Genomic DNA, 121,896 nt, shown 5'->3' with positions numbered 1-121,896 from the left:
ACAGACACGCATACTGCTCTGCTGCATACATACATGCATACATACAGACACGCATACTGCTCTGCTGCATACATACATGCATACATACAGACACGCATACTGCTCTGCTGCATATATACATGCATACATACAGACACGCATACTGCTCTGCTGCATATATACATACATACATACAGACACGCATACTGCTCTGCTGCATATATACATACATACAGACACATATACTGCTCTGCTGCATACATACATGCATACATACAGACACGCATACTGCTCTGCTGCATATATACATGCATACAGACATGCATACTGCTCTGCTGCATATATACATGCATACAGACATGCATACTGCTCTGCTGCATATATACATACATACATACAGACACATATACTGCTCTGCTGCATACATACATGCATACATACAGACACGCATACTGCTCTGCTGCATATATACATACATACAGACATGCATACTGCTCTGCTGCATATATACATACATACATACAGACACATATACTGCTCTGCTGCATACATACATGCATACATACAGACACGCATACTGCTCTGCTGCATATATACATGCATACATACAGACATGCATACTGCTCTGCTGCATACATACATGCATACATACAGACAGACACGCATACTGCTCTGCTGCATACAAACATGCATACATACAGACATGCATACTGCTCTGCTGCATACATACATGCATACATTCAGACACGCATACTGCTCTGCTGCATACATACATGCATACATACAGACACGCATACTGCTCTGCTGCATACATACATGCATACATACAGACACGCATACTGCTCTGCTGCATATATACATGCATACATACAGACACGCATACTGCTCTGCTGCATATATACATACATACATACAGACACGCATACTGCTATGCTGCATATCTACATACATACATACAGACACATATACTGCTCTGCTGCATACATACATGCATACATACAGACACGCATACTGCTCTGCTGCATATATACATGCATACAGACATGCATACTGCTCTGCTGCATATATACATGCATACAGACATGCATACTGCTCTGCTGCATATATACATGCATACAGACATGCATACTGCTCTGCTGCATATATACATACATACATACAGACACATATACTGCTCTGCTGCATACATACATGCATACATACAGACACGCATACTGCTCTGCTGCATATATACATACATACAGACATGCATACTGCTCTGCTGCATATATACATACATACATACAGACACATATACTGCTCTGCTGCATACATACATGCATACATACAGACACGCATACTGCTCTGCTGCATATATACATGCATACATACAGACACGCATACTGCTCTGCTGCATACATACATTCATACATACAGACAGACACGCATATTGCTCTGCTGCATACATACATACATACATACAGACACGCACACTGCTCTGCTGCATATATACATACATACACGCATACTGCTCTGCTGCATATATACATACATACATACAGACACGCATACTGCTCTGCTGCATATATACATACATACAGACACGCATACTGCTCTGCTGCATATATACATACATACATACAGACACGTATACTGCTCTGCTGCATACATACATGCATACATACAGACAGACACGCATATTGCTCTGCTGCATATATATATACAGACAGACACGCATACTACTCTGCTACATATATACATACATACAGACACGTATACTGCTCTGCTGCATACATACATGCATACATACATACAGACACGCATATTGCTCTGCTGTATATATATATACATACATACAGACACGCATACTGCTCTGCTGCATACATACATGCATACATACAGACATGCATACTACTTTGCTACATATATACATACATACATAGACACGCATACTGCTCTGCTGCATATATACATACATACAGACACGCATACTGCTCTGCTGCATATATACATACATACAGACACGCATACTGCTCTGCTGCATATATACATACATACAGACACGCATACTACTCTGCTGCATATATACATACATACAGACACGCATACTGCTCTGCTGCATATATACATACATACAGACACGCATACTGCTCTGCTGCATATATACATACATACAGACACGCATACTGCTCTGCTGCATATATACATACATACATACAGACACGCATACTGCTCTGCTGCATACATACATACATATAGACACGCATACTGCTCTGCTGCATATATACATACATACATACAGACACGCATACTGCTCTGCTGCATATATACATACATACATACAGACACGCATACTGCTCTGCTGCATATATACATACATACATATAGACACGCATACTGCTCTGCTGCATACATACATACATACAGACACGCATACTGCTCTGCTGCATACATACATACATATAGACACGCATACTGCTCTGCTGCATGCATTCATACAAACACACACCTTGCTCTGCGGGGCCCACACACGCGGCTCCGGGGGTCACACACACGGCTCTGCGGGGCCCACACACGCACGGGGGGACAGGGAGGGGCGGGGAGGGAGTGATGTCCCACATACTGATCAGGTCACGGTGCAGATGGGGCCCACACAGCGCCGGAAGGAAGCGATTTGCTGGGGGTCGCTGGCTGGCACTGTGACTCCTTCATCTGTGCGACCGAGCAGGACGCCGGGCGGTAGCTCCGCCCACAGATGATGCTCAATGCAGGAGAACACAGTGGCCTTAAAGGGCCGGCAGCCTCAGTTTCCAGTGCCAAGGACTGCTGCCCCCGGGCCGACCGCAGGTAAGCCGAGCGGGACCGTCTGTGTGTGTGTGTGTGTGTGTGTGTGTGTGTGTGTGTGTGTGTATGTATGTATGTGTACATGCCGCGGGCAGGAGGGGGCGGAGCGAGCTGAGCGGGAAAGTGTGGGCTTCCTGCACGTAACTAAGATAAACATCGGGTTACTAACCAAAGCGTTTTGCTTGGATACCCGATGTTTATCTTGGTTACCAGCTTCTGGCAGGCTGCCAGCGATGGCTCCTGCACACTCTAGCTGTAAAAAGCCCTGCTTTTTGCTGCTAGAACCGTTCTCGAACGTATCTAGAACTATCGAGCTTTTGCTCGAGTTCTAGTTCGATCTCGAACAGCCCCCAAAATCACTCGAGCCCCGAACTGGAGAACCACGAACCACGAACCGCGCTCAACTCTACTCATCACGTGACAAGTTAGAGTGGTTGGTGGCAACATATTGCTCATAATTAGAGATGAGCGAACCGGTCGCGGTTCGGCTCGAGGTCGGCTCGCCGAACGGGGGTCCCGTTCGAGTTCGGTTCGTCGAACGTTCGACGAACCGAACTCGAGCCAATAGGCTATAATGGGAGGCAATCACAAACACATAAAAATGCATGATAAATGTACACAAACAGTTAATAAACATTGCCATAACACTTACCGGTCCTCGCGATCCCTTCTGCACTCTGTCTCCTGCCGCTATTCCATCCGATGATCGCTGAATCCTCCTGTGACCGGCACTGCCAGCAGAGATGCAGGACCTGTCGTGACGTCAGAATAGCCATGTGACCAGTCATGTGGCTATTATCTCATTGGCTACAGACTGGTCACATGACTATGACGCGTCATGTAGGACCTGCGGGTGCATCTCTCCGGTACACGGTGCACACGGTCGACTCCCCGTTCCGTTAGGGACCGGCTGACACAGCCGGTCATTAACGGAGATCACCGTTGCCATAGCAACGCAGTTAGCGGTGACGTCACCGCTAACCGCAGCTCCGAGAGCACCGTTGCTATGGTAACGCGTCTGTCAGCGTTACCGCTGTTACCGCTGACAGCCAGCACTGCTGCACGCTGCTTCCCGATTGTAGTGAGGATTGTACTGAGGATGAGGTTCCCCAGCCCCAAGTGATGGGCTGGTGAACCTCATCCTCACTACTACTACACTAGAAAGAAAGAAGACAGAAGAGCAGGATCGTGGAGGGCTGACAGGGGGTAATAAAGATGGAGTCTCTAATGTGTCTGTGTATTTATTTCTATTAAAGTATTTTTTCTCTGTGTGGTGTCTTTTTTTTAACCCTTTATTGGAGATTCTTAATGGCCGGGTCAAACGTGCCTGACATTAAGAATCTCTGGCTTAATACTGGTTAGTAAAACAAAGCCAGTATTAACTCATGATTACCCAACAAGCCACCCGGCTCCAGGGCTGTTGGAAGAGTTGGATACAGCGCCAGATGATGGCGCTTCTATGAGAGCGCCATTTTCTGGGACGGCTGCGGACTGAAATCCGCAGCAGAGGCGCCCAGAAACCTCGGGCTAACCTGTGCTGCGGATTCCAATCCCCAGCTGCCTAGTTGTACCCGGCTGGACACAAAAATGGGGCGAAGCCCACGTCATTTGTTTTTTAATTATTTCATGAAATAAGTGAAATAATTAAAAAAAATGGGCTTCCCTATATTTTTGGTTCCCAGCCGGGTACAAATAGGCAACTGGGGGTTGGAGGCAGCCTGTGGCTGCCTGCTGTACCTGGCTAGCATACAAAAATATGGCGAAGCCCACGTCATTTTTTTGGTGGGCAAAAAACTTCTGCATACAGTCCTGGATGGAGTATGCTGAGCCTTGTAGTTCTGCAGCTGCTGTCTGCTCTTCTCCATACAGACAGACAGCAGCTGCAGAACTACAAGGCTCAGCATACTCCATCCAGGACTGTATGCAGAAGTTTTTTGCCCCCTGAAAAAATTAAGTGGGCTTCGCCATATTTTTGTATGCTAGCCAGGTACAGCAGGCAGGTACGGCTGCCCCCAACCCCCAGTTGCCTATTTGTACCCGGCTGGGAACCAAAAATAAAGGGAAGCCCTTTTGTTTATTATTTCATGAATTTCATGAAATAATTAGAAAACAAATGACGTAGGCTTCGCCCCATTTTTGTGTCCAGCCAGGTACAACTAGGCAGCTGGGGATTGGAATCCGCAGCACAGGTTGGCCTGAGCTTTCTGGGCCCCACTGCTGCGAATTGCAGTCTGCAGCCGCCTCAGAAAATGGCACTTTCATAGAAGCGCCATCTTCTGGCGCTGTATCCAACTCTTCCAGCACCTGACTGCTGTACCTGGCTAGCATACAAAAATATGGCAAAGCTCACGTCCTTTTTTTGTAGTTTTTTGGCAAAAAAAAATAAAAAATGCTTCCCTGGATTTTCCATTGCCAGTGAAGGTAACACCAAGCAGTGGGGGTTAGCAGCCAGTAGCTGCTTGGATTACCCTTAGCTAGCAATACAAAAAATGCAGCGGGAGCCCATATATATTTTTTTTAATTATTTATTTAAATAACTAAAAATAAAATGGGCTTCCCTGTATTTTGATTGCTGGACATCACAGTGCTGTAAAAATAAATCTTTAAAAAAATGACGAAGCGCTCCGCGGTATTTTTGATTCTCAGCAGATAAAGCAGACAGCTATGGGTTGCCACCCCCATCTGCCTGCCGTTACCTTGGTTGGCAATCAAAATACAGGGAAGCCCATTAATTTTTTCTATTTAAAAAATAGTTAAAAAAAAATGACGTTGGGTCCCCCCATTTTTGATAGCCAGCTAGGGTAAAGCAGACGGCTGTAGCCTGAAAACCACAGCTGGCAGCTTTACCTTGGTTGGGGATCCAATGTGGAGGTCCCCTCAGGCTCTTTTTTATAATTATTTTATAAATATTAATAATTACACAATAAAAGTAGGGTCCCCCCCAAATTGGATCACCAGCCAAGGTAAAGCGGACAGCTGTGGTCTGGTATTCTCAGGGTGGGAAGGTCCATAGTTATTGGGCCTTCCCAGCCTAAAAATAGCAGGCCGCAGGCACCCCAGACGTGGCGCATCCACTAGATGCGCCAATCCTGGCGCTTCACCCCAGCTCATCCCGTGCCCTGGTGCAGTGGCAAACGGGGTAATAAATCGGGTTGATAGTAGCTGTAAAGTCACCTGAGATCAAGCCCAGCAGTTTGTGATGTCATGGCGTCTATTAGATACCCAACATCATAAACTGTCAGTACTAACAAAAAAAAAAAATCGACAAAAGAAATTTATTTGAAAAAACAGTCCCCAAAACATTTCCTCTTTCACCAATTTATTGTAAGAAAAAAAATAAAGGGGTCCCACGACGACTCTGGACCGTCTAGAATATCAAGGGGAGACACTCAGGGAACGTATCCCCCATTTTCTAGGAGTGCGGACCCTTCATGTGAGGAGTGTGGGTGCAATGAATCTGCACTCACTCTCCCCGGGTCCACAGCAGCAGAGTCCATGTCGTAATGGTTGCTACCAAAGCTGCAATGCCCTGCTCATGAGGTAAGGGCATGCCTAATCAGGAGAACTACTGTAGAGGAAGCTCTGCTCACTGGTATATAGGTGCTCAGAGGTAATAATAGATAAAATTAGTGAGCAACCTCGGCACTCTAAATCTCCCAGACTAAGTCAGTAAGTCACAACGGATAGTAATGCAAAATCACTCTTTATTGGTCCGTATTAAGAAAAAAAAATTTTCATAACCATATATGTTTTTGTCCAAAACAAGTTACAAATGACGTTTCGGCCTGAACCTTCGTCAGATTGGACTTATCTGCTTGTAATCATGAAAAATGACAATAATCAGTATCACATAAGAGTGAGAGAACAATAACATAAACTCGAACAATGTAGAGGTACAATTGGGATGCAGCAAAAAAATTGCAACACAGCAAGAAATGAAACACATGATACAAATGTCATAATACAGTACAAGGACAATATAGTAATGACAAATATGGGGTCAGAGTAGGCTTAGACAGCTCTGGTACGAAAGAGATGTCAATCATAAAGTAACATGTGCAGTAGGTGTAGAGCTACAGTATGCATGGCAGAACTAATGGGTAGACTGACCATAGAAAAAGAACGGAGAAAAAGTGGATAAAAAGTGGAGAAAAAAAATGGAGAAAAAGTGGAGAAAAAGTGGAGAAAATGTGGAGAAAAAAGTGGAGAATAAAGAGGAGAAAAAAGTGGAGAAAAAGTGGAGAAAAAGTGGAGAAAAAGTGGAGAAAAAAATGTAGAAAAAGTGGATAAAAAGTGGAGAAAAAAATGGAGAAAAAGTGGAGAAAATGTGGAGAAAAAGTGGAGAAAAAAATGGAGAAAAAGTGGAGAAAAAGTGGAGAAAAAAATGTAGAAAAAGTGGAGAAAAAAATGTAGAAAAAGTGGAGAAAAAGTGGAGAAAAAAATGGAGAAAAAGTGGAGAAAAAGTGGAGAAAAAGTGGAGAAAAAATGGAGAAAAAGTGGAGAAAAAGTAGAGAAAAAATAGAGAAATAGTGGAGAAAAAGTGGAGAAAAAGTGGAGAAAAAAATGGATAAAAAGTGGAGAAAAAGTGGAGAAAAAGTGGAGTAAAAATGGAGGAAAAGTGGAGAAAAAAATGGAGAAAAAGTGGAGAAAAAGTGGATAAAAAGTGGAGAAAAAAATGGAGAAAAAAATGAAGAAAAAGTGGAGAAAAAATGGAGAAAAAAATGTAGAAAAAGTGGAGAAAAAGTGGAGAAAAAGTGGAGAAAAAAATGTAGAAAAAGTGGAGAAAAAGTGGAGGAAAAGTGGAGAAAAAGTGGAGAAAAAAATGTAGAAAAAGTGGAGAAAAAGTGGAGAAAAAAATGTAGAAAAAGTGGAGAAAAAAATGGAAAAAAAGTGGAGAAAAAGTGGAGTAAAAATGGAGAAAAAGTGGACAAAAAATGGAGAAAAAAAATGTAGAAAAAGTGGAGAAAAAGTGGAGAAAAAGTGGAGAAAAAAATGGAGAAAAAGTGGAGAAAAAGTGGAGAAAAAGTGGAGAAATAATGGAGAAAAAGTGGAGAAAAAGTGGAGAAAAAGTGGAGAAAAAGTAGAGAAAAAGTAGAGAAAAAGTGGAGAAAAAGTAGAGAAAAAAATGGAGAAAAAGTGGAGAAAAAGTGGAGAAAAAGTGGAGAAAAAGTGGAGAAAAAATGGATAAAAAGTGGAGAAAAAGTGAAGAAAAAGTGGAGAAAAAATGGAGAAAAAGTGGATAAAAGTGGAGAAAAAGTGGATAAAAAGTGGAGAAAAAGTGGAGAAAAAATGGAGAAAAAGTGGAGAAAAAGTGGAGAAAAATATGGAGAAAAAGTGGAGAAAAAGTGTAGTAAAAATGGAGAAAAAGTGGAGAAAAAATGGAGAAAAAAATGGAGAAAAAGTGGATAAAAAGTGGAGAAAAAAATGGAGAAAAAGTGGAGAAAAAGTGGAGAAAAAATGGAGAAAAAGTGGAGAAAAAGTGGAGAAAAAGTGGAGAAAAAGTGGAGAAAAAGTGGAGGAAAAGTGGAGAAAAAGTGAAGAAAAAGTGGAGAAAAAGTGGAGAAAAAGTGGAGAAAAAGTGGAGAAAAAATGTAGAAAAAGTGGATAAAAAGTGGAGAAAAAAATGTAGAAAAAGTGGAGAAAAAAATGGAAAAAAAGTGGAGAAAAAGTGGAGTAAAAATGGAGAAAAAGTGGACAAAAAATGGAGAAAAAAAATGTAGAAAAAGTGGAGAAAAAGTGGAGAAAAAGTGGAGAAAAAAATGGAGAAAAAGTGGAGAAAAAGTGGAGAAAAAGTGGAGAAAAAATGGAGAAAAAGTGGAGAAAAAGTGGAGAAAAAGTGGAGAAAAAGTAGAGAAAAAGTAGAGAAAAAGTGGAGAAAAAGTAGAGAAAAAAATGGAGAAAAAGTGGAGAAAAAGTGGAGAAAAAGTGGAGAAAAAATGGATAAAAAGTGGAGAAAAAGTGAAGAAAAAGTGGAGAAAAAGTGGATAAAAAGTGGAGAAAAAGTGGATAAAAAGTGGAGAAAAAGTGGAGAAAAAATGGAGAAAAAGTGGAGAAAAAGTGGAGAAAAATATGGAGAAAAAGTGGAGAAAAAGTGTAGTAAAAATGGAGAAAAAGTGGAGAAAAAATGGAGAAAAAAATGGAGAAAAAGTGGATAAAAAGTGGAGAAAAAAATGGAGAAAAAGTGGAGAAAAAGTGGAGAAAAAATGGAGAAAAAGTGGAGAAAAAGTGGAGAAAAAGTGGAGAAAAAGTGGAGAAAAAGTGGAGCACCCTTTCGTGCCTTTCATGTGGCACTAAGGGGTGCTTAGCTTTGTATTTAGCCAAAAAAATGAAAAAAAAAATGACGTAGGGTTCCCCCTAGTTTTGTAGCCACCTAGGGTAAAGCAGACGGCTGCAGCCTGCAGACCACAGCTGGCAACCTCACCTTGGCTGGTAATCCAAAACTGAGGGCACCCCACACTTATTTTAAATTAAATAAATAATTTAAAAAAAAAAACACGTAGGGGCCCCCAAAATTGGATCACCAGCCAAGGTAAAGCAGACAGCTGGGGCCTGATATTCTCAGACTAGGGAGGTCCATGGTTATTGGACTCTCCCCAGCCTAAAAATAGTGTTCCGCAGCCGCCCCAGAAGTGGCGCATCCATTAGATGCGCCAATCCTGGTGCTTCGCCCCAGCTCATCCCGCGCCCTGGTGCGGTGGCAAACGGGGTAATATATGGGGTTAATACCAGATGTGTAATGTCACCTGGCATCAAGCCCTGGGGTTGGTGAGGTCAGGCGTCTATCAGATACCCGACATCACCAACCCAGTCAGTAATAAAAAAAATAGACGACAAACACATTTTTATTTGAAAAAACACTCCCCAAAACATTCCCTCTTTAACCAATTTATTAGAATGAAAAACAAATCCAGGTCTGGTGTAATCCAAGGGGTTGCCATGACGATCCACACTGTCCCAGTCAATAAAGAGCAGGATGTTCCCCATTGGCTGGGAGAGCAGTGCAGTGACCTGAGCTAACATCAATAGGTCAGCCCAGGTCACTGCAGGGCATGACAAGTGCTGCTGTCAGCGAGGTACATTACCTGCGCTGATCTCCAGCACACTGACAGCCCCTGTCACTGAGTTCAATGACCGGCGTCTTCACACCAAGTATCGTGAGAGGCACGTGACGTCACCGCTAGTCAGTCTCGGGTCGGAAGCGAGAGAAGATGATGTGACAAGCGCCGGCTATGGAGGACAGTGACAGCGCTGAGGTCGGGATGGCGGGACTTCATAACCGCAGGTAAGCCGAGCGGGACCGTGTGTGTGTGTGTATGTGTGTATGTGTACATGCTGCGGGCAGGAGGGGGTGGAGCGAGCTGAGCGGGGAAGTGTCTGTTCCTGCACGTAACTAGGATAAACATCGGGTTACTAATCAAAGCGCTTTGCTTGGATACCCGATGTTTATCTTGGTTACCAGCTTCTGGCAGGCTGCCAGCAATGGCTCCTGCACACTGTAGCTGTAAAAAGCCCTGCTTTTTGCTGCTAGAACCGTTCTCGAACGTATCTAGAACTATCGAGCTTTTGCAAAAAAGCTCGAGTTCTAGTTCGATCTAGAACAGCCCCAAAATCACTCGAGCCTAGAACTGGAGAACCACGAACCGCAAACCGCGCTCAACTCTACTCATAATATAAAAAAAGCTTGTCAATTCTCATATAAGATTGGTTCCTATGCTTTTGATGGGCTCTCTAAGAATTAGTCAACTTTCAACGTATTTTACCTTTCACTGTGGACAGATCAAGCTTTGAGAGGTCAGTAGCTGGCTCAAAATTAGAGCAAGTTCATTAAAAGAGAGTAGATATGGGGCAAAAGTGGCCGGTTAGCTCAATCGGTTAGAGCGTGGTGCTAATAACGCCAAGGTTGCGGGTTCGACCCCCGTGCTGGCCATTCCTTTGGCTTTCTGTTCACATCCAGTGACTTTTGGAAAAAGATCCGTAGGTTTTAGCCATCCAATGTGTAAAATTAATTTACAAACTTGAAATAACTTGGTTAGAGTAAGAGAGTGGCCATGTTACATCGTCGTTAACCTTAAAGTATGATAGAGTAACGAATTGAAGCAAAATAGAAATATAATTTATTGTATGGCCAGAGATATAACTGTAAATATTGACAGCTTAGTCTATCACTAATTGTAATGCAGGCAAAAACTAATCCAAGCAATGGCGTAATTTACTGGCTCCTCACGTGACAAGTTAGAGTGGTTGGTGGCAACATATTGCTCATAATATAAAAAAAGCATGTCAATTCTCATTTAAGATTGGTTCCTATGATTTTAATGGGCTCTCTAAGAATTAGTCAACTTTCAACGTATTTTACCTTTCACTATGGACAGATCAAGCTTTGAGAGGTCAGTAGCTGGCTCAAAATTAGAGCAAGTTCATTAAAAGAGAGTAGATATGGGGCGAAAGTGGCCAGTTAGCTCAATCGGTTAGAGCATGGTGCTAATAACGCCAAGGTTGTGGCTTCGACCCCCGTGCTGGCCATTCCTTTGGCTTTCTGTTCACATCCAGTGACTTTTGGAAAAAGATCCGTAGGTTTTATCCATCCAATGTGTAAAATTAATTTACAAACTTGAAATAACTTGGTTAGAGTAATAGAGTGGCCATGTTACATCGTCGTTAACCTTAAAGTATGACAGAGTAACGAATTGAAGCAAAATAGAAATATAATCTATTGTATGGCCAGAGATTTCAGTTTCTAAGCGTTTTTTAAGAAGTTTTGGGCAACTGGAATTCGATATAACTGTAAATATTTACAGCTAAGTCTGTCACTAATTGTAATGCAGGCAAAACTAATCCAAGCAACTTGAAGCAAAATAGAAATATAATATATTGTATGGCCAGAGATTTCAGTTTCTAATCGTTTTTTAAGAAGTTTTGGGCAACTGGAATTCGATATAACTGTAAATATTGACAGCTAGGTCTATCACTTATTGTATTGCAGGCAAAAACTAATCCAAGCAATGGCGTAATTTACTGGCTCATCACGTGACAAGTTAGAGTGGTTGGTGGCAACATATTGCTCATAATATAAAAAAAGCTTGTCAATTCTCATTTAAGATTGGTTCCTATGCTTTTGATGGGCTCTCTAAGAATTAGTCAACTTTCAACGTATTTTACCTTTCACTGTGGACAGATCAAGCTTTGAGAGGTCAGTAGCTGGCTCAAAATTAGAGCAAGTTCATTAAAAGAGAGTAGATATGGGGCAAAAGTGGCCGGTTAGCTCAATCGGTTAGAGCGTGGTGCTAATAACGCCAAGGTTGCGGGTTCGACCCCCGTGCTGGCCAGTCCTTTGGCTTTCTGTTCACATCCAGTGACTTTTGGAAAAAGATCCGAAGGTTTTATCCATCCAATGTGTAAAATTAATTTACAAACTTGAAATAACTTGGTTAGAGTAAGAGAGTGGCCATGTTACATCGTCGTTAACCTTAAAGTATGACAGAGTAACGAATTGAAGCAAAATAGAAATATAATCTATTGTATGGCCAGAGATTTCAGTTTCTAAGCGTTTTTTAAGACGTTTTGGGCAACTGGAATTCGATATAACTGTAAATATTGACAGTTAAGTTTATCACTAATTGTAATGCAGTCAAAAACTAATCCAAGCAATGGCGTAATTTACTGGCTCATCACGTGACAAATTAGAGTGGTTGGTGGCAACATATTGCTCATAATATAAAAATAGCTTGTCAATTCTCATTTAAGATTGGTTCCTATGCTTTTGATGGGCTCTCTAAGAATTAGTCAACTTTCAACGTATTTTACCTTTCACTGTGGACAGATCAAGCTTTGAGAGGTCAGTAGCTGGCTCAAAATTAGAGCAAGTTCATTAAAAGAGAGTAGATATGGGGCAAAAGTGGCCGGTTAGCTCAATCGGTTAGAGAGTGGTGCTAATAACGCCAAGGTTGCGGGTTCAACCCCCGTGCTGGCCATTTCTTTGGCTTTCTTTTCACATCCAGTGACTTTTGGAAAAAGATCCGTAGGTTTTATCCATTCAATGTGTAAAATTAATTTACAAACTTGAAATAACTTGGTTAGAGTAAGAGAGTGGCCATGTTACATCGTTGTTAACCTTAAAGTATGACAGAGTAACGAATTGAAGCAAAATAGAAATATAATCTATTGTATGGCCAGAGATTTCAGTTTCTAAGCATTTTTTAAGAAGTTTTGGGCAACTGGAATTCGATATAACTGTAAATATTGACAGCTAAGTCTGTCACTAATTGTAATGCAGGCAAAACTAATCCAAGCAACTTGAAGCAAAATAGAAATATAATATATTGTATGGCCAGAGATTTCAGTTTCTAATCGTTTTTTAAGAAGTTTTGGGCAACTGGAATTCGATATAACTGTAAATATTGACAGCTAGGTCTATCACTTATTGTATTGCAGGCAAAAACTAATCCAAGCAATGGCGTAATTTACTGGCTCATCACGTGACAAGTTAGAGTGGTTGGTGGCAACATATTGCTCATAATATAAAAAAAGCTTGTCAATTCTCATTTAAGATTGGTTCCTATGCTTTTGATGGGCTCTCTAAGAATTAGTCAACTTTCAACGTATTTTACCTTTCACTGTGGACAGATCAAGCTTTGAGAGGTCAGTAGCTGGCTCAAAATTAGAGCAAGTTCATTAAAAGAGAGTAGATATGGGGCAAAAGTGGCCGGTTAGCTCAATCGGTTAGAGCGTGGTGCTAATAACGCCAAGGTTGCGGGTTCGACCCCCGTGCTGGCCAGTCCTTTGGCTTTCTGTTCACATCCAGTGACTTTTGGAAAAAGATCCGAAGGTTTTATCCATCCAATGTGTAAAATTAATTTACAAACTTGAAATAACTTGGTTAGAGTAAGAGAGTGGCCATGTTACATCGTCGTTAACCTTAAAGTATGACAGAGTAACGAATTGAAGCAAAATAGAAATATAATCTATTGTATGGCCAGAGATTTCAGTTTCTAAGCGTTTTTTAAGACGTTTTGGGCAACTGGAATTCGATATAACTGTAAATATTGACAGTTAAGTTTATCACTAATTGTAATGCAGTCAAAAACTAATCCAAGCAATGGCGTAATTTACTGGCTCATCACGTGACAAATTAGAGTGGTTGGTGGCAACATATTGCTCATAATATAAAAAAAGCTTGTCAATTCTCATTTAAGATTGGTTCCTATGCTTTTGATGGGCTCTCTAAGAATTAGTCAACTTTCAACGTATTTTACCTTTAACTGTGGACAGATCAAGCTTTGAGAGGTCAGTAGCTGGCTCAAAAGTAGAGCAAGTTCATTAAAAGAGAGTAGATATGGGGCAAAAGTGGCCGGTTAGCTCAATCGGTTAGAACGTGGTGTTAATAACGCCAAGGTTGCGGGTTCGACCCCCATGCTGGCCATTCCTTTGGCTTTCTGTTCACATCCAGTGACTTTTGGAGAAAGATCCGTAGGTTTTATCCATCCAATGTGTAAAATTAATTTACAAACTTGAAATAACTTGGTTAGAGTAATAGAGTGGCCATGTTACATCGTCGTTAACCTTAAAGTATGACAGAGTAACGAATTGAAGCAAAATAGAAATATAATCTATTGTATGGCCAGAGATTTCAGTTTCTTAGCGTTTTTTAAGAAGTTTTGGGCCACTGGAATTCGATATAACTGTAAGTATTTATAGCTAAGTCTATCACTAATTGTAATGCAGGCAAAACTAATCCAAGCAACTTGAAGCAAAATAGAAATATAATATATTGTATGGCCAGAGAATTCCGTTTCTAAGCATTTTTTAAGAAGTTTTGGGCAACTGGAATTCGATATAACTGTAAATATTGACAGCTAAGTCTATGACTAATTGTAATGCAGGCAAAAACTAATCCAAGCAATGGCGTAATTTACTGCCTCATCACGTGACAAGTTAGAGTGGTTGGTGGCAACATATTGCTCATAATATAAAAAAAGCTTGTCAATTCTCATTTAAGATTGGTTCCTATGCTTTTGATTGGCTCTCTAAGAATTAGTCAACTTTCAACGTATTTTACCTTTCACTGTGGACAGATCAAGCTTTGAGAGGTCAGTAGCTGGCTCAAAATTAGAGCAAGTTCATTAAAAGAGAGTAAATATGGGGCAAAAGTGGCCGGTTAGCTCAATCGGTTAGAGCGTGGTGCTAATAACGCCAAGGTTGCAGGTTCGATCCCCATGCTGGCCATTCTTTTGGCTTTCTGTTCACATCCAGTGACTTTTGGAAAAAGATCCGAAGGTTTTATCCATCCAATGTGTAAAATTAATTTACAAACTTGAAATAACTTGGTTAGAGTAAGAGTGTGGCCATGTTACATCGTCGTTAACCTTAAAGTATGACAGAGTAACGAATTGAAGCAAAATAGAAATATAATCTATTGTATGGCCAGAGATTTCAGTTTCTAAGCGTTTTTTAAGAAGTTTTGGGCAACTGGAATTCGATATAACTGTAAATATTGACAGCTAAGTCTATCACTAATTGTAATGCAGGCAAAAACTAATCCAAGCAATGGCGTAATTTACTGGCTCATCACGTGACAAGTTAGAGTGGTTGGTGGCAACATATTGCTCATAATATAAAAAAAGCTTGTCAATTCTCATTTAAGATTGGTTCCTATGCTTTTGATGGGCTCTCTAAGAATTAGTCAACTTTCAACATCTTTTACCTTTCACTGTGGACAAATCAAGCTTTGAGAGGTCAGTAGCTGGCTCAAAATTAGAGCAAGTTCATTAAAAGAGAGTAGATATGGGGCAAAAGTGGCCGGTTAGCTCAATCGGTTAGAGCGTGGTGCTAATAACGCCAAGGTTGTGGGTTCGACCCCCGTGCTGGCCATTCCTTTGGCTTTCTGTTCACATCCAGTGACTTTTGGAAAAAGATCCGAAGGTTTTATCCATCCAATGTGTAAGATTAATTTACAAACTTGAAATAACTTGGTTAGAGTAAGAGAGTGGCCATGTTACATCGTCGTTAACCTTAAAGTATGACAGAGTAACGAATTGAAGGAAAATAGAAATATAATCTATTGTATGGCCAGAGATTTCAGTTTCTAAGCGTTTTTTAAGAAGTTTTGGGCAACTGGAATTCGATATAACTGTAAATATTGACAGCTATGTCTATCACTAATTGTAAAGCAGGCAAAAACTAATCCAAGCAATGGCGTAATTTACTGGCTCATCACGTGACAAGTTAGAGTGGTTGGTGGCAACATATTGCTCATATTATAAAAAAAAGCTTGTCAATTCTCATTTAAGATTGGTTCCTATGCTTTTGATGGGCTCTCTAAGACTTAGTCAACTTTCAACGTATTTTACCTTTCACTGTGGACAGATCAAGCTTTGAGAGGTCAGTAACTGGCTCAAAAGTAGAGCAAGTTCATTAAAAGAGAGTAGGTATGGGGCAAAAGTGGCCGGTTAGCTCAATCGGTTAGAGCGTGGTGCTAATAACGCCAAGGTTGCGCGTTCAACCCCCGTGCTGGCCATTTCTTTGGCTTTCTTTTCACATCCAGTGACTTTTGGAAAAAGATCCGAAGGTTTTATCCATCCAATGTGTAAAATTAATTTACAAACTTGAAATAACTTGGTTAGAGTAAGAGAGTGGCCATGTTACATCGTCGTTAACCTTAAAGTATGACAGAGTAACGAATTGAAGCAAAATAGAAATATAATCTATTGTATGGCCAGAGATTTCAGTTTCTAAGCGTTTTTTAAGAAGTTTTGGGCAACTGGAATTCGATATCACTGTAAATATTGACAGCTAAGTCTATCACTAATTGTAATGCAGGCAAAAACTAATCCAAGCAATGGCGTAATTTACTGGCTCATCACGTGTCAAGTTAGAGTGGTTGGTGGCAACATATTGCTCATAAGATAAAAAAAAGCTTGTCAATTCTCATTTAAGATTGGTTCCTATGCTTTTGATGGGCTCTCTAAGAATTAGTCAACTTTCAACGTATTTTACCTTTCACTGTGGACAGATCAAGCTTTGAGAGGTCAGTAGCTGGCTCAAAATTAGAGCAAGTTCATTAAAAGAGAGTAGATATGGGGCAAAAGTGGCCGGTTAGCTCAATCGGTTAGAGCGTGGTGCTAATAACGCCAAGGTTGCGGGTTCAACCCCCGTGCTGGCCATTTCTTTGGCTTTCTTTTCACATCCAGTGACTTTTGGAAAAAGATCCGTAGGTTTTATCCATTCAATGTGTAAAATTAATTTACAAACTTGAAATAACTTGGTTAGAGTAAGAGAGTGGCCATGTTACATCGTTGTTAACCTTAAAGTATGACAGAGTAACGAATTGAAGCAAAATAGAAATATAATCTATTGTATGGCCAGAGATTTCAGTTTCTAAGCATTTTTTAAGAAGTTTTGGGCAACTGGAATTCGATATAACTGTAAATATTGACAGCTAAGTCTATCACTAATTGTAATGCAGGCAAAAACTAATCCAAGCAATGGCGTAATTTACTGCCTCATCACGTGACAAGTTAGAGTGGTTGGTGGCAACATATTGCTCATAATATAAAAAAAGCTTGTCAATTCTCATTTAAGATTGGTTCCTATGCTTTTGATTGGCTCTCTAAGAATTAGTCAACTTTCAACGTATTTTACCTTTCACTGTGGACAGATCAAGCTTTGAGAGGTCAGTAGCTGGCTCAAAATTAGAGCAAGTTCATTAAAAGAGAGTAGACAATGGGGCAAAAGTGGCCGGTTAGCTCAATCGGTTAGAGCGTGGTGCTAATAACGCCAAGGTTGCGGGTTCGACCCCCGTGCTGGCCATTCCTTTGGCTTTCTGTTCACATCCAGTGACTTTTAGAAAAAGATCCGAAGGTTTTATCCATCCAATGTGTAAAATTAATTTACAAACTTGAAATAACTTGGTTAGAGTAAGAGAGTGGCCATGTTACATCGTCGTTAACCTTAAAGTATGACAGAGTAACGAATTGAAGCAAAATAGAAATATAATCTATTGTATGGCCAGAGATTTCAGTTTCTAAGCGTTTTTTAAGAAGTTTTGGGCAACTGGAATTCGATATAACTGTAAATATTGACAGCTAAGTCTATCACTAATTGTAATGCAGGCAAAAACTAATCCAAGCAATGGCGTAATTTACTGGCTCATCACGTGACAAGTTAGAGTGGTTGGTGGCAACATATTGCTCATAATATAAAAAAAGCTTGTCAATTCTCATTTAAGATTGGTTCCTATGCTTTTGATGGGCTCTCTAAGAATTAGTCAACTTTCAACGTATTTTACCTTTCACTGTGGACAGATCAAGCTTTGAGAGGTCAGTAGCTGGCTCAAAATTAGAGCAAGTTCATTAAAAGAGAGTAGATATGGGGCAAAAGTGGCCGGTTAACTCAATCGGTTAGAGCGTGGTGCTAATAACGCCAAGGTTGCGGGTTCGACCCCCGTGCTGGCCATTCCTTTGGCTTTCTGTTCACATCCAGTGACTTTTGGAAAAAGATCCGAAGGTTTTATCCATCCAATGTGTAAAATTAATTTACAAACTTGAAATAACTTGGTTAGAGTAAGAGAGTGGCCATGTTACATCGTCGTTAACCTTAAAGTATGACAGAGTAACGAATTGAAGCAAAATAGAAATATAATCTATTGTATGGCCAGAGATTTCAGTTTCTAAGCGTTTTTTAAGAAGTTTTGGGCAACTGGAATTCGATATAACTGTAAATATTGACAGCTAAGTCTATCAGTAATTGTAATGCAGGCAAAAACTAATCCAAGCAATGGCGTAATTTACTGACTCATCACGTGACAAGTTAGAGTGGTTGGTGGCAACATATTGCTCATAATATAAAAAAAGCTTTTCAATTCTCATTTAAGATTGGTTCCTATGCTTTTGATGGGCTCTCTAAGAATTAGTCAACTTTCAACGTATTTTACCTTTCACTGTGGACAGATCAAGCTTTGAGAGGTCAGTAGCTGGCTCAAAATTAGAGCAAGTTCATTAAAAGAGAGTAGATATGGGGCAAAAGTGGCCGGTTAGCTCAATCGGTTAGAGCGTGGTGCTAATAACGCCAAGGTTGCGGGTTCGACCCCCGTGCTGGCCATTCCTTTGGCTTTCTGTTCACATCCAGTGACTTTTGGAAAAAGATCCGAAGGTTTTATCCATCCAATGTGTAAAATTAATTTACAAACTTGAAATAACTTGGTTAGAGTAAGAGAGTGGCCATGTTACATCGTCGTTAACCTTAAAGTATGACAGAGTAACGAACTGAAGCAAAATAGAAATATAATCTATTGTATGGCCAGAGATTTCAGTTTCTAAGCGTTTTTTAAGAAGTTTTGGGCAACTGAAATTCGATATAACTGTAAATATTGACAGCTAAGTCTATCACTAATTGTAATGCAGGCAAAAACTAATCCAAGCAATGGTGTAATTTACTGGCTCATCACGTGACAAGTTAGAGTGGTTGGTGGCAACATATTGCTCATAATATAAAAAAAGCTTGAAAATTCTCATTTAAGATTGGTTCCTATGCTTTTGATGGGCTCTCTAAGACTTAGTCAACTTTCAACGTATTTTACCTTTCACTGTGGACAGATCAAGCTTTGAGAGGTCAGTAACTGGCTCAAAAGTAGAGCAAGTTCATTAAAAGAGAGTAGATATGGGGCAAAAGTGGCCGGTTAGCTCAATCGGTTAGAGCGTGGTGCTAATAACGCCAAGGTTGCGGATTCGACCCCCGTGCTGGCCATTCCTTTGCTTTCTGTTTACATCCAGTGACTTTTGGAAAAAGATCCGTAGGTTTTATCCCTCCAATGTGTAAAATTAATTTACAAACTTGAAATAACTTGGTTAGAGTAAGAGAGTGGCAATGTTACATCGTCGTTAACCTTAAAGTATGACAGAGTAACGAATTGAAGCAAAATAGAAATATAATCTATTGTATGGCCAGAGATTTCAGTTTCTAAGTGTTTTTTAAGAAGTTTTGGGCAACTGGAATTCGATATAACTGTAAATATTGACAGCTAAGTCTATCACTAATTGTAATGCAGGCAAAACTAATCCAAGCAACTTGAAGCAAAATAGAAATATAATCTATTGTATGGCCAGAGATTTCAGTTTCTAAGCGTTTTTTAAGAAGTTTTGGGCAACTGGAATTCGATATAACTGTAAATATTGACAGCTAAGTCTATCACTAATTGTAATGCAGGCAAAAACTAATCCAAGCAATGGAGTAATTTACTGGCTCATCACGTGTCAAGTTAGAGTGGTTGGTGGCAACATATTGCTCATAAGATAACAAAAGCTTGTCAATTCTCATTTAAGATTGGTTCCTATGCTTTTGATGGGCTCTCTAAGAATTAGTCAACTTTCAACGTATTTTACCTTTCACTGTGGACAGGTCAAGCTTTGAGAGGTCAGTAGCTGGCTCAAAATTAGAGCAAGTTCATTAAAAGAGAGAAGACATGGGGCAAAAGTGGCCGTTTAGCTTAATCGGTTAGAGCGTGGTGCTAATAACGCCAAGGTTGCGGGTTCGACCCCCGTGCTGGCCATTCCTTTGGCTTTCTGTTCACATCCAGTGACTTTTGGAAAAAGATCCGTAGGTTTTATCCATCCAATGTGTAAAATTAATTTACAAACTTGAAATAACTTGGTTAGAGTAAGAGAGTGGCCATGTTACATCGTTGTTAACCTTAAAGTATGACAGAGTAACGAATTGAAGCAAAATAGAAATATAATCTATTGTATGGCCAGAGATTTCAGTTTCTAAGCATTTTTTAAGAAGTTTTGGGCAACTGGAATTCGATATAACTGTAAATATTGACAGCTAAGTCTATCACTATTTGTAATGCAGGCAAAAACTAATCCAAGCAATGGCGTAATTTACTGCCTCATCACGTGACAAGTTAGAGTGGTTGGTGGCAACATATTGCTCATAATATAAAAAAAGCTTGTCAATTCTCATTTAAGATTGGTTCCTATGCTTTTGATTGGCTCTCTAAGAATTAGTCAACTTTCAACGTATTTTACCTTTCACTGTGGACAGATCAAGCTTTGAGAGGTCAGTAGCTGGCTCAAAATTAGAGCAAGTTCATTAAAAGAGAGTAGACAATGGGGCAAAAGTGGCCGGTTAGCTCAATCGGTTAGAGCGTGGTGCTAATAACGCCAAGGTTGCGGGTTCGACCCCCGTGCTGGCCATTCCTTTGGCTTTCTGTTCACATCCAGTGACTTTTGGAAAAAGATCCGAAGGTTTTATCCATCCAATGTGTAAAATTAATTTACAAACTTGAAATAACTTGGTTAGAGTAAGAGAGTGGCCATGTTACATCGTCGTTAACCTTAAAGTATGACAGAGTAATGAATTGAAGCAAAATAGAAATATAATCTATTGTATGGCCAGAGATTTCAGTTTCTAAGCGTTTTTTAAGAAGTTTTGGGCAACTGGAATTCGATATAACTGTAAATATTGACAGCTAAGTCTATCACTAATTGTAATGCAGGCAAAAACTAATCCAAGCAATGGCGTAATTTACTGGCTCATCACGTGACAAGTTAGAGTGGTTGGTGGCAACATATTGCTCATAAGATAAAAAAAGCTTGTCAATTCTCATTTAAGATTGGTTCCTATGCTTTTGATGGGCTCTCTAAGAATTAGTCAACTTTCAACGTATTTTACCTTTCACTGTGGACAGATCAAGCTTTGAGAGGTCAGTAGCTGGCTCAAAATTAGAGCAAGTTCATTAAAAGAGAGTAGACAATGGGGCAAAAGTGGCCGGTTAGCTCAATCGGTTAGAGCGTGGTGCTAATAACGCCAAGGTTGCGGGCTCGACCCCCGTGCTGGCCATTCCTTTGGCTTTCTGTTCACATCCAGTGACTTTTGGAAAAAAATCCGAAGGTTTTATCCATCCAATGTGTATAATTAATTTACAAACTTGAAATAACTTGGTTAGAGTAAGAGAGTGGCCATGTTACATCGTCGTTAACCTTAAAGTATGACAGAGTAACGAATTGAAGCAAAATAGAAATATAATCTATTGTATGGCCAGAGATTTCAGTTTCTAAGCGTTTTTTAAGAAGTTTTGGGCAACTGGAATTTGATATAACTGTAAATATTGACAGCTAAGTCTATCACTAATTGTAATGCAGGCAAAAACTAATCCAAGCAATGGCGTAATTTACTGACTCATCACGTGACAAGTTAGAGTGGTTGGTGGCAACATATTGCTCATAATATAAAAAAAGCTTGTCAATTCTCATTTAAGATTGGTTCCTATGCTTTTGATGGGCTCTCTAAGAATTAGTCAACTTTCAACATATTTTACCTTTCACTGTGGACATATCAAGCTTTGAGAGGTCAGTAGCTGGCTCAAAATTAGAGCAAGTTCATTAAAAGAGAGTAGATATGGGGCAAAAGTGGTCGGTTAGCTCAATCGGTTAGAGCATGGTGCTAATAACGCCAAGGTTGCGGGTTTGACCCCCGTGCTGGCCATTCCTTTGGCTTTCTGTTCACATCCAGTGACTTTTGGAAAAAGATCCGAAGGTTTTATCCATCCAATGTGTAAAATTAATTTACAAACTTGAAATAACTTGGTTAGAGTAAGAGAGTGGCCATGTTACATCGTCGTTAACCTTAAAGTATGACAGAGTAACGAATTGAAGCAAAATAGAAATATAATCTATTGTATGGCCAGAGATTTCAGTTTCTAAGCGTTTTTTAAGAAGTTTTGGGCAACTGGAATTCGATATCACTGTAAATATTGACAGCTAAGTCTATCACTAATTGTAATGCAGGCAAAAACTAATCCAAGCAATGGCGTAATTTACTGGCTCATCACGTGTCAAGTTAGAGTGGTTGGTGGCAACATATTGCTCATAAGATAAAAAAAAGCTTGTCAATTCTCATTTAAGATTGGTTCCTATGCTTTTGATGGGCTCTCTAAGAATTAGTCAACTTTCAACGTATTTTACCTTTCACTGTGGACAGATCAAGCTTTGAGAGGTCAGTAGCTGGCTCAAAATTAGAGCAAGTTCATTAAAAGAGAGTAGATATGGGGCAAAAGTGGCCGGTTAGCTCAATCGGTTAGAGCGTGGTGCTAATAACGCCAAGGTTGCGGGTTCAACCCCCGTGCTGGCCATTTCTTTGGCTTTCTTTTCACATCCAGTGACTTTTGGAAAAAGATCCGTAGGTTTTATCCATTCAATGTGTAAAATTAATTTACAAACTTGAAATAACTTGGTTAGAGTAAGAGAGTGGCCATGTTACATCGTTGTTAACCTTAAAGTATGACAGAGTAACGAATTGAAGCAAAATAGAAATATAATCTATTGTATGGCCAGAGATTTCAGTTTCTAAGCATTTTTTAAGAAGTTTTGGGCAACTGGAATTCGATATAACTGTAAATATTGACAGCTAAGTCTATCACTAATTGTAATGCAGGCAAAAACTAATCCAAGCAATGGCGTAATTTACTGCCTCATCACGTGACAAGTTAGAGTGGTTGGTGGCAACATATTGCTCATAATATAAAAAAAGCTTGTCAATTCTCATTTAAGATTGGTTCCTATGCTTTTGATTGGCTCTCTAAGAATTAGTCAACTTTCAACGTATTTTACCTTTCACTGTGGACAGATCAAGCTTTGAGAGGTCAGTAGCTGGCTCAAAATTAGAGCAAGTTCATTAAAAGAGAGTAGACAATGGGGCAAAAGTGGCCGGTTAGCTCAATCGGTTAGAGCGTGGTGCTAATAACGCCAAGGTTGCGGGTTCGACCCCCGTGCTGGCCATTCCTTTGGCTTTCTGTTCACATCCAGTGACTTTTAGAAAAAGATCCGAAGGTTTTATCCATCCAATGTGTAAAATTAATTTACAAACTTGAAATAACTTGGTTAGAGTAAGAGAGTGGCCATGTTACATCGTCGTTAACCTTAAAGTATGACAGAGTAACGAATTGAAGCAAAATAGAAATATAATCTATTGTATGGCCAGAGATTTCAGTTTCTAAGCGTTTTTTAAGAAGTTTTGGGCAACTGGAATTCGATATAACTGTAAATATTGACAGCTAAGTCTATCACTAATTGTAATGCAGGCAAAAACTAATCCAAGCAATGGCGTAATTTACTGGCTCATCACGTGACAAGTTAGAGTGGTTGGTGGCAACATATTGCTCATAATATAAAAAAAGCTTGTCAATTCTCATTTAAGATTGGTTCCTATGCTTTTGATGGGCTCTCTAAGAATTAGTCAACTTTCAACGTATTTTACCTTTCACTGTGGACAGATCAAGCTTTGAGAGGTCAGTAGCTGGCTCAAAATTAGAGCAAGTTCATTAAAAGAGAGTAGATATGGGGCAAAAGTGGCCGGTTAACTCAATCGGTTAGAGCGTGGTGCTAATAACGCCAAGGTTGCGGGTTCGACCCCCGTGCTGGCCATTCCTTTGGCTTTCTGTTCACATCCAGTGACTTTTGGAAAAAGATCCGAAGGTTTTATCCATCCAATGTGTAAAATTAATTTACAAACTTGAAATAACTTGGTTAGAGTAAGAGAGTGGCCATGTTACATCGTCGTTAACCTTAAAGTATGACAGAGTAACGAATTGAAGCAAAATAGAAATATAATCTATTGTATGGCCAGAGATTTCAGTTTCTAAGCGTTTTTTAAGAAGTTTTGGGCAACTGGAATTCGATATAACTGTAAATATTGACAGCTAAGTCTATCAGTAATTGAAATGCAGGCAAAAACTAATCCAAGCAATGGCGTAATTTACTGACTCATCACGTGACAAGTTAGAGTGGTTGGTGGCAACATATTGCTCATAATATAAAAAAAGCTTTTCAATTCTCATTTAAGATTGGTTCCTATGCTTTTGATGGGCTCTCTAAGAATTAGTCAACTTTCAACGTATTTTACCTTTCACTGTGGACAGATCAAGCTTTGAGAGGTCAGTAGCTGGCTCAAAATTAGAGCAAGTTCATTAAAAGAGAGTAGATATGGGGCAAAAGTGGCCGGTTAGCTCAATCGGTTAGAGCGTGGTGCTAATAACGCCAAGGTTGCGGGTTCGACCCCCGTGCTGGCCATTCCTTTGGCTTTCTGTTCACATCCAGTGACTTTTGGAAAAAGATCCGAAGGTTTTATCCATCCAATGTGTAAAATTAATTTACAAACTTGAAATAACTTGGTTAGAGTAAGAGAGTGGCCATGTTACATCGTCGTTAACCTTAAAGTATGACAGAGTAACGAACTGAAGCAAAATAGAAATATAATCTATTGTATGGCCAGAGATTTCAGTTTCTAAGCGTTTTTTAAGAAGTTTTGGGCAACTGAAATTCGATATAACTGTAAATATTGACAGCTAAGTCTATCACTAATTGTAATGCAGGCAAAAACTAATCCAAGCAATGGTGTAATTTACTGGCTCATCACGTGACAAGTTAGAGTGGTTGGTGGCAACATATTGCTCATAATATAAAAAAAGCTTGAAAATTCTCATTTAAGATTGGTTCCTATGCTTTTGATGGGCTCTCTAAGACTTAGTCAACTTTCAACGTATTTTACCTTTCACTGTGGACAGATCAAGCTTTGAGAGGTCAGTAACTGGCTCAAAAGTAGAGCAAGTTCATTAAAAGAGAGTAGATATGGGGCAAAAGTGGCCGGTTAGCTCAATCGGTTAGAGCGTGGTGCTAATAACGCCAAGGTTGCGGATTCGACCCCCGTGCTGGCCATTCCTTTGCTTTCTGTTTACATCCAGTGACTTTTGGAAAAAGATCCGTAGGTTTTATCCCTCCAATGTGTAAAATTAATTTACAAACTTGAAATAACTTGGTTAGAGTAAGAGAGTGGCAATGTTACATCGTCGTTAACCTTAAAGTATGACAGAGTAACGAATTGAAGCAAAATAGAAATATAATCTATTGTATGGCCAGAGATTTCAGTTTCTAAGTGTTTTTTAAGAAGTTTTGGGCAACTGGAATTCGATATAACTGTAAATATTGACAGCTAAGTCTATCACTAATTGTAATGCAGGCAAAACTAATCCAAGCAACTTGCAGCAAAATAGAAATATAATCTATTGTATGCCAGAGATTTCAGTTTCTAAGCGTTTTTTAAGAAGTTTTGGGCAACTGGAATTCGATATAACTGTAAATATTGACAGCTAAGTCTATCACTAATTGTAATGCAGGCAAAAACTAATCCAAGCAATGGAGTAATTTACTGGCTCATCACGTGTCAAGTTAGAGTGGTTGGTGGCAACATATTGCTCATAAGATAACAAAAGCTTGTCAATTCTCATTTAAGATTGGTTCCTATGCTTTTGATGGGCTCTCTAAGAATTAGTCAACTTTCAACGTATTTTACCTTTCACTGTGGACAGGTCAAGCTTTGAGAGGTCAGTAGCTGGCTCAAAATTAGAGCAAGTTCATTAAAAGAGAGTAGACATGGGGCAAAAGTGGCCGTTTAGCTTAATCGGTTAGAGCGTGGTGCTAATAACGCCAAGGTTGCTGGTTCGACCCCCGTGCTGGCCATTCCTTTGGCTTTCTGTTCACATCCAGTGACTTTTGGAAAAAGATCCGTAGGTTTTATCCATCCAATGTGTAAAATTAATTTACAAACTTGAAATAACTTGGTTAGAGTAAGAGAGTGGCCATGTTACATCGTCGTTAACCTTAAAGTATGACAGAGTAAAAAATTGAAGCAAAATAGAAATATAATCTATTGTATGGCCAGAGATTTCAGTTTCTAAGCGTTTTTTAAGAAGTTTTGGGCAACTGGAATTCGATATAACTGTAAATATTGACAGCTAAGTCTATCACTAATTGTAATGCAGGCAAAAACTAATCCAAGCAATGGCGTAATTTACTGGCTCATCACGTGACAAGTTAGAGTGGTTGGTGGCAACTAGAGATGAGCGAACCGGTCCCGGTTCGGCTCGAGGTCGGTTCGCCGAACGGACCTCCCGTTCGAGTTCGACGAACCGAACTCGAGCCAATAGGAAACAATGGCAGGCAATCACAAACACAGTAAAACACCTAGAAAACACCCTCAAAGGTGTCCAAAAGGTGACAAACAACTCAAACACATTGGAAAGTGACAAGGACATATACTCATGCGAAAACAAAACAGCTGGACAAGGAAAAAGAGGATGACACACAGATATAGGCATGGCACGCCATTCTAAAATCATGTAAAACACCGCAAGGTGACTCCAAGAATAGTCTCCCTTTTTTTCCAAAAATTGGGCCCCACACCCACCCACCCATTCAGTGGCAGCAGTTGGGCCCCAGTTGTACAATTCACAGCTAGATTTGCAGCAAGCACATTCAAAAATACGCCATTCTTATCCGTCCCCAGGATGACACCGGGGTAGGTAGCAAAGTCTTTCCTGATCCCAGCTCTGTTCATCTTGGCTTCTTTTAAAAACACAGCAAGCAAGGGTTACTCCAAGCGGAGTCTCCCTTTTTTTCCAAAAATTGGGCCCCACACACACCCACCCATTCAGTGGCAGCACTTGTGCCCTAGTTGTACACTTCACAGCTAGATTTGCATCAAGCACATTCAAAAATACGCCATAATTAACCGTCCCCAGCATGACACCGGGGTAGGTAGCAAAGTCTTTCCTGATCCCAGCTCTGTTCATCTTGGCTTCTTTTAAAAACACAGCAAGCAAGGGTTACTCCAAGCGGAGTCTCCCTTTTTTTCCAAAAATTGGGCCCCACACACACCCACCCATTCAGTGGCAGCACTTGTGCCCTAGTTGTACACTTCACAGCTACATTTGCATCAAGCACATTCAAAATACGCCATTCTTATCCGTCCCCAGGATGACACCGGGGTAGGTAGCAAAGTCTTTCCTGATCCCAGCTCTGTTCATCTTGGCTTCTTTTAAAAACACAGCAAGCAAGGGTTACTCCAAGCGGAGTCTCCCTTTTTTTCCAAAAATTGGGCCCCACACACACCCACCCATTCAGTGGCAGCACTTGTGCCCTAGTTGTACACTTCACAGCTACATTTGCATCAAGCACATTCCAAAATATGCCATTCTTATCCGTCCCCAGGATGACACCGGGGTAGGTAGCAAAGTCTTTCCTGATCCCAGCTCTGTTCATCTTGGCTTCTTTTAAAAACACAGCAAGCAAGGGTTACTCCAAGCGGAGTCTCCCTTTTTTTCCAAAAATTGGGCCCCACACACCCACCCCATCAGTGGCAGCACTTGGGCCCTAGTTGCAAACAGGATGTTTTGATTTGCATCAAGCACATTCAAAAATACGCCATTCTTATCCGTCCCCAGGATGACACCGGGGTAGGTAGCAAAGTCTTTCCTGATCCCAGCTCTGTTCATCTTGGCTTCTTTTAAAAACACAGCAAGCAAGGGTTACTCCAAGCGGAGTCTCCCTTTTTTTCCAAAAATTGTGTCCCACACACACCCACCCATTCAATGGCAGCACTTGTGCCCTAGTTGTACACTTCACAGCTAGATTTGCATCAAGCACATTCCAAAATACGCCATTCTTATCCGTCCCCAGGATGACACCGGGGTAGGTAGATAAAGTCTTTGCTGACCCATGACTTGTTCATCTTGGCTTCTTTTAAAAACAATGTAAGCAAGGGTTACTCCAAGCGGAGTCTCCCTTTTTTTCCAAAAATTGGGCCCCACACACGCACCCCATCAGTGGCAGCACTTGGGCCCTAGTTGCAAACAGGATGTTTTGATTTGCATTAAGCACATTCAAAAATACGCCATTCTTATCCGTCCCCAGGATGACACCGGGGTAGGTAGCAAAGTCTTTCCTGATCCCAGCTCTGTTCATCTTGGCTTCTTTTAAAAACACAGCAAGCAAGGGTTACTCCAAGCGGAGTCTCCCTTTTTTTCCAAAAATTGTGCCCCACACACACCCACCCATTCAGTGGCAGCACTTGTGCCCTAGTTGTACACTTCACAGCTACATTTGCATCAAGCACATTCCAAAATACGCCATTCTTATCCGTCCCCAGGATGACACCGGGGTAGGTAGCAAAGTCTTTCCTGATCCCAGCTCTGTTCATCTTGGCTTCTTTTAAAAACACAGCAAGCAAGGGTTACTCCAAGCGGAGTCTCCCTTTTTTTCCAAAAATTGGGCCCCACACACCCACCCCATCAGCGGCAGCACTTGGGCCCTAGTTGCAAACAGGATGTTTTGATTTGCATCAAGCACATTCCAAAATACGCCATTCTTATCCGTCCCCAGGATGACACCGGGGTAGGTAGCAAAGTCTTTCCTGATCCCAGCTCTGTTCATCTTGGCTTCTTTTAAAAACACAGCAAGCAAGGGTTACTCCAAGCGGAGTCTCCCTTTTTTTCCAAAAATTGGGCCTCACACACCCACCCCATTAGTGGCAGCACTTGGGCCCTAGATGCAAACAGGATGTTTTGATTTGCATCAAGCACATTCAAAAATACGCCATTCTTATCCGTCCCCAGGATGACACCGGGGTAGGTAGCAAAGTCTTTCCTGATCCCAGCTCTGTTCATCTTGGCTTCTTTTAAAAACACAGCAAGCAAGGGTTACTCAAAGCGGAGTCTCCCTTTTTTTCCAAAAATTGGGCCCCACACACCCACCCATTCAGTGGCAGCACTTGTGCCCTAGTTGTACACTTCACAGCTACATTTGCATCAAGCACATTCCAAAATACGCCATTCTTATCCGTCCCCAGGATGACACCGGTGTAGGTAGATAAAGTCTTTGCTGACCCATGACTTGTTCATCTTGGCTTCTTTTAAAAACAATGTAAGCAAGGGTTACTCCAAGCGGAGTCTCCCTTTTTTTCCAAAAATTGGGCCCCACACACCCACCCCATCAGTGGCAGCACTTGGGTCCTAGTTGCAAACAGGATGTTTTGATTTGCATCAAGCACATTCAAAAATACGCCATTCTTATCCGTCCCCAGGATGACACCGGGGTAGGTAGCAAAGTCTTTCCTGATCCCAGCTCTGTTCATCTTGGCTTCTTTTAAAAACACAGCAAGCAAGGGTTACTCCAAGCGGAGTCTCCCTTTTTTTCCAAAAATTGGGCCCCACACACCCACCCATTCAGTGGCAGCACTTGTGCCCTAGTTGTACACTTCACAGCTAGATTTGCATCAAGCACATTCCAAAATACGCCATTCTTATCCGTCCCCAGGATGACACCGGGGTAGGTAGATAAAGTCTTTGCTGACCCATGACTTGTTCATCTTGGCTTCTTTTAAAAACAAGCGGAGTCTCCCTTTTTTTCCAAAAATTGTGCCCCACACACACCCACCCATTCAGTGGCAGCACTTGTGCCCTAGTTGTACACTTCACAGCTAGATTTGCATCAAGCACATTCCAAAATACGCCATTCTTATCCGTCCCCAGGATGACACCGGGGTAGGTAGCAAAGTCTTTCCTGATCTCAGCTCTGTTCATCTTGGCTTCTTTTAAAAACACAGCAAGCAAGGGTTACTCCAAGCGGAGTCTCCCTTTTTTTCCAAAAATTGGGCCCCACACACCCACCCATTCAGTGGCAGCACTTGTGCCCTAGTTGTACACTTCACAGCTAGATTTGCATCAAGCACATTCCAAAATACGCCATTCTTATCCGTCCCCAGGATGACACCGGGGTAGGTAGATAAAGTCTTTGCTGACCCATGACTTGTTCATCTTGGCTTCTTTTAAAAACAAGCGGAGTCTCCCTTTTTTTCCAAAAATTGTGCCCCACACACACCCACCCATTCAGTGGCAGCACTTGTGCCCTAGTTGTACACTTCACAGCTAGATTTGCATCAAGCACATTCCAAAATACGCCATTCTTATCCGTCCCCAGGATGACACCGGGGTAGGTAGATAAAGTCTTTGCTGACCCATGACTTGTTCATCTTGGCTTCTTTTAAAAACAATGTAAGCAAGGGTTACTCCAAGCGGAGTCTCCCTTTTTTTCCAAAAATTGGGCCCCACACACCCACCCCATCAGTGGCAGCACTTGGGCCCTAGTTGCAAACAGGATGTTTTGATTTGCATCAAGCACATTCAAAAATACGCCATTCTTATCCGTCCCCAGGATGACACCGGGGTAGGTAGCAAAGTCTTTCCTGATCCCAGCTCTGTTCATCTTGGCTTCTTTTAAAAACACAGCAAGCAAGGGTTACTCCAAGCGGAGTCTCCCTTTTTTTCCAAAAATTGTGCCCCACACACACCCACCCATTCAGTGGCAGCACTTGTGCCCTAGTTGTACACTTCACAGCTACATTTGCATCAAGCACATTCCAAAATACGCCTTTCTTATCCATCCCCAGGATGACACCGGGGTAGGTAGATAAAGTCTTTGCTGACCCATGACTTGTTCATCTTGGCTTCTTTTAAAAACAATGTAAGCAAGGGTTACTCCAGGCCGAGTCTCCCTTTTTTTCCAAAAATTGGGCCCCACACACCCACCCCATCAGTGGCAGCACTTGGGCCCTAGTTGCAAACAGGATGTTTTGATTTGCATCAAGCACATTCAAAAATACGCCATTCTTATCCGTCCCCAGGATGACACCGGGGTAGGTAGCAAAGTCTTTCCTGATCCCAGCTCTGTTCATCTTGGCTTCTTTTAAAAACACAGCAAGCAAGGGTTACTCCAAGCGGAGTCTCCCTTTTTTTCCAAAAATTGTGCCCCACACACACCCACCCATTCAGTGGCAGCACTTGTGCCCTAGTTGTACACTTCACAGCTACATTTGCATCAAGCACATTCCAAAATACGCCATTCTTATCCGTCCCCAGGATGACACCGGGGTAGGTAGCAAAGTCTTTCCTGATCCCAGCTCTGTTCATCTTGGCTTCTTTTAAAAACACAGCAAGCAAGGGTTACTCCAAGCGGAGTCTCCCTTTTTTTCCAAAAATTGGGCCCCACACACCCACCCCATCAGTGGCAGCACTTGGGCCCTAGTTGCAAACAGGATGTTTTGATTTGCATCAAGCACATTCCAAAATACGCCATTCTTATCCGTCCCCAGGATGACACCGGGGTAGGTAGCAAAGTCTTTCCTGATCCCAGCTCTGTTCATCTTGGCTTCTTTTAAAAACACAGCAAGCAAGGGTTACTCCAAGCGGAGTCTCCCTTTTTTTCCAAAAATTGGGCCCCACACACCCACCCCATCAGTGGCAGCACTTGGGCCCTAGTTGCAAACAGGATGTTTTGATTTGCATCAAGCACATTCCAAAATACGCCATTCTTATCCGTCCCCAGGATGACACCGGGGTAGGTAGCAAAGTCTTTCCTGATCCCAGCTCTGTTCATCTTGGCTTCTTTTAAAAACACAGCAAGCAAGGGTTACTCCAAGCGGAGTCTCCCTTTTTTTCCAAAAATTGGGCCCCACACACCCACCCATTCAGTGGCAGCACTTGTGCCCTAGTTGTACACTTCACAGCTAGATTTGCATCAAGCACATTCCAAAATACGCCATTCTTATCCGTCCCCAGGATGACACCGGGGTAGGTAGATAAAGTCTTTGCTGACCCATGACTTGTTCATCTTGGCTTCTTTTAAAAACAATGTAAGCAAGGGTTACTCCAAGCGGAGTCTCCCTTTTTTTCCAAAAATTGGGCCCCACACACCCACCCCATCAGTGGCAGCACTTGTGCCCTAGTTGCAAACAGGATGTGTTGATTTGCATCAAGCACATTCCAAATCAACAAGCATTTACTCTCCCCAGGATGACACAGGGGTAGTAAATTCCTTCTGGATCCATGACTTGTTCATTTTGATGAACGTCAGTCTGTCCACATTGTCACTGGACAGACGCGTGCGCTTATCTGTCAGCACACACCCAGCAGCACTGAATACACGTTCAGAGACAACGCTGGCAGCTGGACACGACAAAATCTCCAAGGCGTAAGTTGCGAGCTCTGGCCATTTTTCTAGGTTTGAAGCCCAAAAGGAGCAAGGCTCCAGTTGCACAGTCATGGCATCGATGTTCATTTGGAGATACTCCTGTATCATCCTCTCCAGCCGTTGACTATGTGTCAGACTTGTTGTCTCTTGTGGCCTTGCAAAAGAGGGTCTAAAAAAATTATGAAAAGATTCCATAAAAGTGCTGTTACCGGCACCAGATACGGTCCTACTGGTACGGGTAGACTGTTGAAGATGACGAGACCGTCCCATGTTTGTCAAGTTACAACTGGGAGATTCCCTCCCTGCACCTGCACGGTTGTTTGGTGGAAAAGCCGAGCTAAGATCGAGTAACAGCTTCTGCTGATACTCCTGCATACGTGCGTCCCTTTCTATGGCTGGAATTATGTCACAAAATTTGGACTTGTACCGGGGATCTAATAGTGTGGCAATCCAGTAGTCATCATCACTTCTAATTTTGACAATACGACTGTCATGTTGGAGGTAGTGCAACAAAAAGGCACTCATGTGTCTTGCGCAGCCATGCGGACCAAGTCCACGCTGTGTTTGTGGCATAGAGGTGCTACCCGTTCTTTCTTCCTCTGACATCTCCCCCAACCTCTTTCAACTGAAATTTGACCAAGGTCTCCCTCATCCGCTGAGTCTTCCATGTCCATGGACAGTTGGTCCTCCATTTCTTTCCTGCACCTTGCTCAACATTTCGCCTGCTACTATGCGCCCTTGTCGATCCCTGTCCCCCATGGTCCCATGCCTGCTGCGTTGGTGATGATGAACGTCTGGACCTTGGTGATGTTGTTGTCCCTTGCGCATATGAATCCTCCTGTAGTTCCTCCCCTTCATGTTGTCCCACCCCCTGACTCCGAATAGTGTTTAGCGTGTGCTCCAGCATGTAAATGACTGGAATCGTCATGCTGATAATGGCATTGTCAGAGCTAAACATATTCGTCGCCATGTCGAAACTGTGCAGAAGGGTGCATAGGTCCTTGATCTGAGACCACTCCATCAGGGTGATCTGCCCCACCTCTGCATCTCGTTGGCCCAGGCTATACGTCATGACGTATTGCACCAGGGCTCTGCGGTGCTGCCACAGTCGCTGTAACATGTGGAGAGTTGAATTCCAGCGTGTCGCCACATCGCATTTCAGGCAAAGAACCGGCAGGCCGAAAGACTTCTGGAGCGATGCAAGTCGCTCTGCTGCGGCGCTTGAACGGCGGAAGTGAGCTGACAGTTTTCGTGCCCTGTTCAGAAGGCCATCTAGGCCGGGATAGTGTGTTAAAAATTGCTGGACGACAAGGTTCAACACGTGAGCCATACAAGGTACGTGAGTCACCTTGCCCTGGCGAAGTGCCGCACCCAGGTTTGCAGCATTGTCGCACACGGCCTTACCAGGCTGCAGTTTGAGTGGAGACAACCATTTATTAAACTCGGACCGCAGAGCTGACCACAACTCCTCAGCTGTGTGACTCTTATTCCCAAGACATGTCAAGCTAAAGACCGCCTGATGCCGTTGCGCTCTGCTGCCAGCATAGTAATGAGGGCTGCGTGATTCCTTCTGCGCAGTGAGAACGCTGGTGGCCTGACCAGGCAGGCTTGGGGCGGAGGTGGAGGACCCAGATGAGGTGGAGGATGCAGAAGCTGTGGCGGAACTTGGACAGACAGAGGATTGACACACAAGTCGTGGGGACGGCAAGACTTGTGCAGCAGACCCTTCACCATCTATCACCATAGTTACCCAGTGCCCAGTCAGCGACATGTAACGTCCCTGTCCATGCTTACTGGTCCAAGTATCGGTGGTGAAATGCACCCGTTCACACACAGAGTTTCTCAAGGAAGCGGTGATGTTGTGTGCGACATGCTGGTGTAGCGCGGGCACACCTTTCTTAGAGAAGTAGTGGCGACTAGGCATCTGGTACTGGGGCACAGCGACAGACATAAGGTCTCTAAAATCCTGTGTCCACTAGGCGGAAAGGCAGCATTTCGGTAGCCAACAGCTTACAGAGGGATAGAGTCAACCTCTTAGCTTTGTCATGGGTCGGAGGAAGTGGCCTTTTATTTGACCACATCTGAGGGACAGAGATCTGGCTGCTGTGTGTAGACGGTGTTGAGTAGGGTGTCCCTGGAAAAATGCAGGTTTGTGAGGAAAGTGCAGGCGGAGACATGATGTTGCCTTGATCTATTGTTGGTGCTATCGATGTCTGAGAGAGCTGTACACACTCACTTGTTTCCCCTTCCAAACCAACTGACGACCTACCAAGCAAACTGCCTGTTGCGGTTACAGTGGTGGAAGTTTTGCGTGGAAAAACAGGTGTGACAGCTGTCCCCACAGTCCTAGAAGATGAAGAGCGCGCGGATGCACTGGAAGGGGCGGGCGGTGGATGGTTCGCTCCGCTAGGCCGTATTGCAGCACGGTGAGCTTCCCACCGGGACTTATGATATTTATTCATGTGACGATTCATGGAAGAAGTTGTCAAACTGCTGAGGTTTTGACCTCTACTAAGAGAATCATGACAAATGTTACATATCACATGAGTTGGGCGATCTTTTTCGATGTCAAAAAAGGACCAGGCTAGGCAAGGCTTAGAGGCCATGCGACCTGTTGATCCACCCCGAATAATGCTCATAGGCAGAGTGGTGGCTGAGGATGCAGTTGTAGACGTGCTACCAGTGCTCCGACTCTGTCCAGGAAGGCGCAAGGTAACTTCGTCGTCGGTTGCATCCTCCTCCACCGCCTCTGTTGACCTCCTCGAGTGCCTGACTGGGGGTTGACAGTAGGTGGGATCTAGAACGTCATCATCAATTGTTGTGTTTGCACTCCTCTCCCCCTCAGACCGAGCCTCTTCTTGCCCTGACCGAATATTTAAGTTGTCATCCCAATCGGGTATCTGCGTCTCATCTTCATCAGTATGTTCCTCATTGTCTATAACCACAGGTGTTACAGTTTGTGACAAAGGGTCAACATTATGCTCAGAAACTTGGTCCTCACGGCCTGAATCAGAGTCACAAAGGTTCTGGGCATCACTGCAGACCATTTCCTGTTCTGTACTCACTGTAGCTTGGGAGCAGACCTCTGATTCCCAGGCTATAGTGTGACTGAACAGCTCTGCAGACTCAGCCATCTCAGTTCCACCATACTGTGCAGGGCTGATGGAGACTTCAGAGCTGGGAGAAATCAAGTGTGATTGGGATGACAACTCAGAGGACTGGTGTTTTTTGGATGCGGTACTTGAAGTGGCTGAGAGGGCACTTGTTGGACCACTTGAGATCCATTCAAGCATTTTCCTTTTTTGCCCATCATCTACCTTTCTTCCTGTTGTTCGTGTCCGTAAAAAAGGGAGCACATCGGATTGTCCACGGTAAGTAGTAGACATCTTACTTTTGCTGGTAGATGGTCTATCTTCAGCAGATGATAATGGAGCTTTGCCACCTTCCCCACGGACAAAACCTTTTTTGCCTTTTCCACCACGCCTCTTCCCCTTTCCACCAGCATCTGTCATTTTGCCACTCATGTTGATTGCGACAAGATTGTGGACTGAAAATGTGGTAGTAAAAATTGAGAGGTGGTGAAGATTGCAGTGGTGGTCTAGCTTTATTAACAGCAGAATAATAAAGAATAAATATCCCTGACAATGCAACTTAGTTATAATTAGTTGGAGTGTGCAACGCAGGCAGACGTGCTGCAAATGTCTTGGCACTAGTGGGACTATAGCAAAGTCCAATAGCCACGTATAGGATGCCACTAGGTACACTGAGTGTTTGCTAGTATAATGGCTTAGTTATAATTAGTTGGAGTGTGCAACGCAGGCAGACGTGCTGCAAATGTCTTGGCACTAGTGGGACTATAGCAAAGTCCAATAGCCACGTATAGGATGCCACTAGGTACACTGAGTGTTTGCTAGTATAATGGCTTAGTTATAATTAGTTGGAGTGTGCAACGCAGGCAGATGCGCTCTGCAAATGTCTTGGCACTAGTGGGACTAAAGCAAAGTCCAATAGCCACAGATAGGATGCCACTAGGTACACTGAGTGTTTGCTAGTATAATGGCTTAGTTATAATTAGTTGGAGTGTGCAACGCAGGCAGACGTGCTGCAAATGTCTTGGCACTAGTGGGACTATAGCAAAGTCCAATAGCCACGTATAGGATGCCACTAGGTACACTGAGTGTTTGCTAGTATAATGGCTTAGTTATAATTAGTTGGAGTGTGCAACGCAGGCAGACGTGCTGCAAATGTCTTGGCACTAGTGGGACTATAGCAAAGTCCAATAGCCACGTATAGGATGCCACTAGGTACACTGAGTGTTTGCTAGTATAATGGCTTAGTTATAATTAGTTGGAGTGTGCAACGCAGGCAGACGTGCTGCAAATGTCTTGGCACTAGTGGGACTATAGCAAAGTCCAATAGCCACGTATAGGATGCCACTAGGTACACTGAGTGTTTGCTAGTATAATGGCTTAGTTATAATTAGTTGGAGTGTGCAACGCAGGCAGATGCGCTCTGCAAATGTCTTGGCACTAGTGGGACTAAAGCAAAGTCCAATAGCCACAGATGGGATGCCACTAGGTACACTGAGTGTTTGCTAGTATAATGGCTTAGTTATAATTAGTTGGAGTGTGCAACGCAGGCAGATGCGCGCTGCAAATGTCTTGGCACTAGTGGGACTATAGCAAAGTACAATAGCCACGTATAGGATGCCACTAGGTACACTGAGTGTTTGCTAGTATAATGGCTTAGTTATAATTAGTTGGAGTGTGCAACGCAGGCAGACGTGCTGCAAATGTCTTGGCACTAGTGGGACTATAGCAAAGTCCAATAGCCACGTATAGGATGCCACTAGGTACACTGAGTGTTTGCTAGTATAATGGCTTAGTTATAATTAGTTGGAGTGTGCAACGCAGGCAGACGTGCTGCAAATGTCTTGGCACTAGTGGGACTATAGCAAAGTCCAATAGCCACAGATAGGATGCCACTAGGTACACTGAGTGTTTGCTAGTATAATGGCTTAGTTATAATTAGTTGGAGTGTGCAACGCAGGCAGACGTGCTGCAAATGTCTTGGCACTAGTGGGACTATAGCAAAGTCCAATAGCCACGTATAGGATGCCACTAGGTACACTGAGTGTTTGCTAGTATAATGGCTTAGTTATAATTAGTTGGAGTGTGCAACGCAGGCAGACGTGCTGCAAATGTCTTGGCACTAGTGGGACTATAGCAAAGTCCAATAGCCACGTATAGGATGCCACTAGGTACACTGAGTGTTTGCTAGTATAATGGCTTAGTTATAATTAGTTGGAGTGTGCAACGCAGGCAGATGCGTGCTGCAAATGTCTTGGCACTAGTGGGACTATAGCAAAGTACAATAGCCACGTATAGGATGCCACTAGGTACACTGAGTGTTTGCTAGTATAATGGCTTAGTTATAATTAGTTGGAGTGTGCAACGCAGGCAGACGTGCTGCAAATGTCTTGGCACTAGTGGGACTATAGCAAAGTCCAATAGCCACGTATAGGATGCCACTAGGTACACTGAGTGTTTGCTAGTATAATGGCTTAGTTATAATTAGTTGGAGTGTGCAACGCAGGCAGACGTGCTGCAAATGTCTTGGCACTAGTGGGACTATAGCAAAGTCCAATAGCCACGTATAGGATGCCACTAGGTACACTGAGTGTTTGCTAGTATAATGGCTTAGTTATAATTAGTTGGAGTGTGCAACGCAGGCAGACGTGCTGCAAATGTCTTGGCACTAGTGGGACTATAGCAAAGTCCAATAGCCACGTATAGGATGCCACTAGGTACACTGAGTGCTAGTATAATGGCTTAGTTATAATTAGTTGGAGTGTGCAACGCAGGGAGATGCGCGCTGCAAATGTCTTGGCACTAGTGGGACTATAGCAAAGTCCAATAGCCACGTATAGGATGCCACTAGGTACACTGAGTGTTTGCTAGTATAATGGCTTAGTTATAATTAGTTGGAGTGTGCAACGCAGGGAGATGCGCGCTGCAAATGTGTTGGCACTAGTGGGACTATAGCAAAGTCCAATAGCCACGTATAGGATGCCACTAGGTACACTGAGTGTTTGCTAGTATAATGGCTTAGTTATAATTAGTTGGAGTGTGCAACGCAGGCAGACGTGCTGCAAATGTCTTGGCACTAGTGGGACTATAGCAAAGTCCAATAGCCACGTATAGGATGCCACTAGGTACACTGAGTGTTTGCTAGTATAATGGCTTAGTTATAATTAGTTGGAGTGTGCAACGCAGGCAGACGTGCTGCAAATGTCTTGGCACTAGTGGGACTATAGCAAAGTCCAATAGCCACGTATAGGATGCCACTAGGTACACTGAGTGTTTGCTAGTATAATGGCTTAGTTATAATTAGTTGGAGTGTGCAACGCAGGCAGATGCGCTCTGCAAATGTCTTGGCACTAGTGGGACTAAAGCAAAGTCCAATAGCCACAGATGGGATGCCACTAGGTACACTGAGTGTTTGCTAGTATAATGGCTTAGTTATAATTAGTTGGAGTGTGCAACGCAGGCAGATGCGCGCTGCAAATGTCTTGGCACTAGTGGGACTATAGCAAAGTACAATAGCCACGTATAGGATGCCACTAGGTACACTGAGTGTTTGCTAGTATAATGGCTTAGTTATAATTAGTTGGAGTGTGCAACACAGGCAGACGTGCTGCAAATGTCTTGGCACTAGTGGGACTATAGCAAAGTCCAATAGCCACGTATAGGATGCCACTAGGTACACTGAGTGTTTGCTAGTATAATGGCTTAGTTATAATTAGTTGGAGTGTGCAACGCAGGCAGACGTGCTGCAAATGTCTTGGCACTAGTGGGACTATAGCAAAGTCCAATAGCCACGTATAGGATGCCACTAGGTACACTGAGTGTTTGCTAGTATAATGGCTTAGTTATAATTAGTTGGAGTGTGCAACGCAGGCAGACGTGCTGCAAATGTCTTGGCACTAGTGGGACTATAGCAAAGTCCAATAGCCACGTATAGGATGCCACTAGGTACACTGAGTGTTTGCTAGTATAATGGCTTAGTTATAATTAGTTGGAGTGTGCAACGCAGGCAGACGTGCTGCAAATGTCTTGGCACTAGTGGGACTATAGCAAAGTCCAATAGCCACGTATAGGATGCCACTAGGTACACTGAGTGTTTGCTAGTATAATGGCTTAGTTATAATTAGTTGGAGTGTGCAACGCAGGCAGATGCGCGCTGCAAATGTCTTGGCACTAGTGGGACTATAGCAAAGTACAATAGCCACGTATAGGATGCCACTAGGTACACTGAGTGTTTGCTAGTATAATGGCTTAGTTATAATTAGTTGGAGTGTGCAACGCAGGCAGACGTGCTGCAAATGTCTTGGCACTAGTGGGACTATAGCAAAGTCCAATAGCCACGTATAGGATGCCACTAGGTACACTGAGTGTTTGCTAGTATAATGGCTTAGTTATAATTAGTTGGAGTGTGCAACGCAGGCAGACGTGCTGCAAATGTCTTGGCACTAGTGGGACTATAGCAAAGTCCAATAGCCACGTATAGGATGCCACTAGGTACACTGAGTGTTTGCTAGTATAATGGCTTAGTTATAATTAGTTGGAGTGTGCAACGCAGGCAGATGCGCGCTGCAAATGTCTTGGCACTAGTGGGACTATAGCAAAGTCCAATAGCCACGTATAGGATGCCACTAGGTACACTGAGTGCTAGTATAATGGCTTAGTTATAATTAGTTGGAGTGTGCAACGCAGGGAGATGCGCGCTGCAAATGTCTTGGCACTAGTGGGACTATAGCAAAGTCCAATAGCCACGTATAGGATGCCACTAGGTACACTGAGTGTTTGCTAGTATAATGGCTTAGTTATAATTAGTTGGAGTGTGCAACGCAGGGAGATGCGCGCTGCAAATGTCTTGGCACTAGTGGGACTATAGCAAAGTCCAATAGCCACGTATAGGATGCCACTAGGTACACTGAGTGTTTGCTAGTATAATGGCTTAGTTATAATTAGTTGGAGTGTGCAACGCAGGCAGACGTGCTGCAAATGTCTTGGCACTAGTGGGACTATAGCAAAGTCCAATAGCCACGTATAGGATGCCACTAGGTACACTGAGTGTTTGCTAGTATAATGGCTTAGTTATAATTAGTTGGAGTGTGCAACGCAGGGAGATGCGCGCTGCAAATGTCTTGGCACTAGTGGGACTAAAGCAAAGTCCAATAGCCACGTATAGGATGCCACTAGGTACACTGAGTGTTTGCTAGTATAATGGCTTAGTTATAATTAGTTGGAGTGTGCAACGCAGGCAGATGCGCTCTGCAAATGTCTTGGCACTAGTGGGACTAAAGCAAAGTCCAATAGCCACAGATAGGATGCCACTAGGTACACTGAGTGTTTGCTAGTATAATGGCTTAGTTATAATTAGTTGGAGTGTGCAACGCAGGCAGATGCGCGCTGCAAATGTCTTGGCACTAGTGGGACTATAGCAAAGTACAATAGCCACGTATAGGATGCCACTAGGTACACTGAGTGTTTGCTAGTATAATGGCTTAGTTATAATTAGTTGGAGTGTGCAACGCAGGCAGACGTGCTGCAAATGTCTTGGCACTAGTGGGACTATAGCAAAGTCCAATAGTCACGTATAGGATGCCACTAGGTACACTGAGTGTTTGCTAGTATAATGGCTTAGTTATAATTAGTTGGAGTGTGCAACGCAGGCAGACGTGCTGCAAATGTCTTGGCACTAGTGGGACTATAGCAAAGTCCAATAGCCACGTATAGGATGCCACTAGGTACACTGAGTGTTTGCTAGTATAATGGCTTAGTTATAATTAGTTGGAGTGTGCAACGCAGGCAGATGCGCTCTGCAAATGTCTTGGCACTAGTGGGACTAAAGCAAAGTCCAATAGCCACAGATGGGATGCCACTAGGTACACTGAGTGTTTGCTAGTATAATGGCTTAGTTATAATTAGTTGGAGTGTGCAACGCAGGCAGATGCGCGCTGCAAATGTCTTGGCACTAGTGGGACTATAGCAAAGTACAATAGCCACGTATAGGATGCCACTAGGTACACTGAGTGTTTGCTAGTATAATGGCTTAGTTATAATTAGTTGGAGTGTGCAACACAGGCAGACGTGCTGCAAATGTCTTGGCACTAGTGGGACTATAGCAAAGTCCAATAGCCACGTATAGGATGCCACTAGGTACACTGAGTGTTTGCTAGTATAATGGCTTAGTTATAATTAGTTGGAGTGTGCAACGCAGGCAGACGTGCTGCAAATGTCTTGGCACTAGTGGGACTATAGCAAAGTCCAATAGCCACGTATAGGATGCCACTAGGTACACTGAGTGTTTGCTAGTATAATGGCTTAGTTATAATTAGTTGGAGTGTGCAACGCAGGCAGACGTGCTGCAAATGTCTTGGCACTAGTGGGACTATAGCAAAGTCCAATAGCCACGTATAGGATGCCACTAGGTACACTGAGTGTTTGCTAGTATAATGGCTTAGTTATAATTAGTTGGAGTGTGCAACGCAGGCAGACGTGCTGCAAATGTCTTGGCACTAGTGGGACTATAGCAAAGTCCAATAGCCACGTATAGGATGCCACTAGGTACACTGAGTGTTTGCTAGTATAATGGCTTAGTTATAATTAGTTGGAGTGTGCAACGCAGGCAGATGCGCGCTGCAAATGTCTTGGCACTAGTGGGACTATAGCAAAGTACAATAGCCACGTATAGGATGCCACTAGGTACACTGAGTGTTTGCTAGTATAATGGCTTAGTTATAATTAGTTGGAGTGTGCAACGCAGGCAGACGTGCTGCAAATGTCTTGGCACTAGTGGGACTATAGCAAAGTCCAATAGCCACGTATAGGATGCCACTAGGTACACTGAGTGTTTGCTAGTATAATGGCTTAGTTATAATTAGTTGGAGTGTGCAACGCAGGCAGACGTGCTGCAAATGTCTTGGCACTAGTGGGACTATAGCAAAGTCCAATAGCCACGTATAGGATGCCACTAGGTACACTGAGTGTTTGCTAGTATAATGGCTTAGTTATAATTAGTTGGAGTGTGCAACGCAGGCAGATGCGCGCTGCAAATGTCTTGGCACTAGTGGGACTATAGCAAAGTCCAATAGCCACGTATAGGATGCCACTAGGTACACTGAGTGCTAGTATAATGGCTTAGTTATAATTAGTTGGAGTGTGCAACGCAGGGAGATGCGCGCTGCAAATGTCTTGGCACTAGTGGGACTATAGCAAAGTCCAATAGCCACGTATAGGATGCCACTAGGTACACTGAGTGTTTGCTAGTATAATGGCTTAGTTATAATTAGTTGGAGTGTGCAACGCAGGGAGATGCGCGCTGCAAATGTCTTGGCACTAGTGGGACTATAGCAAAGTCCAATAGCCACGTATAGGATGCCACTAGGTACACTGAGTGTTTGCTAGTATAATGGCTTAGTTATAATTAGTTGGAGTGTGCAACGCAGGCAGACGTGCTGCAAATGTCTTGGCACTAGTGGGACTATAGCAAAGTCCAATAGCCACGTATAGGATGCCACTAGGTACACTGAGTGTTTGCTAGTATAATGGCTTAGTTATAATTAGTTGGAGTGTGCAACGCAGGGAGATGCGCGCTGCAAATGTCTTGGCACTAGTGGGACTAAAGCAAAGTCCAATAGCCACGTATAGGATGCCACTAGGTACACTGAGTGTTTGCTAGTATAATGGCTTAGTTATAATTAGTTGGAGTGTGCAACGCAGGCAGATGCGCTCTGCAAATGTCTTGGCACTAGTGGGACTAAAGCAAAGTCCAATAGCCACAGATAGGATGCCACTAGGTACACTGAGTGTTTGCTAGTATAATGGCTTAGTTATAATTAGTTGGAGTGTGCAACGCAGGCAGATGCGCGCTGCAAATGTCTTGGCACTAGTGGGACTATAGCAAAGTACAATAGCCACGTATAGGATGCCACTAGGTACACTGAGTGTTTGCTAGTATAATGGCTTAGTTATAATTAGTTGGAGTGTGCAACGCAGGCAGACGTGCTGCAAATGTCTTGGCACTAGTGGGACTATAGCAAAGTCCAATAGTCACGTATAGGATGCCACTAGGTACACTGAGTGTTTGCTAGTATAATGGCTTAGTTATAATTAGTTGGAGTGTGCAACGCAGGCAGACGTGCTGCAAATGTCTTGGCACTAGTGGGACTATAGCAAAGTCCAATAGCCACGTATAGGATGCCACTAGGTACACTGAGTGTTTGCTAGTATAATGGCTTAGTTATAATTAGTTGGAGTGTGCAACGCAGGCAGACGTGCTGCAAATGTCTTGGCACTAGTGGGACTATAGCAAAGTCCAATAGCCACGTATAGGATGCCACTAGGTACACTGAGTGTTTGCTAGTATAATGGCTTAGTTATAATTAGTTGGAGTGTGCAACGCAGGCAGACGTGCTGCAAATGTCTTGGCACTAGTGGGACTATAGCAAAGTCCAATAGCCACGAATAGGATGCCACTAGGTACACTGAGTGTTTGCTAGTATAATGGCTTGGTTATAATTAGTTGGAGTGTGCAACGCAGGCAGACGTGCTGCAAATGTCTTGGCACTAGTGGGACTATAGCAAAGTCCAATAGCCATGTATAGGATGCCACTAGGTACACTGAGTGCTAGTATAATGGCTTAGTTATAATTAGTTGGAGTGTGCAACGCAGGGAGATGCGCGCTGCAAATGTCTTTGCACTAGTGGGACTATAGCAAAGTCCAATAGCCACGTATAGGATGCCACTAGGTACACTGAGTGTTTGCTAGTATAATGGCTTAGTTATAATTAGTTGGAGTGTGCAACGCAGGGAGATGCGCGCTGCAAATGTCTTGGCACTAGTGGGACTATAGCAAAGTCCAATAGCCACGTATAGGATGCCACTAGGTACACTGAGTGTTTGCTAGTATAATGGCTTAGTTATAATTAGTTGGAGTGTGCAACGCAGGCAGACGTGCTGCAAATGTCTTGGCACTAGTGGGACTATAGCAAAGTCCAATAGCCACGTATAGGATGCCACTAGGTACACTGAGTGTTTGCTAGTATAATGGCTTAGTTATAATTAGTTGGAGTGTGCAGCGCAGGCAGACGTGCTGCAAATGTCTTGGCACTAGTGGGACTATAGCAAAGTCCAATAGCCACGTATAGGATGCCACTAGGTACACTGAGTGCTAGTATAATGGCTTAGTTATAATTAGTTGGAGTGTGCAACGCAGGGAGATGCGCGCTGCAAATGTCTTGGCACTAGTGGGACTATAGCAAAGTCCAATAGCCACGTATAGGATGCCACTAGGTACACTGAGTGTTTGCTAGTATAATGGCTTAGTTATAATTAGTTGGAGTGTGCAACGCAGGGAGATGCGCGCTGCAAATGTCTTGGCACTAGTGGGACTATAGCAAAGTCCAATAGCCACGTATAGGATGCCACTAGGTACACTGAGTGTTTGCTAGTATAATGGCTTAGTTATAATTAGTTGGAGTGTGCAACGCAGGCAGACGTGCTGCAAATGTCTTGGCACTAGTGGGACTATAGCAAAGTCCAATAGCCACGTATAGGATGCCACTAGGTACACTGAGTGTTTGCTAGTATAATGGCTTAGTTATAATTAGTTGGAGTGTGCAACGCAGGCAGATGCGCTCTGCAAATGTCTTGGCACTAGTGGGACTAAAGCAAAGTCCAATAGCCACAGATAGGATGCCACTAGGTACACTGAGTGTTTGCTAGTATAATGGCTTAGTTATCAGTTGGAGTGTGCAGAGGACAAGAGGGTACAGTGGCAGGATTGTGGTGCTCTGGGTAGAGGAATGGAAGCCTGCCTTTCTATTCCCTCCTAATGGTGAAATGCAGGGAGGAAATCTCTGACCTTGGCTGCACAAACGCTGACGCTGTTTTCAGGACCTGTCACCTTAACTCTGACCCTGCCGGTTTGAGCCCTTAAAAGGACTGCTATAAAGTGCTCTCCCTATGCTGTCCAACGCTGTGTATGCAGCGCATACAGCTGTATCGGCTATAGGACTCATTATAGAAACAGCAGTGATCTGAAGGCGCTGTTCACGCACACTATACACTGAAATGTGATAATAGTTTGATTCACAGAGTGACTTACACTATTACAGCAGAAACCAAGCTATGATTTAGCTGTTTTTTGGCTGCTAGAACCGTTCTCGAACGTTTCTAGAACTATCGAGCTTTTGCAAAAAGCTCGAGTTCTAGTTCGATCTAGAACATGCCCCAAAATCACTCGAGCCTAGAACTGGAGAACCACGAACCACGAACCGCGCTCAACTCTAGTGGCAACATATTGCTTATAATATAAAAAAAGCTTGTCAATTCTCATTTAAGAGATGAAAATTAAATTAAAAAATTAATTTACAAACTTGAAATAACTTGGTTAGAGTAAGAGAGTGGCCATGTTACATCGTCGTTAACCTTAAAGTATGACAGAGTAACGAATTGAAGCAAAATTGAAATATAATCTATTGTATGGCCAGAGATTTCAGTTTCTAAGCATTTTTTAAGAAGTTTTGGGCAACTGGAATTCGATATAACTGTAAATATTGACAGCTAAGTCTATCACTAATTGTAATGCAGGCAAAACTAATCCAAGCAACTTGAAGCAAAATAGAAATATAATCTATTGTATGGCCAGAGATTTCAGTTTCTAAGCGTTTTTTAAGAAGTTTTGGGCAACTGGAATTCGATATAACTGTAAATATTGACAGCTAAGTCTATCACTAATTGTAATGCAGGCAAAAACTAATCCAAGCAATGGCATAATTTACTGGCTCATCACGTGACAAGTTAGAGTGGTTGGTGGCAACATATTGCTCATAATATAAAAAAAGCTTGTCAATTCTCATTTAAGATTGGTTCCTATGCTTTTGATGGGCTCTCTAAGAATTAGTCAACTTTCAACGTATTTTACCTTTCACTGTGGACAGATCAAGCTTTGAGAGGTCAGAAGCTGGCTCAAAATTAAAGCAAGATCATTAAAAGAGAGTAGATATGGGGCAAAAGTGGCCAGTTAGCTCTATCGGTTAGAGCGTGGTGCTAATAACGCCAAGGTTGCGGGTTCGACCCCCGTGCTGGCTATTCCTTTGGCTTTCTGTTCACATCCAGTGACTTTTGGAAAAAGATCCGTAGGTTTTATCCATCCAATGTGTAAAATTAATTTACAAACTTGAAATAACTTGGTTTGAGTAAGACAGTGGCCATGTTACATCGTCGTTAACCTTAAAGTATGACAGAGTAACGAATTGAAGCAAAATAGAAATATATTCTATTGTATGGCTTGAGATTTCAGTTTCTAAGCGTTTTTTAAGAAGTTTTGGGCAACTGGAATTCGATATAACTGTAAATATTGACAGCTAAGTCTATCACTAATTGTAATGCAGGCAAAACTAATCCAAGTGACTTGAAGCAAAATAGAAATATAATCTATTTTATGGCCTGAGATTTCAGTTTCTAAGCGTTTTTTAAGAAGTTTTGGGCAACTGGAATTCGATATAACTGTAAATATTGACAGCTAAGTCTATCACTATTTGTAATTCAGGCAAAACTAATCCAAGCAACTTGAAGCAAAATAGAAATATAATCTATTGTATGGCCAGAGATTTCAGTTTCTAAGCGTTTTTTAAGAAGTTTTGGGCAACTGGAATTCAATATAACTGTAAATATTGACAGCTAAGTCTATCACTAATTGTAATGCAGGCAAAAACTAATCCAAGCAATGGCGTCATTTACTGGCTCATCACGTGACAAGTCAGAGTGGTTGGTGGCAACATATTGCTCATAATATAAAAAAAGCTTGTCAATTCTCATTTAAGATTGGTTCCTATGCTTTTGATGGGCTCTCTAAGAATTAGTCAACTTTCAACGTATTTTACCTTTCACTGTGGACAGATCAAGCTTTGAAAGGTCAGTAGCTGGCTCAAAATTAGACCAAGTTCATTAAAAGAGAGTAAATATGGAGCAAAAGTGGCTGGTTAGCTCAATTGGTTAGAGCGTGGTGCTAATAATGCCAAGGTTGCGGGTTTGACCCCCGTGCTGGCCATTCCTTTTGCTTTCTGTTCACATCCAGTGACTTTTGGAAAAAGATCAATAGGTTTTATCCATCCAATGTGTAAAATTAATTTGCAAACTTGAAATAACTTGGTTAGAGTAAGAGAGTGGCCATGTTACATCGTCGTTAACCTTAAAGTATGACAGAGTAACGAATTGAAGCAAAATAGAAATATAATCTATTGTATGGCCAGAGATTTCAGTTTCTGAGCATTTTTTAAGAACTTTTGGGCAACTGGAATTCGATATAACTGTAAATATTGACAGCTAAGTCTATCACTAATTGTAATGCAGGCAAAAACTAATCCAAGCAATGGCGTAATTTACTGGCTCATCACGTGACAAGTTAGAGTGGTTGGTGGCAACATATTGCTCATAATATAAAAAAAGCTTGTCAATTCTCATTTAAGATTGGTTCCTATGCTTTTGATGGGCTCTCTAAGAATTAGTCAACTTTCAACGTATTTTACCTTTCACGGTGGACAGATCAAGCTTTGAGAGGTCAGTAGCTGGCTCAAAATTAGAGCAAGTTCATTAAAAGAGAGTAGATATGGGGCAAAAGTGGCCGGTTAGCTCAATCGGTTAGAGCGTGGTGCTAATAACGCCAAGTTTGCGGGTTCGACCCCTGTGCTGGCCATTCCTTTGGCTTTCTGTTCACGTCCAGTGACTTTTGGAAAAAGATCCGTAGGTTTTATGCATCCAATGTGTAAAATTATATTACAAACTTGAAATAACTTGGTTAGAGTAAGAGAGTGGCTATGTTACATCGTCGTTAACCTTAAAGTATGACAGAGTAACGAATTGAAGCAAAATAGAAATATAATCTAATGTATGGCCAGAGCATTCAGTTTCTAAGCGTTTTTTAAGAAGTTTTGGGCAACTGGAATTCGATATAACTGTAAGTATTGACAGTTAAGTCTATCACTAATTGTAATGCAGTCAAAAACTAAGCCAAGCAATGGCGTAATTTACTGGCTCATCACGTGACAAGTTAGAGTGGTTGGTGGCAACATATTGCTCATAATATAAAAAAAGCTTGTCAATTCTCATTTAAGATTGGTTCCTATGCTTTTGATGGGCTCTCTAAGAATTAGTCAACTTTCAACGTATTTTACCTTTCACTGTGGACAGATCAAGCTTTGAGAGGTCAGTAGCTGGCTCAAAATTAGAGCAAGTTCATTAAAAGAGAGTAGATATGGGGTAAAAGTGGCCGGTTAGCTCAATCAGTTAGAGCGTGGTGCTAATAACGCCAAGGTTGCGGGTTCGACCCCCATGCTGGCCATTCCTTTGGCTTTCTGTTCACATCCAGTGACTTTTGGAAAAAGATCCGTAGGTTTTATCTATCCAATGTGTAAAATTAATTTACAAACCTGAAATAACTTGGTTAGAGTAAGAGAGTGGCCATGTTACATCGTCGTTAACCTTAAAGTATGACAGAGTAACGAATTGAAGCAAAATTGAAATATAATCTATTGTATGGCCAGAGATTTCAGTTTCTAAGTGTTTTTTAAGAAGTTTTGGGCAACTGGAATTCGATATAACTGTAAATATTGACAGCTAAGTCTATCACTAATTGTAATGCAGGCAAAACTAATCCAAGCAACTTGAAGCAAAATAGAAATATAATCTATTGTATGGCCAGAGATTTCAGTTTCTAAGCGTTTTTTAAGAAGTTTTGGGCAACTGGAATTCGATATAACTGTAAATATTGACAGCTAAGTCTATCACTAATTGTAATGCAGGCAAAAACTAATCCAAGCAATGGCGTAATTTACTGGCTCATCACGTGTCAAGTTAGAGTGGTTGGTGGCAACATATTGCTCATAATATAAAAAAAGCTTGTCTATTCTCATTTAAGATTGGTTCCTATGCTTTTGATGGGCTCTCTAAGAATTAGTCAACTTTCAACGTATTTTACCTTTCACTGTGGACAGGTCAAGCTTTGAGAGGTCAGTAGCTGGCTCAAAATTAGAGCAAGTTCATTAAAAGAGAGTAGATATGGAGCAAAAGTGGCCGGTTAGCTTAATCGGTTAAAGCGTGGTGCAAATAACGCCAAGGTTGCGGGTTCGACCCCCGTGCTGGCCATTCCTTTGGCTTTCTGTTCACATCCAGTGACTTTTGGAAAGAGATCCGTAGGTTTTATCCATCCAATGTGTAAAATTAATTTACAAACTTGAAATAACTTGGTTAGAGTAAGAGAGTGGCCATGTTACATCGTCGTTAACCTTAAAGTATGACAGAGTAACGAATTGAAGCAAAATAGAAATATAATCTATTGTATGGCCAGAGATTTCAGTTTCTAAGTGTTTTTTAAGAAGTTTTGGGCAACTGGAATTCGATATAACTGTAAATATTGACAGCTAAGTCTATCACTAATTGTAATGCAGGCAAAACTAATCCAAGCAACTTGAAGCAAAATAGAAATATAACCTATTGTATGGCCAGAGATTTCAGTTTCTAAGCGTTTTTTAAGAAGTTTTGGGCAACTGGAATTCGATATAACTGTAAATATTGACAGCTAAGTCTATCACTAATTGTAATGCAGGCAAAAACTAATCCAAGCAATGGCGTAATTTACTGGCTCAGCACGTGACAAGTTAGTGTGGTTGGTGGCAACATATTGCTCATAATATAAAAAAAGCTTGTCAATTCTCATTTAAGATTGGTTCCTATGCTTTTGATGGGCTCTCTAAGAATTAGTCAACTTTCAACGTATTTTACCTTTCACTGTGGACAGATCAAGCTTTGAGAGGTCAGTAGCTGGCTCAAAATTAGAGCAAGTTCATTAAAAGAGAGTAGATATGGGGCAAAAGTGGCCGGTTAGCTCAATCGGTTAGAGCGTGGTGCTAATAACGCCAAGGTTTCGGGTTCGACCCCCGTGCTGGCCATTCCTTTGGCTTTCTGTTCACATCCAGTGACTTTTGGAAAAAGATCCGTAGGTTTTATCCATCCAATGTGTAAAATTAATTTACAAACTTGAAATAACTTGGTTAGAGTAAGAGAGTGGCCATGTTACATCGTCGTTAACCTTAAAGTATGACAGAGTAACGAATTGAAGCAAAATTAAAATATAATCTATTGTATGGCCAGAGATTTCAGTTCCTAAGCGTTTTTTAAGAAGTTTTGGGCAACTGGAATTCGATATAACTGTAAATATTGACAGCTAAGTCTATCACTAATTGTAATGCAGGCAAAAACTAATCCAAGCAATGGCGTCATTTACTGGCTCATCACGTGACAAGTTAGAGTGGTTGGTGGCAACATATTGCTTATAATATAAAAAAAGCTTGTCAATTCTCATTTAAGATTGGTTCCTATGCTTTTGATGGGCTCTCTAAGAATTAGTCAACTTTCAACGTATTTTACCTTTCACTGTGGACAGATCAAGCTTTGAGAGGTCAGTAGCTGGCTCAAAATTAGAGCAAGATCATTAAAAGAGAGTAGATATGGGGCAAAAATGGCCGGTTAGCTCAATCGGTTAGAGCGTGGTGCTAATAAAGCCAAGGTTGCGGGTTCGACCCCTGTGCTGGCCATTCCTTTGCTTTCTGTTCACATCCAGTGACTTTTGGAAAAAGATCCGTAGGTTTTATCCATCCAATGTGTAAAATTAATTTACAAACTTGAAATAACTTGGTTAGAGTAAGAGAGTGGCCATGTTACATCGTCGTTAACCTTAAAGTATGACAGAGTAACGAATTGAAGCAAAATAGAAATATAATCTATTGTATGGCCAGAGATTTCAGTTTCTAAGTGTTTTTTAAGAAGTTTTGGGCAACTGGAATTCGATATAACTGTAAATATTGACAGCTAAGTCTATCACTAATTGTAATGCAGGCAAAACTAATCCAAGCGACTTGAAGCAAAATAGAAATATAATCTATTTTATGGCCAGAGATTTCAGTTTCTAAGCGTTTTTTAAGAAGTTTTGGGCAACTGGAATTCGATATAACTGTAAATATTGACAGCTAAGTCTATCACTAATTGTAATGCAGGCAAAACTAATCCAAGCAACTTGAAGCAAAATAGAAATATAATCTATTGTATGGCCAGAGATTTCAGTTTCTAAGCAATTTTTAAGAAGTTTTGGGCAACTGGAATTCGATATAACTGTAAATATTGACAGCTAAGTCTATCACTAATTGTAATGCAGGCAAAACTAATCCAAGCAACTTGAAGCAAAATAGAAATATAATCTATTGTATGGCCAGAGATTTCAGTTTCTAAGCGTTTTTTAAGAAGTTTTGGGCAACTGGAATTCGATATAACTGTAAATATTGACAGCTAAGTCTATCACTAATTGTAATGCAGGCAAAAACTAATCCAAGCAATGGCATAATTTACTGGCTCATCACGTGACAAGTTAGAGTGGTTGGTGGCAACATATTGCTCATAATATAAAAAAAGCTTGTCAATTCTCATTTAAGATTGGTTCCTATGCTTTTGATGGGCTCTCTAAGAATTAGTCAACTTTCAACGTATTTTACCTTTCACTGTGGACAGATCAAGCTTTGAGAGGTCAGAAGCTGGCTCAAAATTAAAGCAAGATCATTAAAAGAGAGTAGATATGGGGCAAAAGTGGCCAGTTAGCTCTATCGGTTAGAGCGTGGTGCTAATAACGCCAAGGTTGCGGGTTCGACCCCCGTGCTGGCTATTCCTTTGGCTTTCTGTTCACATCCAGTGACTTTTGGAAAAAGATCCGTAGGTTTTATCCATCCAATGTGTAAAATTAATTTACAAACTTGAAATAACTTGGTTTGAGTAAGACAGTGGCCATGTTACATCGTCGTTAACCTTAAAGTATGACAGAGTAACGAATTGAAGCAAAATAGAAATATATTCTATTGTATGGCTTGAGATTTCAGTTTCTAAGCGTTTTTTAAGAAGTTTTGGGCAACTGGAATTCGATATAACTGTAAATATTGACAGCTAAGTCTATCACTAATTGTAATGCAGGCAAAACTAATCCAAGTGACTTGAAGCAAAATAGAAATATAATCTATTTTATGGCCTGAGATTTCAGTTTCTAAGCGTTTTTTAAGAAGTTTTGGGCAACTGGAATTCGATATAACTGTAAATATTGACAGCTAAGTCTATCACTATTTGTAATTCAGGCAAAACTAATCCAAGCAACTTGAAGCAAAATAGAAATATAATCTATTGTATGGCCAGAGATTTCAGTTTCTAAGCGTTTTTTAAGAAGTTTTGGGCAACTGGAATTCAATATAACTGTAAATATTGACAGCTAAGTCTATCACTAATTGTAATGCAGGCAAAAACTAATCCAAGCAATGGCGTCATTTACTGGCTCATCACGTGACAAGTCAGAGTGGTTGGTGGCAACATATTGCTCATAATATAAAAAAAGCTTGTCAATTCTCATTTAAGATTGGTTCCTATGCTTTTGATGGGCTCTCTAAGAATTAGTCAACTTTCAACGTATTTTACCTTTCACTGTGGACAGATCAAGCTTTGAAAGGTCAGTAGCTGGCTCAAAATTAGACCAAGTTCATTAAAAGAGAGTAAATATGGAGCAAAAGTGGCTGGTTAGCTCAATTGGTTAGAGCGTGGTGCTAATAATGCCAAGGTTGCGGGTTTGACCCCCGTGCTGGCCATTCCTTTTGCTTTCTGTTCACATCCAGTGACTTTTGGAAAAAGATCAATAGGTTTTATCCATCCAATGTGTAAAATTAATTTGCAAACTTGAAATAACTTGGTTAGAGTAAGAGAGTGGCCATGTTACATCGTCGTTAACCTTAAAGTATGACAGAGTAACGAATTGAAGCAAAATAGAAATATAATCTATTGTATGGCCAGAGATTTCAGTTTCTGAGCATTTTTTAAGAACTTTTGGGCAACTGGAATTCGATATAACTGTAAATATTGACAGCTAAGTCTATCACTAATTGTAATGCAGGCAAAAACTAATCCAAGCAATGGCGTAATTTACTGGCTCATCACGTGACAAGTTAGAGTGGTTGGTGGCAACATATTGCTCATAATATAAAAAAAGCTTGTCAATTCTCATTTAAGATTGGTTCCTATGCTTTTGATGGGCTCTCTAAGAATTAGTCAACTTTCAACGTATTTTACCTTTCACGGTGGACAGATCAAGCTTTGAGAGGTCAGTAGCTGGCTCAAAATTAGAGCAAGTTCATTAAAAGAGAGTAGATATGGGGCAAAAGTGGCCGGTTAGCTCAATCGGTTAGAGCGTGGTGCTAATAACGCCAAGTTTGCGGGTTCGACCCCTGTGCTGGCCATTCCTTTGGCTTTCTGTTCACGTCCAGTGACTTTTGGAAAAAGATCCGTAGGTTTTATGCATCCAATGTGTAAAATTATATTACAAACTTGAAATAACTTGGTTAGAGTAAGAGAGTGGCTATGTTACATCGTCGTTAACCTTAAAGTATGACAGAGTAACGAATTGAAGCAAAATAGAAATATAATCTAATGTATGGCCAGAGCATTCAGTTTCTAAGCGTTTTTTAAGAAGTTTTGGGCAACTGGAATTCGATATAACTGTAAGTATTGACAGTTAAGTCTATCACTAATTGTAATGCAGTCAAAAACTAAGCCAAGCAATGGCGTAATTTACTGGCTCATCACGTGACAAGTTAGAGTGGTTGGTGGCAACATATTGCTCATAATATAAAAAAAGCTTGTCAATTCTCATTTAAGATTGGTTCCTATGCTTTTGATGGGCTCTCTAAGAATTAGTCAACTTTCAACGTATTTTACCTTTCACTGTGGACAGATCAAGCTTTGAGAGGTCAGTAGCTGGCTCAAAATTAGAGCAAGTTCATTAAAAGAGAGTAGATATGGGGTAAAAGTGGCCGGTTAGCTCAATCAGTTAGAGCGTGGTGCTAATAACGCCAAGGTTGCGGGTTCGACCCCCATGCTGGCCATTCCTTTGGCTTTCTGTTCACATCCAGTGACTTTTGGAAAAAGATCCGTAGGTTTTATCTATCCAATGTGTAAAATTAATTTACAAACCTGAAATAACTTGGTTAGAGTAAGAGAGTGGCCATGTTACATCGTCGTTAACCTTAAAGTATGACAGAGTAACGAATTGAAGCAAAATTGAAATATAATCTATTGTATGGCCAGAGATTTCAGTTTCTAAGTGTTTTTTAAGAAGTTTTGGGCAACTGGAATTCGATATAACTGTAAATATTGACAGCTAAGTCTATCACTAATTGTAATGCAGGCAAAACTAATCCAAGCAACTTGAAGCAAAATAGAAATATAATCTATTGTATGGCCAGAGATTTCAGTTTCTAAGCGTTTTTTAAGAAGTTTTGGGCAACTGGAATTCGATATAACTGTAAATATTGACAGCTAAGTCTATCACTAATTGTAATGCAGGCAAAAACTAATCCAAGCAATGGCGTAATTTACTGGCTCATCACGTGTCAAGTTAGAGTGGTTGGTGGCAACATATTGCTCATAATATAAAAAAAGCTTGTCTATTCTCATTTAAGATTGGTTCCTATGCTTTTGATGGGCTCTCTAAGAATTAGTCAACTTTCAACGTATTTTACCTTTCACTGTGGACAGGTCAAGCTTTGAGAGGTCAGTAGCTGGCTCAAAATTAGAGCAAGTTCATTAAAAGAGAGTAGATATGGAGCAAAAGTGGCCGGTTAGCTTAATCGGTTAAAGCGTGGTGCAAATAACGCCAAGGTTGCGGGTTCGACCCCCGTGCTGGCCATTCCTTTGGCTTTCTGTTCACATCCAGTGACTTTTGGAAAGAGATCCGTAGGTTTTATCCATCCAATGTGTAAAATTAATTTACAAACTTGAAATAACTTGGTTAGAGTAAGAGAGTGGCCATGTTACATCGTCGTTAACCTTAAAGTATGACAGAGTAACGAATTGAAGCAAAATAGAAATATAATCTATTGTATGGCCAGAGATTTCAGTTTCTAAGTGTTTTTTAAGAAGTTTTGGGCAACTGGAATTCGATATAACTGTAAATATTGACAGCTAAGTCTATCACTAATTGTAATGCAGGCAAAACTAATCCAAGCAACTTGAAGCAAAATAGAAATATAACCTATTGTATGGCCAGAGATTTCAGTTTCTAAGCGTTTTTTAAGAAGTTTTGGGCAACTGGAATTCGATATAACTGTAAATATTGACAGCTAAGTCTATCACTAATTGTAATGCAGGCAAAAACTAATCCAAGCAATGGCGTAATTTACTGGCTCAGCACGTGACAAGTTAGTGTGGTTGGTGGCAACATATTGCTCATAATATAAAAAAAGCTTGTCAATTCTCATTTAAGATTGGTTCCTATGCTTTTGATGGGCTCTCTAAGAATTAGTCAACTTTCAACGTATTTTACCTTTCACTGTGGACAGATCAAGCTTTGAGAGGTCAGTAGCTGGCTCAAAATTAGAGCAAGTTCATTAAAAGAGAGTAGATATGGGGCAAAAGTGGCCGGTTAGCTCAATCGGTTAGAGCGTGGTGCTAATAACGCCAAGGTTTCGGGTTCGACCCCCGTGCTGGCCATTCCTTTGGCTTTCTGTTCACATCCAGTGACTTTTGGAAAAAGATCCGTAGGTTTTATCCATCCAATGTGTAAAATTAATTTACAAACTTGAAATAACTTGGTTAGAGTAAGAGAGTGGCCATGTTACATCGTCGTTAACCTTAAAGTATGACAGAGTAACGAATTGAAGCAAAATTAAAATATAATCTATTGTATGGCCAGAGATTTCAGTTCCTAAGCGTTTTTTAAGAAGTTTTGGGCAACTGGAATTCGATATAACTGTAAATATTGACAGCTAAGTCTATCACTAATTGTAATGCAGGCAAAAACTAATCCAAGCAATGGCGTCATTTACTGGCTCATCACGTGACAAGTTAGAGTGGTTGGTGGCAACATATTGCTTATAATATAAAAAAAGCTTGTCAATTCTCATTTAAGATTGGTTCCTATGCTTTTGATGGGCTCTCTAAGAATTAGTCAACTTTCAACGTATTTTACCTTTCACTGTGGACAGATCAAGCTTTGAGAGGTCAGTAGCTGGCTCAAAATTAGAGCAAGATCATTAAAAGAGAGTAGATATGGGGCAAAAATGGCCGGTTAGCTCAATCGGTTAGAGCGTGGTGCTAATAAAGCCAAGGTTGCGGGTTCGACCCCTGTGCTGGCCATTCCTTTGCTTTCTGTTCACATCCAGTGACTTTTGGAAAAAGATCCGTAGGTTTTATCCATCCAATGTGTAAAATTAATTTACAAACTTGAAATAACTTGGTTAGAGTAAGAGAGTGGCCATGTTACATCGTCGTTAACCTTAAAGTATGACAGAGTAACGAATTGAAGCAAAATAGAAATATAATCTATTGTATGGCCAGAGATTTCAGTTTCTAAGTGTTTTTTAAGAAGTTTTGGGCAACTGGAATTCGATATAACTGTAAATATTGACAGCTAAGTCTATCACTAATTGTAATGCAGGCAAAACTAATCCAAGCGACTTGAAGCAAAATAGAAATATAATCTATTTTATGGCCAGAGATTTCAGTTTCTAAGCGTTTTTTAAGAAGTTTTGGGCAACTGGAATTCGATATAACTGTAAATATTGACAGCTAAGTCTATCACTAATTGTAATGCAGGCAAAACTAATCCAAGCAACTTGAAGCAAAATAGAAATATAATCTATTGTATGGCCAGAGATTTCAGTTTCTAAGCAATTTTTAAGAAGTTTTGGGCAACTGGAATTCGATATAACTGTAAATATTGACAGCTAAGTCTATCACTAATTGTAATGCAGGCAAAAACTAATCCAAGCAATGGCGTAATTTACTGGCTCATCACGTGACAAGTTAGAGTGGTTGGTGGCAACATATTGCTCATAATATAAAAAAAGCTTGTCAATTCTTATTTAAGATTGGTTCCTATGCTTTTGATGGGCTCTCTAAGAATTAGTCAACTTTCAACGTATTTTACCTTTCACTGTGGACAGATCAAGCTTTGAGAGGTCAGTAGCTGGCTCAAAATTAGAGCAAGTTCATTAAAAGAGAGTAGATATGGGGCAAAAGTGGCCGGTTAGCTCGATCGGTTAGAGCGTGGTGCTAATAAAGCCAAGGTTGCGGGTTCGACCCCAGTGCTGGCCATTCCTTTGGCTTCTGTTCACATCCAGTGACTTTTGGAAAAAGATCTGTAGGTTCTATCCATCCAATGTGTAAAATTAATTTACAAACTTAAAATAACTTGGTTAGAGTAAGAGAGTGGCCATGTTACATCGTCGTTAACCTTAAAATATGACAGAGTAACGAATTGAAGCAAAATAGAAATATAATCTATTGTATGGCCAGAGCATTCAGTTTCTAAGCGTTTTTTAAGAAGTTTTGGGCAACTGGAATTCGATATAACTGTAAGTATTGACAGTTAAGTCTATCACTAATTGTAATGCAGTCAAAAACTAATCCAAGCAATGGCGTAATTTACTGGCTTATCACGTGACAAGTTAGAGTGGTTGGTGGCAACATATTGCTTATAATATAAAAAAAGCTTGTCAATTCTCATTTAAGATTGGTTCCTATGCTTTTGATGGGCTCTCTAAGAATTAGTCAACTTTCAACGTATTTTACCTTTCACTGTGCACAGATCAAGCTTTGAGAGGTCAGTAGCTGGCTCAAAATTAGAGCAAGATCATTAAAAGAGAGTAGATATGGGGCAAAAATGGCCGGTTAGCTCAATCGGTTAGAGCGTGGTGCTAATAAAGCCAAGGTTGCGGGTTCGACCCCTGTGCTGGCCATTCCTTTGCTTTCTGTTCACATCCAGTGACTTTTGGAAAAAGATCCATAGGTTTTATCCATCCAATGTGTAAAATTAATTTACAAACTTGAAATAACTTAGTTAGAGTAAGAGAGTGGCCATGTTACATCGTCGTTAACCTTAAAGTATGACAGAGTAACGAATTGAAGCAAAATAGAAATATAATCTATTGTATGGCCAGGGATTTCAGTTTTTAAGCGTTTTTTGAAAAGTTTTGGGCAACTGGAATTCGATATAACTGTAAATATTGACAGCTAAGTCTATCACTAATTGTAATGCAGGCAAAAACTAATCCAAGCAATGGCGTCATTTACTGGCTCATCACGTGACAAGTCAGAGTGGTTGGTGGCAACATATTGCTCATAATATAAAAAAAGCTTGTCAATTCTCATTTAAGATTGGTTCCTATGCTTTTGATGGGCTCTCTAAGAATTAGTCAACTTTCAACGTATTTTACCTTTCACTGTGGACAGATCAAGCTTTGAGAGGTCAGTAGCTGGCTAAAAATTAGAGCAAGTTCATTAAAAAAGAGTAGATATGGGACAAAAGTGGCCGGTTAGCTCAATCGGTTAGAGCGTGGTGCTAATAACGCCAAGGTTGTGGGTTAGACCCCCGTGCTGGCCATTCCTTTGCTTTCTGTTCACATCCAGTGACTTTTGGAAAAAGATCCGTAGGTTTTATCCATCCAATGTGTAAAATTAATTTACAAACTTGAAATAACTTGGTTAGAGTAAGAGAGTGGCCATGTTACATCGTCGTTAACCTTAAAGTATGACAGAGTAACGAATTGAAGCAAAATAGAAATATAATCTATTGTATGGCCAGAGATTTCAGTTTCTAAGTGTTTTTTAAGAAGTTTTGGGCAACTGGAATTCGATATAACTGTAAATATTGACAGCTAAGTCTATCACTAATTGTAATGCAGGCAAAACTAATCCAAGCGACTTGAAGCAAAATAGAAATATAATCTATTTTATGGCCAGAGATTTCAGTTTCTAAGCGTTTTTTAAGAAGTTTTGGGCAACTGGAATTCGATATAACTGTAAATATTGACAGCTAAGTCTATCACTAATTGTAATGCAGGCAAAACTAATCCAAGCAACTTGAAGCAAAATAGAAATATAATGTATTGTATGGCCAGAGATTTCAGTTTCTAAGTGTTTTTTAAGAAGTTTTGGGCAACTGGAATTCGATATAACTGTAAATATTGACAGCTAAGTCTATCACTAATTGTAATGCAGGCAAAACTAATCCAAGCAACTTGAAGCAAAATAGAAATATAACCTATTGTATGGCCAGAGATTTCAGTTTCTAAGCGTTTTTTAAGAAGTTTTGGGCAACTGGAATTCGATATAATTGTAAATATTGACAGCTAAGTCTATCACTAATTGTAATGCAGGCAAAACTAATCCAAGCAACTTGAAGCAAAATAGAAATATAACCTATTGTATGGCCAGAGATTTCAGTTTCTAAGCGTTTTTTAAGAAGTTTTGGGCAACTGGAATTCGATATAACTGTAAATATTGACAGCTAAGTCTATCACTAATTGTAATGCAGGCAAAAACTAATCCAAGCAATGGCGTAATTTACTGGCTCATCACGTGACAAGTTAGAGTGGTTGGTGGCAACATATTGCTCATAATATAAAAAAAGCTTGTCAATTCTCATTTAAGATTGGTTCCTATGCTTTTCATGGGCTCTCTAAGAATTAGTCAACTTTCAACGTATTTTACCTTTCACTGTGGACAGATCAAGCTTTGAGAGGTCAGTAGCTGGCTCAAAATTAGAGCAAGTTCATTAAAAAAGAGTAGATATGGGGCAAAAGTGGCCGGTTAGCTCAATCGGTTAGAGCGTGGTGCTAATAACACCAAGGTTGCGGGTTCGACTCCCGTGCTGGCCATTCCTTTGGCTTTCTGTTCATATCCAGTGACTTTTGGAAAAAGATCCGTAGGTTTTATCCATCCAATGTGTAAAATTAATTTACAAACTTGAAATAACTTGGTTAGAGTAAGAGAGTGGCCATGTTACATCGTCGTTAACCTTAAAATATGACAGAGTAACGAATTGAAGCAAAATAGAAATATAATCTATTGTATGGCCAGAGCATTCAGTTTCTAAGCGTTTTTTAAGAAGTTTTGGGCAACTGGAATTCGATATAACTGTAAGTATTGACAGTTAAGTCTATCACTAATTGTAATGCAGTCAAAAACTAATCCAAGCAATGGCGTAATTTACTGGCTTATCACGTGACAAGTTAGAGTGGTTGGTGGCAACATATTGCTTATAATATAAAAAAAGCTTGTCAATTCTCATTTAAGATTGGTTCCTATGCTTTTGATGGGCTCTCTAAGAATTAGTCAACTTTCAACGTATTTTACCTTTCACTGTGCACAGATCAAGCTTTGAGAGGTCAGTAGCTGGCTCAAAATTAGAGCAAGATCATTAAAAGAGAGTAGATATGGGGCAAAAATGGCCGGTTAGCTCAATCGGTTAGAGCGTGGTGCTAATAAAGCCAAGGTTGCGGGTTCGACCCCTGTGCTGGCCATTCCTTTGCTTTCTGTTCACATCCAGTGACTTTTGGAAAAAGATCCATAGGTTTTATCCATCCAATGTGTAAAATTAATTTACAAACTTGAAATAACTTAGTTAGAGTAAGAGAGTGGCCATGTTACATCGTCGTTAACCTTAAAGTATGACAGAGTAACGAATTGAAGCAAAATAGAAATATAATCTATTGTATGGCCAGGGATTTCAGTTTTTAAGCGTTTTTTGAAAAGTTTTGGGCAACTGGAATTCGATATAACTGTAAATATTGACAGCTAAGTCTATCACTAATTGTAATGCAGGCAAAAACTAATCCAAGCAATGGCGTCATTTACTGGCTCATCACGTGACAAGTCAGAGTGGTTGGTGGCAACATATTGCTCATAATATAAAAAAAGCTTGTCAATTCTCATTTAAGATTGGTTCCTATGCTTTTGATGGGCTCTCTAAGAATTAGTCAACTTTCAACGTATTTTACCTTTCACTGTGGACAGATCAAGCTTTGAGAGGTCAGTAGCTGGCTAAAAATTAGAGCAAGTTCATTAAAAAAGAGTAGATATGGGACAAAAGTGGCCGGTTAGCTCAATCGGTTAGAGCGTGGTGCTAATAACGCCAAGGTTGTGGGTTAGACCCCCGTGCTGGCCATTCCTTTGCTTTCTGTTCACATCCAGTGACTTTTGGAAAAAGATCCGTAGGTTTTATCCATCCAATGTGTAAAATTAATTTACAAACTTGAAATAACTTGGTTAGAGTAAGAGAGTGGCCATGTTACATCGTCGTTAACCTTAAAGTATGACAGAGTAACGAATTGAAGCAAAATAGAAATATAATCTATTGTATGGCCAGAGATTTCAGTTTCTAAGTGTTTTTTAAGAAGTTTTGGGCAACTGGAATTCGATATAACTGTAAATATTGACAGCTAAGTCTATCACTAATTGTAATGCAGGCAAAACTAATCCAAGCGACTTGAAGCAAAATAGAAATATAATCTATTTTATGGCCAGAGATTTCAGTTTCTAAGCGTTTTTTAAGAAGTTTTGGGCAACTGGAATTCGATATAACTGTAAATATTGACAGCTAAGTCTATCACTAATTGTAATGCAGGCAAAACTAATCCAAGCAACTTGAAGCAAAATAGAAATATAATGTATTGTATGGCCAGAGATTTCAGTTTCTAAGTGTTTTTTAAGAAGTTTTGGGCAACTGGAATTCGATATAACTGTAAATATTGACAGCTAAGTCTATCACTAATTGTAATGCAGGCAAAACTAATCCAAGCAACTTGAAGCAAAATAGAAATATAACCTATTGTATGGCCAGAGATTTCAGTTTCTAAGCGTTTTTTAAGAAGTTTTGGGCAACTGGAATTCGATATAATTGTAAATATTGACAGCTAAGTCTATCACTAATTGTAATGCAGGCAAAACTAATCCAAGCAACTTGAAGCAAAATAGAAATATAACCTATTGTATGGCCAGAGATTTCAGTTTCTAAGCGTTTTTTAAGAAGTTTTGGGCAACTGGAATTCGATATAACTGTAAATATTGACAGCTAAGTCTATCACTAATTGTAATGCAGGCAAAAACTAATCCAAGCAATGGCGTAATTTACTGGCTCATCACGTGACAAGTTAGAGTGGTTGGTGGCAACATATTGCTCATAATATAAAAAAAGCTTGTCAATTCTCATTTAAGATTGGTTCCTATGCTTTTCATGGGCTCTCTAAGAATTAGTCAACTTTCAACGTATTTTACCTTTCACTGTGGACAGATCAAGCTTTGAGAGGTCAGTAGCTGGCTCAAAATTAGAGCAAGTTCATTAAAAAAGAGTAGATATGGGGCAAAAGTGGCCGGTTAGCTCAATCGGTTAGAGCGTGGTGCTAATAACACCAAGGTTGCGGGTTCGACTCCCGTGCTGGCCATTCCTTTGGCTTTCTGTTCATATCCAGTGACTTTTGGAAAAAGATCCGTAGGTTTTATCCATCCAATGTGTAAAATTAATTTACAAACTTGAAATAACTTGGTTAGAGTAAGAGAGTGGCCATGTTACATCGTCGTTAACCTTAAAGTATGACAGAGTAACGAATTGAAGCAAAATTGAAATATAATCTATTGTATGGCCAGAGATTTCAGTTTCTAAGCGTTTTTTAAGATGTTTTGGGCAACTGGAATTCGATATAACTGTAAATATTGACAGCTAAGTCTATCACTAATTGTAATGCAGGCAAAAACTAATCCAAGCAATGGCGTAATTTACTGGCTCATCACGTGACAAGTTAGAGTGGTTGGTGGCAACATATTGCTCATAATATAAAAAAAGCTTGTCAATTCTTATTTAAGATTGGTTCCTATGCTTTTGATGGGATCTCTAAGAATTAGTCAACTTTCAACGTATTTTACCTTTCACTGTGGACAGATCAAGCTTTGAGAGGTCAGTAGCTGGCTCAAAATTAGAGCAAGTTCATTAAAAGAGAGTAGATATGGGACAAAAGTGGCCGGTTAGCTCAATCGGTTAGAGTGTGGTGCTAATAACGCCAAGGTTGTGGGTTAGACCCCCGTGCTGGCCATTCCTTTGCTTTCTGTTCACATCCAGTGACTTTTGGAAAAAGATCCGTAGGTTTTATCCATCCAATGTGTAAAATTAATTTACAAACTTGAAATAACTTGGTTAGAGTAAGAGAGTGGCCATGTTACATCGTCGTTAACCTTAAAGTATGACAGAGTAACGAATTGAAGCAAAATAGAAATATAATCTATTGTATGGCCAGAGATTTCAGTTTCTAAGCGTTTTTTAAGAAGTTATGGGCAACTGGAATTCGATATAACTGTAAATATGGACAGCTAAGTCTATCACTAATTGCAATGCAGGCAAAAACTAATCCAAGCAATGGCGTCATTTACTGGCTCATCACGTGACAAGTCAGAGTGGTTGGTGGCAACATATTGCTCATAATATAAAAAAAGCTTGTCAATTCTCATTTAAGATTGGTTCCTATGCTTTTTATGGGCTCTCTAAGAATTAGTCAACTTTCAACGTATTTTACCTTTCACTGTGGACAGATCAAGCTTTGAGAGGACAGTAGCTGGCTCAAAATTAGAGCAAGTTCATTAAAAAAGAGTAGATATGGGGTAAAAGTGGCCGGTTAGCTCAATCGGTTAGAGCGTGGTGCTAATAACGCCAAGGTTGTGGGTTTGACCCCCGTGCTGGCCATTCCTTTGCTTTCTGTTCACATCCAGTGACTTTTGGAGAAAGATCCGTAGGTTTTATCCATCCAATGTGTAAAATTAATTTACAAACTTGAAAAACCTTGGTTAGAGTAAGAGAGTGGCCATGTTACATCGTCTTTAACCTTAAAGTATGACAGAGTAACGAATTGAAGCAAAATAGAAATATAATCTATTGTATGGCCAGAGATTTCAGTTTCTAAGCGTTTTTTAAGAAGTTTTGGGCAACTGGAATTCGATATAACTGTAAATATTGACAGCTAAGTCTATCACTAATTGTAATGCAGGCAAAACTAATCCAAGCGACTTGAAGCAAAATAGAAATATAACCTATTTTATGGCCAGAGATTTCAGTTTCTAAGTGTTTTTTAAGAAGTTTTGGGCAACTGGAATTCAATATAACTGTAAATATTGACAGCTAAGTCTATCACTAATTGTAATGCAGGCAAAACTAATCCAAGCAACTTGAAGCAAAATAGAAATATAATGTATTGTATGGCCAAAGATTTCAGTTTCTAAGTGTTTTTAAGAAGTTTTGGGCAACTGGAATTCGATATAACTGTAAATATTGACAGCTAAGTCTATCACTAATTGTAATGCAGGCAAAAACTAATCCAAGCAATGGCGTAATTTACTGGCTCATCACGTGAAAAGTTAGAGTGGTTGGTGGCAACATATTGCTCATAATCTAAAAAAAAGCTTGTCAATTCTCATTTAAGATTGGTTCCTATGCTTTTGATGGGCTCTCTAAGAATTAGTCAACTTTCAACGTATTTTACCTTTCACTGTGGACAGATCAAGCTTTGAGAGGTCAGTAGCTGGCTCAAAATTAGAGCAAGATCATTAAAAGAGAGTAGATATGGGGCAAAAGTGGCCAGTTAGCTCTATCGGTTAGAGCGTGGTGCTAATAACGCCAAGGTTGCGGGTTCGACCCCCGTGCTGGCTATTCTTTTGGCTTTCTGTTCACATCCAGTGACTTTTGGAAAAAGATCCGTAGGTTTTATCCATCCAATGTGTAAAATTAATTTACAAACTTGAAATAACTTGGTTTGAGTAAGAGAGTGGCCATGTTACATCGTCGTTAACCTTAAAGTATGACAGAGTAACGAATTGAAGCAAAATAGAAATATAATCTATTGTATGGCCAGAAATTTCAGTTTCTAAGCGTTTTTTAAGAAGTTTTGGGCAAATGGAATTCGATATAACTGTAAATATTGACAGCTAAGTCTATCACTAATTGTAATGCAGGCAAAACTAATCCAAGTGACTTGAAGCAAAATAGAAATATAATCTATTTTATGGCCTGAGATTTCAGTTTCTAAGCGTTTTTTAAGAAGTTTTGGGCAACTGGAATTCGATATAACTGTAAATATTGACAGCTAAGTCTATCACTATTTGTAATGCAGGAAAAACTAATCCAAGCAACTTGAAGCAAAATAGAAATATAATCTATTGTATGGCCAGAGATTTCAGTTTCTAAGCGTTATTTAAGAAGTTTTGGGCAACTGGAATTCGATATAACTGTAAATATTGACAGCTAAGTCTATCACTAATTGTAATGCAGGCAAAAACTAATCCAAGCAATGGCGTCATTTACTGGCTCATCACGTGACAAGTCAGAGTGGTTGGTGGCAACATATTGCTCATAATATAAAAAAAGCTTGTCAATTCTCATTTAAGATTGGTTCCTATGCTTTTGATGGGCTCTCTAAGAATTAGTCAACTTTCAACGTATTTTACCTTTCACTGCGGACAGATCAAGCTTTGAAAGGTCAGTAGCTGGCTCAAAATTAGACCAAGTTCATTAAAAGAGAGTAGATATGAGGCAAAAGTGGCCGGTTAGCTCAATCGGTTAGAGCGTGGTGCTAATAACGCCAAGGTTGCGGGTTCGACCCCCGTGCTGGCCATTCCTTTGCTTTCTGTTCACATCCAGTGACTTTTGGAAAAAGATCCGTAGGTTTTATCCATCCAATGTGTAAAATTAATTTACAAACTTGAAATAACTTGGTTAGAGTAAGAGAGTGGCCATGTTACATCGTCGTTAACATTAAAGTATGACAGAGTAACGAATTGAAGCAAAATAGAAATATAATCTATTGTATGGCCAGAGATTTCAGTTTCTAAGCGTTTTTTGAAAAGTTTTGGGCAACTGGAATTCGATATAACTGTAAATATTGACAGCTAAGTCTATCACTAATTGTAATGCAGGCAAAACTAATCCAAGCAACTTGAAGCAAAATAGAAATATAATGTATTGTATGGCCAGAGATTTCAGTTTCTAAGTGTTTTTTAAGAAGTTTTGGGCAACTGGAATTCGATATAACTGTAAATATTGACAGCTAAGTCTATCACTAATTGTAATGCAGGCAAAAACTAATCCAAGCAATGGCGTAATTTACTGGCTCATCACGTGACAAGTTAGAGTGGTTGGTGGCAACATATTGCTCATAATATAAAAAAAGCTTGTCAATTCTCATTTAAGATTGGTTCCTATGCTTTTGATGGGCTCTCTAAGAATTAGTCAACTTTCAACGTATTTTACCTTTCACTGTGGACAGATCAAGCTTTGAGAGGTCAGTAGCTGGCTCAAAATTAGAGCAAGATCATTAAAAGAGAGTAGATATGGGGCAAAAGTGTCCAGTTAGCTCTATCGGTTAGAGCGTGGTGCTAATAACGCCAAGGTTGCGGGTTCGACCCCCGTGCTGGCTATTCCTTTGGCTTTCTGTTCACATCCAGTGATTTTTGGAAAAAGATCCGTAGGTTTTATCCATCCAATGTGAAAAATTAATTAAAAACTTGAAATAACTTGGTTTGAGTAAGAGAGTGGCCATGTTACATCGTCGTTAACCTTAAAGTATGACAGAGTAACGAATTGAATCAAAATAGAAATATAATCTATTGTATGGCCAGAGATTTCAGTTTCTAAGCGTTTTTTAAGATGTTTTGGGCAACTGGAATTCGATATAACTGTAAATATTGACAGCTAAGTCTATCACTAATTGTAATGCAGGCAAAAACTAATCCAAGCAATGGCGTAATTTACTGGCTCATCACGTGACAAGTTAGAGTGGTTGGTGGCAACATATTGCTCATAATATAAAAAAAGCTTGTCAATTCTCATTTAAGATTGGTTCCTATGCTTTTGATGGGCTCTCTAAGAATTAGTCAACTTTCAACGTATTTTACCTTTAACTGTGGACAGTTCAAGCTTTGAGAGGTCAGTAGCTGGCTCAAAATTAGAGCAAGTTCATTAAAAGAGAATAGATATGGGGCAAAAGTGGCCGGTTAGCTCAATCGGTTAGAGCATGGTGCTAATAACGCCAAGGTTGCGGGTTCCACTCCTGTGCTGGCCATTCCTTTGGCTTTCTGTTCACATTCAGTGACTTTTGGAAAAAGATCCGAAGGTTTTATCCATCCAATGTGTAAAATTAATTTACAAACTTGAAATAACTTGGTTAGAGTAAGAGAGTGGCCATGTTACATCGTCGTTAACCTTAAAGTATGACAGAGTAACGAATTGAAGCAAAATTGAAATACAATCTATTGTATGGCCAGAGATTTCAGTTTCTAAGCGTTTTTTAAGAAGTTTTGGGCAACTGGAATTCGATATAACTGTAAATATTGACAGCTAAGTCTATCACTAATTGTAATGCACTCAAAACTAATCCAAGGGACTTGAAGCAAAATAGAAATATAATCTATTTTATGGCCAGAGATTTCAGTTTCTAAGCGTTTTTTAAGAAGTTTTGGGCAACTGGAATTCGATATAACTGTAAATATTGACAGCTAAGTCTATCACTATTTGTAATGCAGGCAAAACTAATCCAAGCAACTTGAAGCAAAACAGAAATATAATCTATTGTATGGCCAGAGATTTCAGTTTCTAAGCGTTTTTTAAGAAGTTTTGGGCAACTGGATTTCGATATAACTGTAAATATTGACAGCTAAGTCTATCACTAATTGTAATGCAGGCAAAAACTAATCCAAGCAATGGCGTAATTTACTGGCTCATCACGTGACAAGTTAGAGTGGTTGGTGGCAACATATTGCTCATAATATAAAAAAAGCTTGTCAATTCTCATTTAAGATTGGTTCCTATGCTTTTGATGGGCTCTCTAAGAATTAGTCAACTTTCAACATATTTTACCTTTCACTGTGGACAGATCAAGCTTTGAGAGGTCAGTAGCTGGCTCAAAATTAGAGCAAGATCATTAAAAGAGAGTAGATATGGGGCAAAAGTGGCCGGTTAGCTCAATCGGTTAGAGCGTGGTGCTAATAACGCCAAGGTTGCGGGCTCGACCGCCGTGCTGGCCATTCCTTTGCTTTCTGTTCACATCCAGTGACTTTTGGAAAAAGATCCGTAGGTTTTATCCATTAAATGTGTAAAATTAATTTACAAACTTGAAATAACTTGGTTAGAGTAAGAGAGTGGCCATGTTACATTGTCGTTAACCTTAAAGTATGACAGAGTAACGAATTGAAGCAAAATAGAAATATAATCTATTGTATGGCCAGAGATTTCAGTTTCTAAGTGTTTTTTAAGAAGTTTTGGGCAACTGGAATTCGATATAACTGTAAATATTGACAGCTAAGTCTATCACTAATTGTAATGCAGGCAAAACTAATCCAAGCGACTTGAAGCAAAATAGAAATATAATCTATTTTATGGCCAGAGATTTCAGTTTCTAAGTGTTTTTTAAGAAGTTTTGGGCAACTGGAATTCGATATAACTGTAAATATTGACAGCTAAGTCTATCACTAATTGTAATGCAGGCAAAACTAATCCAAGCAACTTGAAGCAAAATAGAAATATAATGTATTGTATGGCCAGAGATTTCAGTTTCTAAGTGTTTTTTAAGAAGTTTTGGGCAACTGGAATTCGATATAACTGTAAATATTGACAGCTAAGTCTATCACTAATTGTAATGCAGGCAAAAACTAATCCAAGCAATGGCGTAATTTACTGGCTCATCACGTGACAAGTTAGAGTGGTTGGTGGCAACATATTGCTCATAATATAAAAAAAGCTTGTCAATTCTCATTTAAGATTGGTTCCTATGCTTTTCATGGGCTCTCTAAGAATTAGTCAACTTTCAACGTATTTTACCTTTCACTGTGGACAGATCAAGCTTTGAGAGGTCAGTAGCTGGCTCAAAATTAGAGCAAGATCATTAAAAGAGAGTAGATATGGGGCAAAAGTGGCCGGTTAGCTCTATCGGTTAGAGCGTGGTGCTAATAACGCCAAGGTTGCGGGTTCGACCCCCGTGCTGGCTATTCCTTTGGCTTTCTGTTCACATCCAGTGACTTTTCGAAAAAGATCCGTAGGTTTTATCCATCCAATGTGTAAAATTAATTTACAAACTTGAAATAACTTGGTTTGAGTAAGAGAGTGGCAATGTTACATCGTCGTTAACCTTAAAGTATGACAGAGTAACGAATTGAAGCAAAATAGAAATATAATCTATTGTATGGCCAGAGATTTCAGTTTCTAAGCGTTTTTTAAGAAGTTTTGGGCAAATGGAATTCGATATAACTGTAAATATTGACAGCTAAGTCTATCACTAATTGTAATGCAGGCAAAACTAATCCAAGCGACTTGAAGCAAAATAGAAATATAACCTATTTTATGGCCAGAGATTTCAGTTTCTAAGTGTTTTTTAAGAAGTTTTGGGCAACTGGAATTCGATATAACTGTAAATATTGACAGCTAAGTCTATCACTAATTGTAATGCAGGCAAAACTAATCCAAGCAACTTGAAGCAAAATAGAAATATAATGTATTGTATGGCCAGAGATTTCAGTTTCTAAGTGTTTTTTAAGAAGTTTTGGGCAACTGGAATTCGATATAACTGTAAATATTGACAGCTAAGTCTATCACTAATTGTAATGCAGGCAAAAACTAATCCAAGCAATGGTGTAATTTACTGGCTCATCACGTGACAAGATAGAATGGTTGGTGGCAACATATTGCTCATAATATAAAAAAAGCTTGTCAATTCTCATTTAAGATTGGTTCCTATGCTTTTCATGGGCTCTCTAAGAATTAGTCAACTTTCAACGTATTTTACCTTTCACTGTGGACAGATCAAGCTTTGAGAGGTCAGCAGCTGGCTCAAAATTAGAGCAAGATCATTAAAAGAGAGTAGATATGGGGCAAAAGTGGCCGGTTAGCTCTATCGGTTAGAGCGTGGTGCTAATAACGCCAAGGTTGCGGGTTCGACCCCCGTGCTGGCTATTCCTTTGGCTTTCTGTTCACATCCAGTGACTTTTGGAAAAAGATCCGTAGGTTTTATCCATCCAATGTGTAAAATTAATTTACAAACTTGAAATAACTTGGTTTGAGTAAGAGAGTGGCCATGTTACATCGTCGTTTACCTTAAAGTATGACAGAGTAACGAATTGAAGCAAAATAGAAATATAATCTATTGTATGACCAGAGATTTCAGTTTCTAAGCGTTTTTTAAGAAGTTTTGGGCAAATGGAATTCGATATAACTGTAAATATTGACAGCTAAGTCTATCACTAATTGTAATGCAGGCAAAACTAATCCAAGTGACTTGAAGCAAAATAGAAATATAATCTATTTTATGGCCTGAGATTTCAGTTTCTAAGCGTTTTTTAAGAAATTTTGGGCAACTGGAATTCGATATAACTGTAAATATTGACAGCTAAGTCTATCACTATTTGTAATGCAGGCAAAACTAATCCAAGCAACTTGAAGCAAAATAGAAATATAATCTATTGTATGGCCAGAGATTTCAGTTTCTAAGCGTTTTTAAAGAAGTTTTGGGCAACTGGAATTCGATATAACTGTAAATATGGACAGCTAAGTCTATCACTAATTGTAATGCAGGCAAAAACTAATCCAAGCAATGGCGTCATTTACTGGCTCATCACGTGACAAGTCAGAGTGGTTGGTGGCAACATATTGCTCATAATATAAAAAAAGCTTGTCAATTCTCATTTAAGATTGGTTCCTATGCTTTTTATGGGCTCTCTAAGAATTACTCAACTTTCAACGTATTTTACCTTTCACTGTGGACAGATCAAGCTTTGAGAGGACAGTAGCTGGCTCAAAATTAGAGCAAGTTCATTAAAAAAGAGTAGATATGGGGTAAAAGTGGCCGGTTAGCTCAATCGGTTAGAGCGTGGTGCTAATAACGCCAAGGTTGTGGGTTCGACCCCCGTGCTGGCCATTCCTTTGCTTTCTGTTCACATCCAGTGACTTTTGGAAAAAGATCCGTAGGTTTTATCCATCCAATGTGTAAAATTAATTTACAAACTTGAAATAACTTGGTTAGAGTAAGAGAGTGGCCATGTTACATCGTCTTTAACCTTAAAGTATGACAGAGTAACGAATTGAAGCAAAATAGAAATATAATCTATTGTATGGCCAGAGATTTCAGTTTCTAAGCGTTTTTTAAGAAGTTTTGGGCAACTGGAATTCGATATAACTGTAAATATTGACAGCTAAGTCTATCACTAATTGTAATGCAGGCAAAACTAATCCAAGCGACTTGAAGCAAAATAGAAATATAACCCATTTTATGGCCAGAGATTTCAGTTTCTAAGTGTTTTTTAAGAAGTTTTGGGCAACTGGAATTCAATATAACTGTAAATATTGACAGCTAAGTCTATCACTAATTGTAATGCAGGCAAAACTAATCCAAGCAACTTGAAGCAAAATAGAAATATAATGTATTGTATGGCCAGAGATTTCAGTTTCTAAGTGTTTTTTAAGAAGTTTTGGGCAACTGGAATTCGATATAACTGTAAATATTGACAGCTAAGTCTATCACTAATTGTAATGCAGGCAAAAACTAATCCAAGCAATGGCGTAATTTACTGGCTCATCACGTGACAAGTTAGAGTGGTTGGTGGCAACATATTGCTCATAATCTAAAAAAAAGCTTGTCAATTCTCATTTAAGATTGGTTCCTATGCTTTTGATGGGCTCTCTAAGAATTAGTCAACTTTCAACGTATTTTACCTTTCACTGTGGACAGATCAAGCTTTGAGAGGTCAGTAGCTGGCTCAAAATTAGAGCAAGATCATTAAAAGAGAGTAGATATGGGGCAAAAGTGGCCAGTTAGCTCTATCGGTTAGAGCGTGGTGCTAATAACGCCAAGGTTGCGGGTTCGACCCCCGTGCTGGCTATTCCTTTGGCTTTCTGTTCACATCCAGTGACTTTTGGAAAAAGATCCGTAGGTTTTATCCATCCAATGTGTAAAATTAATTTACAAACTTGAAATAACTTGGTTTGAGTAAGAGAGTGGCCATGTTACATCGTCGTTAACCTTAAAGTATGACAGAGTAACGAATTGAAGCAAAATAGAAATATAATCTATGGTATGGCCAGAAATTTCAGTTTCTAAGCGTTTTTTAAGAAGTTTTGGGCAAATGGAATTCGATATAACTGTAAATATTGACAGCTAAGTCTATCACTAATTGTAATGCAGGCAAAACTAATCCAAGTGACTTGAAGCAAAATAGAAATATAATCTATTTTATGGCCTGAGATTTCAGTTTCTAAGCGTTTTCTAAGAAGTTTTGGGCAACTGGAATTCGATATAACTGTAAATATTGACAGCTAAGTCTATCACTATTTGTAATGCAGGAAAAACTAATCCAAGCAACTTGAAGCAAAATAGAAATATAATCTATTGTATGGCCAGAGATTTCAGTTTCTAAGCGTTATTTAAGAAGTTTTGGGCAACTGGAATTCGACATAACTGTAAATATTGACAGCTAAGTCTATCACTAATTGTAATGCAGGCAAAAACTAATCCAAGCAATGGCGTCATTTACTGGCTCATCACGTGACAAGTCAGAGTGGTTGGTGGCAACATATTGCTCATAATATAAAAAAAGCTTGTCAATTCTCATTTAAGATTGGTTCCTATGCTTTTGATGGGCTCTCTAAGAATTAGTCAACTTTCAACGTATTTTACCTTTCACTGCGGACAGATCAAGCTTTGAAAGGTCAGTAGCTGGCTCAAAATTAGACCAAGTTCATTAAAAGAGAGTAGATATGAGGCAAAAGTGGCCGGTTAGCTCAATCGGTTAGAGCGTGGTGCTAATAACGCCAAGGTTGCGGGTTCGACCCCCGTGCTGGCCATTCCTTTGCTTTCTGTTCACATCCAGTGACTTTTGGAAAAAGATCCGTAGGTTTTATCCATCCAATGTGTAAAATTAATTTACAAACTTGAAATAACTTGGTTAGAGTAAGAGAGTGGCCATGTTACATCGTCGTTAACATTAAAGTATGACAGAGTAACGAATTGAAGCAAAATAGAAATATAATCTATTGTATGGCCAGAGATTTCAGTTTCTAAGCGTTTTTTGAAAAGTTTTGGGCAACTGGAATTCGATATAACTGTAAATATTGACAGCTAAGTCTATCACTAATTGTAATGCAGGCAAAACTAATCCAAGCAACTTGAAGCAAAATAGAAATATAATGTATTGTATGGCCAGAGATTTCAGTTTCTAAGTGTTTTTTAAGAAGTTTTGGGCAACTGGAATTCGATATAACTGTAAATATTGACAGCTAAGTCTATCACTAATTGTAATGCAGGCAAAAACTAATCCAAGCAATGGCGTAATTTACTGGCTCATCACGTGACAAGTTAGAGTGGTTGGTGGCAACATATTGCTCATAATATAAAAAAAGCTTGTCAATTCTCATTTAAGATTGGTTCCTATGCTTTTGATGGGCTCTCTAAGAATTAGTCAACTTTCAACGTATTTTACCTTTCACTGTGGACAGATCAAGCTTTGAGAGGTCAGTAGCTGGCTCAAAATTAGAGCAAGATCATTAAAAGAGAGTAGATATGGGGCAAAAGTGGCCAGTTAGCTCTATCGGTTAGAGCGTGGTGCTAATAACGCCAAGGTTGCGGGTTCAACCCCCGTGCTGGCTATTCCTTTGGCTTTCTGTTCACATCCAGTGATTTTTGGAAAAAGATCCGTAGGTTTTATCCATCCAATGTGTAAAATTAATTAAAAACTTGAAATAACTTGGTTTGAGTAAGAGAGTGGCCATGTTACATCGTCGTTAACCTTAAAGTATGACAGAGTAACGAATTGAATCAAAATAGAAATATAATCTATTGTATGGCCAGAGATTTCAGTTTCTAAGCGTTTTTTAAGATGTTTTGGGCAACTGGAATTCGATATAACTGTAAATATTGACAGCTAAGTCTATCACTAATTGTAATGCAGGCAAAAACTAATCCAAGCAATGGCGTAATTTACTGGCTCATCACGTGACAAGTTAGAGTGGTTGGTGGCAACATATTGCTCATAATATAAAAAAAGCTTGTCAATTCTCATTTAAGATTGGTTCCTATGCTTTTGATGGGCTCTCTAAGAATTAGTCAACTTTCAACGTATTTTACATTTCACTGTGGACAGATCAAGCTTTGAGAGGTCAGTAGCTGGCTCAAAATTAGAGCAAGATCATTAAAAGAGAGTAGATATGGGGCAAAAGTGGCCAGTTAGCTCTATTGGTTAGAGCGTGGTGCTAATAACGCCAAGGTTGCGGGTTCGACCCCCGTGCTGCCTATTCCTTTGGCTTTCTGTTCACATCCAGTGATTTTTGGAAAAAGATCCGTAGGTTTTATCCATCCAATGTGTAAAATTAATTAAAAACTTGAAATAACTTGGTTTGAGTAAGAGAGTGGCCATGTTACATCGTCGTTAACCTTAAAGTATGACAGAGTAACGAACTGAATCAAAATAGAAATATAATCTATTGTATGGCCAGAGATTTCAGTTTCTAAGCGTTTTTTAAGATGTTTTGGGCAACTGGAATTCGATATAACTGTAAATATTGACAGCTAAGTCTATCACTAATTGTAATGCAGGCAAAAACTAATCCAAGCAATGGCGTAATTTACTGGCTCATCACGTGACAAGTTAGAGTGGTTGGTGGCAACATATTGCTCATAATATAAAAAAAGCTTGTCAATTCTTATTTAAGATTGGTTCCTATGCTTTTGATGGGATCTCTAAGAATTAGTCAACTTTCAACGTATTTTACCTTTCACTGTGGACAGATCAAGCTTTGAGAGGTCAGTAGCTGGCTCAAAATTAGAGCAAGTTCATTAAAAGAGAGTAGATATGGGGCAAAAGTGGCCGGTTAGCTCAATCAGTTAGAGCATGGTGCTAATAAAGCCAAGGTTGCGGGTTCGACCCCAGTGCTGGCCATTCCTTTGGCTTCTGTTCACATCCAGTGACTTTTGGAAAAAGATCCGTAGGTTTTATCCATCCAATGTGTAAAATTAATTTACAAACTTGAAATAACTTGGTTAGAGTAAGAGAGTGGCCATGTTACATCGTCTTTAACCTTAAAGTATGACAGAGTAACGAATTGAAGCAAAATAGAAATATAATCTATTGTATGGCCAGAGATTTCAGTTTCTAAGCGTTTTTTAAGAAGTTTTGGGCAACTGGAATTCGATATAACTGTAAATATGGACAGCTAAGTCTATCACTAATTGTAATGCAGGCAAAAACTAATCCAAGCAATGGCGTCATTTACTGGCTCATCACGTGACAAGTCAGAGTGGTTGGTGGCAACATATTGCTCATAATATAAAAAAAGCTTGTCAATTCTCATTTAAGATTGGTTCCTATGCTTTTTATGGGCTCTCTAAGAATTAGTCAACTTTCAACGTATTTTACCTTTCACTGTGGACAGATCAAGCTTTGAGAGGACAGTAGCTGGCTCAAAATTAGAGCAAGTTCATTAAAAAAGAGTAGATATGGGGTAAAAGTGGCCGGTTAGCTCAATCGGTTAGAGCGTGGTGCTAATAACGCCAAGGTTGTGGGTTTGACCCCCGTGCTGGCCATTCCTTTGCTTTCTGTTCACATCCAGTGACTTTTGGAGAAAGATCCGTAGGTTTTATCCATCCAATGTGTAAAATTAATTTACAAACTTGAAAAACCTTGGTTAGAGTAAGAGAGTGGCCATGTTACATCGTCTTTAACCTTAAAGTATGACAGAGTAACGAATTGAAGCAAAATAGAAATATAATCTATTGTATGGCCAGAGATTTCAGTTTCTAAGCGTTTTTTAAGAAGTTTTGGGCAACTGGAATTCGATATAACTGTAAATATTGACAGCTAAGTCTATCACTAATTGTAATGCAGGCAAAACTAATCCAAGCGACTTGAAGCAAAATAGAAATATAACCTATTTTATGGCCAGAGATTTCAGTTTCTAAGTGTTTTTTAAGAAGTTTTGGGCAACTGGAATTCAATATAACTGTAAATATTGACAGCTAAGTCTATCACTAATTGTAATGCAGGCAAAACTAATCCAAGCAACTTGAAGCAAAATAGAAATATAATGTATTGTATGGCCAAAGATTTCAGTTTCTAAGTGTTTTTAAGAAGTTTTGGGCAACTGGAATTCGATATAACTGTAAATATTGACAGCTAAGTCTATCACTAATTGTAATGCAGGCAAAAACTAATCCAAGCAATGGCGTAATTTACTGGCTCATCACGTGACAAGTTAGAGTGGTTGGTGGCAACATATTGCTCATAATCTAAAAAAAAGCTTGTCAATTCTCATTTAAGATTGGTTCCTATGCTTTTGATGGGCTCTCTAAGAATTAGTCAACTTTCAACGTATTTTACCTTTCACTGTGGACAGATCAAGCTTTGAGAGGTCAGTAGCTGGCTCAAAATTAGAGCAAGATCATTAAAAGAGAGTAGATATGGGGCAAAAGTGGCCAGTTAGCTCTATCGGTTAGAGCGTGGTGCTAATAACGCCAAGGTTGCGGGTTCGACCCCCGTGCTGGCTATTCCTTTGGCTTTCTGTTCACATCCAGTGACTTTTGGAAAAAGATCCGTAGGTTTTATCCATCCAATGTGTAAAATTAATTTACAAACTTGAAATAACTTGGTTTGAGTAAGAGAGTGGCCATGTTACATCGTCGTTAACCTTAAAGTATGACAGAGTAACGAATTGAAGCAAAATAGAAATATAATCTATTGTATGGCCAGAAATTTCAGTTTCTAAGCGTTTTTTAAGAAGTTTTGGGCAAATGGAATTCGATATAACTGTAAATATTGACAGCTAAGTCTATCACTAATTGTAATGCAGGCAAAACTAATCCAAGTGACTTGAAGCAAAATAGAAATATAATCTATTTTATGGCCTGAGATTTCAGTTTCTAAGCGTTTTTTAAGAAGTTTTGGGCAACTGGAATTCGATATAACTGTAAATATTGACAGCTAAGTCTATCACTAATTGTAATGCAGGCAAAAACTAATCCAAGCAATGGCGTCATTTACTGGCTCATCACGTGACAAGTCAGAGTGGTTGGTGGCAACATATTGCTCATAATATAAAAAAAGCTTGTCAATTCTCATTTAAGATTGGTTCCTATGCTTTTGATGGGCTCTCTAAGAATTAGTCAACTTTCAACGTATTTTACCTTTCACTGCGGACAGATCAAGCTTTGAAAGGTCAGTAGCTGGCTCAAAATTAGACCAAGTTCATTAAAAGAGAGTAGATATGAGGCAAAAGTGGCCGGTTAGCTCAATCGGTTAGAGCGTGGTGCTAATAACGCCAAGGTTGCGGGTTCGACCCCCGTGCTGGCCATTCCTTTGCTTTCTGTTCACATCCAGTGACTTTTGGAAAAAGATCCGTAGGTTTTATCCATCCAATGTGTAAAATTAATTTACAAACTTGAAATAACTTGGTTAGAGTAAGAAAGTGGCCATGTTACATCGTCGTTAACATTAAAGTATGACAGAGTAACGAATTGAAGCAAAATAGAAATATAATCTATTGTATGGCCAGAGATTTCAGTTTCTAAGCGTTTTTTGAAAAGTTTTGGGCAACTGGAATTCGATATAACTGTAAATATTGACAGCTAAGTCTATCACTAATTGTAATGCAGGCAAAACTAATCCAAGCAACTTGAAGCAAAATAGAAATATAATGTATTGTATGGCCAGAGATTTCAGTTTCTAAGTGTTTTTTAAGAAGTTTTGGGCAACTGGAATTCGATATAACTGTAAATATTGACAGCTAAGTCTATCACTAATTGTAATGCAGGCAAAAACTAATCCAAGCAATGGCGTAATTTACTGGCTCATCACGTGACAAGTTAGAGTGGTTGGTGGCAACATATTGCTCATAATATAAAAAAAGCTTGTCAATTCTCATTTAAGATTGGTTCCTATGCTTTTGATGGGCTCTCTAAGAATTAGTCAACTTTCAACGTATTTTACCTTTCACTGTGGACAGATCAAGCTTTGAGAGGTCAGTAGCTGGCTCAAAATTAGAGCAAGATCATTAAAAGAGAGTAGATATGGGGCAAAAGTGTCCAGTTAGCTCTATCGGTTAGAGCGTGGTGCTAATAACGCCAAGGTTGCGGGTTCGACCCCCGTGCTGGCTATTCCTTTGGCTTTCTGTTCACATCCAGTGATTTTTGGAAAAAGATCCGTAGGTTTTATCCATCCAATGTGTAAAATTAATTAAAAACTTGAAATAACTTGGTTTGAGTAAGAGAGTGGCCATGTTACATCGTCGTTAACCTTAAAGTATGACAGAGTAACGAATTGAATCAAAATAGAAATATAATCTATTGTATGGCCAGAGATTTCAGTTTCTAAGCGTTTTTTAAGATGTTTTGGGCAACTGGAATTCGATATAACTGTAAATATTGACAGCTAAGTCTATCACTAATTGTAATGCAGGCAAAAACTAATCCAAGCAATGGCGTAATTTACTGGCTCATCACGTGACAAGTTAGAGTGGTTGGTGGCAACATATTGCTCATAATATAAAAAAAGCTTGTCAATTCTCATTTAAGATTGGTTCCTATGCTTTTGATGGGCTCTCTAAGAATTAGTCAACTTTCAACGTATTTTACCTTTCACTGTGGACAGATCAAGCTTTGAGAGGTCAGTAGCTGGCTCAAAATTAGAGCAAGATCATTAAAAGAGAGTAGATATGGGGCAAAAGTGGCCAGTTAGCTCTATTGGTTAGAGCGTGGTGCTAATAACGCCAAGGTTGCGGGTTCGACCCCCGTGCTGGCTATTCCTTTGGCTTTCTGTTCACATCCAGTGATTTTGGGAAAAAGATCCGTAGGTTTTATCCATCCAATGTGTAAAATTAATTAAAAACTTGAAATAACTTGGTTTGAGTAAGAGAGTGGCCATGTTACATCGTCGTTAACCTTAAAGTATGACAGAGTAACGAATTGAATCAAAATAGAAATATAATCTATTGTATGGCCAGAGATTTCAGTTTCTAAGCGTTTTTTAAGATGTTTTGGGCAACTGGAATTCGATATAACTGTAAATATTGACAGCTAAGTCTATCACTAATTGTAATGCAGGCAAAAACTAATCCAAGCAATGTCGTAATTTACTGGCTCATCACGTGACAAGTTAGAGTGGTTGGTGGCAACATATTGCTCATAATATAAAAAAAGCTTGTCAATTCTTATTTAAGATTGGTTCCTATGCTTTTGATGGGATCTCTAAGAATTAGTCAACTTTCAACGTATTTTACCTTTCACTGTGGACAGATCAAGCTTTGAGAGGTCAGTAGCTGGCTCAAAATTAGAGCAAGTTCATTAAAAGAGAGTAGATATGGGGCAAAAGTGGCCGGTTAGCTCAATCAGTTAGAGCATGGTGCTAATAAAGCCAAGGTTGCGGGTTCGACCCCAGTGCTGGCCATTCCTTTGGCTTCTGTTCACATCCAGTGACTTTTGGAAAAAGACCCGTAGGTTTTATCCATCCAATGTGTAAAATTAATTTACAAACTTGAAATAACTTGGTTAGAGTAAGAGAGTGGCCATGTTACATCGTCTTTAACCTTAAAGTATGACAGAGTAACGAATTGAAGCAAAATAGAAATATAATCTATTGTATGGCCAGAGATTTCAGTTTCTAAGCGTTTTTTAAGAAGTTTTGGGCAAATGGAATTCGATATAACTGTAAATATTGACAGCTAAGTCTATCACTAATTGTAATGCAGGCAAAACTAATCCAAGCGACTTGAAGCAAAATAGAAATATAACCTATTTTATGGCCAGAGATTTCAGTTTCTAAGTGTTTTTTAAGAAGTTTTGGGCAACTGGAATTCGATATAACTGTAAATATTGACAGCTAAGTCTATCACTAATTGTAATGCAGGCAAAACTAATCCAAACAACTTGAAGCAAAATAGAAATATAATGTATTGTATGGCCAGAGATTTCAGTTTCTAAGTGTTTTTTAAGAAGTTTTGGGCAACTGGAATTCGATATAACTGTAAATATTGACAGCTAAGTCTATCACTAATTGTAATGCAGGCAAAAACTAATCCAAGCAATGGCGTAATTTACTGGCTCATCACGTGACAAGTTAGAGTAGTTGGTGGCAACATATTGCTCATAATCTAAAAAAAGCTTGTCAATTCTCATTTAAGATTGGTTCCTATGCTTTTGATGGGCTCTCTAAGAATTAGTCAACTTTCAACGTATTTTACCTTTCACTGTGGACAGATCAAGCTTTGAGAGGTCAGTAGCTGGCTCAAAATTAGAGCAAGATCATTAAAAGAGAGTAGATATGGGGCAAAAGTGGCAAGTTAGCTCTATCGGTTAGAGCGTGGTGCTAATAACGCCAAGGTTGCGGGTTCGACCCCCGTGCTGGCTATTCCTTTGGCTTTCTGTTCACATCCAGTGACTTTTGGAAAAAGATCCGTATGTTTTATCCATCCAATGTGTAAAATTAATTTACAAACTTGAAGTAACTTGGTTTGAGTAAGAGAGTGGCCATGTTACATCGTCGTTAACCTTAAAGTATGACAGAGTAACGAATTGAAGCAAAATAGAAATATAATCTATTGTATGGCCAGAAATTTCAGTTTCTAAGCGTTTTTTAAGAAGTTTTGGGCAAATGGAATTCGATATAACTGTAAATATTGACAGCTAAGTCTATCACTAATTGTAATGCAGGCAAAACTAATCCAAGTGACTTGAAGCAAAATAGAAATATAATCTATTTTATGGCCTGAGATTTCAGTTTCTAAGCGTTTTTTAAGAAGTTTTGGGCAACTGGAATTCGATATAACTGTAAATATTGACAGCTAAGTCTATCACTATTTGTAATGCAGGAAAAACTAATCCAAGCAACTTGAAGCAAAATAGAAATATAATCTATTGTATGGGCAGAGATTTCAGTTTCTAAGCGTTATTTAAGAAGTTTTGGGCAACTGCAATTCGATATAACTGTAAATATTGACAGCTAAGTCTATCACTAATTGTAATGCAGGCAAAAACTAATCCAAGCAATGGATTCATTTACTGGCTCATCACGTGACAAGTCAGAGTGGTTGGTGGCAACATATTGCTCATAATATAAAAAAAGCTTGTCAATTCTCATTTAAGATTGGTTCCTATGCTTTTGATGGGCTCTCTAAGAATTAGTCAACTTTCAACGTATTTTACCTTTCACTGTGGACAGATCAAGCTTTGAAAGGTCAGTAGCTGGCTCAAAATTAGACCAAGTTCATTAAAAGAGAGTAGATATGGGGCAAAAGTGGCCGGTTAGCTCAATCGGTTAGAGCGTGGTGCTAATAACGCCAAGGTTGCGGGTTCGACCCCCGTGCTGGCCATTCCTTTGCTTTCTGTTCACATCCAGTGACTTTTGGAAAAAGATCCGTAGGTTTTATCCATCCAATGTGTAAAATTAATTTACAAACTTGAAATAACTTGGTTAGAGTAAGAGAGTGGCCATGTTACATCGTCGTTAACCTTAAAGTATGACAGAGTAACGAATTGAAGCAAAATAGAAATATAATCTATTGTATGGCCAGAGATTTCAGTTTCTAAGCGTTTTTTGAAAAGTTTTGGGCAACTGGAATTCGATATAACTGTAAATATTGACAGCTAAGTCTATCACTAATTGTAATGCAGGCAAAACTAATCCAAGCAACTTGAAGCAAAATAGAAATATAATGTATTGTATGGCCAGAGATTTCAGTTTCTAAGTGTTTTTTAAGAAGTTTTGGGCAACTGGAATTCGATATAACTGTAAATATTGACAGCTAAGTCTATCACTAATTGTAATGCAGGCAAAAACTAATCCAAGCAATGGCGTAATTTACTGGCTCATCACGTGACAAGTTAGAGTGGTTGGTGGCAACATATTGCTCATAATATAAAAAAAGCTTGTCAATTCTCATTTAAGATTGGTTCCTATGCTTTTGATGGGCTCTCTAAGAATTAGTCAACTTTCAACGTATTTTACCTTTCACTGTGGACAGATCAAGCTTTGAGAGGTCAGTAGCTGGCTCAAAATTAGAGCAAGATCATTAAAAGAGAGTAGATATGGGGCAAAAGTGGCCAGTTAGCTCTATCGGTTAGAGCGTGGTGCTAATAACGCCAAGGTTGCGGGTTCGACCCCCGTGCTGGCTATTCCTTTGGCTTTCTGTTCACATCCAGTGATTTTTGGAAAAAGATCCGTAGGTTTTATCCATCCAATGTGTAAAATTAATTAAAAACTTGAAATAACTTGGTTTGAGTAAGAGAGTGGCCATGTTACATCGTCGTTAACCTTAAAGTATGACAGAGTAACGAATTGAATCAAAATAGAAATATAATCTATTGTATGGCCAGAGATTTCAGTTTCTAAGCGTTTTTTAAGATGTTTTGGGCAACTGGAATTCGATATAACTGTAAATATTGACAGCTAAGTCTATCACTAATTGTAATGCAGGCAAAAACTAATCCAAGCAATGGCGTAATTTACTGGCTCATCACGTGACAAGTTAGAGTGGTTGGTGGCAACATATTGCTCATAATATAAAAAAAGCTTGTCAATTCTTATTTAAGATTGGTTCCTATGCTTTTGATGGGATCTCTAAGAATTAGTCAACTTTCAACGTATTTTACCTTTCACTGTGGACAGATCAAGCTTTGAGAGGTCAGTAGCTGGCTCAAAATTAGAGCAAGTTCATTAAAAGAGAGTAGATATGGGGCAAAAGTGGCCGGTTAGCTCTATCAGTTAGAGCATGGTGCTAATAGAGCCAAGGTTGCGGGTTCAACCCCAGTGCTGGCCATTCCTTTGGCTTCTGTTCACATCCAGTGACTTTTGGAAAAAGATCCGAAGGTTTTATCCATCCAATGTGTAAAATTAATTTACAAACTTGAAATAACTTGGTTAGAGTAAGAGAGTGGCCATGTTACATCGTCGTTAACCTTAAAGTATGACAGAGTAACGAATTGAAGCAAAATAGAAATATAATCTATTGTATAGCCAGAGCATTCAGTTTCTAAGCGTTTTTTAAGAAGATTTGGGCAACTGGAATTCGATATAACTGTAAGTATTGACAGTTAGGTCTATCACTAATTGTAATGCAGTCAAAAACTAATCCAAGCAATGGCGTAATTTACTGGCTCATCACATGACAAGTTAGAGTGGTTGGTGGCAACATATTGCTCATAATATGAAAAAAGCTTGTCAATTCTCATTTAAGATTGGTTCCTATGCTTTTGATGGGCTGTCTAAGAATTAGTCAACTTTCAACGTATTTTACCTTTCACTGTGGACAGATCAAGCTTTGAGAGGTCAGTAGCTGGCTCAAAATTAGAGCAAGTTCATTAAAAGAGAGTAGATATGGGGTAAAAGTGGCCGGTTAGCTCAATCAGTTAGAGCGTGGGGCTAATAACGCCAAGGTTGCGGGTTCGACCCCCGTGCTGGCAATTCCTTTGGCTTTCTGTTCACAGCCAGTGACTTTTGGAAAAAGATCCGTAGGTTTTATCTATCCAATGTGTAATATTAATTTACAAACCTGAAATAACTTGGTTAGAGTAAGAGAGTGGCCATGTTACATCGTCGTTAACCTTAAAGTATGACAGAGTAACGAATTGAAGCAAAATAGAAATATAATTTATTGTATGGCCAGAGATTTCAGTTTCTAAGTGTTTTTTAAGAAGTTTTGGGCAACTGGAATTCGATATAACTGTAAATATTGACAGCTAAGTTTATCAATAGTTGTAATGCAGGCAAAACTAATCCAAGCAACTTGAAGCAAAATAGAAATATAACCTATTGTATGGCCAGAGATTTCAGTTTCTAAGCATTTTTTAAGAAGTTTTGGGCAACTGGAATTCGATATAACTGTAAATATTGACAGCTAAGTCTATCACTAATTGTAATGCAGGCAAAAACTAATCCAAGCAATGGCGTAATTTACTGGCTCATCACGTGACAAGTTAGAGTGGTGGGTGGCAACATATTGCTCATAATATAAAAAAAGCTTGTCAATTCTCATTTAAGATTGGTTCCTATGCTTTTCATGGGTTCTCTAAGAATTAGTCAACTTTCAACGTGTTTTACCTTTAACTGTGGACAGATCAAGCTTTGAGAGGTCAGTAGCAGTTTCTAAGCGTTTTTTAAGAAGTTTTGGGCAACTGGAATTCGATATAACTGTAAATATTGACAGCTAAGTCTATCACTAATTGTAATGCACTCAAAACTAATCCAAGGGACTTGAAGCAAAATAGAAATATAATCTATTTTATGGCCAGAGATTTCAGTTTCTAAGCGTTTTTTAAGAAGTTTTGGGCAACTGGAATTCGATATAACTGTAAATATTGACAGCTAAGTCTATCACTATTTGTAATGCAGGCAAAACTAATCCAAGCAACTTGAAGCAAAACAGAAATATAATCTATTGTATGGCCAGAGATTTCAGTTTCTAAGCGTTTTTTAAGAAGTTTTGGGCAACTGGAATTCGATATAACTGTAAGTATTGACAGTTAAGTCTATCACTAATTGTAATGCAGTCAAAAACTAATCCAAGCAATGGCGTAATTTACTGGCTCATCACGTGACAAGTTAGAGTGGTTGGTGGCAACATATTGCTCATAATATAAAAAAAGCTTGTCAATTCTCATTTAAGATTGGTTCCTATGCTTTTGATGGGCTCTCTAAGAATTAGTCAACTTTCAACGTATTTTACCTTTCACTGTGGACAGATCAAGCTTTGAGAGGTCAGTAGCTGGCTCAAAATTAGAGCAAGTTCATTAAAAGAGAGTAGATATGGGGTAAAAGTGGCCGGTTAGCTCAATCAGTTAGAGCGTGGTGCTAATAACGCTAAGGTTGCGGGTTCGACCCCCATGCTGGCCATTCCTTTGGCTTTCTGTTCACATCCAGTGACTTTTGGAAAAAGATCCGTAGGTTTTATCTATCCAATGTGTAAAATTAATTTACAAACCTGAAATAACTTAGTTAGAGTAAGAGAGTGGCCATGTCACATCGTCGTTAACCTTAAAGTATGACAGAGTAACGAATTGAAGCAAAATAGAAATATAATCTATTGTATGGCCAGAGATTTCAGTTTCTAAGTGTTTTTTAAGAAGTTTTGGGCAACTGGAATTCGATATAACTGTAAATATTGACAGCTAAGTCTATCACTAATTGTAATGCAGGCAAAAACTAATCCAAGCAATGGCGTAATTTACTGGCTCATCACGTGACAAGTTAGTGTGGTTGGTGGCAACATATTGCTCATAATATAAAAAAAGCTTGTCAATTTTCATTTAAGATTGGTTCCTATGCTTTTGATGGGCTCTCTATGAATTAGTCAACTTTCAACGTATTTTACCTTTCACTGTGGACAGATCAAGCTTTGAGAGGTCAGTAGCTGGCTCAAAATTAGAGCAAGATCATTAAAAGAGAGTAGATATGGGGCAAAAGTGGCCGGTTAGCTCTATCGGTTAGAGCATGGTGCTAATAACGCCAAGGTTGCGGGTTCAACCCCCGTGCTGGCTATTCCTTTGGCTTTCTGCTCACATCCAGTGACTTTTGGAAAAAGATCCGTAGGTTTTATCCATCCAATGTGTAAAATTAATTTACAAACTTGAAATAACTTGGTTTGAGTAAGAGAGTGGCCATGTTACATCGTCCTTTACCTTAAAGTATGACAGAGTAACGAATTGAAGCAAAATAGAAATATAATCTATTGTATGGCCAGAGATTTCAGTTTCTAAGCGTTTTTTAAGAAGTTTTGGGCAAATGGAATTCGATATAACTGTAAATATTGACAGCTAAGTCTATCACTAATTGTAATGCAGGCAAAACTAATCCAAGTGACTTGAAGCAAAATAGAAATATAATCTATTTTATGGCCTGAGATTTCAGTTTCTAAGCGTTTTTTAAGAAGTTTTGGGCAACTGGAATTCGATATAACTGTAAATATTGACAGCTAAGTCTATCACTATTTGTAATGCAGGCAAAACTAATCCAAGCAACTTGAAGCAAAATAGAAATATAATCTATTGTATGGCCAGAGATTTCAGTTTCTAAGCGTTTTTTAAGAAGTTTTGGGCAACTGGAATTCGATATAACTGTAAATATGGACAGCTAAGTCTATCACTAATTGTAATGCAGGCAAAAACTAATCCAAGCAATGGCGTCATTTACTGGCTCATCACGTGACAAGTCAGAGTGGTTGGTGGCAACATGTTGCTCATAATATAAAAAAAGCTTGTCAATTCTCATTTAAGATTGGTTCCTATGCTTTTTATGGGCTCTCTAAGAATTAGTCAACTTTCAACGTATTTTACCTTTCACTGTGGACAGATCAAGCTTTGAGAGGTCAGTAGCTGGCTCAAAATTAGAGCAAGTTCATTAAAAAAGAGTAGACATTGGGTAAAAGTGGCCGGTTAGCTCAATCGGTTAGAGCGTGGTGCTAATAACGCCAAGGTTGTGGGTTCGACCCCCGTGCTGGCCATTCCTTTGCTTTCTGTTCACATCCAGTGACTTTTGGAAAAAGATCCGTAGGTTTTATCCATCCAATGTGTAAAATTAATTTACAAACTTGAAATAACTTGGTTAGAGTAAGAGAGTGGCCATGTTACATCGTCTTTAACCTTAAAGTATGACAGAGTAAAGAATTGAAGCAAAATAGAAATATAATCTATTGTATGGCCAGAGATTTCAGTTTCTAAGCATTTTTTAAGAAGTTTTGGGCAACTGGAATTCGATATAACTGTAAATATTGACAGCTAAGTCTATCACTAATTGTAATGCAGGCAAAACTAATCCAAGCGACTTGAAGCAAAATAGAAATATAACCTATTTTATGGCCAGAGATTTCAGTTTCTAAGTGTTTTTTAAGAAGTTTTGGGCAACTGGAATTCGATATAACTGTAAATATTGACAGCTAAGTCTATCACTAATTGTAATGCAGGCAAAACTAATCCAAGCAACTTGAAGCAAAATAGAAATATAATGTATTGTATGGCCAGAGATTTCAGTTTCTAAGTGTTTTTTAAGAAGTTTTGGGCAACTGGAATTCGATATAACTGTAAATATTGACAGCTAAGTCTATCACTAATTGTAATGCAGGCAAAAACTAATCCAAGCAATGGCGTAATTTACTGGCTCATCACGTGACAAGTCAGAGTGGTTGGTGGCAACATATTGCTCATAATATAAAAAAAGCTTGTCAATTCTCATTTAAGATTGGTTCCTATGCTTTTGATGGGCTCTCTAAGAATTAGTCAACTTTCAACGTATTTTACCTTTCACTGTGGACAGATCAAGCTTTGAGAGGTCAGTAGCTGGCTCAAAATTAGAGCAAGATCATTAAAAGAGAGTAGATATGGGGCAAAAGTGGCCAGTTAGCTCTATCGGTTAGAGCGTGGTGCTAATAACGCCAAGGTTGCGGGTTCGACCCCCGTGCTGGCTATTCCTTTGGCTTTCTGTTTACATCCAGTGACTTTTGGAAAAAGATCCGTAGGTTTTATCCATCCAATGTGTAAAATTAATTAAAAACTTGAAATAACTTGGTTTGAGTAAGAGAGTGGCCATGTTACATCGTCGTTAACCTTAAAGTATGACAGAGTAACGAATTGAAGCAAAATAGAAATATAATCTATTGTATGGCCAGAAATTTCAGTTTCTAAGCGTTTTTTAAGAAGTTTTGGGCAAATGGAATTCGATATAACTGTAAATATTGACAGCTAAGTCTATCACTAATTGTAATGCAGGCAAAACTAATCCAAGTGACTTGAAGCAAAATAGAAATATAATCTATTTTATGGCCTGAGATTTCAGTTTCTAAGCGTTTTTTAAGAAGTTTTGGGCAACTGGAATTCGATATAACTGTAAATATTGACAGCTAAGTCTATCACTATTTGTAATGCAGGAAAAACTAATCCAAGCAACTTGAAGCAAAATAGAAATATAATCTATTGTATGGCCAGAGATTTCAGTTTCTAAGCGTTATTTAAGAAGTTTTGGGCAACTGGAATTCGATATAACTGTAAATATTGACAGCTAAGTCTATCACTAATTGTAATGCAGGCAAAAACTAATCCAAGCAATGGCGTCATTTACTGGCTCATCACGTGACAAGTCAGAGTGGTTGGTGGCAACATATTGCTCATAATATAAAAAAAGCTTGTCAATTCTCATTTAAGATTGGTTCCTATGCTTTTGATGGGCTCTCTAAGAATTAGTCAACTTTCAACGTATTTTACCTTTCACTGTGGACAGATCAAGCTTTGAAAGGTCAGTAGCTGGCTCAAAATTAGACCAAGTTCATTAAAAGAGAGTAGATATAGGGCAAACGTGGCCGGTTAGCTCAATCGGTTAGAGCGTGGTGCTAATAACGCCAAGGTTGCGGGTTCGACCCCCGTGCTGGCCATTCCTTTGCTTTCTGTTCACATCCAGTGACTTTTGGAAAAAGATCCGTAGGTTTTATCCATCCAATGTGTAAAATTAATTTACAAACTTGAAATAACTTGGTTAGAGTAAGAGAGTGGCCATGTTACATCGTCATTAACCTTAAAGTATGACAGAGTAACGAATTGAAGCAAAATAGAAATATAATCTATTGTATGGCCAGAGATTTCAGTTTCTAAGCGTTTTTTAAAAAGTTTTGGGCAACTGGAATTCGATATAACTGTAAATATTGACAGCTAAGTCTATCACTAATTGTAATGCAGGCAAAACTAATCCAAGCAACTTGAAGCAAAATAGAAATATAATGTATTGTATGGCCAGAGATTTCAGTTTCTAAGTGTTTTTTAAGAAGTTTTGGGCAACTGGAATTCGATATAACTGTAAATATTGACAGCTAAGTCTATCACTAATTGTAATGCAGGCAAAAACTAATCCAAGCAATGGCGTAATTTACTGGCTCATCACGTGACAAGTCAGAGTGGTTGGTGGCAACATATTGCTCATAATATAAAAAAAGCTTGTCAATTCTCATTTAAGATTGGTTCCTATGCTTTTGATGGGCTCTCTAAGAATTAGTCAACTTTCAACGTATTTTACCTTTCACTGTGGACAGATCAAGCTTTGAGAGGTCAGTAGCTGGCTCAAAATTAGAGCAAGATCATTAAAAGAGAGTAGATATGGGGCAAAAGTGGCCAGTTTGCTCTATCGGTTAGAGCGTGGTGCTAATAACGCCAAGGTTGCGGGTTCGACCCCCGTGCTGGCTATTCCTTTGGCTTTCTGTTTACATCCAGTGACTTTTGGAAAAAGATCCGTAGGTTTTATCCATCCAATGTGTAAAATTAATTAAAAACTTGAAATAACTTGGTTTGAGTAGGAGAGTGGCCATGTTACATCGTCGTTAACCTTAAAGTATGACAGAGTAACGAATTGAAGCAAAATAGAAATATAATCTATTTTATGGCCTGAGATTTCAGTTTCTAAGCGTTTTTTAAGAAGTTTTGGGCAACTGGAATTCGATATAACTGTAAATATTGACAGCTAAGTCTATCACTATTTGTAATGCAGGCAAAACTAATCCAAGCAACTTGAAGCAAAATAGAAATATAATCTATTGTATGGCCAGAGATTTCAGTTTTTTAAGCGTTATTTAAGAAAATTTGGGCAACTGGAATTCGATATAACTGTAAATATTGACAGCTAAGTCTATCACTAATTGTAATGCAGGCAAAACTAATCCAAGCAATGGCGTCATTTACTGGCTCATCACGTGACAAGTCAGAGTGGTTGGTGGCAACATATTGCTCATAATATAAAAAAAGCTTGTCAATTCTCATTTAAGATTGGTTCCTATGCTTTTGATGGGCTCTCTAAGAATTAGTCAACTTTCAACGTATTTTACCTTTCACTGTGGACAGATCAAGCTTTGAAAGGTCAGTAGCTGGCTCAAAATTAGACCAAGTTCATTAAAAGAGAGTAGATATGGGGCAAAAGTGGCCGGTTAGCTCAATCGGTTAGAGCGTGGTGCTAATAACGCCAAGGTTGCGGGTTCGACCCCCGTGCTGGCCATTCCTTTGCTTTCTGTTCACATCCAGTGACTTTTGGAAAAAGATCCGTAGGTTTTATCCATCCAATGTGTAAAATTAATTTACAAACTTGAAATAACTTGGTTAGAGTAAGAGAGTGGCCATGTTACATCGTCGTTAACCTTAAAGTATGACAGAGTAACGAATTGAAGCAAAATAGAAATATAATGTATTGTATGGCCAGAGATTTCAGTTTCTAAGTGTTTTTTAAGAAGTTTTGGGCAACTGGAATTCGATATAACTGTAAATATTGACAGCTAAGTCTATCACTAATTGTAATGCAGGCAAAAACTAATCCAAGCAATGGCGTAATTTACTGGCTCATCACGTGACAAGTTACAGTGGTTGGTGGCAACATATTGCTCATAATATAAAAAAAGCTTGTCAATTCTCATTTAAGATTGGTTCCTATGCTTTTGATGGGCTCTCTAAGAATTAGTCAACTTTCAACGTATTTTACCTTTCACTGTGGACAGATCAAGCTTTGAGAGGTCAGTAGCTGGCTCAAAATTTAAGCAAGATCATTAAAAGAGAGTAGATATGGGGCAAAAGTGGCCGGTTAGCTCTATCGGTTAGAGCGTGGTGCTAATAACGCCAAGGTTGCGGGTTCGACCCCCGTGCTGGCTATTCCTTTGGCTTTCTGTTCACATCCAGTGACTTTTGGAAAAAGATCCGTAGGTTTTATCCATCCAATGTGTAAAATTAATTTACAAACTTGAAATAACTTGGTTTGAGTAAGAGAGTGGCCATGTTACATCGTCGTTAACCTTAAAGTATGACAGAGTAACGAATTGAAGCAAAATAGAAATATAATCTATTGTATGGCTTGAGATTTCAGTTTCTAAGCGTTTTTCAAGAAGTTTTGGGCAAATGGAATTCGATATAACTGTAAATATTGACAGCTAAGTCTATCACTAATTGTAATGCAGGCAAAACTAATCCAAGTGACTTGAAGCAAAATAGAAATATAATCTATTGTATGGCCAGAGATTTCAGTTTCTAAGCATTTTTTAAGAAGTTTTGGGCAACTGGAATTCAATATAACTGTAAATATTGACAGCTAAGTCTATCACTAATTGTAATGCAGGCAAAAACTAATCCAAGCAATGGCGTCATTTACTGGCTCATCACGTGACAAGTCAGAGTGGTTGGTGGCAACATATTGCTCATAATATAAAAAAAGCTTGTCAATTCTCATTTAAGACTGGTTCCTATGCTTTTGATGGGCTCTCTAAGAATTAGTCAACTTTCAACGTATTTTACCTTTCACTGTGGACAGACCAAGCTTTGAAAGGTCAGTAGCTGGCTCAAAATTAGACCAAGTTCATTAAAAGAGAGTAGATATGGATCAAAAGTGGCCGGTTGGCTCAATCGGTTAGAGCGTGGTGCTAATAATGCCAAGGTTGCGGGTTTGACCCCCGTGCTGGCCATTCCTTTGGCTTTCTGTTCACATCCAGTGACTTTTGGAAAAAGATCCATAGGTTTTATCCATCCAATGTGTAAAATTAATTTACAAACTTGAAATAACTTGGTTAGAGTAAGAGAGTGGCCATGTTACATCGTCGTTAACCTTAAAGTATGACAGAGTAACGAATTGAAGCAAAATAGAAATATAATCTATTGTATGGCCAGAGATTTCAGTTTCTAAGCGTTTTTTAAGAAGTTTTGGGCAACTGGAATTCGATATAACTGTAAATATTGACAGCTAAGTCTATCACTAATTGTAATGCAGGCAAAACTAATCCAAGCAACTTGAAGCAAAATAGAAATATAACCTATTGTATGGCCAGAGATTTCAGTTTCTAAGCGTTTTTTAAGAAGTTTTGGGAAACTGGAATTCGATATAACTGTAAATATTGACAGCTAAGTCTATCACTAATTGTAATGCAGGCAAAAACTAATCCAAGCAATGGCGTAATTTACTGGCTCATCACGTGACAAGTTAGTGTGGTTGGTGGCAACATATTGCTCATAATATAAAAAAAGCTTGTCAATTTTCATTTAAGATTGGTTCCTATGCTTTTGATGGGCTCTCTAAGAATTAGTCAACTTTCAACGTATTTTACCTTTCACTGTGGACAGATCAAGCTTTGAGAGGTCAGTAGCTGGCTCAAAATTAGAGCAAGTTCATTAAAAGAGAGTAGATATGGGGCAAAAGTGGCCGGTTAGCTCAATCGGTTAGAGCGTGGTGCTAATAACGCCAAGGTTGCGGGTTCGACCCCCGTGCTGGCCATTCCTTTGGCTTTCTGTTCACATCCAGTGACTTTTGGAAAAAGATCCGTAGGTTTTATGCATCCAATGTGTAAAATTATATTACAAACTTGAAATAACTTGGTTAGAGTAAGAGAGTGGCTATGTTACATCGTCGTTAACCTTAAAGTATGACAGAGTAACGAATTGAAGCAAAATAGAAATATAATCTATTGTATGGCCAGAGCATTCAGTTTCTAAGCGTTTTTTAAGAAGTTTTGGGCAACTGGAATTCGATATAACTGTAAGTATTGACAGTTAAGTCTATCACTAATTGTAATGCAGTCAAAAACTAATCCAAGCAATGGCGTAATTTACTGGCTCATCACGTGACAAGTTAGAGTGGTTGGTGGCAACATATTGCTCATAATATAAAAAAAGCTTGTCAATTCTCATTTAAGATTGGTTCCTATGCTTTTGATGGGCTCTCTAAGAATTAGTCAACTTTCAACGTATTTTACCTTTCACGGTGGACAGATCAAGCTTTGAGAGGTCAGTAGCTGGCTCAAAATTAGAGCAAGTTCATTAAAAGAGAGTAGATATGGGGTAAAAGTGGCCGGTTAGCTCAATCAGTTAGAGCGTGGTGCTAATAACGCCAAGGTTGCGGGTTCGACCCCCATGCTGGCCATTTCTTTGGCTTTCTGTTCACATCCAGTGACTTTTGGAAAAAGATCCGTAGGTTTTATCTATCCAATGTGTAAAATTAATTTACAAACCTGAAATAACTTGGTTAGAGTAAGAGAGGGGCCATGTTACATCGTCGTTAGGCTTTCTGTTCACATCCAGTGACTTTTGGAAAAAGATCCGTAGGTTTTATCTATCCAATGTGTAAAATTAATTTACAAACCTGAAATAACTTGGTTAGAGTAAGAGAGTGGCCATGTTACATCGTCGTTAACCTTAAAGTATGACAGAGTAACGAATTGAAGCAAAATAGAAATATAATCTATTGTATGGCCAGAGATTTCAGTTTCTAAGTGTTTTTTAAGAAGTTTTGGGCAACTGGAATTCGATATAACTGTAAATATTGACAGCTAAGTCTATCACTAATTGTAATGCAGGCAAAAACTAATCCAAGCAATGGCGTAATTTACTGGCTCATCACGTGACAAGTTAGAGTGGTTGGTGGCAACATATTGCTCATAATATAAAAAAAGCTTGTCATTTCTCATTTAAGATTGGTTCCTATGCTTTTCATGGGCTCTCTAAGAATTAGTCAACTTTCAACGTATTTTACCTTTCACTGTGGACAGATCAAGCTTTGAGAGGTCAGTAGCTGGCTCAAAATTAGACCAAGTTCATTAAAAGAGAGTAGATGTGGGGCAAAAGTGGCCGGTTAGCTCAATCGGTTAGAGCGTGGTGCTAATAACGCCAAGGTTGCGGGTTCAACCCCCGTGCTGGCCATTCCTTTGGCTTTCTGTTCACATCCAGTGACTTTTGGAAAAAGATCCGTAGGTTTTATGCATCCAATGTGTAAAATTATATTACAAACTTGAAATAACTTGGTTAGAGTAAGAGAGTGGCTTTGTTACATCGTCGTTAACCTTAAAGTATGACAGAGTAACGAATTGAAGCAAAATAGAAATAAAACCTATTGTATGGCCAGAGCATTCAGTTTCTAAGCGTTTTTTAAGAAGTTTTGGGCAACTGGAATTCGATATAACTGTAAGTATTGACAGTTAAGTCTATCACTAATTGTAATGCAGTCAAAAACTAATCCAAGCAATGGCGTAATTTACTGGCTCATCACGTGACAAGTTAGAGTGGTTGGTGGCAACATATTGCTCATAATATAAAAAAAGCTTGTCAATTCTCATTTAAGATTGGTTCCTATGCTTTTGATGGGCTCTCTAAGAATTAGTCAACTTTCAACGTATTTTACCTTTCACTGTGGACAGATCAAGCTTTGAGAGGTCAGTAGCTGGCTCAAAATTAGAGCAAGTTCATTAAAAGAGAGTAGATACGGGGTGAAAGTGGCCGGTTAGCTCAATCAGTTAGAGCGTGGTGCTAATATCGCCAAGGTTGCGGGTTCGACCCCCATGCTGGCCATTCCTTTGGCTTTCTGTTCACATCCAGTGACTTTTGGAAAAAGATCCGTAGGTTTTATCTATCCAATGTGTAAAATTAATTTACAAACCTGAAATAACTTGGTTAGAGTAAGAGAGTGGCCATGTTACATCGTCGTTAACCTTAAAGTATGACAGAGTAACGAATTGAAGCAAAATAGAAATATAATCTATTGTATGGCCAGAGATTTCAGTTTCTAAGTGTTTTTTAAGAAGTTTTGGGCAACTGGAATTCGATATAACTGTAAATATTGACAGCTAAGTCTATCACTAATTGTAATGCAGGCAAAACTAATCCAAGCAACTTGAAGCAAAATAGAAATATAACCTATTGTATGGCCAGAGATTTCAGTTTCTAAGCGTTTTTTAAGAAGTTTTGGGCAACTGGAATTCGATATAACTGTAAATATTGACAGCTAAGTCTATCACTAATTGTAATGCAGGCAAAAACCAATCCAAGCAATGGCGTAATTTACTGGCTCATCACGTGACAAGTTAGTGTGGTTGGTGGCAACATATTGCTCATAATATAAAAAAAGCTTGTCAATTCTCATTTAAGATTGGTTCCTATGCTTTTGATGGGCTCTCTAAGAATTAGTCAACTTTCAACGTATTTTACCTTTCACTGTGGACAGATCAAGCTTTGAGAGGTCAGTAGCTGGCTCAAAATTAGAGCAAGTTCATTAAAAGAGAGTAGATATGGGGCAAAAGTGGCCGGTTAGCTCAATCGGTTAGAGCGTGGTGCTAATAACGCCAAGGTTGCGGGTTCGACCCCCGTGCTGGCAATTCCTTTGGCTCTCTGTTCACATCCAGTGACTTTTGGAAAAAGATCCGTAGGTTTTATGCATCCAATGTGTAAAATTATATTACAAACTTGAAATAACTTGGTTAGAGTAAAAGAGTGGCTATGTTACATCGTCGTTAACCTTAAAGTATGACAGAGTAACGAATTGAAGCAAAATAGAAATATAATCTATTGTATGGCCAGAGCATTCAGTTTCTAAGCGTTTTTTAAGAAGTTTTGGGCAACTGGAATTCGATAAAACTGTAAGTGTTGACAGTTAAGTCTATCACTAATTGTAATGCAGTCAAAAACTAATCCAAGCAATGGCGTAATTTACTGGCTCATCACGTGACAAGTTAGAGTGGTTGGTGGCAACATATTGCTCATAATATAAAAAAAGCTTGTCAATTCTCATTTAAGATTGGTTCCTATGCTTTTGATGGGCTCTCTAAGAATTAGTCAACTTTCAACGTATTTTACCTTTCACTGTGGACAGATCAAGCTTTGAGAGGTCAGTAGCTGGCTCAAAATTAGAGCAAGTTCATTAAAAGAGAGTAGATATTAGGTAAAAGTGGCCGGTTAGCTCAACCAGTTAGAGCGTGGTGCTAATAACGCCAAGGTTGCGGGTTCGACCCCCGTGCTGGCCATTCCTTTGGCTTTCTGTTCACATCCAGTGACTTTTGGAAAAAGATCCGTAGGTTTTGTCTATCCAATGTGTAAAATTAATTTACAAACCTGAAATAACTTGGTTAGAGTAAGAGAGTGGCCATGTTACATCGTCGTTAACCTTTAAGTATTACAGAGTAACGAATTGAAGCAAAATAGAAATATAATTTATTGTATGGCCAGAGATTTCAGTTTCTAAGTGTTTTTTAAGAAGTTTTGGGCAACTGGAATTCGATATAACTGTAAATATTGACAGCTAAGTCTATCACTAATTGTAATGCAGGCAAAACTAATCCAAGCAACCTGAAGCAAAATAGAAATATAACCTGTTGTATGGCCAGAGATTTCAGTTTCTAAGCGTTTTTTAAGAAGTTTTGGGCAACTGGAATTTGATATACCTGTAAATATTGACAGCTAAGTCTATCACTAGTTGTAATGCAGGCAAAACTAATCCAAGCAACTTGAAGCAAAACAGAAATATAATCTATTGTATGGCCAGAGATTTCAGTTTCTAAGCGTTTTTTAAAAAGTTTTGGGCAACTGGAATTCGATATAACTGTAAATATTGACAGCTAAGTCTATCACTAATTGTAATGCAGGCAAAAACTAATCCAAGCAATGGCGTAATTTACTGGCTCATCACGTGACAAGTTAGAGTGGTTGGTGGCAACATATTGCTCATAATATAAAAAAAGCTTGTCAATTCTCATTTAAGATTGGTTCCTATGCTTTTGATGGGCTCTCTAAGAATTACTCAACTTTCAACGTATTTTACCTTTCACTGTGGACAGATCAAGCTTTGAGAGGTCAGTAGCTGGCTCAAAATTAGAGCAAGTTCATTAAAAGAGAGTAGATATGGGGCAAAAGTGGCCGGTTAGCTCAATCGGTTAGAGCGTGGTGCTAATAACGCCAAGGTTGCGGGTTCGACCCCCGTGCTGGCCATTCCTTTGGCTTTCTGTTCACATCCAGTGACTTTTGGAAAAAGATCCGTAGGTTTTATCCATCCAATGTGTAAAATTAATTTACAAACTTGAAATAACTTGGTTAGAGTAAGAGAGTGGCCATGTTACATCGTCGTTATCCTTAAAGTATGACAGAGTAACGAATTGAAGCAAAGTAGAAATATAATCTATTGTATGGCCAGAGATTTCAGTTTCTAAGCGTTTTTTAAGAAGTTTTGGGCAACTGGAATTCGATATAACTGTAAATATTGACAGCTAAGTCTATCACTAATTGTAATGCAGGCAAAAACTAATCCAAGCAATGGCGTAATTTACTGGCTCATCACGTGACAAGTTAGAGTGGTTGGTGGCAACATATTGCTCATAATATAAAAAAAGCTTGTCAATTCTCATTTAAGATTGGTTCCTATGCTTTTGATGGGCTCTCTAAGAATTAGTCAACTTTCAACGTATTTTACCTTTCACTGTGGACAGATCAAGCTTTGAGAGGTCAGTAGCTGGCTCAAAATTAGAGCAAGTTCATTAAAAAAGAGTAGAAATGGGACAAAAGTGGCCGGTTAGCTCAATCGGTTAGAGCGTGGTGCTAATAACGCCAAGGTTGTGGGTTCGACCCCCGTGCTGGCCATTCCTTTGCTTTCTGTTCACATTCAGTGACTTTTGGAAAAAGATCCATAGGTTTTATCCATCCAATGTGTAAAATTAATTTACAAACTTGAAATAACTTGGTTAGAGTAAGAGAGTGGCCATGTTACATCGTCGTTAATCTTAAAGTATGACAGAGTAACGAATTGAAGCAAAATAGAAATATAATCTATTGTATGGCCAGAGATTTCAGTTTCTAAGCGTTTTTTAAGAAGTTTTGGGCAACTGGAATTTGATATAACTGTAAATATTGACAGCTAAGTCTATCACTAGTTGTAATGCAGGCAAAAACTAATCCAAGCAATGGTGTAATTTACTGGCTCATCACGTGACAAGTTAGAGTGGTTGGTGGCAACATATTGCTCATAATATAAAAAAAGCTTGTCAATTCTCATTTAAGATTGGTTCCTATGCTTTTCATGGGCTCTCTAAGAATTAGTCAACTTTCAACGTATTTTACCTTTCACTGTGGACAGATCAAGCTTTGAGAGGTCAGTAGCTGGCTCAAAATTAGAGCAAGTTCATTAAAAGAGAATAGATATGGGGCAAAAGTGGCCGGTTAGCTCAATCGGTTAGAGCATGGTGCTAATAACGCCAAGGTTGCGGGTTCGACTCCCGTGCTGGCCATTCCTTTGGCTTTCTGTTCACATCCAGTGACTTTTGGAAAAAGATCCGAAGGTTTTATCCATCCAATGTGTAAAATTAATTTACAAACTTGAAATAACTTGGTTAGAGTAAGAGAGTGGCCATGTTACATCGTCGTTAACCTTAAAGTATGACAGAGTAACGAATTGAAGCAAAATTGAAATACAATCTATTGTATGGCCAGAGATTTCAGTTTCTAAGCATTTTTTAAGAAGTTTTGGGCAACTGGAATTCGATATAACTGTAAATATTAACAGCTAAGTCTATCACTAATTGTAATGCAGGCAAAACTAATAAAAGCGACTTGAAGCAAAATAGAAATATAATCTATTTTATGGCCAGAGATTTCAGTTTCTAAGCGTTTTTTAAGAAGTTTTGGACAACTGGAATTCGATATAACTGTAAATATTGACAGCTAAGTCTATCACTAATTGTAATGCAGGCAAAACTAATCCAAGCAACTTGAAGCAAAATAGAAATATAATGTATTGTATGGCCAGAGATTTCAGTTTCTAAGTGTTTTTTAAGAAGTTTTGGGCAACTGGAATTCGATATAACTGTAAATATTGACAGCTAAGTCTATCACTAATTGTAATGCAGGCAAAAACTAATCCAAGCAATGGCGTAATTTACTGGCTCATCACGTGACAAGTTAGAGTGGTTGGTGGCAACATATTGCTCATAATATAAAAAAAGCTTGTCAATTCTCATTTAAGATTGGTTCCTATGCTTTTGATGGGCTCTCTAAGAATTAGTCAACTTTCAACGTATTTTACCTTTCACGGTGGACAGATCAAGCTTTGAGAGGTCAGTAGCTGGCTCAAAATTAGAGCAACTTCATTAAAAGAGAGTAGATATGGGGCAAAAGTGGCCGGTTAGCTCAATCGGTTAGAGCGTGGTGCTAATAACGCCAAAGTTGCGGGTTCGACCCCCGTGCTGGCCATTCCTTTGGCTTTATGTTCACATCCAGTGACTTTTGGAAAAAGATCCGTAGGTTTTATCTATCCAATGTGTAAAATTAATTTACAAACCTGAAATAACTTGGTTATAGTAAGAGAGTGGCCATGTTACATCGTCGTTAACCTTAAAGTATGACAGAGTAACGAATTGAAGCAAAATAGAAATATAATCTATTGTATGGCCAGAGATTTCAGTTTCTAAGTGTTTTTTAAGAAGTTTTGGGCAACTGGAATTCGATATAACTGTAAATATTGACAGCTAAGTCTATCACTAATTGTAATGCAGGCAAAACTAATCCAAGCAACTTGAAGCAAAATAGAAATATAACCTATTGTATGGCCAGATATTTCAGTTTCTAAGCGTTTTTTAAGAAGTTTTGGGCAACTGGAATTCGATATAACTGTAAATATTGACAGCTAAGTCTATCACTAATTGTAATGCAGGCAAAACTAATCCAAGCAACTTGAAGCAAAATAGAAATATAACCTATTGTATGGCCAGAGATTTCAGTTTCTAAGCGTTTTTTAAGAAGTTTTGGGCAACTGGAATTCAATATAACTGTAAATATTGACAGCTAAGTCTATCACTAATTGTAATGCAGGCAAAAACTAATCCAAGCAATGGCGTAATTTCCTGGCTCATCACGTGACAAGTTAGAGTGGTTGGTGGCAACATATTGCTCATAATATAAAAAAAGCTTGTCAATTCTCATTTAAGATTGGTTCCTATGCTTTTGATGGGCTCTCTAAGAATTAGTCAACTTTCAACGTATTTTACCTTTCACTGTGGACAGATCAAGCTTTGAGAGGTCAATAGCTGGCTCAAAATTAGAGCAAGTTCATTAAAAGAGAGTAGATATGGTGCAACAGTGGCCGGTTAGCTCAATCGGTTAGAGCGTGGTGCTAATAACGCCAAGGTTGCGGGTTCGACCCCAGTGCTGGCCATTCCTTTGGCTTTCTGTTCACATCCAGTGAGTTTTGGAAAAAGATCCGTAGGTTTTATCCATCCAATGTGTAAAATTAATTTACAAACTTGAAATAACTTGGTTAGAGTAAGAGAGTGGCCATGTTGCATCGTCGTTAACCTTAAAGTATGACAGAGTAAAGAATTGAAGCAAAATAGAAATATAATCTATTGTATGGCCAGAGATTTCAGTTTCTAAGCGTTTTTTAAGAAGTTTTGGGCAACTGGAATTCGATATAACTGTAAATATTGACAGCTAAGTCTATCACTAATTGTAATGCAGGCAAAACTAATCCAAGCGACTTGGAGTAAAATAGAAATATAATCTATTGTATGGCCAGAGATTTCAGTTTCTAAGCGTTTTTTAAAAAGTTTTGGGCAACTGGAATTCGATATAACTGTAAATATTGACAGCTAAGTCTATCACTAATTGTAATGCAGGCAAAAACTAATCCAAGCAATGGCGTAATTTACTGGCTCATCACGTGACAAGTTAGAGTGGTTGGTGGCAACATATTGCTCATAATATAAAAAAAGCTTGTCAATTCTCATTTAAGATTGGTTCCTATGCTTTTGATGGGCTCTCTAAGAATTAGTCAACTTTCAACGTATTTTACCTTTCACTGTGGACAGATCAACCTTTGAGAGGTCAGTAGCTGGCTCAAAATTAGAGCAAGTTCATTAAAAGAGAGTAGATATGGGGCAAAAGTGGCTGGTTAGCTCAATCGGTTAGAGCGTGGTACTAATAACACCAAGTTTGCGGGTTCGACCCCCGTGCTGGCCATTTATTTGGCTTTTTGTTCACATCCAGTGACTTTTGGAAAAAGATCCGTAGGTTTTATCCATCCAATGTGTAAAATTAATTTACAAACTTGAAATAACTTGGTTAGAGTAAGAGAGTGGCCATGTTACATCGTCGTTAACCTTAAAGTATGACAGAGTAACGAATTGAAGCAAAATTGAAATATAATCTATTGTATGGCCAGAGATTTCAGTTTCTAAGCGATTTTTAAGAAGTTTTGGGCAACTGGAATTCGATATAACTGTAAATATTGACAGCTAAGTCTATCACTAATTGTAATGCAGGCAAAAACTATTCCAAGCAATGGCGTAATTTACTGGCTCATCACGTGACAAGTTAGAGTGGTTAATGGCAACATATTGCTCATAATATAAAAAAAGCTTGTCAATTCTCATTTAAGATTGGTTCCTATGCTTTTGATGGGCTCTCTAAGAATTAGTCAACTTTCAACGTATTTTACCTTTCACTGTGAACAGATCAAGCTTTGAGAGGTCAGGAGCTGGCTCAAAATTACAGCAAGTTCATTAAAAGAGAGTAGATATGGGGCAAAAGTGGCCGGTTAGCTCAATTGGTTAGAGCGTGGTGCTAATAACGCCAAGGTTGCGTGTTCGACCCCCGTGCTAACCATTCCTTTGGCTTTCTGTTCACATCCAGTGACTTTTGGAAACAGATCCGTAGGTTTTATCCATCCAATGTGTAAAATTAATTTACAAACTTGAAATATTTTGGTTAGAGTAAGAGAGTGGCCATGTTACATCGTCGTTAACCTTAAAGTATGACAGAGTAACGAATTGAAGTAAAATAGAAATATAATCTATTGTATGGCCAGAGATTTCAGTTTCTAAGCGTTTTTTAAGAAGTTTTGGGCAACTGGAATTCGATATAACTGTAAATATTGACAGCTAAGTCTATCACTAATTGTAATGCAGGCAAAAACTAATCCAAGCAATGGCGTAATTTACTGGCTCATCACGTGACAAGTTAGAGTGGTTGGTGGCAACATATTGCTCATAATATAAAAAAAGCTTGTCAATTCTCATTTAAGATTGGTTCCTATGCTTTTGATGGGCTCTCTAAGAATTAGTCAACTTTCAACGTATTTTACCTTTCACTGTGGACAGATCAAGCTTTGAGAGGTCAGTAGCTGGCTCAAAATTAGTGCAAGTTCATTAAAAGAGAGTAGATATGGGGTAAAAGTGGCCGGTTAGCTCAATCAGTTAGAGCGTGGTGCTAAAAATGCCAAGGTTGTGGGTTCGACCCCCGTGCTGGCCATTCCTTTGGCTTTCTGTTCACATCCAGTGACTTTTGGAAAAAGATCCGTAGGTTTTATCCATCCAATGTGTAAAATTAATTTAGAAACTTGAAATAACTTGGTTAGAGTAAGAGAGTGGCCATGTTACATCGTCGTTAACCTTAAAGTATGACAGAGTAACGAATTGAAGCAAAATAGAAATATAATCTATTGTATGGCCAGAGATTTCAGTTTCTAAGCGTTTTTTAAGAAGTTTTGGGCAACTGGAATTCGATATAACTGTAAATATTGACAGCTAAGTCTATCACTAATTGTAACGCAGGCAAAACTAATCCAAGCGACTTGAAGCAAAATAGAAATATAATCTATTTTATGGCCAGAGATTTCAGTTTCTAAGCGTTTTTTAAGAAGTTTTGTGCAACTGGAATTCGATATAACTGTAAATATTGACAGCTAAGTCTATCACTAATTGTAATGCAGGCAAAACTAATCCAAGCAACTTGAAGCAAAATAGAAATATAATCTATTGTATGGCCAGAGATTTCAGTTTCTTAGCGTTTTTTAAGAAGTTTTGGGCAACTGGAATTCGATATAACTGTAAATATTGACAGCTAAGTCTATCACTAATTGTAATGCAGGCAAAAACTAATCCAAGCAATGGCGTAATTTACTGGCTCATCACGTGACAAGTTAGAGTGGTTGGTGGCAACATATTGCTCATAATTAGAGTTGAGCGTGGTTCGCGGTTCGTGGTTCTCCAGTTCTAGGCTCGAGTGATTTTGGGGGTTGTTCGAGATCGAACTAGAACTCGAGCTTTTTGCAAAAGCTCGATAGTTCTAGATACGTTCGAGAACGGTTCTAGCAGCAAAAAGCATGGCTTTTTACAGCTACAGTGTGCAGGAGCCATCGCTGTCAGCCTGCCAGAAGCTGGTAACCAAGATAAACATTGGGTATCCAAGCAAAGCGCTTTGGTTAGTAACCCGATGTTTATCCTAGTTACGTGCAGGAAGCCCACACTTCCCCGCTCAGCTCACTCCGCCCCCTCCTGCCCGCGGCATGTACACACGTACACACACACACACACACACACACTCACATACACACGGTCCCGCTCGGCTTACCTGCGGTGATGAAGTCCCGCCATCCCGACCTCAGCGCTGTCACTGTCCTCCATGGCCGCCGCTTGTCACATCACCTCTCGCTTCCGACCCGAGACTGACTAGCGGTGACGTCACGGGCCTCTCGCGATACTTGGTGTGAAGACGCCGGTCATTGAACTCAGTGACAGTGGCTGTCAGTGGGCTGGAGATCAGCGCAGGTAATGTACCTCGCTGACAGCAGCACTTGTCATGCCCTGCAGTGACCTGGGCTGACCCATTGATGTTAGCTCAGGTCACTGCATTGCTCTCCCAGCCAATGGGGAACATCCTGCTCTTCATTGACTGGGACAGTGTGGATCGTCATGGCAACCCCTTGGATTACAGCAGACCTGGATTTGTTTTTCATTCTAATAAATTGGTTAAAGAGGGAATGTTTTGGGGAGTGTTTTTTCAAATAAAAATGTGTTTGTCGTCTATTTTTTTTATTACTGACTGGGTTGGTGATGTCGGGTATCTGATAGACACCTGACCTCACCAACCTTAGGGCTTGATGCCAGGTGACATTACACATCTGGTATTAACCTCATATATTACCCCGTTTGCCACCGCACCAGGGCGCGGGATGAGCTGGGGCGAAGCACCAGGATTGGCGCATCTAATGGATGCGCCACTTCTGGGGCTGCTGCGGCCTGCTATTTTTAGGCTGGGGAGAGTCCAATAACCATGGACCTCCCTAGTCTGAGAATATCAGGCCCCAGCTGTCTGCTTTACCTTGGCTGGTGATCCAATTTTGGGGGACCCCTACGTGTTTTTTTTTTAATTATTTATTTAATTTAAAATAACAGCGTGGGGTGCCCTCAGTTTTGGATTACCAGCCAAGGTGAGGTTGCCAGCTGTGGTCTGCAGGCTGCAGCCGTCTGCTTTACCCTAGGTGGCTACAAAACTAGGGGGAACCCTACGTCATTTTTTTTTTCATTTTTTTGGCTAAATACAAAGCTAAGCACCCCTTAGTGCCACATGAAAGGCACCAAAGGGTGCTCCACTTTTTCTCCACTTTTACCCACTTTTTCTCCATTTTTTTCTCCACTTTTTCTCCATTTTTTCTCCATTTTTTCTCCACTTTTTCTCCACTTTTTCTCCACTTTTTCTCCACTTTTTCTCCATTTTTTTCTCCACTTTTTCCCCACTTTTTCTCTATTTTTTCTCCACTTTTTCTCCACTTTTTCTCCGTTCTTTTTCTATGGTCAGTCTACCCATTAGCTCTGCCATGCATACTGTAGCTCTACACCTACTGCACATGTTACTTTATGATTGACATCTCTTTCGTACCAGAGCTGTCTAAGCCTACTCTGACCCCATATTTGTCATTACTATATTGTCCTTGTACTGTATTATGACATTTGTATCATGTGTTTCATTTCTTGCTGTGTTGCAATTTTTTTGCTGCATCCCAATTGTACCTCTACATTGTTCGAGTTTATGTTATTGTTATCTCACTCTTATGTGATACTGTTTATTGTCATTTTTCATGATTACAAGCAGATAAGTCCAATCTGACGAAGGCTCAGGCCGAAACGTCATTTGTAACTTGTTTTGGACAAAAACATATATGCTTATGAAAATTTTTTTTTCTTAATAAGGACCAATAAAGAGTGATTTTGCATTACTATCCGTTGTGACTTACTGACTTAGTCTGGGAGATTTAGAGTGCCGAGGTTACTAGAGATGAGCGAACCGGTCGCGGTTCGGCTCGAGGTTGGTTCGCCGAACGGACCTCCCGTTCGAGTTCGGTTCGTCAAACGTTCGATGAACCGAACTCGAACTGCATAGGAAACAATGGCAGGCAATCACAAACACAGAAAAACACCTAGAAAACACCCTCAAAGGTGTCCAAAAGGTCACAAACAACTCACAACACATGGGAAAGTGACAAGGACATATACTCATGCGAAAACAAAAGAGCTGGACAAGGAAAAAGAGGAGGACACACAGATATATGAGTATATGCAAGGAAACATGCCATTATTGTGCAACTTGAGCCCTGCTCATTCTTGGCTTCCAATCTTGATAAATTGCCTGAGCTCGCCACGTACGTCTTGGGGATCTTGTCGTGTCCTGCAGCCAGCGTTCTCTATGAACCTGTCTTCAGTGCTGCTGTGGGTCTGCTGGCAGATAAGCACACGTGTCTGTCCACTGACAATGTGGACATGGCTCTCAGAGGACTTTTCTTCCCCGGGGTCAGCCAGGGGACGGGAAAGGCACGCGTATTTTTGAGAGTGCTTCATGCAAAGCATCTTTTTCTTTTTCAAAAGGGGGCTCAACCGATGCCAGTCAAGTGGGGTGTGTGTGGCCCAGTGAGTGGCAACGAGGGAGACTGTGGTTGGAGTCCCCTCGCTGTGTTTCTAAAAGAACCAAGATGAACAAGTCATGGCTCTCAGAGGACTTTTCTTCCCCGGGGTCAGCCAGGGGACGGGAAAGGCACGCGTATTTTTGAGAGTGCTTCATGCAAAGCATCTTTTTCTTTTTCAAAAGGGGGCTCAACCGATGCCAGTCAAGTGGGGTGTGTGTGGCCCAGTGAGTGGCAACGAGGGAGACTGTGGTTGGAGTCCCCTCGCTGTGTTTCTAAAAGAACCAAGATGAACAAGTCATGGCTCTCAGAGGACTTTTCTTCCCCGGGGTCAGCCAGGGGACGGGAAAGGCACGCGTATTTTTGAGAGTGCTTCATGCAAAGCATCTTTTTCTTTTTCAAAAGGGGGCTCAACCGATGCCAGTCAAGTGGGGTGTGTGTGGCCCAGTGAGTAGCAACGAGGGAGACTGTGGTTGGAGTCCCCTCGCTGTGTTTCTAAAAGAACCAAGATGAACAAGTCATGGCTCTCAGAGGACTTTTCTTCCCCGGGGTCAGCCAGGGGACGGGAAAGGCACGCGTATTTTTGAGAGTGCTTCATGCAAAGCATCTTTTTCTTTTTCAAAAGGGGGCTCAACCGATGCCAGTCAAGTGGGGTGTGTGTGGCCCAGTGAGTGGCAACGAGGGACACTGTGGTTGGAGTCCCCTCGCTGTGTTTCTAAAAGAACCAAGATGAACAAGTCATGGCTCTCAGAGGACTTTTCTTCCCCGGGGTCAGCCAGGGGACGGGAAAGGCACGCGTATTTTTGAGAGTGCTTCATGCAAAGCATCTTTTTCTTTTTCAAAAGGGGGCTCAACCGATGCCAGTCAAGTGGGGTGTGTGTGGCCCAGTGAGTGGCAACGAGGGAGACTGTGGTTGGAGTCCCCTCGCTGTGTTTCTAAAAGAACCAAGATGAACAAGTCATGGCTCTCAGAGGACTTTTCTTCCCCGGGGTCAGCCAGGGGACGGGAAAGGCACGTGTATTTTTGAGAGTGCTTCATGCAAAGCATCTTTTTCTTTTTCAAAAGGGGGCTCAACCGATGCCAGTCAAGTGGGGTGTGTGTGGCCCAGTGAGTGGCAACGAGGGAGACTGTGGTTGGAGTCCCCTCGCTGTGTTATACATGCTTTTAGAAGGGCATGACATGGCTTGGAGGTTGACTTTCATAAAATGCAAACTGTTGGCTACCAAAATGCTGCCTTTCCAACAACTGTGGTTATAGGCAATGAGGAACATACTGATGAAGATGAGACGCAGATACCCGATTGGGATGACAACTTAAATATTCGGTCAGGGCAAGAAGAAACTCGGTCTGAGGGGGAGGGGAGTGCAAACACAACAATTGATGATGAAGTTCTAGATCCCACCTACTGTCAACCCACAGTCAGACACTCGAGGAGGTCAATAGAGGCGGTGGAGGAGGATGCAACCGACGTCGAAGTAACTTGGCGCCTTCCTGGACACAGTCGGAGCACTGGTAGCACGTCTACAACTGCATCCTCAGCCACCACTCTGCCTCTGAGCATTATTCGGGGTGGATCAACAGGTCGCATGGCCTCTAAGCCTTGCCTAGCCTGGTCCTTTTTTGACATAAAAAAAGATCGGCCAAATTATGTGATCTGTAACATTTGCCATGGTTATCTTAGTAGAGGTCAAAACCTCAGCAGTTTGACAACTTCTTCCATGAATCGTCACATGAATAAATATCATATGGCCTGGTGGGAAGCTCACCGTGCTGCAATGCGGCCTAGTGGAGCCAACCATCCACCGCCTGCCTTTTCCAGGGCATCCGCGCGCTCGTCATCTTCTAGGACTGTGGGGACAGCTGTCACACCTGTTTTTCCACCCACAACTTCCACCACTGTAACCGCAACAGGCAGTTTGCTTGGTAGGTCGTCAGTTGGTTTGGAAGGGGAAACAAGTGAGTGTGTACAGCTCTCTCAGACATCGATAGCACCAACTTTGGATGAAGGCAACATCATGTCTCCGCCTGCACTTTCCTCCCAAAGCTGCATTTTTCCAGGGACACCCTACTCAACACCGTCTACACACAGCAGCCAGATCTCTGTCCCTCAGATGTGGTCAAATAAAAGGCCACTTCCTTCGACCCATGACAAAGCAAAGAGGTTGACTCTATCCCTCTGTAAGCTGTTGGCTACAGAAATGCTGCCTTTCCGCCTAGTGGACACACAGGATTTTAGAGACCTTATATCTGTCGCTGTGCCCCAGTACCAGATGCCTAGTCACCACTACTTCTCTAAGAAAGGTGTGCCCGCGCTACACCAGCATGTCGCACACAATATCACCGCTTCCTTGAGAAACTCTGTGTGTGAACGGGTGAATTTCAGCACCGATACTTGGACCAGTAAGCATGGACAGGGACGTTACATGTCGCTGACTGGGCACTGGGTAACTATGGTGATAGATGGTGAAGGGTCTGCTGCACAAGTCTTGCCGTCCCCACGACTTGTGTGTCAATCCTCTGTCTGTCCAAGTTCCGCCACTGCTTCTGCATCCTCCACCTCATCTGGGTCCTCCACCTCCGCCCCAAGCCTGCCTGGTCAGGCCACCAGCGTTCTCACTGCGCAGAAGGAATCACGCACCCCTCATTACTATGCTGGCAGCAGAGCGCAACGGCATCAGGCGGTCTTTAGCTTGACATGTCTTGGGAATAAGAGTCACACAGCTGAGGAGTTGTGGTCAGCTCTGCGGTCCGAGTTTAATAAATGGTTAGCTCCACTCAACCTGCAGCCTGGTAAGGCCGTGTGCGACAATGCTGCAAACCTGGGTGCGGCCCTTCAACTGGGCAAGGTGACACACGTGCCTTGTATGGCTCACGTGTTGAACCTTGTTGTCCAGCAATTTTTAACACACTATCCCGGCCTAGATGGCCTTCTGACCAGGGCACGGAAACTGTCTGCAGTGCTCACTTCCGCCGTTCAAGCGCCGCAGCTGAGCGACTTGCATCGCTCCAGAAGTCTTTCGGCCTGCCGGTTCATCGCCTGAAATGCGATGTGGCGACACGCTGGAATTCAACTCTCCACATGTTACAGCGACTGTGGCAGCACCGCAGAGCCCTGGTGCAATACGTCATGACGTATAGCCTGGGCCAACGAGATGCAGAGGTGGGGCAGATCACCCTGATGGAGTGATCTCAGATCACGGACCTATGCACCCTTCTGCACAGTTTCGACATGGCGACGAATATGTTTAGCGCTGACAATGCCATTATCAGCATGACGATTACAGTCATTTACATGCTGGAGCACACGCTAAACACTATTCGGAGTCAGGGGGTGGGACAACAGGAAGGGGAGGAACTACAGGAGGATTCATATGCGCAAGACACAACAACATCACCAAGGTCCAGACGTTCATCATCACCAACGCGGCAGGCATGGGACCATGGGGGACAGGGATCAACAAGGGCGCATGGTAGCAGGCGAGATGTTGAGGAAGGTGCAGGAGGACATGAAGATATGGAGGACGAACTGTCCATGGACATGGAAGACTCAGCTGATGAGGGGGACCTTGGTCAAATTTAAGTTGAAAGAGGTTGGGGGGAGATGACAGAGGAAGAAAGAACGGTTAGCACCTCTATGCCACAAACACAGCGTGGACTTGGTCCGCATGGCTGCGCAAGACACATGAGTGCCTTCTTGTTGCACTACCTCCAACATGACCCTCGTATTGTCAAAATTAGAAGTGATGATGACTACTGGCTTGCCACACTATTAGATCCCCGGGACAAGTCCAAATTTTGTGACATAATTCCACCCATAGAAAGGGACGCACGTATGCAGGAGTATCAGCAGAAGCTGTTACTCGATCTTAGCTCGGCTTTTCCACCAAACAACCGTGCAGGTGAAGGGAGTGATTCTCCCAGTTGTAACTTGACAAACATGGGACGGCCTCGTCATCTTCAACAGTCTACCCGTACCAGTAGGACCGTATCTGGTGCTGGTAACAGCAATTTTATGGAATCTTTTCATAATTTTTTTAGACCCTCCTTTGCAAGGCCACCAGAGACATCAAGTGTGTCACATAGTCAACGGATGGAGAGGATGATACAGGAGTATCTCCAAATGAACATCGATGCAATGACTTTGCAAATGGAGCCTTGCTCCTTTTGTGCTTCAAATCTAGAAAAATGTCAAGAGCTCTCCAGTTACGCCTTGAAGATTTTGTCGTGTCCAGCTGCCAGCGTTGTCTCTGAACGTGTCTTCAGTGCTGCTGGGTGTGTGCTGACAGATAAGCGCACGCGTCTGTCCAGTGACAATGTGGACAGACTGACGTTCATCAAAATGAACAAGTCATGGATCCAGAAGGAATTTACTACCCCTGTGTCATCCTGGGGAGAGTAAATGCTTGTGGATTTGGAATGTGCTTGATGCAAATCAAAACATCCTGTTTGCAACTAGGGCACAAGTCCTGCCACTGATGGGGTGTCTGTGTGCCCAATTTGGGGAAAAAAGGTAGACTCCGCTTGGAGTAACCCTTGCTTGCTGTGTTTTTTAAAAATGATACAAGATGAACAGATCTGAAGGCAAGATGAAGGCAACATCATGTCTCCGCCTGCACTTTTCTCACAAACCTGCATTTTTCCAGGGACACCCTACTCAACACCGTCTACAGACAGCAGCCAGATCTCTGTCCCTCAGATGTGGTCAAATAAAAGGCCACTTACTGCGACCCATGACAAAGCTAAGTGGTTGACTCTATCCCTCTGTAAGCTGTTGGCTACCGAAATGCTGCCTTTACGCGTAGTGGACACACAGGATTTTACAGACCTTATGTCTGTCGCTGTGCCCCAGTACCAGATGCCCAATCACCACTGCTTCTCCAAGAAAAGCATGCCCGCGCTACACCAGCATGTCGCACACAACATCACCACTTCCTTGAGAAAATCTGTGTGCGACAGGGTGCATTTCAACACAGATACTTGGACCAGTAAGCATAGACAGGGTCATTACATGTCACTGACTGGGCACTGGCAAACTATGGTGAGAGATGGAGAAGGGTCTGCTGTACAAGTCTTGCCGTCCCCACGAGTTGTTTCAATCCTTGTTCTGTATGTAGAAGTTAATACACTGCTTCTGCCTCTTCAACCTCGTGTGGGTCCTCTACCTTGGCGCAAACCCTGTGTGGTCAGGCCACCCTTCCTTGCAACTGCGCACAAGGACTACCACACACCTCCTTACTATGCTGGCAGCAGAGCTCAATGCCATCAGGCGGTCAAAGTTTTACTTTGAAATGTATGGGAAATGTGAGTCACACCGCTATTACAGAGAATAGTAGTCAGGCAGGGTCAAAACATTAATTGAGGAACAGGAACAGAATGGGACGGCCAGGAAAGAATCAGAAAACAAGCAGAGGTGAAATGCGTATCGGCCAACAAGGTACATAAACAGCAAGCAGGAAAAGTAGTCAGGTAACAAGCACACAAAATCATAAAACTGAACTGGGGGTAAAATTAACCAGAGGTTCATAGCTATGTCTGGCAGTGGTCTGCAGACAGGATGGGCATAAAAAAGGGTGTGGTGTCTTCCCATTGGTAGTAGCTGAATGATGGTATTTCATCAGTGAGATACCCACCAGCTACATTCAGCCAGAGATTCTGCATCTGTCAAGGTAATGCAGCCCAGTGGGTGAGCATAACCTGCGTCCACCTGCGCCGCTGGCATCGACTACTCTCCCATCATCAGCACTATTCATGAAAGGAACACGTTGTCACCTGGCGACCGGAGTACAAATTGACGGAGCGGACTCCGTTGGTGACTTAACAGCCATGTGCGGCAATGATGCAAACCTGGCTGCGGGCCATCCTCAGGGCAATGTGACACACGTGCCTTTTAGGGCTCACGTGTTGAACCGAATTCGCCAGCAATTTTTAAAACACCATCACGGCCTACATGGCCTTGTGCAGTGGGCACGCTCGCTATGTGCTCACTTCCATCGTGCGCACACAGCAGCTCAACAACTTTCATCACTCCGGAAGTCTTAGGGTCTGGCAGTTAAACGCCGTAAATGCGATGTTTCGACACGCAGGAATTGGAATCTGCACATGTTGCAGCGTGTGTGGCAGCACCGCAGAGCCCTGCTGAAATACGGTAAGACATATAGCCTGGGATAACTTGATCCAGAGGTGGTGCAGATCACGCTGCTGGAGTGGTGTCAGATCAAGGACCTATGCACCCTGCTACACAGTTTTGAAATGTCGACGAAGATGTTTAGCACTGGCAATGTCATTCTCAGCGTGACAATTCTGGTCATCTACATGATGGAGCACACTGTAATTATTATTCGGAGTCAGGTGTTGGGACAAGAGGAAGGGGAGGAAGTACAGGAGGAGTCATATGCGGAAGGGATAACAAGATCTACGAGGTCCAGATGGTCAGCGGCACCTATGCGGCAGTCATGGTGAGGGAGAGGGATTAACAAGGGCGCATAGTATCAGCAAAAAGTGTTGATGAAAGTGCAGGAGCCCATGAAGAAATGGAGGACGAACTGGCGATGGGCATGGAAGACTCAGCAGATGAGTGAGAGCTTGCTCACATTTCGGTTGTGCGAGGTTGGGGGGAGAGGGCAGAGGAAGGATGCACGATTCTCACCTCTCTGCCACCAACACACCAAGGACTTGGTCCTCCTGGATGCACAAGACACATGAGCGCCTTCTTGCTGCACTACCTACATGACCCTCGGATTGTATGAATTTGAACTAATCCTGAATACTGGGTTGCCACACTGTTAGATCCCCGGTACAAGACAAAATTTGGCGAACTAATTCCTGCCATAGAAATAGACGCACGTATACAGGAGTATCTGCAGAATGTGGTACGCAATCTTAGATCTACTTGTCCACTAAACACCAGTGCTGCACAGAGTGAATCTCAATGCTTTGTCATGGATAGGAGGAAATGGTCTTTTACTTGTCCACATCGGAGGGACCGAGGGATGGCTGCTGTGCTGAGATGGCGTTGAGTACGGTGTCCCTGCACAGTTGCACTTTTGGTCATATCCCAAAATGAGTTGAAAAAGGACAGATGCTGTTGGAAAGGGGAACAGGTGTGTTGGAAAGGGGAAAAAAGTTTTGGTCCGTGGATTTGGTGGTTAAGCAACTGTAACATTTGCTGAAGAAACAACATCTGTTACAGTGGGACTGGCAGATTTGGATAAAGTGGTATATAATCTGTGACCGCTATATAACGAAAATTAATAAGAAAAGAAAGAGAAAGGTATATATCCCCATCAGCAGTCAGTGTCCACCGTGCTCCCAGTTGGAAAAGGAGAGGTTGGCAACTTGAAGGTTTGGTGGAGGATACAGAGCTGTGTGGCTATGAAACTAATAGTAGCCTGAACCGAGTTAGACGCCATTCGGATCTGGAGACTGTGAGCCCTGTTAGCGTCACAGGGTCCACATGCCGACCCAGCCCAGGAACTCCCTGTTAACAACACAGGGGCCATTGAGTACGCTGACCGTGTGCGTAGGGGCCACACCTGTGGACAGCAGGCGCATCAGCAGCAGCAGGCCTGTTAATGCCACTGGGCTGCACAAGCAGGACTGTTAGGACAGGAGCTGGTCTTAACCGTTCTGCGTTACCAACTGTGGTGGTGGCCTGCATCCACCACCCGATCCCTGCCTACCTCTGGCCTAAAGCCGCAATGGGTTCAACACATGGAGGTGTGCTCTTTCGGAGCATAATAGAAGACTGCGCACCTCCTTGTTGGCTCCAGCCCCTTTTATAACCTGGGTCCGCCCCAAACCAGGGTGAACCACAATGCACCTCCTGGAGACAAAAGTAGAGTGACACGTCATGAGTGGCATAACTAGCGTCCTATTTGGAAACGCAACTTCAATGATGACCTCATGGCTGCCATGACCCAAACACCTCACCAGTCATCGTCTGAGCATCAATAATGCGGTGACAAGTCATAGGTGTGGGCCTCTGCAAGCCATTTGGGAGGACACCTGATGCCCTGTGGTCTATATGGGACCCCCACATCAGGGCCAGGGCCAAAGAGTTCATTACCGGACCTAGTCTCTGATGCAGGAAGTGCCTGAGCATGCTCAGTAGCATGAAATACAGTCTCTGAAAAAAGACTATCAGCTTTAGCATGGTGTCTATGCCCAAAACAGGACTTATACCCGGCACGGAATGCAAGCACCTGTGTAAAGAGGCTTTTCACACTTAGTGTGGGAGCATGCGCTGTATCCCGAAATGAAAACTTAGCGTCAGGAATGGCACAGTCAGGCTGAGCATACTCACTAGGCGAAACACTGTAATTATGCTGCAGCTGGGGTACATCGGCACACGCATGCGCACTAGCTGCCTCTCCACACTTAGACGTGGAGGGGAAATTTGTCTTGGAGATGCTGTCTATGAACAGAAGGAAAAGCTAAAGGAAGCCTGACTTTCTATCCCTCCGAATTATGAAATGCAGCAATGAATTCCATGAGTTTGCTATTACATTAGCGTAGCAAAATGTGCATGAGGGTGTGATGTAGAGGTGCTAGAAATAGCTTGTCACCAGTGGGGCACTAATGGAATACAACAGCCAGTTCTATGATGCCACAAAATGGCAGTATTTTGTGCTATCATTATAGCTTATTAAAAACAGAGCACGAGGTTGTCATGCAGAGGTGCTGCACATAGATTTGCAGTAGTGTGAATTGACAAAAGTACAATAGCCACGTTTAGGATACAACTAGGTACAGTGAGTGTTTGCTAGTATAATGGCTGAGTTTAAAAAAGTTTGAGTGTGCAATGCAGGCAGATGTCCTGCAAATAACGTTCCAATACTGTGAATTGACAAAAGTACAATAGCCACGTTTAGGATACAACTAGGTACAGTGAGTGTTTGCTAGTATAATGGCTAAGTTTAAAAAAGTTTGAGTGTGCAATGCAGGCAGACGTGCTGCAAATAACGTTCCAATACTGTGAATTGACAAAAGTACAATAGCCACGTTTAGGATACAACTAGGAACAGTGAGTGTTTGCTAGTATAATGGCTGAGTTTAAAAAAGTTTGAGTGTGCAATGCAGGCAGACGTGCTGCAAATAACGTTCCAATACTGTGAATTGACAAAAGTACAATAGCCACGTTTAGGATACAACTAGGTACAGTGAGTGTTTGCTAGTATAATGGCTGAGTTTAAAAAAGTTTGAGTGTGCAATGCAGGCAGACGTCCTGCAAATAACGTTCCAATACTGTGAATTGACAAAAGTACAATAGCCACGTTTAGGATACAACTAGGTACAGTGAGTGTTTGCTAGTATAATGGCTGAGTTTAAAAAAGTTAGAGTGTGCAATGCAGGCAGATGTCATGCAAATAACGTTCCAATACTGTGAATTGACAAAAGTCCAATAGCCACGTATAGGATGCCACTAGGTACACTGAGTGTTTGCTAGTATAATGGCTTCGTTATAATTAGTTGGAGTGTGCAACGCAGGCAGATGCGCTCTGCAAATGTCTTGGCACTAGTGGGACTATAGCAAAGTCCAATAGCCACGTATAGGATGCCACTAGGTACACTGAGTGTTTGCTAGTAAAATTGCTTAGTTTAAAAAAGTTGTAGTGTGCAATGCAGGCAGACGTGCTCTGCAAATGTCTTTGCACTAGTGGGACTATAGCAAAGTCCAATAGCCACGTATAGGATGCCACTAGGTACACTGAGTGTTTGCTAGTAAAATTGCTTAGTTTAAAAAAGTTGTAGTGTGCAATGCAGGCAGACGTGCTCTGCAAATGTCTTTGCACTAGTGGGACTATAGCAAAGTCCAATAGCCACGTATAGGATGTCACTAGGTACACTGAGTGTTTGCTAGTAAAATTGCTTAGTTTAAAAAACTTGGAGTGTGCAATGCAGGCAGATGTGCTCTGCTAATGTCTTTGCACTAGTGGGACTATAGCAAAGTCCAATAGCCACGTTTAGGATGCCACTAGGTACACTGAGTGTTTGCTAGTAAAATTGATTAGTTTAAAAAAGTTGTAGTGTGCAATGCAGGCAGACGTGCTCTGCAAATGTCTTTGCACTAGTGGGACTATAGCAAAGTCCAATAGCCACGTATAGGATGCCACTAGGTACACTGAGTGTTTGCTAGTAAAATTGCTTAGTTTAAAAAAGTTGTAGTGTGCAATGCAGGCAGACGTGCTCTGCAAATGTATTTGCACTAGTGGGACTATAGCAAAGTCCAATAGCCACGTATAGGATGCCACTAGGTACACTGAGTGTTTGCTAGTAAAATTGCTTAGTTTAAAAAACTTGGAGTGTGCAATGCAGGCAGATGTGCTCTGCTAATGTCTTTGCACTAGTGGGACTATAGCAAAGTCCAATAGCCACGTTTAGGATGCCACTAGGTACACTGAGTGTTTGCTAGTATAATGGCTTACTTAGAATGAGTTGGAGTGTGCAGAGGACAAGAGGGTACAGTGGCAGGATTGTGGTGCTCTGGGTAGAGGAATGGAAGCCTGCCTTTCTATTCCCTCCTAATGGTGAAATGCAGGGAGGAAATCCCTGACCTGGGCTACACAGACGCTGTTGCTGTTTGCAGGACCTGTCACTTATGGCTCTCTGACCCTGCCGCTTTGAGCCCTTAAAAGGACTGCTAGAATGTGCTCTCCCTAAGCTGTCTAACGCTGTGTATGCAGCGCATACAGCTGTATCGGCTATAGGACTCAGGAGGACGGAGCTGCGACACTGATGTCTGACACCAAAGACGCAGAAGGCAGATAATGGCGTTCGTGAAGAAAATGTCCGGTTTTATAATGCAGGGACATGTGACATGCAGATCCTATCACACATGCCGTTGCTTCTCTGGCTCAAAGTCCACTTAGGTGTGTGTGTGTCTGTGATTGGCTGACATGCTGGCCCGCCCCACAAGACGCGCGCGCTTAGGGAAGGAAGACAAGAAAAAAAAAAAAAAATGGCGATCGCCATTATAGAAACAGCAGTGATCTGAAGGCGCTGTTCACGCACACTATACACTGAAATGTGATAATAGTTTGATTCACAGAGTGACTTACACTATTACAGCAGAAACCAAGCTAGGATTTAGCTGTTTTTTGGCTGCTAGAACCGTTCTCGAACGTTTCTAGAACTATCGAGCTTTTGCAAAAAGCTCGAGTTCTAGTTCGATCTAGAACATGCCCCAAAATCACTCGAGCCGCGAACTGGAGAACCACGAACCACGAACCGCGCTCAACTCTAGAGGTTACTCACTAATTTTTTCTATTATTACCTCTGAGCACCTATATACCAGTGAGCAGAGCTTCCTCTACAGTAGTTCTCCTGATTAGGCATGCCCTTACCTCATGAGCAGGGCATTGCAGCTTTGGTAGCAACCATTACGACATGGACTCTGCTGCTGTGGACCCGGGGAGAGTGAGTGCAGATTCGTTGCACCCACACTCCTCACATGAAGGGTCCGCACTCCTAGAAAATGGGGGATACGTTCCCTGAGTGTCTCCCCCCCATATTCTAGACGGTCCAGAGTCATCGTGGGACCCCTTTATTTTTTTTCTTACAATAAATTGGTGAAAGAGGAAATGTTTTGGGGACTGTTTTTTCCAATAAATTTCTTTTGTCGATTTTTTTTTTTGTTAGTACTGACAGTTTATGATGTTGGGTATCTAATAGACGCCATGACATTAAAAACTACTGGGCTTTATCTCAGGTGACTTTACAGCTAGTATCAACCCGATTTATTACCCCGTTTGCCACTGCACCAGGGCACGGGATGAGCTGGGGTGAAGCGCCAGGATTGGCGCATCTAGTGGATGCGCCACGTCTGGGGTGCCTGCGGCCTGCTATTTTTAGGCTGTGAAGGCCCAATAACTATGGACCTTCCCACCCTGAGAATACCAGACCAAAGCTGTCCGCTTTACCTTGGCTGGTGATCCAATTTGGGGGGGACCCTACTTTTATTGTGTAATTATTAATATTTATAAAATAATTATAAAAAGAGCCTGAGGGGACCTCCACATTGGATCCCCAACCACGGTAAAGCTGCCAGCTGTGGTTTTCAGGCTACAGCCGTCTGCTTTACCCTAGCTGGCTATCAAAAATGGGGGGACCCAACGTCATTTTTTTTTTAACTATTTTTAAAATAGAAAAAATTAATGGGCTTCCCTGTATTTTGATTGCCAACCAAGGTAATGGCAGGCAGATGGGGGTGGCAACCCATAGCTGTCTGCTTTATCTACTGAGAATCAAAAATACCGCGGAGCGCTACGTCATTTTTTTAAAGATTTATTTTTACAGCACTGTGATGTCCAGCAATCAAAATACAGGGAAGCCCATTTTATTTTTAGTTATTTAAATAAACAATTAAAAAAAATATATATGGGCTCCCGCTGCATTTTTTGTAATGCTAGCTAAGGGTAATCCAAGCAGCTACTGGCTGCTAACCCCCACTGCTTGGTGTTACCTTCACTGGCAATGGAAAATCCAGGGAAACATTTTTTATTTTTTTTGCCAAAAAACTACAAAAAAAGGACGTGAGCTTCGCCATATTTTTGTATGCTAGCCAGGTACAGCAGGCAGGTGCTGGAAGAGTTGGATACAGCGCCAGAAGATGGCGCTTCTATGAAAGTGCCATTTTCTGAGGCGGCTGCAGACTGCAATTCGCAGCAGTGAGGCCCAGAAAGCTCAGGCCAACCTGTGCTGCGGATTCCAATCCCCAGCTGCCTAGTTGTACCTGGCTGGACACAAAAATGGGGCGAAGCCTACGTCATTTGTTTTCTAATTATTTCATGAAATTCATGAAATAATAAAAAAAGGGCTTCCCTTTATTTTTGGTTCCCTGCCGGGTACAAATAGGCAACTGGGGATTGGGGGCAGCCGTACCTGCCTGCTGTACCTGGCTAGCATACAAAAATATGGCGAAGCCCACATAATTTTTTCAGGGGGCAAAAAACTTCTGCATACGGTCCTGGATGGAGTATGCTGAGCCTTGTAGTTCTGCAGCTGCTGTCTGTCTGTATGGAGAAGAGCAGTCAGCAGCTGCAGAACTGCAAGGCTCAGCATACTCCATCCAGGACTGTATGCAGAATTTTTTTGCCCACCAAAAAAATGACGTGGGCTTCGCCATATTTTTGTATGCTAGCCAGGTACAGCAGGCAGCCACGGGCTGCCTCCAACCCCCAGTTGCCTATTTGTACCCGGCTGGGAACCAAAAATATAGGAAAGCCCATTTTTTTTAAATTATTTCACTTATTTCATGAAATAATTAAAAAACAAATGACGTGGGCTTCGCCCCATTTTTGTGTCCAGACGGGTACAACTAGGCAGCTGGGGATTGGAATCCGCAGCACAGGTTAGCCCGAGGTTTCTGGGCGCCTCTTCTGCGAATTTCAGTCCACAGCTGTCCCAGAAAATGGCGCTCTCATAGAAGCGCCATCATCTGGCGCTGTATCCAACTCTTCCAACAGCCCTGGAGCCGGGTGGCTTGTTGGGTAATCATGAGTTAATACTGGCTTTGTTTTACTAGCCAGTATTAAGCCAGAGATTCTTAATGTCAGGCACGTTTGACCCGGCCATTAAGAATCTCCAATAAAGGGTTAAAAAAAAGACACCACACAGAGAAAAAATACTTTAATAGAAATAAATACACAGACACATTAGAGACTCCATCTTTATTACCCCCTGTCAGCCCTCCACGATACTGCTCTTCTGTCTTCTTTCTTTCTAGTGTAGTAGTAGTGAGCATTGTAGTGAGGATGAGGTTCACCAGCCCATCACTTGATGAGCTGGGGAACCTCATCCTCACTACAATCCTCACTAGTGTAGTAGTAGTGACGATTGTAGTGAGTATGAGGTTCACCAGCCCATCACTTGGGGCTGGGGAACCTCATCCTCAGTACAATCCTCACTACAATTGGGAAGCAGTGTGCAGCCTTCACTCCGTGAGTGATCAGTGCTGGCTGTCAGCGGTATCAGCGGTAACGCTGACAGACGCGTTACCATAGCAACGGTGGTCTCGGAGCTGCGGTTAGCGGTGACGTCACCGCTAACTGCGTTGCTATGGCAACGGTGATCTCCGGTAATGACCGGCTGTGTCAGCCGGTCCCTAACGGAACGGGGAGTCGACCGTGTGCTAGAGCATCTCGCCGGTACACGGCGATACACATATGTGCACCGTGTACCGGAGAGATGCACTCGCAGGTCCTACATGACGCGTCATAGTCATGTGACCAGTCTGTAGCCAATGAGATAATAGCCACATGACTGGTCACATGGCTATTTTGACGTCACGACAGGTCCTGCATCTCTGCTGGCAGTGCCGGTCACGGGAGGATTCAGTGATCATCGGATGGAATAGCGGCAGGAGACAGAGTGCAGAAGGGATCGCGGGGACCGGTAAGTGTTATGGCAATGTTTATTAACTGTTTGTGTACATTTATAATGCATTTTTATGTGTTTGTGATTGCCTCCCATTATAGCCTATTGGTTCTAGTTCGGTTCGTCGAACGTTCGACGAACCGAACTCGAACGGGACCCCCGTTCGGCGAGCCGACCTCGAGCCGAACCGCGACCGGTTCGCTCATCTCTACTCATAATATAATAAAAGCTTGTCAATTCTCATTAAGGGTATGTGCGCACGTTGCTTTTTACCTGCTTTTTACCTGCTTTTTTGCTGCTTTTACTTCTGCGCTGTTTAATGCCAAAATGGATGTGTTCTTCTATTCAAGCAAAGTCTATGGGAATTTGGGTTTCTTGTTCACACTATGTTGTTCAAAATGCTGCCTTTTTGTGGCAGAACTTTGGTCAAAAACTCAGCTTTGCAGTGCAAAACCCAAATGGCAAAAACAATTGACATGTTGCTTCTTTGAAAAGATGAGTTTTTGACCAAAGTTCTGCCTCAAAAAGGCAGCATTTTGAACAACATAGTGTGAACAAGAAACCCAAATTCCCATAGACTTTGCTTGAATAGAAGAACACATCCATTTTGGCATTAAACAGCGCAGAAGAAAAAGCAGCAAAAAAGCAGGTAAAAAGCAACGTGCGCACATACCCTTAAGATTGGTTCCTATGCTTTTGATGGGCTCTCTAAGAATTAGTCAACTTTCAACGTATTTTACCTTTCACTGTGGACAGATCAAGCTTTGAGAGGTCAGTAGCTGGCTCAAAATTAGAGCAAGTTCATTAAAAGAGAGTAGATATGGGGTAAGAGTGGCCGGTTAGCTCAATCGGTTAGAGCGTGGTGCTAATAACGCCAAGGTTGCGGGTTCGTCCCCAGTGCTGGACATTCCCTTGGCTTTCTGTTCACATCCAGTGACTTTTGGAAAAAGATCCGTAGGTTTTATCCATCCAATGTGTAAAATTAATTTACAAACTTGAAATAACTTGGTTAGAGTAAGAGAGTGGCAATGTTGCATCGTCGTTAACCTTAAAGTATGACAGAGTAACGAATTGAAGCAAAATAGAAATATAATCTAATATAATCTATTGTATGGCCAGAGATTTCAGTTTCTAAGCATTTTTTAAGAAGTTTTGGGCAACTGGAATTCGATATAACTGTAAATATTGACAGCTAAGTCTATCACTAATTGTAATGCAGGCAAAACTAATCCAAGCGACTTGAAGTAAAATAGAAATATAATCTATTGTATGGCCAGAGATTTCAGTTTCTAAGCGTTTTTTAAGAAGTTTTGGGCAACTGGAATTCGATATAACTGTAAATATTGACAGCTAAGTCTATCACTAATTGTAATGCAGGCAAAAACTAATCCAAGCAATGGCGTAATTTACTGGCTCATCACGTGACAAGTTAGAGTGGTTGGTGGCAACATATTGCTCATAATAT

At 40.5% G+C, this 121,896-nt stretch overlaps 28 non-coding genes across 28 annotated transcripts; all 28 read left to right on the top strand.

Annotated features, from left to right (window-relative positions):
- The first annotated feature begins 10,655 nt into the window (after nucleotides 1-10,655).
- TRNAI-AAU (transfer RNA isoleucine (anticodon AAU)) lies at nucleotides 10,656-10,729 on the top strand. Its single transcript has one exon. It is a non-coding gene; the product is annotated as a tRNA-Ile (tRNA).
- Nucleotides 10,730-12,054: 1,325 nt separating this feature from the next.
- On the top strand, nucleotides 12,055-12,128 carry TRNAI-AAU (transfer RNA isoleucine (anticodon AAU)). The gene has a single exon. It is a non-coding gene; the product is annotated as a tRNA-Ile (tRNA).
- Nucleotides 12,129-13,502: 1,374 nt separating this feature from the next.
- TRNAI-AAU (transfer RNA isoleucine (anticodon AAU)) lies at nucleotides 13,503-13,576 on the top strand. Its single transcript has one exon. It is a non-coding gene; the product is annotated as a tRNA-Ile (tRNA).
- Nucleotides 13,577-15,595: 2,019 nt separating this feature from the next.
- Nucleotides 15,596-15,669, top strand: TRNAI-AAU (transfer RNA isoleucine (anticodon AAU)). The gene has a single exon. It is a non-coding gene; the product is annotated as a tRNA-Ile (tRNA).
- A 1,218-nt stretch (nucleotides 15,670-16,887) lies between these two features.
- On the top strand, nucleotides 16,888-16,961 carry TRNAI-AAU (transfer RNA isoleucine (anticodon AAU)). Its single transcript has one exon. It is a non-coding gene; the product is annotated as a tRNA-Ile (tRNA).
- Nucleotides 16,962-17,533: 572 nt separating this feature from the next.
- Nucleotides 17,534-17,607, top strand: TRNAI-AAU (transfer RNA isoleucine (anticodon AAU)). The gene has a single exon. It is a non-coding gene; the product is annotated as a tRNA-Ile (tRNA).
- A 1,216-nt stretch (nucleotides 17,608-18,823) lies between these two features.
- Nucleotides 18,824-18,897, top strand: TRNAI-AAU (transfer RNA isoleucine (anticodon AAU)). Its single transcript has one exon. It is a non-coding gene; the product is annotated as a tRNA-Ile (tRNA).
- Nucleotides 18,898-20,916: 2,019 nt separating this feature from the next.
- TRNAI-AAU (transfer RNA isoleucine (anticodon AAU)) lies at nucleotides 20,917-20,990 on the top strand. Its single transcript has one exon. It is a non-coding gene; the product is annotated as a tRNA-Ile (tRNA).
- Nucleotides 20,991-22,853: 1,863 nt separating this feature from the next.
- On the top strand, nucleotides 22,854-22,927 carry TRNAI-AAU (transfer RNA isoleucine (anticodon AAU)). The gene has a single exon. It is a non-coding gene; the product is annotated as a tRNA-Ile (tRNA).
- A 572-nt stretch (nucleotides 22,928-23,499) lies between these two features.
- Nucleotides 23,500-23,573, top strand: TRNAI-AAU (transfer RNA isoleucine (anticodon AAU)). Its single transcript has one exon. It is a non-coding gene; the product is annotated as a tRNA-Ile (tRNA).
- Nucleotides 23,574-24,789: 1,216 nt separating this feature from the next.
- Nucleotides 24,790-24,863, top strand: TRNAI-AAU (transfer RNA isoleucine (anticodon AAU)). The gene has a single exon. It is a non-coding gene; the product is annotated as a tRNA-Ile (tRNA).
- A 35,523-nt stretch (nucleotides 24,864-60,386) lies between these two features.
- On the top strand, nucleotides 60,387-60,460 carry TRNAI-AAU (transfer RNA isoleucine (anticodon AAU)). The gene has a single exon. It is a non-coding gene; the product is annotated as a tRNA-Ile (tRNA).
- A 2,491-nt stretch (nucleotides 60,461-62,951) lies between these two features.
- TRNAI-AAU (transfer RNA isoleucine (anticodon AAU)) lies at nucleotides 62,952-63,025 on the top strand. Its single transcript has one exon. It is a non-coding gene; the product is annotated as a tRNA-Ile (tRNA).
- A 3,136-nt stretch (nucleotides 63,026-66,161) lies between these two features.
- Nucleotides 66,162-66,235, top strand: TRNAI-AAU (transfer RNA isoleucine (anticodon AAU)). The gene has a single exon. It is a non-coding gene; the product is annotated as a tRNA-Ile (tRNA).
- Nucleotides 66,236-71,450: 5,215 nt separating this feature from the next.
- Nucleotides 71,451-71,524, top strand: TRNAI-AAU (transfer RNA isoleucine (anticodon AAU)). The gene has a single exon. It is a non-coding gene; the product is annotated as a tRNA-Ile (tRNA).
- A 1,848-nt stretch (nucleotides 71,525-73,372) lies between these two features.
- On the top strand, nucleotides 73,373-73,446 carry TRNAI-AAU (transfer RNA isoleucine (anticodon AAU)). The gene has a single exon. It is a non-coding gene; the product is annotated as a tRNA-Ile (tRNA).
- Nucleotides 73,447-77,869: 4,423 nt separating this feature from the next.
- Nucleotides 77,870-77,943, top strand: TRNAI-AAU (transfer RNA isoleucine (anticodon AAU)). Its single transcript has one exon. It is a non-coding gene; the product is annotated as a tRNA-Ile (tRNA).
- A 3,937-nt stretch (nucleotides 77,944-81,880) lies between these two features.
- TRNAI-AAU (transfer RNA isoleucine (anticodon AAU)) lies at nucleotides 81,881-81,954 on the top strand. The gene has a single exon. It is a non-coding gene; the product is annotated as a tRNA-Ile (tRNA).
- A 5,050-nt stretch (nucleotides 81,955-87,004) lies between these two features.
- On the top strand, nucleotides 87,005-87,078 carry TRNAI-AAU (transfer RNA isoleucine (anticodon AAU)). Its single transcript has one exon. It is a non-coding gene; the product is annotated as a tRNA-Ile (tRNA).
- Nucleotides 87,079-88,924: 1,846 nt separating this feature from the next.
- Nucleotides 88,925-88,998, top strand: TRNAI-AAU (transfer RNA isoleucine (anticodon AAU)). The gene has a single exon. It is a non-coding gene; the product is annotated as a tRNA-Ile (tRNA).
- Nucleotides 88,999-90,528: 1,530 nt separating this feature from the next.
- TRNAI-AAU (transfer RNA isoleucine (anticodon AAU)) lies at nucleotides 90,529-90,602 on the top strand. The gene has a single exon. It is a non-coding gene; the product is annotated as a tRNA-Ile (tRNA).
- Nucleotides 90,603-92,778: 2,176 nt separating this feature from the next.
- Nucleotides 92,779-92,852, top strand: TRNAI-AAU (transfer RNA isoleucine (anticodon AAU)). Its single transcript has one exon. It is a non-coding gene; the product is annotated as a tRNA-Ile (tRNA).
- A 1,347-nt stretch (nucleotides 92,853-94,199) lies between these two features.
- TRNAI-AAU (transfer RNA isoleucine (anticodon AAU)) lies at nucleotides 94,200-94,273 on the top strand. Its single transcript has one exon. It is a non-coding gene; the product is annotated as a tRNA-Ile (tRNA).
- A 2,980-nt stretch (nucleotides 94,274-97,253) lies between these two features.
- Nucleotides 97,254-97,327, top strand: TRNAI-AAU (transfer RNA isoleucine (anticodon AAU)). Its single transcript has one exon. It is a non-coding gene; the product is annotated as a tRNA-Ile (tRNA).
- A 571-nt stretch (nucleotides 97,328-97,898) lies between these two features.
- On the top strand, nucleotides 97,899-97,972 carry TRNAI-AAU (transfer RNA isoleucine (anticodon AAU)). Its single transcript has one exon. It is a non-coding gene; the product is annotated as a tRNA-Ile (tRNA).
- Nucleotides 97,973-98,542: 570 nt separating this feature from the next.
- On the top strand, nucleotides 98,543-98,616 carry TRNAI-AAU (transfer RNA isoleucine (anticodon AAU)). The gene has a single exon. It is a non-coding gene; the product is annotated as a tRNA-Ile (tRNA).
- An 887-nt stretch (nucleotides 98,617-99,503) lies between these two features.
- TRNAI-AAU (transfer RNA isoleucine (anticodon AAU)) lies at nucleotides 99,504-99,577 on the top strand. Its single transcript has one exon. It is a non-coding gene; the product is annotated as a tRNA-Ile (tRNA).
- Nucleotides 99,578-102,557: 2,980 nt separating this feature from the next.
- Nucleotides 102,558-102,631, top strand: TRNAF-AAA (transfer RNA phenylalanine (anticodon AAA)). Its single transcript has one exon. It is a non-coding gene; the product is annotated as a tRNA-Phe (tRNA).
- The last annotated feature ends 19,265 nt before the right edge of the window (nucleotides 102,632-121,896 follow it).

The sequence above is a fragment of the Anomaloglossus baeobatrachus genome, chromosome 4 (genome assembly GCF_048569485.1).
Source record: "Anomaloglossus baeobatrachus isolate aAnoBae1 chromosome 4, aAnoBae1.hap1, whole genome shotgun sequence".
NCBI classification, from domain to species: Eukaryota; Metazoa; Chordata; class Amphibia; order Anura; family Aromobatidae; genus Anomaloglossus; species Anomaloglossus baeobatrachus.
Note: the sequence above shows the minus strand (reverse complement) of the source record. Positions and strands in the feature narration are given on the sequence as shown.